Source organism: Pygocentrus nattereri, chromosome 5 (assembly GCF_015220715.1).
Source record: "Pygocentrus nattereri isolate fPygNat1 chromosome 5, fPygNat1.pri, whole genome shotgun sequence".
In the NCBI taxonomy this organism is placed as follows: domain Eukaryota; kingdom Metazoa; phylum Chordata; class Actinopteri; order Characiformes; family Serrasalmidae; genus Pygocentrus; species Pygocentrus nattereri.
Genome location: NC_051215.1, coordinates 20,185,258 through 20,329,436, shown reverse-complemented (window position 1 = coordinate 20,329,436; position 144,179 = coordinate 20,185,258). Strand labels below are relative to the sequence as shown.

General features: G+C 43.8%; 1 protein-coding gene across 3 annotated transcripts; it reads left to right on the top strand.

The window, feature by feature from the left end:
* Positions 1 to 75,423: 75,423 nt before the first annotated feature.
* Positions 75,424 to 141,729, top strand: foxn2a (forkhead box N2a). Of its 3 annotated transcripts, none has more exons than XM_017721379.2 (6): positions 75,424 to 75,568; positions 117,686 to 118,254; positions 123,414 to 123,538; positions 123,698 to 123,747; positions 129,535 to 129,603; positions 135,007 to 141,729. In XM_017721379.2, the coding sequence occupies exons 2-6, from the start codon at positions 117,700 to 117,702 to the stop codon at positions 135,474 to 135,476; spliced, it is 1,269 nt and encodes a 422-aa protein (XP_017576868.1). In that variant the 5' UTR covers positions 75,424 to 75,568; positions 117,686 to 117,699; the 3' UTR covers positions 135,477 to 141,729. The 3 variants fall into 3 exon arrangements, with proteins under 3 accessions (XP_017576868.1, XP_017576869.2, XP_037394583.1); XM_017721380.2 differs by having other exon boundaries at positions 75,557 to 75,650; XM_037538686.1 differs by lacking the exon at positions 75,424 to 75,568 and adding an exon at positions 102,596 to 102,718.
* The last annotated feature ends 2,450 nt before the right edge of the window (positions 141,730 to 144,179 follow it).

Below are 144,179 nucleotides of genomic sequence, written 5' to 3'. Positions count from 1 at the left end.
TTACAACCTCTCCATTCAAACCCATGTGTTTTTCACTTAATTGACTCCCAAAGGCGGTTCATTGGCTGCTATGAGACGGCCAACGAGGTTGTTACTGAAGATAAACAGAATTTACAGGGTAATAAAGTGACTCAGGATCAATGGGCTGATTTGATTTGTGTTGAAAATAGCACACTGTGTGTTGCAGGGCTGTTTGGGTCCCTTTTGTCCAGCAAACTGGACTTTTGTTCAAGAACAGCAGATGAGAGCATATAGGTGGCTTCAGGAAAATCACCTTTCTGACCTGAATGGACCTGTGTGAGCAGAACCACAGAACCTTCACTGCGCCCTGATCTGAAAATTAGAAATATGTATTTTTAATTATTTTCTAATAACATGACAATGTATTTACTGTGATAGATATAATATAACATGTAACTTGTAATTTCTCTTACTGTGCATTACAATGTACAGACGTGCATTCTTTGTAGATGTTGAAATAATATTTCATAATTTTCTCAAAATTCCTATGTATTGAAGTGGTTAAGATGTAAACAGAGTGGTTCAGAGCAGTTCTCTGTTCTAGATAAAGTTACAGAGTCAGAACTGTTCACAGTGGTGGTGATAGAAACCAGGCGTCTACCTCTAAAAGCTCCCTCACCAAATGTTCTACATGAAATGGTTACGAATTCACTGCCTGATGTCTGAGACGCTGTTTTATGATAGTTTAGAGAACTTAAACTCCATTCATGGAGGAGGGATACATGCAGGGCGCTGTGCAGCAAATTAGTCCCCAAAGAAAACTTATTATTCCAGAGTTTCCACTATTTTCCATCACTTTCGCTCAGTGGTTAGCTTTTGATTGGTGGGTAGCTTTCACTTAATGGTTAGGTTTCACTTAGTGGTTAGCTTTTGCTCAGTAGTTAGCTTTTGATTGGTGGGTACCTTTTGCTTAATCAAATCAAATCAAGTCAAATTTATTTGTATAACGCTTTTTACAATGGATGTCGTATACTCTGAAAAAAGGCAGGGAGAGGGAATTAGTTTTATTCTGTCTGTTTGTATGTAAAACAGGGAATGTGAACATTTCGAGAATGTGGCTAATGACTCCAGCAGATCTGAATATGACAGCTTAACTAAAAGGAGAGAACCAGAAGGACACACAGGCACAAGACCACTCCAACAGTTTGGCATCCCTCCGCTCCACCGTCCACAAACCTGAGTGACCACATGCGAGCAGCAGGACAACAGCACCAGCGTCTCAGTTTACTATAATACCCTGTGTCCATGGACCCCTGGATCTGCTGCCTTTATCTAAGGGAGAACATTACCTACCAAAAGCTAAACTGAACAAGTGAGTTTTCAGCCTAGTTTTAAAGATTGAGACTGTGTCTGAGTCCCAAACATTATCTGGAAGATCATTCCACAGTTTGGGGGTTTTATAACAAAAGGCTCTTCCCCCAGCTGCAGCCTTATGAATTCTAGGAACTATTAATAAGCTAGCACTCTGGCATCTGAGTAGTTGTGATGGCTCGTAATAGGAAATAAGATCTTGCAGGTACTCCGGAGCGAGCCCATGTAGGGATTTATACGTCAATAAAAGAATTTTATAATCAATACGGAATTTAACAGGCAGCCAATGAAGTGATGATAGCACTGGACTGATATGATCAAAATTTTTAGTTTTAGTGAGGACCCTGGCTGCAGCATTTTTGACTAATTGAACTTTGCTTAGATTCCTGCTTGTACATCCTGACAGTAGTGCGTTACAGTAGTCTAGCCTAGAAGTGATAAAGGCATAGTGTTTCTGCATCACGCAGGGATAGGGCATTTCTTATCTTGGCAATGTTGCGAAGATGTAGAAAAGTTGTCCTAGTGATGCTGCCTATGTGTTGATCGAATGATACATCTAAATCAATTATGACGCCAAGATTTTTTGCTGCTGAGCCAGGGGTAACTGGAAAGTCAGCGAGATTTTAAATTAAATCTGGTAGTAATTTCTTGCCAATTTTGGACCCAGAAGGAGAGCCTCTGTTTTGTTACTGTTTAGTATGAGGAAGTTTTGTAACATCCAGCATTTCACATCTTTTATACAATCCTCTATTTTTTTTAATCTGTATTTGTCATCAGGCTTGGCTGATATGTACAGTTGCGTATCGTCTGCGTAACAATGAAAGTTTACGCCATGGTTACTTATAACTGTGCCTAACGGTAACATGTATAGTGTAAATAATAATGGTCCTAAAACAGAGTCTTGCAGAATTCCAAATCTGTCTTTTGAATAATTGTAAGATAAATTGTTTACACTGACGAACTGATAACATTCTGTTAGATTTGAGCCATGATAGGGCTGTCCCTGTGATTCCAACCATGTTTTCTAACCTTTCTAGGAGAATATTGTGGTCTATTGTATCGAAAGCTGCACTGAGGTCAAGTAACACTAACAGGGACATGTAGCCTTGATCAGAGGCAAGAAGATCATTAGTTATCTTAACTCGAGCTGTTTCAGCGCTGTGATGTGGCCTGAATCCAGATTGGAATTTTTCATATATATGGTTTTTATGTAGATAGACAGCTTTTTTAAAGATCTTAGATATAAATGACAAGTTAGAAATAGGCCTATAACTTGACAATATGCTAACATCAAGATTTGTTTTCTTGATAAGAGGTTTGATAGCTGCTAGTTTGAAAGCTTTGGGTACACAGCCCAGTCTAAGGGACAAGTTTACTATAGTTAAAAGAGGGTTTAGAATAACTGGCAGTACTTCTTTGAGTAATTTTGAGGGAATTGCATCGAATGTGCAGCTGTGGGAGTGGGTAAAAAATGTCTGGCCTTTTTTCTACAACTGTGTTTTGTTTTATATCAGCCAAGTCAGATGACAGCCAAGTTGGATTAAATACTGTGGGCTGAATTTGTTGTCTAATATTATCAATTGTATTATTAAAGAAGTCCATAAAAACTTCACTGGTGAGAGTTGCCGGAATTTGTGGTTCAGTACCTGCCTGATTTTTTGTGATTCGGGAAATTACACTAAACAGTAGTCTAGGATTTATTATTCTCGATCAGCGAGGCCAGATATGCTGAGCAAGCTTTAGTGAGAGCATTTCTATACTCTATAAGGCTGTCCTTCCAGGCAGAGTGGAACACTTCCAGCTTGGTTTGACACCATTTCCGCTCTAGTTTCTGAATTGTTTGTTTTAAGGTACAGGTTTTATCATTGTACCATGGGGCGAGTTTTTTCTGCCTCATTCTTTTTATTTTAAGTGGCGCCACATTTTCTGAAGTAGATCGGAAGGTATTTTCTAAATAATCGGTTAGTAAATCTAGCTCCATTAGGTCTGATGGAGTGAAAACTGGGGTTGATAGTTCTGGGAGATTTTCTACAAATTGTATGGCGGTAAAAGGTTTTATTGAGCGCTTTGTAGAATAGCGAGGGGACATACATGTATTATGGCTAAGTCATAGCTCATATGAAATTAGGTAATGGTCAGAGATTGCTGAGGTTTGCAGTAGGATATTAAGTGTGTCTATGTTAAGACCTAGTGTCAAAACTAAATCTAACATGTGACTACAGTAGTGTGTAGGCCCTGTTACATTATGGGTAATACCAACAGAGTATAGAATTGAAGTAAATGCCTTTTTTAGTGGGTCATCTACCTTCTCAAAGTGAATATTAAAATCTCCTGCAATTATTACTTTATCATTGCACACAGCTAGGTTTGCAGCGAAATCACAAAATTCTTTTAAAAATTCAGAGTAGGGCCCTGGTGGTCTGTGAATATTAAATAATGAAAATGCGTTCTTTTTTGTGACCAGATTTGTAATGTGAATGGAAAGGATCTCAAAGGAAGTGAAAGTGTAATGACCGAAAGAATAAGATCGCAAATACAAGCGGCCGAAATGAGTTTCCTCCGCAGGGTGTCTGGACTCTCCCTTAGAGATAGGGTGAGAAGTTCGGTCATCCGGGAGGGACTCGGAGTAGAGCCGCTGCTTCTTCACGTCGAGAGGAGCCAGCTGAGGTGGTTCGGGCATCTGGTAGGGATGCCTCCTGGACGCCTCCCTCGGGAGGTGTCACAGGCAAGTCCACCTGGGAGGAAACCCCGGGGAAGACCCAGGACACGCTGGCATGACTATATCGCCCAGCTGGCCTGGGAGCTCCTTGGAATCCGCCTTGGAGAGCTAGTGGAAGTGGTTGGGGAAAGGAAGGTCTGGGCCTCATTGCTTAAGATGCTGCCCCCGCGACCCGAACCCCGGAGAAGCGGAAGATAATGGATGGATGGATGGGTGGAAGTGTCATTGTTTCTGACTAATATCTAGAGTATTTTGGTAGATTACACATACTCCACCTCCCTTGCCTGATAATCTGTTGTAACTGTGGATTATTTTGGGGCTCCCCCCCCCCCATGGCTGAATGTTGTGTGTGTGCCTAGTGAGGAGGAGAGTTGGGGGGCACGCAACGCGCATGCGTGTCACCAAGGGAACTTTGCCCCTGAGGGATGTTAACCGGCAGTCTTGTTTAATAAAGATGCACCGTCATGTTCATGCGTGCTAGAAACAAGTGAGTGACTCCGTTATCTTATTAAGAAGTACAAGTTGAGAAGTTTGAGTTGCAACAAACTGGCAACGAGGATACACTTGGATTATCGCCTGACGTAACCTCTGGGACGAGTGAATCACCTGGCTTGACATGGCGACATTTGGAAGGATAGATGCTTTTGACTCAAACACAGAACAATGGAGTAGGTATGCCGAAAGGCTGAATTTTTACTTTGTCGCCAATGGCATTACTGACGATGATAAGAAGAGAGCCATACTTTTAACAGTGTGCGGGCCGCTTGTTTATGGAGTGCTTCGTGACTTAATTGCACCAGCTGCCCCCACGGACATGTCTTTTGATGATTTAGTAGCCAAGCTACAGGACCACTACGAACCAAAGAACAATGTCATAGTGGAAAGGTTTAAGTTTCAGTCCTGCACACGCAGCTGTGATGAATCTGTGAACTCTCTCGTTGCGCGTTCGAAACATCAGTCTGCGCAATGTGAATTTGCCGCCACGTTAGAAGAAAGGCTGAGGGACCAGCTTGTGTGGGGCATAAATAGTGAGCAGCTCCAAAAACGTCTCTTGGCAGTCTCCAATTTAACATGGGTGAAAGCATTAGAGACGCGCTTGGCTTTTTAAACGGCAGACAAGGGGGCTTTAGCCTTACAGCCCCCAAAAGACATCAACAAAGTGGCACCACGTTATCCGTCCAGCAAGGCTATGAGGGGGCCTAGTACCAAAGCAGCGCCATCTCATTCACAGAGCTGCTACAGATGTGGTGAGGCCCACAGGCCTGAGAGCTGCCGAATTAAAGATGTAGAGTGCCGCTACTGCAGTAAGCGGGGCCACATCGCCTGCTGGTGTCGCAAAAAGGAACGGGATAGCCAGAGCCCTATGCCTGGCCGGGCTGGGGCCAATGCAATCACTGAGCAGCACCCGGATGTACGGGATGACAGTGTGGAAGAAGACCTCGCACATGTCCTTGCGTGACAGAGAAAGCACCCAGCCAAATAATTCTGGATTTAAACATCAATGGCATGGAGACACGTTTTGAGGTTGACACCGGGGCGTCCCGCACTGTCATGTTAGAAAGTATGTTTTCACAGCTGCATGCACACACACCCTCGCTGGTTTTGGAACCATGTAACATTTCTCTCAGATCATACACCGGCCAGCACATCAGATTGAAGGGGGCTACTCAAGTAACGGTGTCTTACAAAGGGAACTCCTACCACCTTAGCGCACTTGTGGTGGCGGGTGAGGGCTCCAATTTGCTGGGGCGTGACTGGATCAAAATTCTGCTTTTAGCCTGCGCTGCTGGACGGGCTCTTCCTGGTGTCTGATTGCTCCCTAGCAGCTGTTGTTGAAGATCACAAATCTGTGTTTGAAGATAAGCTAGGGGAGTTAAAGGGAACAAAAGTAACCATTAATGTGGATGACACTGTGCCGCCGCGTTTCTGCAAAGCGCGGCCGGTTCCGCTGGCCTTGCAAAAGAAAGTCAAAACAGAGTTGACACGGTTAGTGGAATCAGGGATCCTCCAGCCTGTGACTTACTCAGAGTGGGCTGCTCCAATGTGCCAGTTCTAAAGGAAGATGGTTCCATCCGCATCTGTGGAGACTATAAACTGACAGTGAACGTGGCATCTTGAGTAGAACACTACCCACTCCCACGCATCGACGAGCTATTCACCAAGCTGGCTGGAGGTGTCTGCTTCTCCAAGTTAGATATGTCCCATGCATACCAGCAGCTGGTTTTAGCAGAAGACTCGCGAAAACTTGTAACGATAAATACCCATCGCGGTTTGTTCCAGTACACGCACCTTCCATTTGGTGTGTCATCTGCATGTGCCATTTTTCAGAGGGCGATGGAAGGCTTGCTGGCAGGGATAGACCACATCGCTGTGTACCTAGATGACATACTTTTGTCAGGTGTCACCCAGGCCCAACACCTGCGCACCCTGGACCTAGTGTTGTCTCGGCTAGAGGAAGCAGGGCTTCGACTAAAATGGTCCAAATGCGTTTTTATGGCCCCTGAAGTGGAATATCTGGGCCATAAGATTTCAGCAAGGGGGCTACAGCCCCTGGAAAAGAAAGTACAGGCAATCAAGGCTGCCCCAAAGCCACAGAACGCCAGTGAGCTCCGAGCATACCTGGGCATGCTCAACTATTATGGGCGCTTCCTTCCAGACTTGGCCTCAGTGCTCGCCCCTCTGCATGCTTTGCTCCGGACAGGAGCGAAGTGGGAATGGATTGCTGTACATGACAAAGCATTCAAGAAATCAAAGGCCATGCTGACGTCAGAGGCGCTGCTGGCTCACTACAACCCTGCATCACCACTGGTGATCGCTGCTGACGCTTCACCCTTTGGCCTTGGCGTGGTGCTGTCACACAAGTACCAAGATGGACCTGAATGGCCAGTGTGCTTTGCCTCCCGAGCCCTTGCTCCAGCCGAAAGGAAGCATGCCCAAGTGGAGAAGGAGGCTTTGGCAGTGATCTATGCTGTTAAGAAATTCCACCAGTTCATATATGGGCACAAATTCACAATACAGACAGATCACAAGCCCCTTCTTGGGTTGCTCGGGGAGCTGAAAAATATACAGCCCACAGCCTCAGCACGCCTGCAAAGGTATGCACTCCTCCTGATGCAATACCAATACACCCTGACTTATAAACCGGGGGCGTTGATCGCACACGCAGACGGGTTGAGTAGGCTGCCATTGCCCCACAATGCACCAGACCCGCCGACTCCCCCGGAGCTTGTGTGTCTGATGCAGCAGCTTAAGACAGCGCCCATCACCAGTGGACAGTTAAAGGATTGGACCCGTCGGGACCCCCTGTTGGCTCGAGTATGCCAATTTATGCCAATTACATGAGGATCACCCTGGGGCATCGCGGATGAAAGCTGTAGCACGGGCGTACATGTGGTGGCCTGGGCTAGACGCGGCCCTAGAAGATCTAGTGAAATCCTGCACTGCTTGTCAACATATCAGGAACGCTCCCCCGGCGGCGCCCATGTGTCCATGGGAGTGGCCTGGCAAGCCATGGACACGCCTGCACGTTGATTATGCTGGCCCCTTTTTAGGCGAAATGTTCCTGGTGCTGGTTGACTCCCACTCCAAGTGGCTGGAAGTGTTTCCAGTGAAGTCCGCCATTTCAACCTTACCGTGGACCATCTGCATGATGTGTTCAGCACACATGGCCTCCCTCACACTGTTGTGTCAGATAATGCCTCTGTGTTCACCAGCTCTGAAACGGGCTGGTGGAGAGGGCAGTCCAAACGCTAAAAAAATCATTGAAGAAAATGTCAGGGGGAACACTAAGGGCCAGGCTTGCAAGATTCTTGGAGGCATATCGGTCGGCGTGTGCGCACCAGATGGGATCTGCTGCGGCCAGACATTCAATCGAGGGTTCTCCATGGTCAGGAGACAATGGTGGCCAACTCCAAAAGAAATTCAGTCATTCGAGACCTACCACTCAGGGCCGCTGTGTGGGTCAGAGATTTTTCTGGTCGGGAGAAGTGGCTGCCAGGCACAGTGATCAACAGACAGGGGCCTCTGTCTTACAGGGTGGAGGTAGCAGGGAATGTGTGGCGTAGGCACGTCGACCACCTGCTATGCAGAAACACTTTGCCACAAGCCAGACCGGACTGGGAGCTGGAGAGTAGTGACCAGCCCGGTCCTGTTCCTCCGGCAGACTCTGACGTGGAGCTCCCAGAGGTGGACGAGGTTCCGGGCCCAGAGTTGGCAGAAACGGATGACTGCGAGCCTGCTGTTGTGCCCCGGAGATCTTCTAGAGTGAGGAAAGTACCTTCTCGTTTAAATTTTTAGACGTAATTAGGGCGGAGGGCCTCAAGAAGGGGGCATAATAATGCCCCGGCCTATCTGCGAGAGTGTGGGCAGTCTACTCACTCTCAGTTAGTTCAAGTTCATGTGTTCCTTTATTTAGTAGTTATAACTATATATATTAAGAAAAGACTGGGGTTCCTAGTTCAGACTATGGGGGGAGGGATGTTGTAACTGTGGATTATTTTGGGGCTTTCCCCCCCCGTGGCTGAATGTTGTGTGTGTGCCTAGTGAGGAGGAGAGTTGGGGGGCACGCAACACGCATGCGTGTCACCGAGGGAACTTTGCCCCTGAGGGATGTTAACCGGGAGTTTTGTTTAATAAAGATGCACCGTCATGTTCATGCGTGCTAGAAACAAGTGAGTGACTCCGTTATCTTATTAAGAAGTACAAGTTGAGAAGTTTGAGTTGCAACATAATCTTGGCCTATGTGCATAATTATAGCCTACAGGGGTGGCTTCATTTAAAGCTGAATATTCATCTGGTCTAACTTTATGTTTCAGTGAGACAGAAAATGTCAAATTTATGATCACTTATAATTTCATTTAGGTTGACTGCTTTTGATTTTAGTGATCTTAAATTGAGTAGTCCAAATTTTAGATCTAAGGTGTTAGTGCTATCATATGAATACGGATATATGTTGATTAGGTTGTTTAAACGGGCTGATTGAGTTTTTCTATGATTAAATTTAGTTTTAATTCAGGGTAAAGAACACAGTCTCAATAAAGTTGAACCTGGGTGATGCCTCAAGGCGGTTCGCAGACAGTCGGTTTAGTCTGTCTGTCTGCGGCCTGGTCCCGGCTCCGGGCTGTCAGCAGCTATTTACACTACTCTGCCGACTAACTAAAAGTCTAAGAGCTATGCTGCAAAAAAGTAAGGCAGCACCCTCCCACGTGGGGTGGACACCATCCCTACCTTTAAGACCAGGCTTGCCCTCGAAATGCAACCAATTGACTATAAAGCCCACTTGATTTTTGGAACATCACTTGGACATCCAATAGTTTAACCCTAAAAGCTTGCTGTAGGCTTCAGTGCCATGCTGCATTGGGATGGGGCCAGAGCAAATTATAGCATTGGACATCATCTGGGCCTGTTTAATCACGTCTCTAATATTACTGCCGCAGACGGATATCATTGGCCCCTACATGAATATGAATTACTATCCTCAAATATCTCTTATTAGCTAACAGTCTAAAGTTGCCACTAATGTCCAGCTCTTTGACTCCCAATAAACATCTAACTGTTACTGCTGATGCCTCTAAAGCTAATTTCATGTGTCGGACAATCGAGTCTCCTATAACCAGGGCACTTTTAAAAGGCTCCACAGCAGGTGCTTCACTGAGTGGGGCAAACCTGTTTGACACACAATTTGGAGGAGCGTGGTGTTCCGGTATGCTAGCTTTGGCCTGAGCGTTAGTATTAGGCTTAGCTTTCCGGCTAGACCGCTGAGTTATCACCCATTCACCCCGCTGTGAGGGCTCTAACGCTGGAGTCGAGGGGATGCTAACTCTCCCTAGGGCACCCAGATAACCCGTGGATGCACACCTCTAGCTGGTCCACCTTCTCCACCAGAGAGCTAAATAGCTGGCACTTAGCACAAACACAGTAACTATCATTATCACTAGAGGTGGAAAGGGGGTTAAATTAAACATGCCACACTCTGAGCAGAGGAAACAACAAGCAGAAGCCATGATTTAGGAGCTTATAGCACAAAAAAAGTTGCCGCTGTGACGCACTCTCAGTCGCTCACAGTGACGCGCTCTAATGGTTAGCTTTCGCTCAGTGGTTAGCTTTCGCTCTGTGGTTAGCTTGTGCTCAGTGATTAGCTTTTGCTCAGTGGTTAGCTGTTACTCAGTGATTAGCTGTTACTCAGTGGTTAGCTTTTGCTCAGTGGTTAGCTTGTGCTCAGTGATTAGCTTTTGCTCAGTGGTTAGCTTTGGCTCGGTGGGTAGCTTTTGATTGGTGGTTAGCTTTCGCTCAGTGGTTAGCTTGCGCTCAGTGGTTTGCTTTTGTTCAGTGGTTAGCTTTTGCTCGGTGGGTAGCTTTCGCTCAGTGGTTAGCATTCACTCAGTGGTTAGCTTTTGCTCAGTGGGTAGCTTTTGCTCAGTGATTAGCTTTCACTTAGTGGTTAGCGTTTGATTTGTGGGTAGTTTTCGCTCAGTGGTTAGCTTGTGCTCAGTGGTTAGCTGTTACTCAGTGGTTAGCTTTTGCTCAGTGGTTAGCTTGTGCTCAGTGATTAGCTTTTGCTCAGTGGTTAGCTTTTGCTCAGTGGGTAGCTTTTGACTGGTTGTTAGCTTTCGCTCAGTGGTTAGCTTTTGCTTGGTGGGTAGCTTTTGATTGGTGGTTAGCTTTCACTCAGTGGTTAGCTTGCGCTCAGTGGTTTGCTTTTGTTCAGTGGTTAGCTTTTACTTCGTGGGTAGCTTTCGCTCAGTGGTTAGCTTTTGCTCAGTGGGTAGCTTTCACTCAGTGGTTAGCTTTCGCTCAGTGGTTAGCTTTTGCTCAGTGGTTAGCTTTTGATTGGTAGTTAGCTGTTTTCTCTGTGGTTAGCTTTTGCTCAGTGGTTAGCTTTTACTCCATGGTTAGCTTTTGCTCAGTGGTTAGATTTTGCTCAGTGTTTAGCTTTCGCTCAGTGGTAAGCTTTTGATTGGTGGGTAGCTTTCGCTCAGTCGTTAGCTTTTGCTCAGTGGTTAGCTTTCGCTCAGTGGTTAGCTTTTGCTCAGTAGTTAGCTTTTGATTGGTGGGTAGCTTTCGCTTAATGGTTAGCTTTCGCTTAGTGCTTAGCTATTGATGTGTGGTTAGCTTTTGATTGGTCGTTAGCTTTTGTTCTGTGGTTAGCTTTTACTTAGTGGTTAGCTTTTGATTGGTGGGTAGATTTCACTCAGTGGTTAGCTTTTGCTCAGTCGTTAGCTTTTGCTTAGTGGTTAGCTGTTGCTTGGTGGTTAGCTTTTGATTGGTGGGTAGCTTTCGCTCAGTGGTTAGCTTTTGCTGAGTGGTTAGCTTTCGCTCAGTGGTTAGCTTTCGCTCAGTGGTTAGCTTTCGCTCAGTAGTTAGCTTTTGATGGGTGGGTAGCTTTCACTCAGTGGTTAGCTTGCGCTCAGTGGTTAGATTGTACTCAGTGGTTAACTTTTGCTCAGTGGTTAGCTTTTGCTCGGTGGGTAGCTTTTGATTGGTGGTTAGCTTTCGTTCAGTGGTCAGCTTTTGCTCAGTGGTTTGCTTTTGTTCAGTGGTTATCTTTTGTTTCGTGGGTAGCTTTCGCTCAGTGGTTAGCTTTTGCTCAGTGGGTAGCTTTCACTCAGTGGTTAGCTTTTGATTGATGGTTAGCTTTTGCTCAGTGGTTAGCTTTTGATTGGTGGGTAGCATTCGCTCAGTGGTTAGCTTATGCTCAGTGGTTAGCTTTTACTCCGTGGTTAGCTGTCACTCAGTGGTTAGCTATTGCTCAGTAGTTAACTTTTGATTGGTGGGTAGTTTTTGCATAATGGTTAGCTTTCACTCAGTAGTTAGCTTTAATTGGTGGGTAGCTTTCACTTAATGGTTAGCTTTTGCTTGGTGGCTAGCTTTCACTCAGTGGTGAGCTTTTGCTTAGTGGTTAGCTTTTGCTTAGTGGTTAGCTTTTGCTGAGTGGTTAGCTTTCGCTCAGTGGTTAGCTTGCGCTCAGTGGTTAGCTTTTGCTCTGTCATTAGCTTTTGATTGGTGGGTAGCTTTCACTCAGTGGTTAGCTTGGGCTCAGTGGTTAGCTTTTGATTTGGTGGGTAGCTTTCGCTCAGTGGTTAGGTTTTGCACAGTGGTTAGCTTTTGATTGGTGGGTAGCTTTCGCTTAATCGTTAGCTTTGCTTAGTAGTTGGCTTTTGCTCAGTGGTTATGTTTTGATTGGTGGGTAGCTTTCGCTTAATGGTTAGCTTTCGCTCTGTGGTTAGCTTTTACTCAATGGTTAGCTTTTGATTGGTGGGTAGCTTTCACTCAATTATTAGCTTTTGCTTAGTGGTTAGCTTTAGCTCAGTAGTTAGCATTTGATTGGCAGGTAGCTTTTGCTCAGTGGTTAGTTTTAGATTCGTGGGTAGCTGTGTCTCAGTGTTTAGCTTATGCTCAGTAGTTAGCTTTTGATTGGTAAGTAGCTTTCGCTCAGTGGTTAGCTTTTGATTTGTGCATAGCTTTCTCTCAGTGGTTAGCTTTCGCTTAGTGGTTAGCTTTTGCTCAGTAGTTAGCATTTGATTGGCAGGTAGCTTTTGCTCAGTGGTTAGTTTTAGATTCGTGGGTAGCTGTGTCTCAGTGTTTATCTTTTGCTCAGTAGTTAGCTTTTGATTGGTAAGTATCTTTCGCTCAGTGGTTAGCTTTTGATTTGTGCACAGCTTTCTCTCAGTGGTTAGCTTTCGCTTAGTGGTTAGCTTTCACTCAGTGGTTAGCTTTTACTCCGTGGTTAGCTGTCACTCAGTGGTTAGCTATTGCTCAGTAGTTAACTTTTGATTGGTGGGTAGTTTTTGCATAATGGTTAGCTTTCACTCAGTAGTTAGCTTTAATTGGTGGGTAGCTTTCACTTAATGGTTAGCTTTCGCTTGGTGGCTAGCTTTCACTCAGTGGTGAGCTTTTGCTTAGTGGTTAGCTTTTGCTTAGTGGTTAGCTTTTGCTGAGTGGTTAGCTTTCGCTCAGTGGTTAGCTTGCGCTCAGTGGTTAGCTTTTGCTCTGTCATTAGCTTTTGATTGGTGGGTAGCTTTCACTCAGTGGTTAGCTTGGGCTCAGTGGTTAGCTTTTGATTTGGTGGGTAGCTTTCGCTCAGTGGTTAGGTTTTGCTCGGTGGGTAGCTTTTGATTGGTGGTTAGCTTTCGTTCAGTGGTCAGCTTTTGCTCAGTGGTTTGCTTTTGTTCAGTGGTTATCTTTTGTTTCGTGGGTAGCTTTCGCTCAGTGGTTAGCTTTTGCTCAGTGGGTAGCTTTCACTCAGTGGTTAGCTTTTGATTGATGGTTAGCTTTTGCTCAGTGGTTAGCTTTTGATTGGTGGGTAGCATTCGCTCAGTGGTTAGCTTATGCTCAGTGGTTAGCTTTTACTCCGTGGTTAGCTGTCACTCAGTGGTTAGCTATTGCTCAGTAGTTAACTTTTGATTGGTGGGTAGTTTTTGCATAATGGTTAGCTTTCACTCAGTAGTTAGCTTTAATTGGTGGGTAGCTTTCACTTAATGGTTAGCTTTTGCTTGGTGGCTAGCTTTCACTCAGTGGTGAGCTTTTGCTTAGTGGTTAGCTTTTGCTTAGTGGTTAGCTTTTGCTGAGTGGTTAGCTTTCGCTCAGTGGTTAGCTTGCGCTCAGTGGTTAGCTTTTGCTCTGTCATTAGCTTTTGATTGGTGGGTAGCTTTCACTCAGTGGTTAGCTTGGGCTCAGTGGTTAGCTTTTGATTTGGTGGGTAGCTTTCGCTCAGTGGTTAGGTTTTGCACAGTGGTTAGCTTTTGATTGGTGGGTAGCTTTCGCTTAATCGTTAGCTTTTGCTTAGTAGTTGGCTTTTGCTCAGTGGTTATGTTTTGATTGGTGGGTAGCTTTCGCTTAATGGTTAGCTTTCGCTCTGTGGTTAGCTTTTACTCAATGGTTAGCTTTTGATTGGTGGGTAGCTTTCACTCAATTATTAGCTTTTGCTTAGTGGTTAGCTTTAGCTCAGTAGTTAGCATTTGATTGGCAGGTAGCTTTTGCTCAGGGGTTAGTTTTAGATTCGTGGGTAGCTGTGTCTCAGTGTTTAGCTTATGCTCAGTAGTTAGCTTTTGATTGGTAAGTAGCTTTCGCTCAGTGGTTAGCTTTTGATTTGTGCATAGCTTTCTCTCAGTGGTTAGCTTTCGCTTAGTGGTTAGCTTTGCTCAGTAGTTAGCATTTGATTGGCAGGTAGCTTTTGCTCAGTGGTTAGTTTTAGATTCGTGGGTAGCTGTGTCTCAGTGTTTATCTTTTGCTCAGTAGTTAGCTTTTGATTGGTAAGTATCTTTCGCTCAGTGGTTAGCTTTTGATTTGTGCACAGCTTTCTCTCAGTGGTTAGCTTTCGCTTAGTGGTTAGCTTTCACTCAGTGGTTAGCTTTTACTCCGTGGTTAGCTGTCACTCAGTGGTTAGCTATTGCTCAGTAGTTAACTTTTGATTGGTGGGTAGTTTTTGCATAATGGTTAGCTTTCACTCAGTAGTTAGCTTTAATTGGTGGGTAGCTTTCACTTAATGGTTAGCTTTCGCTTGGTGGCTAGCTTTCACTCAGTGGTGAGCTTTTGCTTAGTGGTTAGCTTTTGCTTAGTGGTTAGCTTTTGCTGAGTGGTTAGCTTTCGCTCAGTGGTTAGCTTGCGCTCAGTGGTTAGCTTTTGCTCTGTCATTAGCTTTTGATTGGTGGGTAGCTTTCACTCAGTGGTTAGCTTGGGCTCAGTGGTTAGCTTTTGATTTGGTGGGTAGCTTTCGCTCAGTGGTTAGGTTTTGCACAGTGGTTAGCTTTTGATTGGTGGGTAGCTTTCGCTTAATCGTTAGCTTTCGCTTAGTAGTTGGCTTTTGCTCAGTGGTTATGTTTTGATTGGTGGGTAGCTTTCGCTTAATGGTTAGCTTTCGCTCTGTGGTTAGCTTTTACTCAATGGTTAGCTTTTGATTGGTGGGTAGCTTTCACTCAATTATTAGCTTTCGCTTAGTGGTTAGCTTTAGCTCAGTAGTTAGCATTTGATTGGCAGGTAGCTTTTGCTCAGTGGTTAGTTTTAGATTCGTGGGTAGCTGTGTCTCAGTGTTTAGCTTATGCTCAGTAGTTAGCTTTTGATTGGTAAGTAGCTTTCGCTCAGTGGTTAGCTTTTGATTTGTGCATAGCTTTCTCTCAGTGGTTAGCTTTCGCTTAGTGGTTAGCTTTTGCTCAGTAGTTAGCATTTGATTGGCAGGTAGCTTTTGCTCAGTGGTTAGTTTTAGATTCGTGGGTAGCTGTGTCTCAGTGTTTAGCTTATGCTCAGTAGTTAGCTTTTGATTGGTAAGTAGCTTTCGCTCAGTGGTTAGCTTTTGATTTGTGCATAGCTTTCTCTCAGTGGTTAGCTTTCGCTTAGTGGTTAGCTTTCACTCAGTGGTTAGCTTTTGCTCAGTAGTTAGCTTTTGATTGGTGGGTAGCTTACGCTTAATGGTTAGCTTTTGATTGGTGGGCAGCTTTCGCTCAGTGGTTAGCTTTCGCTCAGTAATTAGCTTTTGATTGGTGGGTAGCTTTCACCTAATGGTTAGCTTTCACTTAGTGGTTAGCTTTTGCTCAGGGGTTAACTTTTGATTGGTGGGTAGCTTTCGCTTAATGGTTAGCTTTTGCTTAGTGGTTAGCTTTTGCTGAGTGGTTAGCTTTTGACTGGTCGGAAGCTTTCGCTTAATGGTTAGCTTTTGCTTAGTGGTTAGCTTTTGCTCAGTGGTTAGCTTTTGATTGGTGGGTAGCTTTCACTCTGTGGTTAGCTTTCGCTATGTGGGCAGCTTTTGGTTGGGGGGTAGCTTTCACTTAATGGTTAGCTTAGGCTTAGTGCTTAGCTATTGCTCGGTGGTTAGCTTTTGATTGGTGGTTAGCTTTCGCTCTGTGGTTAGCTTTTGCTCAGTGGTTAGCTTGTTGGGTAGCTTTTGCTCAGTGGTTAGCTTTTGCTCAGTAGTTAACTTTTGATTGGTATGTAGCTTTCGCTCTGGTTAGCTTTTTCTCAGTGGTTAGCTTGGTGGGTAGCTTTCACTTAATGGTTAGCTTTCGCTTAGTGGTTAGCCTTCATTCAGTGGTTAGCTTTTGCTCAGTTGTTAACTTTCATTGGTAGGTAGCTTTTGCTCAGTGGTTAGCTTTTGCTCAGTGGTTAGCTTTTGATTGGTATGTAGCTTTCGCTCTGTGGTTAGCATTTGCTCAGTGGTTAGCTTGGTGGGTAGCTTTTGCTTAATGGTTAGCTTTTGCTTAGTGGTTAGCCTTCACTCAGTGGTTAGTTTTCGCTTAGTGATTGTCTTTCGCTCAATGGTTAGCTTTCGCTTAGTGGTTAGCTTTCGTTTAATGGTTAGCTTTCACTCATTAGTTAGCTTTTGTTTGGAGCGTAGCTTTTGCTTAATGGTTAGCTTTTTATTGGTGGGTAGGTTTCGCTCAGTGTTTAGCTTTTGCTCAGTTATAGAGTTACGCAAAAGGACTCGATGTTTCAATCCCAAGTAGTTAATGGTTAGCTTTTTATTGGTGGGTAGGTTTCGCTCAGTGTTTAGCTTTTGCTCAGTTATAGAGTTACGCAAAAGGACTCGATGTTTCAATCAAAAGTAGTTCAGTTTCCAGTTGAGACCTTGCTTGGACCATTCAGTTATGTTACTCTATATCGCCACATCATCAGTTGTGTACCCCAGTATCTTTAGGTGTTTCGCCCATTTAAGACAAGACACCCTCCTCTGTGGCAGGCCCACAACAGGCTGATCAGACCTGGGTGTGTGTCGCATAGGAACTGAGTGGTCACTTTGCCCCCATGCCATTTCCTTTCTTCGAAGCCACAGCCAGTGACTACTTCTCTAAGCTGTGGTGGCACCACAGGTCTGCGGGCAAGCTTGACACAGCAATGTTAGTTGGAAACACTAGGCTCTTGTCAAGGTCGACCCGCAATTGCCAGTCCCTGGCAGTACCAATGAGACTTGAAATTGTGGGAGGGGCTCTGGTTGGTTGTCTTTCACCCAGATAAAGGCTGTTGAGGTTTGGACTTCTTGATGCGCATTAAGTGGAGCAGCATTTGTGGCAGTACTTTTCTCTTCTATGGCTGAGGCCAGACAACACCGCACTTATGATAAAGCTTAGCCTGTTAGACTCCATGTTCCATAGCTCGCTCCAGGAGATTTTCTGACTGCTCTGGCACACCTGGATGCTTCCTCTTGCCTTCGAATCTCCTCCACAACCATGCAACAGCGCTCTGCTGGAGAAGCTTTCCCCCAGGTAGGAGCCATCACTCCAAGGCCAAACCCCCCCTACCCTGTTGCACATGGCCAACTATGTCTCGATGTCTGAGAGCCGCCCTTGCATCTGCTACTGCTGCCTTTGGTGTCCACTTCTTACCAGTTCTCAAGGCGGGGGCAGCACAGCGTACCAAAGGGTCCCAAGACTCAGACAGGGTCATCTCCAGCCATGCCTTAGTACACTTGTACTCTTCCTTCAAGCTTGATATTGGCAAGAGAGTGGACCATCAACATACAGCCCTACACTGCTCATGCATCTTGGCAGCCCAAGCCACCTCCTTACTTGAACATTCACCAATTTTTCCAGTCGGCTGATATGTGATGAGGTGACCATGTAGATTGTGATCGGTCACATGAGGCGGGGCAGCAACCCAAACTGAAAGCACCACAGCTTTAGTTTCCCTGGGAGGCCAGTGTTGTTGATTTGTTTCAGGCCGCTGATGGTGTCCTGTCTGAGCTGTTCTATTTGTTCTGTGTCATTGAGGGTGGCATTGTACCAGCGTCCAAGACTTTTAATTGGTTTCTGTAGGATTGGAGGGATTGGCTCATCGTTGATGGTAAAAATGTCATTGGTGATTTGGCCTTTGACGACTGAGATGCTCCTTGACTTGCAGGGTTTGATCTTCATTCCTGCCCAAGATATGTTACTTTGAAGCTTTTCCAACAGCCGTTTTGTGCATGGTTTCGTAGATGTTATGGTGATCATGTCATCCATGTATGCCCTGATTGGGGGCAGATGTAGGCCTCCATCCACACGCTCCTTTCCAACAATCCATGCTGAAGCCCTTAAAATCAACTCCATAGCCAGGGTGAATGCCAGAGGAGATATGGTGCATCCTGCCATTATACCGAGTTCCAGCTGCTGCCAGGCTGTAGTGCTCTCATGCATTGTCATACAGAATTGGATGTCGCGGAAGTAGGCCTGGACGAGGTTCGTGATGTTATCAGGGACTTGAAAGAAGGCAAAGGCTGTCCACAGGATTCTATGAGGCACTGATCCAAAGGCATTGGCTAAGTCCAGAAACACCACATGCAGTTCCTTCTTTTCCCTCTTGGAGGACTGTAGTTGGTGCCAGATGATGCTTGCATGTTCGAGACATCCAGAGAAACCACCAACAGCCTTTTGTATTGAGGTGTCAACAAACTCATTTTTCAGCAGGAATGTAGACAGTCTTTGGGCCACAACGCTGAAGAAAATTTTCCCTTCAACATTCAGAAGACTTATCTGTCTAAACTGGTTGATGGTTTTTTCCTTTGGGATTAATATTCCTCCAGCTCTTCTCCACACCTTTGGTATGATCTTCTTTTTCCATGGCAGCTTCATTTGGTGCCAGAGATACTTCAAGACACCAGGCGTGTTCTTATACAACCTGTATGGGATGCCATTGGCCCCGTAGCTGAAGCCATCCTTGCCTGTTTTACTATGTTGACAACCTCATTCCATGTTGGGGTGTCCATTTCATGCATGGGTGGATGAAGTGGTGGCATGTCTGCTGGAATGGTTACAGGCTCATGCCTTTGGTTGGATGGTGTGTCGCCCTCAGAGTAGGTGTTCTTCAGGAACTCTTCTATGTCCTTCAAGGGGGCCTTCAAAGTACCAGATTTCTCTTGTACAAAGAGGCTTTTGGTGAACTTGAATGGGTTCTTGTAGAAGGAAACTCTTGCTCGCTCCTTTTTTCTGCGTTGTCTCCTCAGATGTTCTGCCCTCCTCAGCGTTGCCAGACGCTGCTTGATGTCGCTCTGAAGGGCTTCAAGTCCAACCCTCTCTAGTTCATTAGCCTTCTTCCATTGTTTCTTTAGTTGCCTGTGTTCTTTCACCAGCCTCTCAATCTCCTGTTGTCGTCTTGATTTGTCACGCGATGTATGTTCTTCCTTGGCTTTCCTGTCTTTCACACCAAACCTTTCTCTTCCATAGCTGTAGATCAACTCCCCCATCCTCTCAAGTCGTCTCTCCACATCCCCTTTAAGGCTACTGAGATGCAAACAAGATCTCTGTCAATCGCTTCCCATTCCTTTTTCTGGCAGGACTTCGGCCACTGGATTTGAGGCTTGCATCCCTCCATCTTTCGCTCCACTGCTGGTTGTGGCTGGATGGGTTTTGGGCTCAGAACTGATGGCATGTTAGTGCATTTGGTTGGGGTTTTGGTACCCTGTGGATTGTGGTGCTTATCCTGCCACTGGGTTTCACTCGACTTATTTTCCCCTCTCCTAAGGAAGTATTGGTCAATGCGAGGCCCCTCGCTAGGTTCCTTCAGGCACTTCTTCCGACCCTGGTGGATTTTCAAACCTTTGGAGGTTGTAACCTTTTTCCAGCCACAAATGCAGCTCTGGAGTGTGAGTTCTGGCACAGGCACTCTCTTTTCAACTGTTGAACTGACCACATTTCTCATTGTCCTTTCCATTCCATTGTCTGTTGCCGTGAGGTCCATCAGTGAGTCATCTTTCGCCCTCGCTCTCGCAGACTCAGAGGGTATTCTTCTTTCTGAGGTTTTCGTAGCCGTTACGGTGGTGGATCCAAGCTACTGCATGGTGCTGGATCCTGCCAGCATGGGGAGCTAACCCATGCCAGCCCCATTGGGGTCTATTTCCTCCTGTCAGCAGACTCTCCATGCAGTCACCAGGGCTTTCCCAGGTTGTCAGCTGCTCTTTCACAGCAGTCACTGGTTTACACCAGAAGTATTAGAGTTATGCAAAAGGACTCGATGTTTCAATCCCAAGTAGTTCAGTTTCCAGTTGAGACCTTGCTTGGACCACTCAGTGATGTTACTCTACGCGACACATCGTCAGTTGTGTACCCCAGTATCTTTAGGTGTTTGATTGTGGTGCCAGGTGTATCTGCCTTGTGAAAGGGAGGTCTTGCAGCCCACAAGAATGTGCTTGAGGCCTGCTAGGGCTGAGCACAAGGAACATGCCGGGTCCTCACCAAGCCACAGGTGTAAGTTTGCTGGCGTAGGCAGAATGTCATAAGTGGCTTTTATGATAAAGCTTAGCCTGTTAGACTCCATGTTCCATAGCTCGCTCCAGGAGATTTTCTTTTTGGCAATTCCATTCCATCTCATCCACCGTCCTTGCTGCGGCTGACTGGCTGCTCTGGCACACCTGGATGCTTCCTCTTGCCTTCGAATCTCCTCCACCACCATGCAACAGCGCTCTGCTGGAGAAGCTTTCCCCCAGGTAGGAGCCATCACTCCAAGGCCAAACCCCCCCTACCCTGTTGCACATGGCCAACTATGTGTTGATGTCTGAGAGCCGCCTTTGCATCTGCTACTGCTGCCTTTGGTGTCCACTTCTTACGAGTTCTCAAAGCTGGGGCAGCACAGCGTACCAAAGGGTCCCGAGACAGTAGTTAGCCTTTGATTGGTGGGTAGCTTTCGGTCAGTGATTAGCTTTTGCTCAGTAGTTAACTTTTGATTGGTGGGTAGGTTTGGCTCAGTGTTAAGCTTTTGCTCAGTGTTTAGGTTTCGCTCAGTAGTTAGCTTTGGATTGGTGGGTGGTTTTAGCTCAGTGGTTAGCTTTTGCTCAGTAGTTAGCTTTCGCTCAGTGTTTAGCTTTCGCTCAGTAGTTAGCTTTTGCTCATTATTTAGATTTTGCTCAGTGGTTAGCTTTTGATTGGTGGATAGCTTTTGCATAATGGTTAGCTTTCACTCAGTAGTTAGCTTCACTTAATGGTTAGCTTTCACTTAATGGTTAGCTTTCGCTTAGTGGTTACCTTTCACTTAGTGGTTACCTTTCGCTTAGTGGTTACCTTTCGCTTAGTGGTTAGCTTTCGCTCAGTGGTCAGCTTTCGCTCTGTGATTTGCTTTTGATTGGTGGGTAGCTTTTGCATAATGGTTAGCTTTCACTCAGTAGTTAGCTTCACTTAATGGTTAGCTTTAACTTAATGGTTAGCTTTCGCTTAGTGGTTAGCTTTCACTCAGTGGTTACCTTTCGCTTAGTGGTTACCTTTCGCTTAGTGGTTAGCTTTCGCCTAGTGGTTAGCTTTCGCTCAGTGGTCAGCTTTCGCTCAGTGGTTAGCTTTCGCTCAGTGGTTAGCTTTCGCTCAGTGGTTAGCTTTTGATTGGTGGGTAGCTTTTGCATAATGGTTAGCTTTCACTCAGTAGTTAGCTTCACTTAATGGTTAGCTTTCACTTAATGGTTAGCTTTCGCTTAGTGGTTACCTTTCGCTTAGTGGTTACCTTTCGCTTAGTGGTTACCTGTTGCTTAGTGGTTAGCTTTTGCTCAGTGGTCAGCTTTCGCTCTGTGATTTGCTTTTGATTGGTGGGTAGCTTTCGCTCAGTGGTTAGCTTTCGCTCAGTGGTTAGCTTTTGATTGGTGGGTAGCTTTTGCATAATGGTTAGCTTTCACTCAGTAGTTAGCTTCACTTAATGGTTAGCTTTCACTTAATGGTTAGCTTTCGCTTAGTGGTTACCTTTCGCTTAGTGGTTACCTTTCACTTAATGGTTAGCTTTCGCTTAGTGGTTAGCTTTCACTCAGTGGTTAGCTTTCGCTCAGTGGTTAGCTTTTGCTCGTTGGTTACCTTTTGATTTGTGCATAGCTTTCGCTCATTGGTTAGTTTTCGCTCAGTGGTTAGCTTTTGCTCAGTTGTTACCTTTTGATTTGTGCATAGCTTTCGCTCATTGGTTAGCTTTTGCTCAATGTTTAGCTTTTGCTCGAGCTTTCGCTCGGTAGTTAGCCTTTGCTCAGTAGTTAGCTTTCGCTCAGTGGTTAGCTTTCGCTCAGTAGTTAGCTTTTGCTCAGTAGTTAGCTTTTGCTCAGTAGTTAGCTTTCGATAGGTGGGTAGCTTTCGCTCAGTGGTTAGCTATTGCTCAGTAGTTAACTTTTGATTGGTGGGTAGTTTTTGCATAATGGTTAGCTTTCACTCTGTAGTTAGCTTTCAGTGGTTAGCTTTCACTTAGTGGTTAGCTTTCGCTTAGTGGTTAGCTTTCGCTCAGTAGTTAGCTTTCGATTGGTGGTTAGCTTTCGCCTAATGGTTAGCTTTCACTTAATAGTTAGATTTCGCTTAATAGTTAGCTTTCGCATAGTGGTTAGGTTATGCTCAGCGGTTAGCTTGGTTGGTTGCTTTTGCTTAATTGTTGGCTTTTGCTCGGCGGTTAGCTTTTGATTGGTAGGTAGCTTTCACTTAATGGTTAGGTTTCGCTTAGTGCTTACCTATTGTTCGGTGGTTAGCTTTTGATTAGTGGTTAGCTTTCGTTATTTGGTTAGCTTTTACTCAGTGGTTAGCTTTCGCTTGGTGGTTAGCTGTTGCTTAATGGTTAGCTTTCACTCAGTAGTTAGCTTTTGTTTTGGTCGGTATCTTTCGCTTTATTGTTAGCTTTTGATTGGTGGGTTGCTTTCCCTTTGTGGTTAGCTTGCGCTCACTGGTTAGCTTTTGCTTTATGGGTAGCTTTCGCTTAATGGTTAGCTTTTGCTTAGTTGTTAGCTTTTGTTTGGTGCTTAGCTTTTGATTGGTGGGTAGCTTTCGCTTAATGGTTACCTTTCGCTTAATGGTTACCTTTTGCTCAGTGGTTAGCTTTTGCTCAGTGGTTAGCTTTTGCTCAGTGGTTAGCTTTCACTCAATTGTTAGCATTTGCTCAGTGGTTAATTTTTGATTGTTGGTTAGCTCTCGCTCAGTGGTTAGCTTTCATTGAGTGGTTAGCTTTCACTCAGTGTATACCTGTCACTCTATTGTTAGTTTTGCTTAATGGTCAGCTTTCCTTAGTGGTTAGCTTTCACTTGGCGGTAAGCTGTTGCTTGGTGGTTAGCTTTGTCTCTGTAAGTTTCTCTAACAGCAGTGACTGTAGAGAACAGTTTTGTTAAAGCTGTGTGGGCTTTGTCATAGGTGAGGACACTGTTTACATACATCGGAAAAGGAGAATGTTGGTAAAACACAGCCATTTAATGTGCGTTAGAAAGTTATTCATATGACATACTTTGTCCATGCACATTGTGCAAGAGCAACATTAGTATAATTACAACAACAAACTCATGTTCCCTGGGGCTTTAACAATAAAAAAAAATTATAACTGGAGGATTGTATAATTGGAGTAGGATTATTAATGTAATGTACTTACATACTTATGTTTCAACAGTAGTATACCAAAGTTAAGGTTTTGGGCCTCAATCTCCAGTATCTTCCTAAGTTTGTTCTTAAATATGTTCTTAAATATGTTCTTGATGAAGGTCCTAAGAAAAAGTCTACGTGAGATTCATGACATTTTCTTAAAGCACAGAACTGTTCTCTCCTTTGTGCTTTTGAGTTTGTACACTGGAGAGTCAGAGTCTTCATCAGAACTGCGTAATTGGGTTTAAGAAGGAATTTCTTTTTGAATTTGCTTGTTTGTTTTCTGTCAAGTTGGAAGCATAGAGGCTGCATGCATGTGCGAGTGACTTTTATCACAAAATCAAAACTTAAAGTCCAGAAAACAGAATAGCAGTCTACAAAAGAAAAATATCCATAAAGTAACAAAACCAGGAAACAAACAGAGAAAATGTGAGACAAAGACTCAACCAAATACGGCATATAAATACACAGAGGGAAAACAAGGAACACCTGAAAAGACTGAGAGGGTGGAGCTGCAGACAAATGAAGATAATTACAAATCAAAACAACATTGAAATCACATAGAAAAATGTAAACAAAAAGCAACATGTGTGGAACAGTAATTTTCCTTACTGGTCTCACTGCTTAAAATCGAGGGTAAAATAATGTTTAAAAATAATAAAAAGAGACTTTAACAAATTTAAGGACCAGTTAGGTTGATCATTCCTCTACATTTGGATCAACACTATGGTGGAGTTTCATGATGATGATGATAGATACTCACCCCATACTCACTACAAGTAGATACTCATCCCAATAGAGTCAGATAAGGCCTTTGTCAGATCTACCAAATGACCTTTCCTTTCAGTGTGATTTTTCCATTTTCAGTCATCTTTCTACTGTAATTTGTTTTAAACTGTTTTACTATGTTACTTTCAATTTTTCATGTGTTTTGTTTTCTCTCAATTCCTTTGGCCTTTCTTTTCGTTTTTACTCGTGTTTTGTGTGAGTTGTTTTGTTGATTGTTATTGTACTATACATTTTGTAATGTATAGTATGTCTGTAGGGTGCTGTTCATAGGTAATGCATGAAGCCCTATAAGCCCTATAATGACAACATAAGATTGTCATTACAACTGACATAACCCTACATAACTGTTTACGAATGATTTTTCCAGTAAGTGTCATTCGCTGCAAGGGTTACATTTGCCAATTTTGATCAAAATCAGCTAAAGTAGCCTTTATGACAGATGATGCCTGTTCTAATAAGCATTTTTGAACAGTTTGCTAAGGTTATGTCAGTTGTAATGACATCCATATGTAGGTGTCATGTAGCCTTATGAACAGCACCCTACAGTAATGTGTTACCAAATAAACAATGAAGAATAAAACAATAAACAAACTCTGGCTAATTTATGATCTAAAACAATATAAATTCACAATTATTTTTTAACTTCTACAGTAACTCCAGAGCTTCGGTTTGCCTTGCTGTGGCTCCCTCACCTGCTCAGGCTCCATTCCACTGTATTAGCATCTGCTGAGAGTCGATGGCTTTATCTGCTCATACGGAGCCTCACAGCTGCAGCAGTACACAATATTTAACCTGGGTAAATAGTTAAAATCAGTACAGAATTGCTGCCTAATCGTTAGACTGCTCTCTTCAAGCTCCCTGACCTCCGCTTGCAGAGTGTTTTATTGCCTCAGTGTTGGAGGGCGGCTTTATCATCGCCAGATAACACAGACAAGCGGGACCTGTTGACATTCTTCATAAAAGGCCCGCTCTAACAAAGGCCTGTCAAACACGTGGCTTCTGTAAGCAAACACACTCCAGTGTGATGGTGTTTAATAAGGCTCTCTCTGCAGGGATCAAGCGGCCGGGGCGCCACACATCTGGAGGAGCCACCGTGCAGTTGACGACAGTGACTGAAATATATGCTCCAGGCTACTTAGTCAAAACGATGCCCTATATTTCTGTCTTCTGTCGCTGTTTGGTGTTAAGCTGTATTTCATTCCTTTCTCAACACACAAAGTTACACAGTTACTGACTTAAAGGGGAACTATTTTAACTTTAACTGTAAAAAGCGGTTCAAAGTGGTTTGGTGTGAAATGCTCTGTTCTAGAAAAACTTACGGAGTCAGAGCTGTTCACAGTGGTGGTGATAGGAACCAGCGGCCCTATTACAGAAACTTTTGGTGTGAAACACTTTATGTAAGAAAAGTGAAATATTTAAAAACAAATACTGTCGTAATGCTGGTGGTAGAGCGCTAAGATGTTTTCACTTGCTAAGAATTTTTCACAGTGCCAGTTTTCTGATACAGCAGGAGTTGAATTACATCTTGATAAAATAAAATTACCACTGACACGTCGTGTAGCAACAATAGAATCATTTAAAAATATAACTACAGTGGAATAAAGTACAGTTGTGATCCCTAACTGAAGGTACTGAAGACATGGGCTTGAGGGTTCCACCCTAGTGATGGTTCTGCGCCTCTTTTTAGGCCATGTACTGAAGAATGTGGTCTTGTCACCTGGTGACAGAAAGAACAGATGGCCAACAGGAGCGTTCGGCGTAGCTGTGCTTGCCCTTGGGCGTATGCAAACACTTCCTGTTCTCCCGACTGCCTCGCCACCTTTATCTATGGAAATGCTCCTAATCTGTCAGCAGTCGAGCTGCAGCTCTGACACTGCTTTCCTATTCGCACCTGAAGGGGAGAGACATGAACAAAGAAACGCTCCCAGAAACTGCAAATTCAGACAAAGATAAATAAACTGACTGGTCTCTGCAGATGCATGCATGTTTGTCCAGGAAGGTTTCTTTGCTAGTCTGGACTGTGAGTGTGAGATGATGGAATTAAGCTCATGGGTTCTGCTTTAATGTGATATTGAGGACTGCGGGGATGGTTTGGCAGACTGGAGTACATTAAATAGCCGCCTTAATTCAATCAGTCTCCTCCAGCCTGACATGGGAGTCACAGTTTGAAGCAATCAGTCTGCGCTCTTGTGTTTTTATATAAAGAGAGGGATAAAGCAATAAGGAGCACTTTACTTAAGGCAAGGCGAGTTTATTTATATAGCACCTTTCAAACACTGCTGTCATTCAAAGTGCTTTACAAATGAGAAAATATTGAGTCAGAGTTGGTTAAAAAAAAGCAAAGTAAGCAAAAAAAGCATTAAAAACATAATTAAAACATGATTAAAACATATTTCAAAGATCATTAAATAAAATAATCTAATTAGAAATTAGGATAGGAAAATAATCAAAATAAAACCCAAATGTTAGATAAGGATTTTTAAAAAGTGTCATTACTGCCCTTTCATTCAGAATTCCTTTCATAATCCAGTGTGTGGGGTGTACACAGAAAGATTCAGGGTGGTTTGGTGTGAAATGGTTCAGTCGTCTTTACAGTGCTGGTGATAGGAACCAGGGGTCGCCATGACTACAACACAGATATAGACATTTTATTTACCATCCAGTGAACCTACACGAGTCTTCTGAGTTTATATGGAATGTTGATGATGGAAAATCTGGAATATGTTTTATTTGAGGCCTATTTTGCCGCACAGCACCCTGCATGTATCCCTCCACCATGAATGAACTTAAACTCTTAAGTTCTCTAAACTATCATAAAACAGCGTCTCAGTCATCAAGCAGTGAATTCATAACCATTTCATGTAGGAACTTTCTGTGAGGGAGCTTTTAGAGGGGGACGTCTGGTTCCTATCACCACCACTGTGAGCAGTTCTGCTCAGTTTCTCTAGATCTTTCTAGTGAACACCTTACACCTTTCTGATGAAAATCTCAGTAATGCTCAGTAAGTAATACTCTCAGCTCACCTCTCGGTTTATTCTGTCAGCATTTAAAGCAAACCTGATGTTGCACACTTTGCAGAGGAAAGTTGGGGTTTATTTTTGTGGTATTCATATAAAGTCTACATACTCCTGCCTGTGACTGTTCACTGCATATACTGCAAAGTCTGTAATGTAAGCTTACTATAAGATTATTATCTCCTATTTCTAGCCCTAAGAAACCTAAAGTTTCAGGGAATTTTTGGTATTTTTTGGGTCAATTACAATTATAATCGCAATTATAAAGTATTTACATGTGACAGTCACATATGCCATATGTTGTTATCTTCAGGACATTCTGGGCTGCTCAGATATCCCATTGTTTGACACATAAATGCTAAAGGAAATTTGACATCTTCATGAATTTGGGTCATTTCTGATCAAAGATTTACCCAGCGCCTGCTAAGTTTAGTATTTAATTATAGAGATCTTGAAAACAAGTGCAGTCTTTGTTATCTTTTCAGAAATTGTTAGTCTGGAGTGTCTGTAAGCTGGAAGTGCAATAACTTTGATGGTGATTCATTTTATTGGTTATTATGAGTAAAAATAAACAATTAGAATAAGATGGACGTTTTTGTTTTTTTTTTATTTTCTGTCATATTGGATTTAGGTATTAAACTCTGATACACAGCAAGACAGACTCTTTTTTAATTACAAATTGAGCTGCATATTTAATATCAGGTGTTTTAAATACTTAAAATCGATGTAAACTGAAACCCCCTGTTTATAATATGAAGGCTATAAGCAGAGATGTAGTATAACAGTGTATAACAGTACCGAGTGGGTTTGGGTGATTTTGGAGCTGATCTCTGGCTAATGCACAGTCACAGGTGGATGAAATCACTCAGGATGGTGGGTCAGTGTCTGATGAGTGAATCATGTCTCTGTTTTAACCCTTTGGAATATGAAGGCCAAACAGCAGAGCAATAATATCAGTATTTTGGTGATTTTCCGAGCTGAATTACTCACTGATGCTGACATCACAGCTCGATGATGTCACACTTGCTCATTAGGAGCTGGTCTGCTGAATGTCCTGATATGTGGATCATGTCTGTAGCTTAAACTGTTCTGAAGTTATGACATCTAGAATGACCTGTCATTTTCGGTTACGGATTCTAAGGCCTAGACACATTTTTACTTGTTTTAAGTTAATTTTACTTGCCATGATATCATTTTTTACTGTGTGCATCCCCAAAGTACTACACGATATCTTAACAGTCGCTGTTGCTGTTTAGACTGTACACACAGAAAGTCAGATATAGATAATAAGTTTCACTGGATGCACTTGTGTTATAGCATCTGATAGTTTGACTTGTCTTTAACCTCTTATTCTCCAGGGTATGTCTTGGTTTGTCCATCTGAATTTTATCAAAAAAGGGTTCATCTAAGGCAAATTATTCAGTAACTGCATGCAATAAATGTAATTTTTTATTTTATTTTATTTTATTTTTTAATTTGTAAAAGCTCCCCTCAAATGAACAGAATGTGTTTTATGATCTACACATATCACTATATGCTTACAATTTACTGCTGAAAGCCAAAAATCTCAGACGCTCTTTGTGTTATTTTATAAAAGTAACGTTTACAGAGCAGATCACTGAAATGATGCCATCTGTTTATAGTTTATAGCCCAGATTTGTGGAAAAATAAGTTGACTTTCAGTAGAAAACCAAACTGAATTCAGCTTCTTTTATTATAAGGGTTTAAAATGACATCATCTATTTGACCGGAAAGAAGATGTTACTGCCTCATACGAAGCCCAGCTTCTGAATGTTGCTTATGAAATATGAAAGCTATGAAGAACATGATGAAGTGCGTTTTGGAACCACCGGTGGTCTCAAGGAGTTGAAGAGGTGAAAGATGAAATGGCTCAACTACACCCTGCAAAAAATGACATCTTGGCAAGAGAAATTCTCAAATCTAGCAAATGTATCTTATATTTCTCAGTTGAGATTGTGGTAATTTCAAATTTTCATAACTTATTTTTAGATATTATTTACTTGTTTTATGTGATTTTATGGAGTGAAAAGGTCTCATGGTAACGGCGGTGTAGCGCGGACCGATGACTTCCAGACGCTTGCGGATAGAAGATAACTAGGTTTAGTGATAAACCGGTCAACCAAATCCAAACATGGGCAAAACACCAAGAGTAATCAGAGTCCAAGCAAGGGGTCAAAACCAATATCCAAGAAACAGCAGTGGTACAAAAACGGAAGGCAAAAAGATGTAGTCAAATACAGAAGCACACATACAAACATACAAGAGAGAACGCTTAGTAATGTCAGAGAAACAATACCTCACAAAGACTAAGTCTAAAGCCCAGGCTTTTGTACTCTCAGTTATTAAGATTCACAGGCGAAGATATTTTAAAAGTCAGGTGACTGTGAGCGCTGATAGGAGCACATGTTGATGTCTGAGGTCACCTAATCTCCCAGCGTATTCTGGGAGTTGGAGTCCGAATGCAGACTCACATGCGTGACAGGCGGATGTTTGTTTCTAGCAAATATCTTACAACAAATAGAATCATCTGCTGGTACACTGAGCTCATTTCACTTAAAAACAAGTAAAATGTCTAAAAATGAGTTAAATAATCTTATAAATAATAAGATTATCCCAATCTCATCAATAGAAATATTAGACATATTGATTACACTCTTAAAGTAGATGGTTCTTCAAGGGTTCTTTAGTAAAGACAATGGTTCTACATAGAACCATGAACACATGAATACTCAAAAAAACATTTTCATTGTCAAATAATTCTTTGCATCACAAAATGATTCTTCAGATGGAAGGAGAATGTGTTGTGTACAGTTCTATATAGTATCCAAAAGGGTTCTTCTAATGTTGCTACACTAAAAAAAGATGGTTCTTCAAGGTAAATGGCTATAGAGAATCATGAAGACTGAAAAAACATTTGCGTGATTAAAGGGTTCTTTGTATCATGAACTTCTTCTTCAGATTGATTGACAATGTGTTGTTTATGGTTCTATATGGAATCTATGTAGAACCATTGCCCTTACTAGAGAACCCTTAAAGAACAATCTTTAAGAGTGTAGGTTGAGGGTAATTTGACCTGCCAAGACACCAAAAGTCGACATGTTTGTGACACATCGCTGCTGTTTACCTCTCGCATTGTTTGGTCTGTTTAAGCGGCTTCTTTTCAAAGTTCTTATTTTTTCTAGAACCGAAAGAACAAAAGGGCACTTAAGTGCTTATGCGTACCTGTGGGGTGGCGATGGGCGAGATAGCTGGATGTCTAAAGCAGAGCGCAAGTGCTCGGCTCTAAACAGCCCGATTCATTTTGTGCATGAGAGGATCTCAGTGGGGCAGCGTCAGAGGCAGCCAGCCTGCACCGATTTACTCGCCATTAAAGCAGCATGACAGCTGATCACAACACCAGCACACACCCACACACACACACACACACACACTGACCACACTGGCCCTGATAAACCTCCATCCTCAGAGAGCTCCATCTTCTCACCTACTTCTCTCCAATACGTCTCCACAGTTCACCTGCCTCCTTCTGACTTTGGTCATTAAATCAAACCAGGTTCTTTTCATTCATTAACCTTCTATTGATCGGTGTTGTCATATGGCAACAATTACTTTTTTCTCAATTTTACTAAAAAGCAGTGATACAAAACCTGTGATTTCCTATTAAATTGTGGAAAAGGGGTCTTTAACTTTTAAAGGACAAACAATTTATGACATCACATGTCCAGGAATTCTTATTATGATGTTATTATCATACATTCCAAATACCAATTGAAAATGTATTCATTTACAATATTTAAAAAATTGGGTTGTATATTTTCACTAAGTATAAGTTGGATAAGTCCTAAGGGTGTATCCTGCCTTCCGCCCGATGACCGCTGGGATAGGCTCCAGCACCCCCCGCGACCCTGAGGGAGAAACGGCTTAGAAAATGGATGGAAGTTGGATAAGTTGGTCTTGTAAAAAAGATGTTTTTAGAGAAAATGAGATTTTATGGTGCTATGATATGATTGTGCATTGTTGCCATATGGCAACAATTTACCAAATACCCCACTTTAAAAAATAAAAAGAAATTCAAATATTTCCATTATTTAAGCAATTTTAAATAACAAACATTTTAAAACATTTTTAGCGTGTTTAAGTAATAATCCATGCAATAGAGGGTTAAGGTAAATTTTTTTTTTGTGAATGCTTTTTTAAAATTATTTTTAAAGCTTTCTTTACAGGGCTGTTTTCCTGTTTTTCTTGTTGTATATGTTTGCTGTGACTTACAGTGCTGTGCAAAAGTCCTTGATTTCATTTCCAGTCAAAATCAAAAGTACATTAAGCGCAAGGAGATCATTTAAGGAGATTAGATTGAGATGCATAAGTCGGAAAAATTAATTTCCAAAACTGGAGTTAAAAACTGATTAAAAGCTCCAGAGAAAACGTGACTCCTAACTACCACCTGGAAGAGCTGGTCGACCCCAAAACTGCCCCATCAGATAAACAGCTCTTAAAGCCTAGATCTTTGAGAGAGAGGAGAAAATCAAGCTGCTTCAGATCTGAAAACATCCACAGGTGTTTCTGTCTATCCTTCCACTGTGAGAAAACCACTCAGCGCTGTGGGTCTGAAAGGATGTGTAGCTAATCAAGAAGAACCTCACTGAGAAAAGTAGACGGACACATCAAAAAAAGAAGTTGAATGATGGACTGACCACCCCAGAGTCCAGACCTCAACACCACTGAATGGGTTTGATTACTTCAGAAAATCATCAACCAGCTTCTAAGACTGAGCTTTGGAGGCGTGTCTGCAGATTCTTTGAGAAGATGAAAGTGAGTCTCCTGAGAAGAACAGAAGCTGGATTGAAGGGAGAGAGAGAGACTGAGTGACTGAACACAGCTGAGAGTAGCGTGAGCTGCTGAGGAATCTGTGTGATTTTCTGTTAAAGTAACTTTTCTGATTTATTCTTGACACTGAAATTGGAATAACTTGTACTGAATGGCCATTTTGACCGAAATTTATGGTCACTGCATCGTAAACCCAGCTAGAAATGTTTTGTTTAAAACTGTCTGGGAATATTTCACATGTTCTATTAATGTATTTATTTCTGTTCTTAGAATGTTCTTCTGGGAACATTTCCTAAAAACATCGTCATGTAACACCAATCTGTGGCCCTGACAACATCCTCAAAACATTCTCTAAATGTTGCAGTTAAAGCGTTCTGTCTTCTAACAAGTAACTTTGTAGGATTATTTAAAATGATAAACATCCTCAAAACATTACTTGAATATGGGATTTAATTTATCTTTAAACATGAACTTGTAGGTAACATTAACCAAAGTTAAAGGAACATTCCCTGCTAGCTGCGAATGGTGGTAATATGGTAAGAAGGGATGAGCCATATTGGTATTGGATATTGGGCTGATGCTGCATTTGTGTCACAGTTTCCCCTTGTTCTTGGGTCTGTTTCTTGCCCTGTGTTGTTGCCATGTGCTTGTTTGTTTTTGGTTCTTCTGCTCTGCCTTTTCCCCGCCTTCCCCATTAGTATCTTACGTCCAGTGAGAGTCACCAAAGAAGAAGATTCCTAACACCACATACTGTCTGTCTGGCCTTAGAGGACATTCAGCTACAGCTCAACCAGCCAATCAAACGACTCCTACAAGATGGAAAGTTGGGAGTGTGAGCTCCTTGGAAGTGTCAGCCTTGGATGTGATTCCTGCTGTCACTGTGCTGCTGCTGGAAAAGACAGATAAGGATCAAAACTATGAAACCTACTTTACTCACAGCTGTACAGAAGAACTTTTCTGGTGGGGAACTAAACATCCACTGCAGTGCTGCTCAATCAGAGATCATTGATAGCAACCTTCATTTAACATCAGATTAACTTAATTATTTAACTGTTAAGGTTCACTACAGTTCTTTACACTAACATCTACTTCATTCTGAAGAGGTATTCAATGTGGTATCAGGGCATTACTAGTTGTCACCATAATAACAATTGCAATGTAAGTAAATAAGACAAAACAACATTCTGGTTACGACTTCAGGAGCTCATGGATGTAGATGGGCTGAGGAACTTTCGTGTCTAGTGAGTCCACATCATTTCCTTTAGAAATTAATGTTTTAGTGTAGTGATCATCAGGACCTCCTCTCCCTCCACTGTCTTTTCCATCCCAAATCAGATTAGCAGGTGGGTCAGCTCAGAGACAAATATCTCCATCTTTTGAATGCATCCTCAATCAGCTCTGTTGCCAAGGTGATCGCTGTATCTCTCGTCCTCCTCCCTCAACTGCTGGCACTGCAACTTCATCGCTCTGGGGAACAGAGCCGGGCTGGTGGGGGGGTTCACGCTGCTGCCGGCTTCTATGAATAGCCCAGAGTGCACAGGAATGATGCCAGGCCACGCTGAGCGAACATGACATAAATGAATGTGTGCCATGCATTCGAGGATTTTCTGACACTAATGATAAATCATAACAAAGCACACCTTCAGTCCATTGACTGAATGAAACCCATTCCTCAGCATTAAAGGGAAGATTCCTTTGGCTTTGGACTGCGGCAGCTTGTCTGCAATGCTGAATAATTTTTTACAGCTTGTTCTTGTCAATGTGTTCTTGTCAAGCACATGTCCGGTCTGCGAACTACTGAGCACTTAATAATAGATTTTCTTAAAGGGGAACTCCACCTGTTTCCCTAAATGTGCTGGTGAAGATGTGAACAATGTCATTCAGAGTGAATACTGATGTCTGAGACGCTGTTTTATGGCCTTTAACGCATTTTAATCAATTTATTTTAATTCGTTCATGGTAGAGGGTAAATGAAGGGTATTGTGAGGCAAAATAATCCTCAAAGGAAACAATTTTCCATCATAAACATTCCATATAAATTTAGAAGATTTGTGTAGGTTCTCTGGTAGCTCTGGCTAGTAAATAAAAAGTCTATATCTGTGTTGTAGTCATGGCGACTCCTGGTTCCTATCACCACCACTGTAAAGACATCTGAACCATTTCACACCAAGCCGCTCTGAATCTCTCTGATTACATATCCAACACTGGATTATGAGGGAAATTTTGAAAAATTGGTGGAGCTCCCCTTTAAAAGACAAAAGAACTTGATTAGGTAGCGCACCGAATTGCTTCAGTAGAAAATGCTAATCTTTGGGAGCGCTGTTTACTCCCCACAGCCAAGCGTTGCGACTCAGAATCATTGGCTAAGAGTCGACCCTGACTCCCGAAGAATTGACTCTTTTTGGAATTGAATCACATCAGCTAGTGCGGCATGACTCCGGGTTTTTGGAATCAACTCTTGCCTGTGGAGTCGATGGGATCAACTCAACTGACTCAACTGGGATTTGACTCAACTGAATGTTAAGCCTCCTGTTATGTTGAAACTGTAAGGAACAGCAATAAAGGTTCGGGTCAATTTGACTCAATGCATGTTTAACCATCTGAAAGTGGTTAAAAAATATGTTTATCACATTACAGATCATGGTTACTTATAGAAATAAGTATACATATATTTACTACCATATATAATGATATTTCACTCATTTTTTAATTAAAAATATTCTTTTTTTTCTGTACATTGGCAAAAACTAGACTCAGTGTATTTGCTTTATTTATTAATACATTTTTGACATATTTTCTGTCATTATGTTGATTAATACAAACAAATAAAATATTGGGTCAAACTGAGCCTTTCAATTAAAATCATGGTAAATGAGCCAAAAAGTCCAGCAGAAAAGAAAAGATGTCATGCTCCAAAAATTATTTTTAAAAATTTTCCTTCATGTGATTTTGTTCATTTTAGTACAGAACCTTCAGAGCTTGTTGATGTTAACTTCTCATCTTAGAACTCATTAACTCAGGTAACACAGTGATGGGGAGTTGATTCCAAAAGAATTGATTCTTCTACTCCAACATGTCTGGGAGTCGGAGTCGACCCTTGGCCAATGACTCTAAGAGTCAAAATGCTTATGTTTTTATTGTAACTGGCCATTAGGCTTCATTCACCAACCGTCCATAAGAAGAAATTTCTTCCTAAACCCACTTACGCAGTTCTGGCAAAGATTCTGACTCACCGATGTTCTCTTATCTGGGATTTGCTCTTAGGTAAGAGTTACCACCAGTTAATACTGTGGTTGGGGGGCTCATCAGAAGTATATTAATTAATTAGTATATTAATTTGTGGCCCCATTATAATATTTAGTGGCCACAATATAATATTTAGAGGCCTAAGTATAATAAACTGTGTCCTCCATATAGTATTTAGTGGCCTCTTTTTGTTAATGTGTGGCATCATTATAGAATTGAGTGCCTTAATATAATAATTGCTAGCTTCATTGCAGTATTTAGTGGCATCCAAGTTGTATTTAGTGATCTCAGTATACTAATTTGTGGCCTCATTATAGTATTTGGTAGCCTCATTGCAGTATTTAGTGGCACCCATATAGTATTTAGTGGCAACGATAGTATTTAGTGGCCTCGGTATAATAAATTGTGGCCTCAACATTGAAGAGCCACTATTTTAAGAGGGTGTTACTGTTAAGCTCCTCTCTGTAAAGTACTTTGAGCTGCCACTGATATAAAAAGTGCTATATAAATAATAATAATAATAATTATTATTATTATTATTATTATTTTTATCCAATTATTAAATCCATTCATGGTGGAGGGATACATGCAGGGAGCTATGAGACAAAATAGTCCCCAAAGAAAGCGTATTATTCCAGATTTTCCACTATTTTCCATCATCAACATTCCATATAAACTCAGAAGACTCGTGTAGGTTCTCTGGTGGTTCTGGATGGTATATTAAATGTCTATATTTCTGTTGTAGTCATGGAGACCCCTGGTTCCTATCACTGAATCTTTTACTGTTTACACCTCACACACTGGGAATTTTGAAAAATCTGTGGAATTCCCCTTCAACAATACTAACTATGTGATCCTTGGCAGAGCTCAGATGTCTGAACCACACACTGTGGACACTGTGCTCTTTTTAAGAAGTTCTGTTATGGACGATGCTGTAGAAAACTGGCCTAAATGCAGCGTTAATTGAACAATGTATGCTCAGCCAGTTCAGTGACGGTGAGTCGGCACACGCAGACACATGGCACAGGTGCATTCTTCTCACTAACGAGAGATAAAGGAAGGAATGACTGGAATGTGCTCACTTAATAACTCTGCTTGTTCCACTGAAGGAACCACGGACGTAAATAAATAAAGGAAGTCAAAAAGAAGAGGAAAGTCTTTCACTCTGATTAACCTTAACTCTGACATGAAAGCTCATAAAAGCACAGCAGCTTTATTCCGAAGAGTTTAGAGCCAGTAGAAAACTTACTATCCAGAACCGACAAACAACATAAGCAGCGGCCCAGAGAAATAAAGCCTGGAGAGACTAAGAAGAAATCCTGTCAGTCCGGTCCGGCAGCCAGACAGGAGTCATGTTTCAGCAGGAGAGACTGTAACAATGACTAAAGTTCAGAGGGCTTTGAATAAGTGAGGGTTCAATAACAGATGATTTGCACCTGATCTAACCACCTGGCCCTACCCCTGAACTCTATTGAACTCTGACAGTATTGGTCAAACACAGGTTCTTGACCCTACTCTCCAATACTGAAGTCTGACAGCATTGGTCAAACACAGGTTCCTGACCCCCCTCCCCATTACTGAATTCTGACAGTATTGGTCAAACACAGGTTCCTGACCTCCACCTCCCAATACAGAACTCTGACAGTATTGGTCAAACATAGGTTCTTCACCCCAATCCCCAATACTGAACTCTGACAGTACTGGACAAGCACAGGTTCTTGATCCCACTCCCCAATACTGAAGTCTGACAGCATTGGTCAAACACAGGTTCCTGACCCCCCTCCCCATTACTGAATTCTGACAGTATTGGTCAAACACAGCATCCTAAGCAATGAGGCCCAGACCTCCCTTTCCCCAACCACTTCCACTAGCTCTCCGGGGGGGATTCCAAGGAGCTCCCAGGCCAGCTGGGCAATATAATCACGCCAGCGTGTCCTGGGTCTTCCCCGGGGTCTCCTCCCGAGTGGACTTGCCTGTGACACCTCCCAAGGGAGGTGTCCAGGAGGCATCCTAACCAGATGCCCAAACCACCTCAGCTGACTCCTCTCGACATGAAGAAGCAGCGGCTCTACTCCGAGTCCCTCCCGGATGACCAAACTTCTCACCCTATCTCTAAGGGAGAGTCCAGACACCCTACGGAGGAAACTCATTTCAGCCGCTTGTATTCGTGATCTCATTCTTTTGCTCATTACCCAAAGCTCATGACCATAAGGTGGGAACATAGATCGACCGCTAAATTGAGAGCCTTGCCTTATGGCTCAGCTCTTTCTTTACCACAACAGACTGGTAAAGAGCCCATCACTGCTGACCCAGCACCAATCCGCCTGTCAATCTCCCGCTCCCTTTTACCATCACTTGTGAACAAGACCCAGAGATACTTAAACTCCTCCACTTGAGGCAAGAGCTTATCCCTGACCAGAGAGAGCTCTCCACCATTTTCTGCCCGAGAACCATGGTCTCGGATTTGGAGGTAGTGATTCTCAGCCCGGCTGCTTCACACTCGGCTGCAAACCGATCCAGCGAAAACTGAAGTTCACGGCCTGATGTCCCCAATAGGACCACATCATCTGCAAACAGCAGTGATGTGACCTTGAGGTCACCAAACCGGACACCCTCCATCCCTTGACTGCGCCTAGAAATTCTATCCATAAAAATTATGAATAGAATCGACAAAGGGCAGCCCTGACGGAGTCCAACTCTCACTGGGAACAAGTCTGACTTACTGCATGTGAACCAAACTCCTGCTTTGTTTGTACAGGGCCTGGATGGCTCGTAGCAACGAGCCATGTACCCTGTACTCCCGAAGCAGCTCCCACAGGATACCCTGGGGAACACATTCGAATGCCTTCTCCAAATCCACAAAGCACATGTGGACTGGTTGGGCAAACTCCCATGCACCCTACAGAATCCTGGAGAGGGTGAAGAGTTGGTCCAATGTTCCACAACCAGGGCGGAACCCGCACTGCTCCTCCTGGATCCGAGGTTCGACTATAAGCTGGACTCTCTTCTCCAGTACCCCTGTATAGACCTTACCAGTGAGGCTGATGAGTGTGATTCCCCTGTAGTTGGAACACACCCTCCGGTCCCTCTTTTTAAAAAGAGGCACCACCACCCCAGTATGCCAATCCAGAGGCACCACCCCCGATGTCCACGCAATGTTAAAAAGGCATGTCAGCCAAGACAGCCCCACAACATCCAGAGCCTTGAGGAACTCAGGATCTCATCCACCCCTGGAGCCTTGCCACCAAGGAGCTTTTTAACTACCTTAGCGACTTCGGCCTCAGTAATGGACAAGCCTATTCCCGTGTCCCCAGACTCTGCCTCCTCAATGGAGAACGTGTCGGTGGGATTGAGAAGGTCCTCAAAGTATTCCTTCCACCACCCAATAACGTCTTCAGTCGAAGTCAGCAGCACACCATCTCCACTATATACAGTGCTAGTGGCACACTGCTTCCCCCTTCTGAGTCGTCTGACAGTTTGCCAGAATCTTTTCGGAGCCAACTTAAAGTCACTTTCTAAGGCCTCACCAAACTCCTCACACATCCGGGTTTTTGCCTTGGTGACGACTGAAGCCGCAGATCGCTTGGCCTCTCGTTAGCTGCCAGCTGCCTCTGGTGTCCCACAGGCCAACCATACCCGGTAGGACTCCTTCTTCAGCTTCACGGCATCTCTCACCTGGGGTGTCCACCACCGGGTTCGAGGATTACCACCCCGACAGGCACCAACTGCCTTGCGGCCACAGCAACAGTCAGCCACTTCAACAATGGAGGAGCAGAACATGGCCCATTCTGAGTCAATGTCCCTCACCTCCCCCAATATCTGGTCAAAGTTCTGATGGAGGTGTGAGTTGAAGATCAATCTGACAGGTTCTTCTGCCAGACGTTCCCAGCAAACCCTCACTATAAGTTTGGGTTTGCCTGGTCTGACCTGCATCTTCCCCCACCACCTGATCCAATTCACCACCAGGTGGTGATCAGTTGACAGCTCAGCTCCTCTCTTTACACGAGTGTCCAAAACACATGGCCGCAAGTCCGATGACACGACTACAAAGCCAATCATTGAACTGCGGCCGAGGGTGTCCTGGCACCATGTGCACTTATGGACATCCTTGTGTTCAAGCATGGTGTTCGTGATGGACAAACTGGTTTGCACAGAAGTCCAGAAACTGAACACCACTCTGGTTCAGATCAGAAAGGCCATTCCACCCCTCCAGGTCTCACTGTCATTGCCCACGTGAGCGTTGAAATCCCCCAGTAGGACAATAGAGTCTCCAGGAGGAGCACTTTCAAGCACCCTGCCCAAGGACTCTAAGAAGGCTGGGTACTCTGAACTGCTGTTCAGTGCATAAGCACAGACAACAGTCAAGACCCGTTCTACAACCCGAAGACGTAGAAAAAGCTACCCTCTTGTCCACCGGAGAAAACCCCAACATACAGGCACCGAGTTGAGGGTCTATGAGAAAGCTCACACCTGCCCACCACCTCTCACCATGTGCAACTCCAGAAAAGAATAAAGTCCAGCCCCTCTCACGGAGATTCGACCCAGAGCCCAAGCTGTGTATTGAAGTGAGCCCGACTATATCTAGCCAGTATCTCTCAACGTCGTGCACCAATTCAGGCTCCTTCCCCGCCAGTGAGGTAACACTGCCAGTTCCAAAGCCAGTTTCAGCAACCGAGGATCAGAACGCCAAGGCCCACACCTTCGGACACTGCCCGATCCACAAAGCACCGAACCCCTACTACTGCCCCTCCCATCGACCCACCACAGATTTCACTGGTTTCCTGACCCCCACTCCCCAATACTGAACAATGACAGTAATGGTCAAATACATATTATTGACCCGACTCCCCAGTACTGAACTCTGACAGCTTTGGTGAAATACATGTTCCTGATCCCCATTCCCCAATACTGAACTCTGAACAATATTGGTCAAGCACAGGTTCCTGACCCCGCTCCCCAATACTAAACTCTGACAGAATTAGTCAAACACAGGTTCCTGACCCCACACCCCCAATACTGAACTCTGACAGTATTGGTCAAAGACAGGTTCCTGAACCCCCTCTCCAATACTGAACTCTGACAATATTGGTCAAACACAGGATCCTGACCCCTACTCCCAAATACTGAACTCTGACAGTATTGATCAAACATAGGTTCCTGAGCACCCCACTCCCCAATACTGAACTCTGACAGTATTGGTCAAACACAGGTTCTTGACCCCCACTTCCCAATACTGAACTCTGACACTATTGGTCAAGCACATGTTCTTGAGCCCACTTCCCAATTCTGAACTCTGACAGTATTGGTCAAACACAGGTCCCTGACCCCCACTCCTCAATACTGAACTCTGACGGTATTGGTCAAACAAAGGTATCTGACCCCTACTCCCCAATACTGAACTCTGACAGAATTGGTCAAACACAAGTTCCAGACCCCCACTTCCCAATACAGAACTCAGACTGTATGGCTGAAATACATGTTATTGACCCGACTCTCCAGTACTGAACTTTTGGTCAAACAAAGGTTCCTGACCCCTCACTCCCCAATACTGAACTCTGAGAGTATTGGTCAAACACAGGTTCCTGACCCCCACTCCGCAATACTGAACTCTGAACAATATTAGTCAAACACAGGTTCCTGACCCCCACTTCCCAATACTGAACTCTAACAGTATTGGTCAAATACAGGTTCTTGACCCCACTCCCCAATACTGAACTCTGACAGGATTGGCCAAGCACAGGTTCTTGAGCCTACTCCCCAATACTAAACTCTGACAGTCTTGGTCAAACATAGGTTCTTGACCCCACTCCCCAATACTGAATTCTGACAGCATTGGTCAAACACAGGTTCCTGACCCCCTTCCCCTATACTGAATTTTGAGAGTATTGGTCAAACACAGGCTCCTGGCCCCCCACTCCCCAATACTGAACTTTGACAGTATTGGTCAAACACTGGTTCCTGACCCCCACTCCGCAAAACTGAACTCTGAACAATATTGGTCAAACACAAGCTCCTGACCCCCCACTCCCCAATACTGAACTCTAAGAGTATTGGTCAAACACAGGTTCCTGACCCCCACTCCGCAATACTGAACTCTGAACAATATTAGTCAAACACAGGTTCCTGACCCCCACTTCCCAATACTGAACTCTAACAGTATTGGTCAAATATAGGTTCTTGACCCCACTCCCCAATACTGAACTCTGACAGGATTGGCCAAGCACAGGTTCTTGAGCCTACTCCCCAATACTAAACTCTGACAGTCTTGGTCAAACATAGGTTCTTGACCCCACTCCCCAATACTGAATTCTGACAGCATTGGTCAAACACAGGTTCCTGACCCCCTTCCCCTATACTGAATTTTGAGAGTATTGGTCAAACACAGGCTCCTGGCCCCCCACTCCCCAATACTGAACTTTGACAGTATTGGTCAAACACTGGTTCCTGACCCCCACTCCGCAAAACTGAACTCTGAACAATATTGGTCAAACACAAGCTCCTGACCCCCCACTCCCCAATACTGAACTCTAAGAGTATTGGTCAAACACAGGTTCCTGACCCCCACTCCGCAATACTGAACTCTGAACAATATTAGTCAAACACAGGTTCCTGACCCCCACTTCCCAATACTGAACTCTAACAGTATTGGTCAAATATAGGTTCTTGACCCCACTCCCCAATACTGAACTCTGACAGGATTGGCCAAGCACAGGTTCTTGAGCCGACTCCCCAATACTAAACTCTGACAGTCTTGGTCAAACATAGTTTCTTGACCCCACTCCCCAATACTGAATTCTGACAGCATTGGTCAAACACAGGTTCCTGACCCCCTTCCCCTATACTGAATTTTGAGAGTATTGGTAAAACACAGGTTCCTGACCTCCCACTCCCAAATACTGAACTTTGACAGTATTGGTCAAATGCAGGTTCCTGACCCGACATTCCCCAATACTGAACTCTGACAGTACTGGTCAAACAAATGTTCCTGACCTCCACTCCCAAATACTGAACTCTGACAGTATTGGTCAAACACAGGTTCCTGACCCCCACTCCCCAGTATTGAACACTGACAGTATTGGTCAAACATAGCTTCTTGACCCTACTCCCCAATACTGAACTCTGACGGTATTGGTCAAACACAGGTTCCTGACCCCACTCCCCAGTATTGAACACTGACAGTATTAGTCAAACATAGGTTTTTGAACCCAATCCCCAATACTGAACTCTGACAATATTGGTCAAGCACAGGTTCCTGACCCAACACTACTCCCCAATACTGAACTCTGACAGTATTGGTCAAACACAGGTTCCAGACCCCCACTCCCCAATATGGAACTCTGACAGTATTGGTCAAAAACAGCTTCTTGACCCTACTCCAATACTGAACTTTGACAGTATTGGTCAAACAAAGATTCATTACACCACTCCCCAGTACTGAACTCTGACAGTATTTGGTCAAACACAGATTCTTGACCACCTCCCCAATATTGAAATCTGACAGTTTTGGTCAAGCACAGATTCCTGACCCCTATCCCCAATACTAGACTCTGACAGTATTGGTCAAGCACAGGTTCTTGACCCCCACTTCCCAATTCTGACCTCTGACAGTATTGGTCAAACACAGGTTCTTGACCCCACTCCCCAATACTGAACTCTGACAGTATTGGTCAAACACAGGTTTCCTGACCTCCACCTCCCAATACAGAACTCTGACAGTATGGCTGAAATACATGTTATTGACCCGACTCTCCAGTACTGAACTTTTGGTCAAACAAAGGTTCCTGACCCCTACTCCCCCAATACTGAACTCTGACAGTATTGGTCAAACACAGGTTAATGACCCCCGTCACCAATATTGAAATCTGACAATATTGGTCAAACACAGGTTCCTGACCCCCACTCCCCAATACTGAACTCTGACAGTATTGGTCAAACTCAGGTTCCTGACCATCACTCCCCAATACTGAACTCTGAGAGTATTGGTCAAACACAGGTTCCTGACCCCCACTCCCCAATACAGAACTCGGAGTGTATTGGTCAAAAACAGGTTCTTGACCCTACTCCCCAATACTGAACATTGACAGTATTGGTCAAACATAGGTTCTTGACCCCAGCCCCCATACTGAACCCTGACCGTATTGGTCAAACAAAGGTTCTTGACCCCCACTCCCCAATACTAAACTCTGACAGTATTGGTCAAGCACAGGTTCCTGACCCCACACCTCCCAATACTGAACTCTGACAGTATTGGTCAAACACAGGTTCCTGACCCCCCTCTCCAATACTGAACTCTGACAGTATTGGTCAAACACAGGTTCCTGACCCCCACTCCCCAATACTGAACTCTGACAGCATTTATGAAACATAGGTTCCTGACCCCCCACTCCCCAATACTGAACTCTGACAGTATTGGTCAAACACAGATTCCTGACCCCCACTTCCCAATACTGAACTCTGACAGTATTGGCCAAATACAGGTTCTTGACCCCACTCCCCAATACTGAACTCTGACAGGATTGGCCAAACACAGGTTCTTGACCCCACTCCCCAATACTGAACTCTGACAGTATTGGTCAAACACAGGTTCCTGACCTCCACTTCCCAATACTGAACTCTGACAGTATTGGCCAAGCACAGGTTCCTGACCTCCACTTCCCAATACTGAACTCTAACAGTATTGGCCAAATACAGGTTCTTGACCCCACTCCCCAATACTGAACTCTGACAGGATTGGCCAAACACTGGTTCTTGACCACACTCCCCAATACTGAACTCTGACAGTATTGGTCAAACACAGGTTCCTTACCCCCACTCCTCAGTACTGATCTCTCACAGCGCTGGTCAAGCATAGGTTCCTGACCCCTACTCCCCAATACTGAACTCTGACAGTATTGGTCAAACACAGGTTAATGACCCCCGTCACCAATATTGAAATCTGACAATATTGGTCAAACACAGGCTCCTGACCCCCACTCCCCAATACTGAACTCTGACAGTATTGGTCAAACTCAGGTTCTTGACCCTACTCCCCAATACTGAACATTGACAGTATTGGTCAAACATAGGTTCTTGACCCCACCCCCCATACTGAACCCTGAACGTATTGGTCAAAAACAGGTTCTTGACCCCCACTCCCCAATACTAAACTCTGACAGTATTGGTCAAACACAGGTTCCTGACCCCACACCTCCCAATACTGAACTCTGACAGTATTGGTCAAACACAGGTTCCTGACCCCCCTCTCCAATACTGAACTCTGACAGTATTGGTCAAACACAGGTTCCTGACCCCCACTCCCCAATACTGAACTCTGACAGCATTTATGAAACATAGGTTCCTGACCCCCCACTCCCCAATACTGAACTCTGACAGTATTGGTCAAACACAGGTTCCTGACCCCCACTTCCCAATACTGAACTCTGACAGTATTGGCCAAATACAGGTTCTTGACCCCACTCCCCAATACTGAACTCTGACAGGATTGGCCAAACACAGGTTCTTGACCCCACTCCCCAATACTGAACTCTGACAGTATTGGTCCAACACAGGTTCCTGACCTCCACTTCCCAATACTGAACTCTGACAGTATTGGCCAAGCACAGGTTCCTGACCTCCACTTCCCAATACTGAACTCTGACAGTATTGGCCAAATATAGGTTCTTGACCCCACTCCCCAATACTGAACTCTGACAGGATTGGCCATACACAGGTTCTTGACCCCACTCCCCAATACTGAACTCTGACAGTATTGGTCAAACACAGGTTCCTGACCTCCACCTCCCAATACAGAACTCTGACAATATTGGTCAAGCACAGGTTCCTTACCCCCACTCCCCAGTACTGATCTCTCACAGCACTGGTCAAGCATAGGTTCCTGACCCCTACTCCCCAATACTGAACTCTGACAGTATTGGTCAAATACAGGTTAATGACCCCCGTCACCAATATTGAAATCTGACAATATTGGTCAAACACAGGTTCCTGACCCCCACTCCCCAATACTGAACTCTGACAGTATTGGTCAAACACAGGTTCCTGACCTGCACTTCCCAATACTGAACTCTGACAGTATTGGCCAAGCACAGGTTCCTGACCTCCACTTCCCAATACTGAACTCTGACAGTATTGGCCAAATACAGGTTCTTGACCCCACTCCCCAATACTGAACTCTGACAGGATTGGCCAAACACAGGTTCTTGACCCCACTCCCCAATACTGAACTCTGACAGTATTGGTCAAACACAGGTTCCTGACCTCCACCTCCCAATACAGAACTCTGACAGTATTGGTCAAGCACAGGTTCCTTACCCCCACTCCCCAGTACTGATCTCTCACAGTGCTGGTCAAGCATAGGTTCCTGACCCCTACTCCCCAATACTGAACTCTGACAGTATTGGTCAAACACAGGTTAATGACCCCGTCACCAATATTGAAATCTGACAATATTGGTCAAACATAGGTTCCTGACCCCCACTCCCCAATACTGAACTCTGACAGTATTGGTCAAACTCAGGTTCTTGACCCCCCACTCCCCAATACTGAACTCTGACAGTTTTGGTCAAACACAGGTCCCTGACCCCCACTCCCCAATACTGAACTCTGACGGTATTGGTCAAACAAAGGTATCTGACCCCCACTCCCCAATACTGAACTCTGACAGGATTGGTAAAACACAAGTTCCAGACCCCCACTTCCCAATACAGAACTCAGACTGTATTGCTGAAATACATGTTATTGACCCAACTCTCCAGTACTGAACTTTTGGTCAAACAAAGGTTCCTGACCCCTCACTCCCCAATACTGAAGTTTGAGATTATTGGTCAAACACAGGTTCCTGACCCCCACTCCGCAAAACTGAACTCTGAACAATATTGGTCAAACACAGGCTCCTGACCCCCCACTCCCCAATACTGAACTCTGACAGTATTGGTCAAACACTGGTTCCTGACCCCCACTCCGCAAAACTGAACTCTGAACAATATTGGTCAAACACAGGCTCCTGACCCCCCACTCCCCAATACTGAACTCTGAGAGTATTGGTCAAACACAGGTTCCTGACCCCCACTCCGCAATACTGAACTCTGAACAATATTAGTCAAACACAGGTTCCTGACCCCCACTTCCCAATACTGAACTCTAACAGTATTGGTCAAATACAGGTTCTTGACCACACTCCCCAATACTGAACTCTGACAGGATTGGTCAAGCACAGGTTCTTGAGCCTACTCCCCAATACTAAACTCTGACAGTCTTGGTCAAACATAGGTTCTTGACCCCACTCCCCAATACTGAATTCTGACAGCATTGGTCAAACACAGGTTCCTGACCCCCTTCCCCTATCCTGAATTTTGAGAGTATTGGTAAAACACAGGTTCCTGACCTCCCACTCCCAAATACTGAACTTTGACAGTATTGGTCAAATGCAGGTTCCTGACCCGACATTCCCCAATACTGAACTCTGACAGTATTGGTCAAACAAAGGTTCCTGACCTCCACTCCCAAATACTGAACTCTGACAGTATTGGTCAAACACAGGTTCCTGACCCCCACTCCCCAGTATTGAACACTGACAGTATTGGTCAAACACAGGTTCCTGACCCCCACTCCCCAATATTGAACTCTGACAGTATTGGTCAAACACAGCTTCTTGACCCTACTCCAATACTGAACTTTGACAGTATTGGTCAAACAAAGATTCATTACACCACTCTCCAATACTGAACTCTGACAGTATTTGGTCAAACATAGGTTCCTGACCCCACACCTCCCAATACTGAACTCTGACAGTATTGGTCAAACACAGGTTCCTGACCCCCCTCTCCAATACTGAACTCTGACAGTATTGGTCAAACACAGGTTCCTGACCCCTACTCCCCAATACTGAACTCTGACAGCATTTATGAAACATAGGTTCCTGACCCCCCACTCCCCAATATTGAACTCTTACAGTATTGGTCAAACACAGGTTCCTGACCCCCACTTCCCAATACTGAACTCTGACAGTATTGGCCAAATACAGGTTCTTGACCCCACTCCCCAATACTGAACTCTAACAGGATTGGCCAAACATAGGTTCTTGACCCCACTCCCCAATACTGAACTCTGACAGTATTGGTCAAACACAGGTTCCTGACCTCCACTTCCCAATACTGAACTCTCACAGTATTGGCCAAGCACAGGTTCCTGACCTCCACTTCCCAATACTGAACTCTGACAGTATTGGTCAAACACAGGTTCCTGACTCCCCTCTCATATACTGAACTCTGACAGTATTGGTCAAACACAGGTTCCTGACCCCCACTCCCCAATACTGAACTCTGACAGCATTTATGAAACATAGGTTCCTGACCCCCCACTCCCCAATACTGAACTCTGACAGTATTGGTCAAACACAGATTCCTGACCCCCACTTCCCAATATTGAACTCTGACAGTCTTGGCCAAATACAGGTTCTTGACCCCACTCCCCAATACTGAACTCTGACAGGATTGGCCAAACACAGGTTCTTGACCCCACTCCCCAATACTGAACTCTGACAGTATTGGTCAAACACAGGTTCCTGACCTCCACTTCCCAATACTGAACTCTGACAGTATTGGCCAAGCACAGGTTCCTGACCTCCACTTCCCAATACTGAACTCTAACAGTATTGGCCAAATACAGGTTCTTGACCCCACTCCCCAATACTGAACTCTGACAGGATTGGCCAAACACAGGTTCTTGACCCCACTCCCCAATACTGAACTCTGACAGTATTGGTCAAACACAGGTTCCTGACCTCCACCTCCCAATACAGAACACTGACAGTATTGGTCAAGCACAGGTTCCTTACCCCCACTCCTCAGTACTGATCTCTCACAGCGCTGGTCAAGCATAGGTTCCTGACCCCTACTCCCCAATACTGAACTCTGACAGTATTGGTCAAACACAGGTTATTGACCCCCGTCACCAATATTGAAATCTGACAATATTGGTCAAACACAGGTTCCTGACCCCCACTCCCCAATACTGAACTCTGACAGTATTGGTCAAACTCAGGTTCTTGACCCTACTCCCCAATACTGAACATTGACAGTATTGGTCAAACATAGGTTCTTGACCCCACCCCCCATACTGAACCCTGACCGTATTGGTCAAAAACAGGTTCTCGACCCCCACTCCCCAATACTAAACTCTGACAGTATTGGTCAAACACAGGTTCCTGACCCCACACCTCCCAATACTGAACTCTGACAGTATTGGTCAAACACAGGTTCCTGACCCCCTTCTCCAATACTGAACTCTGACAGTATTGGTCAAACACAGGTTCCTGACCCCCACTCCCCAATACTGAACTCTGACAGCATTTATGAAACATAGGTTCCTGACCCCCCACTCCCCAATACTGAACTCTGACAGTATTTGGTCAACCACAGGTTCCTGACCTACACTTCCCAATACTGAACTCTGACAGTATTGGCCAAATACAGGTTCTTGACCCCACTCCCCAATACTGAACTCTGACAGGATTGGCCAAACATAGGTTCTTGACCCCACTCCCCAATACTGAACTCTGACAGTATTGGTCAAACACAGGTTCCTGACCTCCACTTCCCAATACTGAACTCTCACAGTATTGGCCAAGCACAGGTTCCTGACCTCCACTTCCCAATACTGAACTCTGACAGTATTGGTCAAACACAGGTTCCTGACCCCCCTCTCATATACTGAACTCTGACAGTATTGGTCAAACACAGGTTCCTGACCCCCACTCCCCAATACTGAACTCTGACAGCATTTATGAAACATAGGTTCCTGACCCCCCACTCCCCAATACTGAACTCTTACAGTATTGGTCAAACACAGATTCCTGACCCCCACTTCCCAATATTGAACTCTGACAGTCTTGGCCAAATACAGGTTCTTGACCCCACTCCCCAATACTGAACTCTGACAGGATTGGCCAAACACAGGTTCTTGACCCCACTCCCCAATACTGAACTCTGACAGTATTGGTCAAACACAGGTTCCTGACCTCCACTTCCCAATACTGAACTCTGACAGTATTGGCCAAGCACAGGTTCCTGACCTCCACTTCCCAATACTGAACTCTAACAGTATTGGCCAAATACAGGTTCTTGACCCCACTCCCCAATACTGAACTCTGACAGGATTGGCCAAACACAGGTTCTTGACCCCACTCCCCAATACTGAACTCTGACAGTATTGGTCAAACACAGGTTCCTGACCTCCACCTCCCAATACAGAACACTGACAGTATTGGTCAAGTACAGGTTCCTTACCCCCACTCCTCAGTACTGATCTCTCACAGCGCTGGTCAAGCATAGGTTCCTGACCCCTACTCCCCAATACTAAACTCTGACAGTATTGGTCAAACACAGGTTATTGACCGCCGTCACCAATATTGAAATCTGACAATATTGGTCAAACACAGGTTCCTGACCCCCACTCCCCAATACTGAACTCTGACAGTATTGGTCAAACTCAGGTTCTTGACCCTACTCCCCAATACTGAACATTGACAGTATTGGTCAAACATAGGTTCTTGACCCCACCCCCCATACTGAACCCTGACCGTATTGGTCAAAAACAGGTTCTTGACCCCCACTCCCCAATACTAAACTCTGACAGTATTGGTCAAACACAGGTTCCTGACCCCACACCTCCCAATACTGAACTCTGACAGTATTGGTCAAACACAGGTTCCTGACCCCCTTCTCCAATACTGAACTCTGACAGTATTGGTCAAACACAGGTTCCTGACCCCCACTCCCCAATACTGAACTCTGACAGCATTTATGAAACATAGGTTCCTGACCCCCCACTCCCCAATACTGAACTCTGACAGTATTGGTCAACCACAGGTTCCTGACCTACACTTCCCAATACTGAACTCTGACAGTATTGGCCAAGCACAGGTTCCTGACCTCCACTTCCCAATACTGAACTCTAACAGTATTGGCCAAATACAGGTTCTTGACCCCACTCCCCAATACTGAACTCTGACAGGATTGGCCAAACACTGGTTCTTGACCCCACTCCCCAATACTGAACTCTGACAGTATTGGTCAAACTCAGGTTCTTGACCCTACTCCCCAATACTGAACATTGACAGTATTGGTCAAACATAGGTTCTTGACCCCACCCCCCATACTGAACCCTGACCGTATTGGTCAAAAACAGGTTCTTGACCCCCACTCCCCAATACTAAACTCTGACAGTATTGGTCAAACACAGGTTCCTGACCCCACACCTCCCAATACTGAACTCTGACAGTATTGGTCAAACACAGGTTCCTGACCCCCTTCTCCAATACTGAACTCTGACAGTATTGGTCAAACACAGGTTCCTGACCCCCACTCCCCAATACTGAACTCTGACAGCATTTATGAAACATAGGTTCCTGACCCCCCACTCCCCAATACTGAACTCTGACAGTATTGGTCAACCACAGGTTCCTGACCTACACTTCCCAATACTGAACTCTGACAGTATTGGCCAAGCACAGGTTCCTGACCTCCACTTCCCAATACTGAACTCTAACAGTATTGGCCAAATACAGGTTCTTGACCCCACTCCCCAATACTGAACTCTGACAGGATTGGCCAAACACTGGTTCTTGACCCCCCCCCCCAATACTGAACTCTGACAGTATTGGTCAAACATAGGTTCCTTACCCCCACTCCTCAGTACTGATCTCTCACAGCGCTGGTCAAGCATAGGTTCCTGACCCCTACTCCCCAATACTGAACTCTGACAGTATTGGTCAAATACAGGTTAATGACCCCCGTCACCAATATTGAAATCTGACAATATTGGTCAAACACAGGTTCCTGACCCCCACTCCCCAATACTGAACTCTGACAGTATTGGTCAAACACAGGTTCCTGACCTGCACTTCCCAATACTGAACTCTGACAGTATTGGCCAAGCACAGGTTCCTGACCTCCACTTCCCAATACTGAACTCTGACAGTATTGGCCAAATACAGGTTCTTGACCCCACTCCCCAATACTGAACTCTGACAGGATTGGCCAAACACAGGTTCTTGACCCCACTCCCCAATACTGAACTCTGACAGTATTGGTCAAACACAGGTTCCTGACCTCCACCTCCCAATACAGAACTCTGACAGTATTGGTCAAGCACAGGTTCCTTACCCCCACTCCCCAGTACTGATCTCTCACAGTGCTGGTCAAGCATAGGTTCCTGACCCCTACTCCCCAATACTGAACTCTGACAGTATTGGTCAAACACAGGTTAATGACCCCGTCACCAATATTGAAATCTGACAATATTGGTCAAACATAGTTTCCTGACCCCCACTCCCCAATACTGAACTCTGACAGTATTGGTCAAACTCAGGTTCTTGACCCCCCACTCCCCAATACTGAACTCTGACAGTTTTGGTCAAACACAGGTCCCTGACCCCCACTCCCCAATACTGAACTCTGACGGTATTGGTCAAACAAAGGTATCTGACCCCCACTCCCCAATACTGAACTCTGACAGGATTGGTCAAACACAAGTTCCAGACCCCCACTTCCCAATACAGAACTCAGACTGTATTGCTGAAATACATGTTATTGACCCAACTCTCCAGTACTGAACTTTTGGTCAAACAAAGGTTCCTGACCCCTCACTCCCCAATACTGAACTCTGAGAGTATTGGTCAAACACAGGTTCCTGACCCCCACTCCGCAAAACTGAACTCTGAACAATATTGGTCAAACACAGGCTCCTGACCCCCCACTCCCCAATACTGAACTCTGACAGTATTGGTCAAACACTGGTTCCTGACCCCCACTCCGCAAAACTGAACTCTGAACAATATTGGTCAAACACAGGCTCCTGACCCCCCACTCCCCAATACTGAACTCTGAGAGTATTGGTCAAACACAGGTTCCTGACCCCCACTCCGCAATACTGAACTCTGAACAATATTAGTCAAACACAGGTTCCTGACCCCCACTTCCCAATACTGAACTCTAACAGTATTGGTCAAATACAGGTTCTTGACCTCACTCCCCAATACTGAACTCTGACAGGATTGGCCAAGCACAGGTTCTTGAGCCTACTCCCCAATACTAAACTCTGACAGTCTTGGTCAAACATAGGTTCTTGACCCCACTCCCCAATACTGAATTCTGACAGCATTGGTCAAACACAGGTTCCTGACCCCCTTCCCCTATACTGAATTTTGAGAGTATTGGTAAAACACAGGTTCCTGACCTCCCACTCCCAAATACTGAACTTTGACAGTATTGGTCAAATGCAGGTTCCTGACCCGACATTCCCCAATACTGAACTCTGACAGTATTGGTCAAACAAAGGTTCCTGACCTCCACTCCCAAATACTGAACTCTGACAGTATTGGTCAAACACAGGTTCCTGACCCCCACTCCCCAGTATTGAACACTGACAGTATTGGTCAAACACAGGTTCCTGACCCCCACTCCCCAATATTGAACTCTGACAGTATTGGTCAAACACAGCTTCTTGACCCTACTCCAATACTGAACTTTGACAGTATTGGTCAAACAAAGATTCATTACACCACTCTCCAATACTGAACTCTGACAGTATTTGGTCAAACATAGGTTCCTGACCCCACACCTCCCAATACTGAACTCTGACAGTATTGGTCAAACACAGGTTCCTGACCCCCCTCTCCAATACTGAACTCTGACAGTATTGGTCAAACACAGGTTCCTGACCCCTACTCCCCAATACTGATCTCTGACAGCATTTATGAAACATAGGTTCCTGACCCCCCACTCCCCAATATTGAACTCTTACAGTATTGGTCAAACACAGGTTCCTGACCCCCACTTCCCAATACTGAACTCTGACAGTATTGGCCAAATACAGGTTCTTGACCCCACTCCCCAATACTGAACTCTGACAGGATTGGCCAAACATAGGTTCTTGACCCCACTCCCCAATACTGAACTCTGACAGTATTGGTCAAACACAGGTTCCTGACCTCCACTTCCCAATACTGAACTCTCACAGTATTGGCCAAGCACAGGTTCCTGACCTCCACTTCCCAATACTGAACTCTGACAGTATTGGTCAAACACAGGTTCCTGACTCCCCTCTCATATACTGAACTCTGACAGTATTGGTCAAACACAGGTTCCTGACCCCCACTCCCCAATACTGAACTCTGACAGCATTTATGAAACATAGGTTCCTGACCCCCCACTCCCCAATACTGAACTCTGACAGTATTGGTCAAACACAGATTCCTGACCCCCACTTCCCAATATTGAACTCTGACAGTCTTGGCCAAATACAGGTTCTTGACCCCACTCCCCAATACTGAACTCTGACAGGATTGGCCAAACACAGGTTCTTGACCCCACTCCCCAATACTGACCTCTGACAGTATTGGTCAAACACAGGTTCCTGACCTCCACTTCCCAATACTGAACTCTGACAGTATTGGCCAAGCACAGGTTCCTGACCTCCACTTCCCAATACTGAACTCTAACAGTATTGGCCAAATACAGGTTCTTGACCCCACTCCCCAATACTGAACTCTGACAGGATTGGCCAAACACAGGTTCTTGACCCCACTCCCCAATACTGAACTCTGACAGTATTGGTCAAACACAGGTTCCTGACCTCCACCTCCCAATACAGAACACTGACAGTATTGGTCAAGCACAGGTTCCTTACCCCCACTCCTCAGTACTGATCTCTCACAGCGCTGGTCAAGCATAGGTTCCTGACCCCTACTCCCCAATACTGAACTCTGACAGTATTGGTCAAACACAGGTTCCTGACCCCACTCCCCAATACTGAACTCTGACAGGATTGGCCAAACATAGGTTCTTGACCCCACTCCCCAATACTGAACTCTGACAGTATTGGTCAAACACAGGTTCCTGACCTCCACTTCCCAATACCGAACTCTGACAGTATTGGCCAAGCACAGGTTCCTGACCTCCACTTCCCAATACTGAACTCTGACAGTATTGGTCAAACACAGGTTAATGACCCCCGTCACCAATATTGAAATCTGACAGTATTGGTCAAGCACAGGTTCCTGACCCCTTCTCCCCAATACTGAACTCTGACAGTATTGGTCAAACACAGGTTAATGACCCCCGTCACCAATATTGAAATCTGACAATATTGGTGAAACACAGGTTCCTGACCCCCACTCCCCAATACTGAACTCTGACAGTATTGGTCCACCTCAGGTTCTTGACCCCCCTCTCCCCAATACTGAACTCTGACAGTATTGGTCAAACACAGGTTCCTGACCTCCACTTCCCAATACTGAACTCTGACAGTATTGGCCAAATACAGGTTCTTGACCCCACTCCCCAATCCTGAACTCTGACAGGATTGGCCAAACACAGGTTCTTGACCCCACTCCCCAATACTGAACTCTGACAGTATTGGTCAAACACAGGTTCCTGACCTCCACCTCCCAATACAGAACTCTGACAGTATTGGTCAGGCACAGGTTCCTTACCCCCACTCCCCAGTACTGATCTCTCACAGTGCTGGTCAAGCATAGGTTCCTGACCCCTACTCCCCAATACTGAACTCTGACAGTATTGGTCAAACACAGGTTAATGACCCCCGTCACCAATATTGAACTCTGACAGTATTGGCCAAATACAGGTTCTTGACCCCACTCCCCAATACTGAACTCTGACAGGATTGGCCAAACACAGGTTCTTGACCCCACTCCCCAATACTGAACTCTGACAGTATTGGTCAAACACAGGTTCCTGACCTCCACCTCCCAATACAGAACTCTGACAGTATTGGTCAAGCACAGGTTCCTTACCCCCACTCCCCAGTACTGATCTCTCACAGTGCTGGTCAAGCATAGGTTCCTGACCCCTACTCCCCAATACTGAACTCTGACAGTATTGGTCAAACACAGGTTAATGACCCCCGTCACCAATATTGAAATCTGACAGTATTGGTCAAACACAGGTTCCTTACCCCCACTCCCCAGTACTGATCTCTCACAGTGCTGGTCAAGCATAGGTTCCTGACCCCTACTCCCCAATACTGAACTCTGACAGTATTGGTCAAACACAGGTTAATGACCCCCGTCATCAATATTGAAATCTGACAGTATTGGTCAAACACAGGTTCCTGACCCCCACTTCCCAATACTGAACTCTGGCAGTATTGGCCAAATACAGGTTCTTGACCCCACTCCCCAATACTGAACTCTGACAGGATTGGCCAAACATAGGTTCTTGACCCCACTCCCCAATACTGAACTCTGACAGTATTGGTCAAACACAGGTTCCTGACCTCCACTTCCCAATACCGAACTCTGACAGTATTGGCCAAGCACAGGTTCCTGACCTCCACTTCCCAATACTGAACTCTGACAGTATTGGTCAAACACAGGTTAATGACCCCCGTCACCAATATTGAAATCTGACAGTATTGGTCAAACACAGGTTCCTTACCCCTACTCCCCAGTACTGATCTCTCACAGTGCTGGTCAAGCATAGGTTCCTGACCCCTACTCCCGAATACTGAACTCTGACAGTATTGGTCAAACACAGGTTAATGACCCCCGTCACCAATATTGAAATCTGACAGTATTGGTCAAACACAGGTTCCTGACCCCCACTTCCCAATACTGAACTCTGACAGTAGTGGCCAAATACAGGTTCTTGACCCCACTCCCCAATACTGAACTCTGACAGGATTGGCCAAACATAGGTTCTTGACCCCACTCCCCAATACTGAACTCTGACAGTATTGGTCAAACACAGGTTCCTGACCTCCACTTCCCAATACTGAACTCTGACAGTATTGGCCAAGCACAGGTTCCTGACCTCCACTTCCCAATACTGAACTCTGACAGTATTGGTCAAACACAGGTTCCTGACCTCCACCTCCCAATACAGAACTCTGACAGTATTGGTCAAGCACAGGTTCCTGACCCCTACTCCCCAATACTGAACTCTGACAGTATTGGTCAAACACAGGTTAATGACCCCCGTCACCAATATTGAAATCTGACAATATTGGTCAAACACAGGTTCCTGACCCCCACTCCCCAATACTGAACTCTGACAGTATTGGTCCAACTCAGGTTCTTGACCCCCCACTCCCCAATACTGAACTCTGACAGTATTGGTCAAACACAGGTTAATGACCCCCGTCACCAATATTGAAATCTGACAGTATTGGTCAAACACAGGTTCCTGACCTCCACTTCCCAATACTGAACTCTGACAGTATTGGCCAAATACAGGTTCTTGACCCCACTCCCCAATACTGAACTCTGACAGGATTGGTCAAACACAGGTTCCTGACCTCCACTTCCCAATACCGAACTCTGACAGTATTGGCCAAGCACAGGTTCCTGACCTCCACTTCCCAATACTGAACTCTGACAGTATTGGTCAAACACAGGTTAATGACCCCCGTCACCAATATTGAAATCTGACAGTATTGGTCAAACACAGGTTCCTGACCCCCACTTCCCAATACTGAACTCTGACAGTATTGGCCAAATACAGGTTCTTGACCCCACTCCCCAATACTGAACTCTGACAGGATTGGCCAAACATAGGTTCTTGACCCCACTCCCCAATACTGAACTCTGACAGTATTGGTCAAACACAGGTTCCTGACCTCCACTTCCCAATACTGAACTCTGACATTATTGGCCAAGCACAGGTTCCTGACCTCCACTTCCCAATACTGAACTCTGAGAGTATTGGTCAAACACAGGTTCCTGACCTCCACCTCCCAATACAGAACTCTCACAGTATTGGTCAAGCACAGGTTCCTGACCCCTTCTCCCCAATACTGAACTCTGACAGTATTGGTCAAACACAGGTTAATGACCCCCGTCACCAATATTGAAATCTGACAATATTGGTGAAACACAGGTTCCTGACCCCCACTCCCCAATACTGAACTCTGACAGTATTGGTCCACCTCAGGTTCTTGACCCCCCTCTCCCCAATACTGAACTCTGACAGTATTGGTCAAACACAGGTTCCTGACCTCCACTTCCCAATACTGAACTCTGACAGTATTGGCCAAATACAGGTTCTTGACCCCACTCCCCAATCCTGAACTCTGACAGGATTGGCCAAACACAGGTTCTTGACCCCACTCCCCAATACTGAACTCTGACAGTATTGGTCAAACACAGGTTCCTGACCTCCACCTCCCAATACAGAACTCTGACAGTATTGGTCAGGCACAGGTTCCTTACCCCCACTCCCCAGTACTGATCTCTCACAGTGCTGGTCAAGCATAGGTTCCTGACCCCTACTCCCCAATACTGAACTCTGACAGTATTGGTCAAACACAGGTTAATGACCCCCGTCACCAATATTGAACTCTGACAGTATTGGCCAAATACAGGTTCTTGACCCCACTCCCCAATACTGAACTCTGACAGGATTGGCCAAACACAGGTTCTTGACCCCACTCCCCAATACTGAACTCTGACAGTATTGGTCAAAAACAGGTTCCTGACCTCCACCTCCCAATACAGAACTCTGACAGTATTGGTCAAGCACAGGTTCCTTACCCCCACTCCCCAGTACTGATCTCTCACAGTGCTGGTCAAGCATAGGTTCCTGACCCCTACTCCCCAATACTGAACTCTGACAGTATTGGTCAAACACAGGTTAATGACCCCCGTCACCAATATTGAAATCTGACAGTATTGGTCAAACACAGGTTCCTTACCCCCACTCCCCAGTACTGATCTCTCACAGTGCTGGTCAAGCATAGGTTCCTGACCCCTACTCCCCAATACTGAACTCTGACAGTATTGGTCAAACACAGGTTAATGACCCCCGTCATCAATATTGAAATCTGACAGTATTGGTCAAACACAGGTTCCTGACCCCCACTTCCCAATACTGAACTCTGACAGTATTGGCCAAATACAGGTTCTTGACCCCACTCCCCAATACTGAACTCTGACAGGATTGGCCAAACATAGGTTCTTGACCCCACTCCCCAATACTGAACTCTGACAGTATTGGTCAAACACAGGTTCCTGACCTCCACTTCCCAATACCGAACTCTGACAGTATTGGCCAAGCACAGGTTCCTGACCTCCACTTCCCAATACTGAACTCTGACAGTATTGGTCAAACACAGGTTAATGACCCCCGTCACCAATATTGAAATCTGACAGTATTGGTCAAACACAGGTTCCTTACCCCCACTCCCCAGTACTGATCTCTCACAGTGCTGGTCAAGCATAGGTTCCTGACCCCTACTCCCCAATACTGAACTCTGACAGTATTGGTCAAACACAGGTTAATGACCCCCGTCACCAATATTGAAATCTGACAGTATTGGTCAAACACAGGTTCCTGACCCCCACTTCCCAATACTGAACTCTGACAGTAGTGGCCAAATACAGGTTCTTGACCCCACTCCCCAATACTGAACTCTGACAGGATTGGCCAAACATAGGTTCTTGACCCCACTCCCCAATACTGAACTCTGACAGTATTGGCCAAGCACAGGTTCCTGACCTCCACTTCCCAATACAGAACTCTGACAGTATTGGTCAAGCACAGGTTCCTGACCCCTACTCCCCAATACTGAACTCTGACAGTATTGGTCAAACACAGGTTAATGACCCCCGTCACCAATATTGAAATCTGACAATATTGGTCAAACACAGGTTCCTGACCCCCACTCCCCAATACTGAACTCTCACAGTATTGGTCCAACTCAGGTTCTTGACCCCCCACTCCCCAATACTGAACTCTGACAGTATTGGTCAAACACAGGTTAATGACCCCCGTCACCAATATTGAAATCTGACAGTATTGGCCAAACACAGGTTCCTGACCTCCACTTCCCAATACTGAACTCTGACAGTATTGGCCAAATACAGGTTCTTGACCCCACTCCCCAATACTGAACTCTGACAGGATTGGTCAAACACAGGTTCCTGACCTCCACTTCCCAATACCGAACTCTGACAGTATTGGCCAAGCACAGGTTCCTGACCTCCACTTCCCAATACTGAACTCTGACAGTATTGGTCAAACACAGGTTAATGACCCCCGTCACCAATATTGAAATCTGACAGTATTGGTCAAACACAGGTTCCTGACCCCCACTTCCCAATACTGAACTCTGACAGTATTGGCCAAATACAGGTTCTTGACCCCACTCCCCAATACTGAACTCTGACAGGATTGGCCAAACATAGGTTCTTGACCCCACTCCCCAATACTGAACTCTGACAGTATTGGTCAAACACAGGTTCCTGACCTCCACTTCCCAATACTGAACTCTGACAGTATTGGCCAAGCACAGGTTCCTGACCTCCACTTCCCAATACTGAACTCTGACAGTATTGGTCAAACACAGGTTCCTGACCTCCACCTCCCAATACAGAACTCTCACAGTATTGGTCAAGCACAGGTTCCTGACCCCTTCTCCCCAATACTGAACTCTGACAGTATTGGTCAAACACAGGTTAATGACCCCCGTCACCAATATTGAAATCTGACAATATTGGTGAAACACAGGTTCCTGACCCCCACTCCCCAATACTGAACTCTGACAGTATTGGTCCACCTCAGGTTCTTGACCCCCCACTCCCCAATACTGAACTCTGACAGTATTGGTCAAACACAGGTTCCTTACCCCCACTCCCCAGTACTGATCTCTCACAGTGCTGGTCAAGCATAGGTTCCTGACCCCTACTCCCCAATACTGAACTCTGACAGTATTGGTCAAACACAGGTTAATGACCCCCGTCACCAATATTGAAATCTGACAGTATTGGTCAAACACAGGTTCCTGACCCCCACTTCCCAATACTGAACTCTGACAGTATTGGCCAAATACAGGTTCTTGACCCCACTCCCCAATACTGAACTCTGACAGGATTGGCCAAACATAGGTTCTTGACCCCACTCCCCAATACTGAACTCTGACAGTATTGGTCAAACACAGGTTCCTGACCCCTACTCCCCAATACTGAACTCTGACAGTATTGGTCAAACACAGGTTAATGACCCCTGTCACCAATATTGAAATCTGACAATATTGGTCAAACACAAGTTCCTGACCCCCACTCCCCAATACTGAACTCTGACAGTATTGGTCCAACTCAGGTTCTTGACCCCCCACTCCCCAATACTGAACTCTGACAGTATTGGTCAAACACAGGTTCCTGACCTCCACTTCCCAATACTGAACTCTGACAGTATTGGCCAAATACAGGTTCTTGACCCCACTCCCCAATACTGAACTCTGACAGGATTGGTCAAACACAGGTTCCTGACCTCCACTTCCCAATACCGAACTCTGACAGTATTGGCCAAGCACAGGTTCCTGACCTCCACTTCCCAATACTGAACTCTGACAGTATTGGTCAAACACAGGTTAATGACCCCCGTCACCAATATTGAAATCTGACAGTATTGGTCAAACACAGGTTCCTTACCCCCACTCCCCAGTACTGATCTCTCACAGTGCTGGTCAAGCATAGGTTCTTGACCCCTACTCCCCAATAATGAACTCTGACAGTATTGGTCAAACACAGGTTAATGACCCCCGTCACCAATATTGAAATCTGACAGTATTGGTCAAACACAGGTTCCTGACCCCCACTTCCCAATACTGAACTCTGACAGTATTGGCCAAATACAGGTTCCTGACCTCACTCCCCAATACTGAACTCTGACAGGATTGGCCAAACATAGGTTCTTGACCCCACTCCCCAAAACTGAACTCTGACAGTATTGGTCAAACACAGGTTCCTGACCTCCACTTCCCAATACTGAACTCTGAAAGTATTGGCCAAGCACAGGTTCCTGACCTCCACTTCCCAATACTGAACTCTGACAGTATTGGTCAAACACAGGTTCCTGACCTCCACCTCCCAATACAGAACTCTGACAGTATTGGTCAAGCACAGGTTCCTGACCCCTACTCCCCAATACTGAACTCTGACAGTATTGGTCAAACACAGGTTAATGACCCCCGTCACCAATATTGAAATCTGACAATATTGGTCAAACACAGGTTCCTGACCCCCACTCCCCAATACTGAACTCTGACAGTATTGGTCCACCTCAGGTTCTTGACCCCCCACTCCCCAATACTGAACTCTGACAGTATTGGCCAAATACAGGTTCTTGACCCCACTCCCCAATACTGATCTCTGACAGCATTGGCCAAACACAGGTTCTTGACCCCACTCCCCAATACTGAACTCTGACAGTATTGGTCAAACACAGGTTCCTGACCTCCACCTCCCAATACAGAACTCTGACAGTATTGGTCAAGCACAGGTTCCTTACCCCCACTCCCCAGTACTGATCTCTCACAGTGCTGGTCAAGCATAGGTTCCTGACCCCTACTCCCCAATACTGAACTCTGACAGTATTGGTCAAACACAGGTTAATGACCCCCGTCACCAATATTGAACTCTGACAGTATTGGCCAAATACAAGTTCTTGACCCCACTCCCCAATACTGAACTCTGACAGGATTGGCCAAACACAGGTTCTTGACCCCTCTCCCCAATACTGAACTCTGACAGTATTGGTCAAACACAGGTTCCTGACCTCCACCTCCCAATACAGAACTCTGACAGTATTGGTCAAGCACAGGTTCCTTACTCCCACTCCCCAGTACTGATCTCTCACAGTGCTGGTCAAGCATAGGTTCCTGACCCCTACTCCCCAATACTGAACTCTGACAGTATTGGTCAAACACAGGTTAATGACCCCCGTCACCAATATTGAAATCTGACAGTATTGGTCAAACACAGGTTCCTTACCCCCACTCCCCAGTACTGATCTCTCACAGTGCTGGTCAAGCATAGGTTCCTGACCCCTACTCCCCAATACTGAACTCTGACAGTATTGGTCAAACACAGGTTAATGACCCCCGTCATCAATATTGAAATCTGACAGTATTGGTCAAACACAGGTTCCTGACCCCCACTTCCCAATACTGAACTCTGACAGTATTGGCCAAATACAGGTTCTTGACCCCACTCCCCAATACTGAACTCTGACAGGATTGGCCAAACATAGGTTCTTGACCCCACTCCCCAATACTGAACTCTGACAGGATTGGCCAAACATAGGTTCTTGACCCCACTCCCCAATACTGAACTCTGACAGTATTGGTCAAACACAGGTTCCTGACCTCCATTTCCCACTACTGAACTCTGACAGTATTGGTCAAACACAGGTTCCTGACCTCCACCTCCCAATACAGAACTCTGACAGTATTGGTCAAGCACAGGTTCCTTACCCCCACTCCCCAGTACTGATCTCTCACAGTGCTGGTCAAGCATAGGTTCCTGACCCCTACTCCCCAATACTGAACTCTGACAGTATTGGTCAAACACAGGTTAATGACCCCCGTCACCAATATTGAACTCTGACAGTATTGGCCAAATACAGGTTCTTGACCCCACTCCCCAATACTGAACTCTGACAGGATTGGCCAAACACAGGTTCTTGACCCCTCTCCCCAATACTGAACTCTGACAGTATTGGTCAAACACAGGTTCCTGACCTCCACCTCCCAATACAGAACTCTGACAGTATTGGTCAAGCACAGGTTCCTTACCCCCACTCCCCAGTACTGATCTCTCACAGTGCTGGTCAAGCATAGGTTCCTGACCCCTACTCCCCAATACTGAACTCTGACAGTATTGGTCAAACACAGGTTAATGACCCCCGTCACCAATATTGAAATCTGACAGTATTGGTCAAACACAGGTTCCTTACCCCCACTCCCCAGTACTGATCTCTCACAGTGCTGGTCAAGCATAGGTTCCTGACCCCTACTCCCCAATACTGAACTCTGACAGTATTGGTCAAACACAGGTTAATGACCCCCGTCATCAATATTGAAATCTGACAGTATTGGTCAAACACAGGTTCCTGACCCCCACTTCCCAATACTGAACTCTGACAGTATTGGCCAAATACAGGTTCTTGACCCCACTCCCCAATACTGAACTCTGACAGGATTGGCCAAACATAGGTTCTTGACCCCACTCCCCAATACTGAACTCTGACAGGATTGGCCAAACATAGGTTCTTGACCCCACTCCCCAATACTGAACTCTGACAGTATTGGTCAAACACAGGTTCCTGACCTCCATTTCCCACTACTGAACTCTGACAGTATTGGCCAAGCACAGGTTCCTGACCTCCACTTCCCAATACTGAACTCTGACAGTATTGGTCAAACACAGGTTCCTGACCTCCACCTCCCAATACAGAACTCTGACAGTATTGGTCAAGCACAGTTTCCTTACCCCCACTCCCCAGTACTGATCTCTCACAGCGCTGGTCAAGCATAGGTTCCTGACCCCTACTCCCCAATACTGAACTCTGACAGTATTGGTCAAACACAGGTTAATGACCCCCGTCACCAATATTGAAATCTGACAATATTGGTCAAACACAGGTTCCTGACCCCCACTCCCCAATACTGAACTCTGACAGTATTGGTCCAACTCAGGTTCTTGACCCCCCACTCCCCAATACTGAACTCTGACAGTATTGGTCAAACACAGGTTCCTGACCTCCACTTCCCAATACTGAACTCTGACAGTATTGGCCAAATACAGGTTCTTGACCCCACTCCCCAATACTGAACTCTGACAGTATTGGTCAAACACAGGTTCCTGACCTCCACTTCCCAATACTGAACTCTGACAGTATTGGCCAAATACAGGTTCTTGACCCCACTCCCCAATACTGAACTCTGACAGGATTGGCCAAACACAGGTTCTTGACCCCACTCCCCAATACTGAACTCTGACAGTATTGGTCAAACACAGGTTCCTGACCTCCACCTCCCAATACAGAACTCTGACAGTATTGGTCAAGCACAGGTTCCTTACCCCCACTCCCCAGTACTGATCTCTCACAGTGCTGGTCAAGCATAGGTTCCTGACCCCTACTCCCCAATACTGAACTCTGACAGTATTGGTCAAACACAGGTTAATGACCCCCGTCACCAATATTGAAATCTGACAGTATTGGTCAAACACAGGTTCCTTACCCCCACTCCCCAGTACTGATCTCTCACAGTGCTGGTCAAGCATAGGTTCCTGACCCCTACTCCCCAATACTGAACTCTGACAGTATTGGTCAAACACAGGTTAATGACCCCCGTCACCAATATTGAAATCTGACAGTATTGGTCAAACACAGGTTCCTGACCCCCACTTCCCAATACTGAACTCTGACAGTATTGGCCAAATACAGGTTCTTGACCCCACTCCCCAATACTGAACTCTGACAGGATTGGCCAAACATAGGTGCTTGACCCCACTCCCCAATACTGAACTCTGACAGTATTGGTCAAACACAGGTTCCTGACCTCCACTTCCCAATACCGAACTCTGACAGTATTGGCCAAGCACAGGTTCCTGACCTCCACTTCCCAATACTGAAATCTGACAGTATTGGTCAAACACAGGTTAATGACCCCCGTCACCAATATTGAAATCTGACAGTATTGGTCAAACACAGGTTCCTTACCCCCACTCCCTAGTACTGATCTCTCACAGTGCTGGTCAAGCATAGGTTCCTGACCACTACTCCCCAATTCTGAACTCTGACAGTATTGGTCAAACACAGGTTAATGACCCCCGTCACCAATATTGAAATCTGACAGTATTGGTCAAACACAGGTTCCTGACCCCCACTTCCCAATACTGAACTCTGACAGTATTGGCCAAATACAGGTTCTTGACCCCACTCCCCAATACTGAACTCTGACAGGATTGGCCAAACATAGGTTCTTGACCCCACTCCCCAATACTGAACTCTGACAGTATTGGTCAAACACAGGTTCCTGACCTCCACTTCCCAATACTGAACTCTGACAGTATTGGCCAAGCACAGGTTCCTGACCTCCACTTCCCAATACAGAACTCTGACAGTATTGGTCAAGCACAGGTTCCTGACCCCTACTCCCCAATACTGAACTCTGACAGTATTGGTCAAACACAGGTTAATGACCCCCGTCACCAATATTGAAATCTGACAGTATTGGTCAAACACAGGTTCCTGACCCCCACTTCCCAATACTGAACTCTGACAGTATTGGCCAAATACAGGTTCTTGACCCCACTCCCCAATACTGAACTCTGACAGGATTGGCCAAACATAGGTTCTTGACCCCACTCCCCAATACTGAACTCTGACAGTATTGGTCAAACACAGGTTCCTGACCTCCACTTCCCAATACTGAACTCTGACAGTATTGGCCAAGCACAGGTTCCTGACCTCCACTTCCCAATACTGAACTCTGACAGTATTGGTCAAACACAGGTTCCTGACCTCCACCTCCCAATACAGAACTCTCACAGTATTGGTCAAGCACAGGTTCCTGACCCCTTCTCCCCAATACTGAACTCTGACAGTATTGGTCAAACACAGGTTCCTGACCCCCACTCCCCAATACTGAACTCTGACAGTATTGGTCCACCTCAGGTTCTTGACCCCCCTCTCCCCAATACTGAACTCTGACAGTATTGGTCAAACACAGGTTCCTGACCTCCACTTCCCAATACTGAACTCTGACAGTATTGGCCAAATACAGGTTCTTGACCCCACTCCCCAATCCTGAACTCTGACAGGATTGGCCAAACACAGGTTCTTGACCCCACTCCCCAATACTGAACTCTGACAGTATTGGTCAAACACAGGTTCCTGACCTCCACCTCCCAATACAGAACTCTGACAGTATTGGTCAAGCACAGGTTCCTTACCCCCACTCCCCAGTACTGATCTCTCACAGTGCTGGTCAAGCATAGGTTCCTGACCCCTACTCCCCAATACTGAACTCTGGCAGTATTGGTCAAACACAGGTTAATGACCCCCGTCACCAATATTGAACTCTGACAGTATTGGCCAAATACAGGTTCTTGACCCCACTCCCCAATACTGAACTCTGACAGGATTGGCCAAACACAGGTTCTTGACCCCACTCCCCAATACTGAACTCTGACAGTATTGGTCAAACACAGGTTCCTGACCTCCACCTCCCAATACAGAACTCTGACAGTATTGGTCAAGCACAGGTTCCTTACCCCCACTCCCCAGTACTGATCTCTCACAGTGCTGGTCAAGCATAGGTTCCTGACCCCTACTCCCCAATACTGAACTCTGACAGTATTGGTCAAACACAGGTTAATGACCCCCGTCACCAATATTGAAATCTGACAGTATTGGTCAAACACAGGTTCCTTACCCCCACTCCCCAGTACTGATCTCTCACAGTGCTGGTCAAGCATAGGTTCCTGACCCCTACTCCCCAATACTGAACTCTGACAGTATTGGTCAAACACAGGTTAATGACCCCCGTCATCAATATTGAAATCTGACAGTATTGGTCAAACACAGGTTCCTGACCCCCACTTCCCAATACTGAACTCTGACAGTATTGGCCAAATACAGGTTCTTGACCCCACTCCCCAATACTGAACTCTGACAGGATTGGCCAAACATAGGTTCTTGACCCCACTCCCCAATACTGAACTCTGACAGTATTGGTCAAACACAGGTTCCTGACCTCCACTTCCCAATACCGAACTCTGACAGTATTGGCCAAGCACAGGTTCCTGACCTCCACTTCCCAATACTGAACTCTGACAGTATTGGTCAAACACAGGTTAATGACCCCCGTCACCAATATTGAAATCTGACAGTATTGGTCAAACACAGGTTCCTTACCCCCACTCCCCAGTACTGATCTCTCACAGTGCTGGTCAAGCATAGGTTCCTGACCCCTACTCCCGAATACTGAACTCTGACAGTATTGGTCAAACACAGGTTAATGACCCCCGTCACCAATATTGAAATCTGACAGTATTGGTCAAACACAGGTTCCTGACCCCCACTTCCCAATACTGAACTCTGACAGTAGTGGCCAAATACAGGTTCTTGACCCCACTCCCCAATACTGAACTCTGACAGGATTGGCCAAACATAGGTTCTTGACCCCACTCCCCAATACTGAACTCTGACAGTATTGGTCAAACACAGGTTCCTGACCTCCACTTCCCAATACTGAACTCTGACAGTATTGGCCAAGCACAGGTTCCTGACCTCCACTTCCCAATACTGAACTCTGACAGTATTGGTCAAACACAGGTTCCTGACCTCCACCTCCCAATACAGAACTCTGACAGTATTGGTCAAGCACAGGTTCCTGACCCCTACTCCCCAATACTGAACTCTGACAGTATTGGTCAAACACAGGTTAATGACCCCCGTCACCAATATTGAAATCTGACAATATTGGTCAAACACAGGTTCCTGACCCCCACTCCCCAATACTGAACTCTGACAGTATTGGTCCAACTCAGGTTCTTGACCCCCCACTCCCCAATACTGAACTCTGACAGTATTGGTCAAACACAGGTTAATGACCCCCGTCACCAATATTGAAATCTGACAGTATTGGTCAAACACAGGTTCCTGACCTCCACTTCCCAATACTGAACTCTGACAGTATTGGCCAAATACAGGTTCTTGACCCCACTCCCCAATACTGAACTCTGACAGGATTGGTCAAACACAGGTTCCTGACCTCCACTTCCCAATACCGAACTCTGACAGTATTGGCCAAGCACAGGTTCCTGACCTCCACTTCCCAATACTGAACTCTGACAGTATTGGTCAAACACAGGTTAATGACCCCCGTCACCAATATTGAAATCTGACAGTATTGGTCAAACACAGGTTCCTGACCCCCACTTCCCAATACTGAACTCTGACAGTATTGGCCAAATACAGGTTCTTGACCCCACTCCCCAATACTGAACTCTGACAGGATTGGCCAAACATAGGTTCTTGACCCCACTCCCCAATACTGAACTCTGACAGTATTGGTCAAACACAGGTTCCTGACCTCCACTTCCCAATACTGAACTCTGACAGTATTGGCCAAGCACAGGTTCCTGACCTCCACTTCCCAATACTGAACTCTGAGAGTATTGGTCAAACACAGGTTCCTGACCTCCACCTCCCAATACAGAACTCTCACAGTATTGGTCAAGCACAGGTTCCTGACCCCTTCTCCCCAATACTGAACTCTGACAGTATTGGTCAAACACAGGTTAATGACCCCCGTCACCAATATTGAAATCTGACAATATTGGTGAAACACAGGTTCCTGACCCCCACTCCCCAATACTGAACTCTGACAGTATTGGTCCACCTCAGGTTCTTGACCCCCCTCTCCCCAATACTGAACTCTGACAGTATTGGTCAAACACAGGTTCCTGACCTCCACTTCCCAATACTGAACTCTGACAGTATTGGCCAAATACAGGTTCTTGACCCCACTCCTTAATCCTGAACTCTGACAGGATTGGCCAAACACAGGTTCTTGACCCCACTCCCCAATACTGAACTCTGACAGTATTGGTCAAACACAGGTTCCTGACCTCCACCTCCCAATACAGAACTCTGACAGTATTGGTCAGGCACAGGTTCCTTACCCCCACTCCCCAGTACTGATCTCTCACAGTGCTGGTCAAGCATAGGTTCCTGACCCCTACTCCCCAATACTGAACTCTGACAGTATTGGTCAAACACAGGTTAATGACCCCCGTCACCAATATTGAACTCTGACAGTATTGGCCAAATACAGGTTCTTGACCCCACTCCCCAATACTGAACTCTGACAGGATTGGCCAAACACAGGTTCTTGACCCCACTCCCCAATACTGAACTCTGACAGTATTGGTCAAACACAGGTTCCTGACCTCCACCTCCCAATACAGAACTCTGACAGTATTGGTCAAACACAGGTTCCTTACCCCCACTCCCCAGTACTGATCTCTCACAGTGCTGGTCAAGCATAGGTTCCTGACCCCTACTCCCCAATACTGAACTCTGACAGTATTGGTCAAACACAGGTTAATGACCCCCGTCACCAATATTGAAATCTGACAGTATTGGTCAAACACAGGTTCCTTACCCCCACTCCCCAGTACTGATCTCTCACAGTGCTGGTCAAGCATAGGTTCCTGACCCCTACTCCCCAATACTGAACTCTGACAGTATTGGTCAAACACAGGTTAATGACCCCCGTCATCAATATTGAAATCTGACAGTATTGGTCAAACACAGGTTCCTGACCCCCACTTCCCAATACTGAACTCTGACAGTATTGGCCAAATACAGGTTCTTGACCCCACTCCCCAATACTGAACTCTGACAGGATTGGCCAAACATAGGTTCTTGACCCCACTCCCCAATACTGAACTCTGACAGTATTGGTCAAACACAGGTTCCTGACCTCCACTTCCCAATACCGAACTCTGACAGTATTGGCCAAGCACAGGTTCCTGACCTCCACTTCCCAATACTGAACTCTGACAGTATTGGTCAAACACAGGTTAATGACCCCCGTCACCAATATTGAAATCTGACAGTATTGGTCAAACACAGGTTCCTTACCCCCACTCCCCAGTACTGATCTCTCACAGTGCTGGTCAAGCATAGGTTCCTGACCCCTACTCCCCAATACTGAACTCTGACAGTATTGGTCAAACACAGGTTAATGACCCCCGTCACCAATATTGAAATCTGACAGTATTGGTCAAACACAGGTTCCTGACCCCCACTTCCCAATACTGAACTCTGACAGTAGTGGCCAAATACAGGTTCTTGACCCCACTCCCCAATACTGAACTCTGACAGGATTGGCCAAACATAGGTTCTTGACCCCACTCCCCAATACTGAACTCTGACAGTATTGGTCAAACACAGGTTCCTGACCTCCACTTCCCAATACTGAACTCTGACAGTATTGGCCAAGCACAGGTTCCTGACCTCCACTTCCCAATACTGAACTCTGACAGTATTGGTCAAACACAGGTTCCTGACCTCCACCTCCCAATACAGAACTCTGACAGTATTGGTCAAGCACAGGTTCCTGACCCCTACTCCCCAATACTGAACTCTGACAGTATTGGTCAAACACAGGTTAATGACCCCCGTCACCAATATTGAAATCTGACAATATTGGTCAAACACAGGTTCCTGACCCCCACTCCCCAATACTGAACTCTGACAGTATTGGTCCAACTCAGGTTCTTGACCCCCCACTCCCCAATACTGAACTCTGACAGTATTGGTCAAACACAGGTTCCTGACCTCCACTTCCCAATACTGAACTCTGACAGTATTGGCCAAATACAGGTTCTTGACCCCACTCCCCAATACTGAACTCTGACAGGATTGGCCAAACACAGGTTCTTGACCCCACTCCCCAATACTGAACTCTGACAGTATTGGTCAAACACAGGTTCCTGACCTCCACCTCCCAATACAGAACTCTGACAGTATTGGTCAAGCACAGGTTCCTTACCCCCACTCCCCAGTACTGATCTCTCACAGTGCTGGTCAAGCATAGGTTCCTGACCCCTACTCCCCAATACTGAACTCTGACAGTATTGGTCAAACACAGGTTAATGACCCCCGTCACCAATATTGAAATCTGACAATATTGGTCAAACACAGGTTCCTGACCCCCACTCCCCAATACTGAACTCTGACAGTATTGGTCAAACACAGGTTCCTGACCCCTCTCTCCGCAACACTGAACTGTGACAGTTTTGGTCAAACACAGAGTGTTCATGGTTCCATGTACAATCATTGTCTTTACTAAAGACCCCATAAAGGACCATCTTTTTGAGAGTGAGGAACAGAGAGGAATCCTGATATAAAACAATGGCCCGTTTTATGTCCCGTTGGACCAGCTCCTGCTCGAGATCGGAGTAGTGTGTTGTTTTGGGTGAAGATTCTTTTGGAGCTGCAGTGGTTTCACCCCGCTGTGAGAACAGCAGCACTACTATGTGATGTCACTAATGTGTGAGGCAGCCGATGTGGTCAGCACATTATGAAAAAGTCCTCAGAGTGGTGAGAAAACCAAGTTTACTAGTTACTTTTAGAGGGGGACTATGTCAAATTTGTAAAATTCCTGCATATTTAAGTGGTTAAGATGTAATCAGCAGTTTGGTGTGAAATGTTCAGTTCTAGATAAACTTACCGAGTCAAGAACTGTTCACAGTAGTGGTGATAGGAACCAGACGTCCACCTCTAAAAGCTCCCTCACAGAAAGTTCCTACATGAAATGGTTATGAATTCACTGCCTGATGACTGAGACGCTGTTTTATGATCGTTTAGAGAACTTAAACTCCATTCATGGTGGAGGAATACATGCAGGGTGCTGTGCGGCAAAATAGACCTCAAATAAAACTTATTATTCCAGATTTTCCACTATTTTCCATTATCAACATTTCATATAATCTCAAAAGACTCATGTAGGTTCTCTGGTGGATGGTAAATAAAATGTCTAGATTTGTGTTGTAGTCATGGTGACCCCTGGTTCCTATCACCACCATTGTAAAGAGTTGGTTGATTTAGGCAAAGATTTGGAAAAATTGGTGGAATTACCCTTTAAAATAAGAGCAGTATCTCAGTTATCCAGATAAGCCCAAAGTTCAAGATTGGGAGCCCTTCTCATGTTACTGCTAAACAGGCTTCTCTATTGGTGTTTAAAGAGGAGTTCCACCACTTTTTCAAAATTCAAATTCAGTTGTAGAGAATTAAATTGGGTTGATGTGAGACTGATTCCTTTACAGCAGCGAAGAGAGGAACTAGTTGATATGTTAATAATAAAAATATATATGCCTTACAACAGTGTCCCAGTCATCAGGCAGTGAATTCATTACCATTTCATGTAGACACTTTCTGTGAGGGAGCTTTTAGAGGGGGACGTCTGGTTCCTATCACCACCACTGACTGTCTCTAAAGTGACAAATTTGACATGAAAATACCCTCAGTGGACTACTCCTTGAAGTTAAATTTGCCAGAAAAATACACATTTGTTCACATTTGTACACACAGATCTATTTAACTGCATACCTGCATCAGCGTATTTATGCCTGCAGTGAAACTTTTGTAAAAGCTGTAAATGCATCACTGTATTAAAGCTTTTTAGTTTTAATTAAACCCAAAAATATTATTTTTATTTTTATTGTTTATTTTTGTCTTTTCTTTGTCCTACAAATAAATTCAGTCTCATCCAGCACGTGAATGTACAGCTTTAAAGGAGAATTCCACCTATTTTTCAAAATTTCTGTTGAGAGCCCTGTTTCAGCCCAGATATCTCAGTGCAGTGGGTGAAAGTAGATTAATATTGATTTTACTGATGTTTCTTTTTAATATAACTCAGTGAGTGAGGTGTAAACAGACAGATTCAGAGCAGTTTTGGTGTGAAATGGTTCAGATGTCTTTACAGTGGTGGTGATAGGAACCAGGGCTCGCCATGAACTGGAGAAAATTATCTCCTCATCAAACTGCACAACCTGTACACTTGATGCAGTTCCCACAAAACTATTAAAACAGGTATTACCAGACATAATTAAACCACTATTAACAATAGTAAACTCATCATTAAACCTGGGGTATGTTCCCAAAGCCTTTAAACTAGCAGTAATTAAACCTTTGACCAAGAAACCAAATCTTGATCCTAGTGTACTATCTAACTATAGACCTATTTCAAATTTACCATTTATTTCTAAGATTTTAGAAAAGGCCGTGGCCCAACAACTTGGCTCTTATCTGCAAAGAAACCAGATCTATGAAAAATTCCAATCTGGATTTAGGCCTCATCATAGCACTGAGACAGCTCTAGTTAAGATAACAAATGATCTGCTTCTTGCCGCTGACCAAGGCTGCGTTTCTTTACTGGTACTTCTTGATCTGAGCGCAGCTTTTGATACAATAGATCATAATATCCTCCTAGAAAGATTAGAGAAAATGGTCGGTATAACTGGAACTGCCTTATCGTGGTTCAAATCATACTTGACCGATCGTTTTCAGTTTGTGAGGGTAAATAATATACCCTCCAATTATACAAAGGTTAGATATGGAGTTCCACAAGGCTCTATCTTAGGACCGTTATTATTTACGTTATACATGCTCCCCCTGGGCAAAGTTATTAGAAAACATAATGTTAATTTTCATTGTTATGCAGACGACACGCAGCTCTTCATATCAGCCAAACCTGATGACAAACAGAGAATAAAGAAAATGGAGGATTGCGTAAAAGATGTGAAATCATGGATGTCACACAACTTTCTTCTATTAAATAGTGATAAAACAGAAGTTCTTCTATTAGGCCCTAAAGCTGCTAGAAATAAATTATCACACCTAATGTTGAATCTGGCCGACTTCTCAGTCACACCTGGTTCAACAGCTAAAAATCTTGGCGTTATCATAGATTCAGATCTAGCATTTGATAAACACATATCTAATGTTACTAAAACAGCTTTTCTACATCTCCGTAACATCGCCAAGCTAAGAAATGCTTTATCCTTACATGACGCAGAAAAATTAGTACATGCCTTCATTACGTCAAGGCTAGACTACTGTAATGCGCTACTGTCAGGATGTTCTAGCAGTAACTTAAATAAACTTCAGCTAGTTCAAAATGCTGCAGCCAGGGTCCTTACTAAAACTAGAAAATTTGACCATATTAGTCCAGTCCTATCAGCTCTTCACTGGCTTCCAGTCAAATTCCGCATAGACTATAAAATTCTCCTGTTAACGTATAAAGCCCTACATGGGCTCGCTCCTGAGTATCTGAGAGACCTTATCTCCTATTATGAACCACCACGATTACTTAGATCACAGGGTGCTGGCTTCCTAGTAGTTCCCAAAATTCAGAGAAGCTCTGCAGGAGGAAGAGCTTTCTCTTATAAAGCGCCCCAACTCTGGAATAATCTCCCCGATAATGTTCGGGACTCAGACACAGTCTCAATCTTTAAGTCTAGACTAAAAACTTACTTGTTTAGTTTAGCTTTTGGTAGTTAATGTTAATTCCCTTTAGATAAGGCTGCAGATCCAGGGGTTCATGGACATAGTGAATTGTGGGTAAACTGAGATGCTGGTGCTGCTGTCACTCACTACATGCAGTCACTCAGGTTTGTGGACGGTGGAGTGGGTGAATGCCAGTGTCTCAGGGAGCCTCCGTGTCTATGTTACCTTCTGGCTCTCTCCCTTTAGTTAGGCTGTCATATTCAGACCTGCCGGAGTCATTAGTCACACTCTGATAATTTTTTACATTTTCTGTTCTTCATAAATACAGTCTAAACTAATTCCTAAATCTTTCCTTCCTCCGAGTTACTGACTGTCCACCGGTCCGGCCCAATACTGATGGATGTCCCACCCTCAAGTCCCCCTGTCCCCCTGATTGACCAGACTGATGGAAGTTTCTGGAACGCAGCTTCTCCACTACAGATCACATCCAAATCTATATGAACTCTAATTGTTTCCACTGTTGATTATACACACCTGAATATATTAGAACTGCGTGGATGTAAAATTGACTTTTCAATGTTTAACTTATAAGTTGTCTGACCAGTGGTAGGATGGTCCCCCCTTTAGATGTGAGTCTTGGTCCTCCCGAGGTTTCTTCCTCCTCCAGCTCTGAGGGAGTTTTTCCTTGCCTCAGCGCTCACGGGGGTTCTGTATATTCTGTATATTATGTTCAGTGTTTTGTCTGATTCTCTGTGCTGTGATTCCCATTTTTGTAAAGCTGCTTTGTGACAACATCAGTTGTAAAAAGCGCTATATAAATAAATTTGATTTGATTTGATTTGATGACTACAACACAAATATAGCCATTATTTACCATCCAGAACCAACAGTGAAACTACACATACAACAAGCTTTCTTTGGGGACTATTGTGCACTATTCATGTGTTTTAGGGCTGAAACTATCTTCTCAAATCAATCATGAAACGATATGCATAACCATTTAATGTAGGAACTTTCTGTGAGGGCGCCGACTGGTTCCTATCACCACCACTCTGAGCGGTAATGACTTCGCACCAAACCCCTCTGAATGACTTTGTTTACATCTTAAGCACTTAATTATGCAGAATTTTTTAAAAATGTGGTGGAATCGCCCATAATAGAAAGGAATAAGGGGAGTACTCATCACATGGAATGTTTATTGTCATGTCTCAGTAACTTGGCAGTTCTGTTTATTCCTGTACTTGAAGGAAAACAAACAAGTCAAACGGAAAGCAATGCAAATGAAGAGGAGCAGCTCGGTCCTCCTATTGTGGAACACGTGTGCGGAGAGGAAGCAGCTCTGCGGCAGTTGCCAGGGGGACGTCGAAGGGGAGGGGCTACGATTGGCTGAAGTGGGCCTGTTGCCACGGCAACGGCGAAAGGGGTTCGGTAGCGTTGCTGCGCGGCATGAGCCGAGCGCTGCCGATTACTGACGGAGCGCCCGTACATCTACAGGCGGACAGCGGGAGCTAACTGCACCGGGAAAGAGAACCGGCTTTCATGAATGTGAGTAGCCGAAAAGGGCGCTGGGTTATCTCGGACTACGTTCTATCAACACAGGCTAACGCTGTGGCGAAATCTTGGGCGGGTAAGATATCCTTTTTTTCGAATTTTCCGTTCCACCTTAAATGGTGCAGCAGTTACGTTCTGGCGCCAAAGCCGTCAGCATGTAACTGCTGCACCATTTAAGGTGGAACGGAAAAATTCGAAGAGGAAGCCAACTTCAGCTTCGTGTAACGTCAGTTTTCTAAGGTAAATGAGTTGTTTTTGTCATTGAATGTCACTTCTGGGGTGGAGAAGGTTACGTCGCTGACAGATAAAGCCAGAAAATCGGACATTAATCTCGCTTTCTCTCCTGGAAACAAACTTCTTTTGTGACCGAGGCCACAAACGGAGCCCAGTTAGCTGCTAGGTGTTCGTGTTTTCTGTTCATTTTGGCTGCTAAGGAGGATACGAGGTTTTAAAGTGATAAAACCGAGGGTATGTTTTGAGAAAACGGGTTAAAATTCCACCACATAGCGCCAAACTGCTCAAAACACATTTCTCGGTTCTGTCACAACAGCCTTTGGGTTAGTTTCTCGTGAGAAACACGGTCCTGTGGCGTATTGCGAGCCTGGCTACTCGTTTTCGGCTGATTTGGTCGCTAAAAAGGCTGTAAAAATGAGAGAGATTTCCGATGACAGAGAACATACATCTGGTTTGCCTGCCCTCTGTGTGAAAATGTAGGGCACCTGTGACGTAACAAAGCTCAGGCGAATAGCCCCTTAAACGCGGCGGTTAGACCAAAAAAAGGCCGAGGTTTATTTACTGACCTCTTCGAAACCTACAGACTTAATTTACAGTTACCAGATGAGTCATTTCACCTACACAGCAAGGAAATTCCGCACACGCTTCCTCTCAGTTTCTGGCTGATGTAAACACGGCTGATTTAGATTAAAGGGCCAATATGTCGGAAAAATTGATTCTGTTTTGTGAAGTAAAAGACGTAGAGCGCGCGGAGGCGCCACCTGTCGTCCTCCTCAGTACGACAGGCCTTTAATCTGAACTATCTGTAAATAAATGAATGCGCTTAACTCACACTTACAAAAAGACAGTTCTTCAAGGGTTCCTTAGCAAAGAAAATGGTTCTATATAAAAGCATGAACCTTATTTGTGATTAAAGGCTTGTTTGCATCATGAAAGGGTTTTTCAGATTAATGGAGAATGTGCTGCAGAACCTTTTTTTTTTGAGAAGGGTTCTGTATAGCACCTAAAAGGGTTCTTCTGTTGATGCATGCTTGACTTCGTAACAACAGAAGAACCATTTTGGGTGCTATATAGAACCATCTGCAGCACATTCTATGTCAATCTGAAGAACACTTCTGTGATGCAAAGAACACTATAATCATGCATAGGATTCTTTGAGTGTTCATGGTTCTATATAGAACCTTTTTCTTTACTAGGGAACCCTTAAGGAACCATCATTTTTAAGAGTGTAGATTAATGCCCAAGAGTTGTTTTGCTTTCAAAGAAATAATGATTAGGTTTTGGTTTACTTTGGCACTAATAACAGCCAGCATCTGTCTGGTGTTTGGTCTTTCCATAGCTCATCTTGCAGCATTAAAGGTGCAGTGTGTAAAAATAGGGGAGTCTATTAGCAGAAATGGAATATAGTAAACAAAACCATGTTCTTATTAGTGTATAATCACCTGTAACTGCAAATCATTTGTTTTTGTTATCTTAGAATGAGCTTTTAAAATCTACACAGCAAGCAGCTCCTCTTCAACAGAGTCTGCTGTGTTGTGCCCATATGTTTCTACAGTAGCCCAGAGTGGACAGACCAAACACTGCCTCTAGAGGGCGCCTTTCGTGGTTTTACATTAAAGCAGCAGCTTGAATTTGGTGACGCTGTAGCTCCGGCTGAAAGACCTAGAAAGAAGAAGAATTAGTGGTTGCGGCCGGTGCTGGATAGTATTTTTTTTTTGTGTTGTGAGAAGGTTGAGGACCCAAATTTTAAGGAACAAACTTGCTATTTAGCACACACTAAAGCGAGATAGGGTGAATCCTTACCAGCAAAGAAGCAGAAACATGAAGGAGCAAAAAGAAACTGGGACAGGCGATGGCAGAAAACTCGACGGTACCGTAGGTTCTACTGCACGCTTGGAAAGGGAGGGGTGAGGGAGGGGGATTCATTTGCAGTCTGCAGCCTCACCACTAGAATCTTAAACGCCACACCTTTAAAACAGCGCATTGTGTTTACAGTGAGATTAAGTTTGTCTTCTCTTACTTTGTGTACATGATTTCTAGTTACCATGGCAACAAACTCTTCACCTCAGATTAAAGAAAGCTAACCGGGAAGACTTTCAGACCTGAATTTTTTTTTTTGCAGGAGCAAAGTTTAAATGGCCTTTTATGGCGGGAACTCAATATTTTTTTAATCTCCTCACTGCGACAGGCAAAAAGAGAGAGGAAATGCACACCATGCAGAAGTGGCTGAAATCGGGGGGGATGGTCGGAATTTGGAGGGAGCGCAGTACAACTGTGGACGCTACAAATGCAGTGCCTTGTGATGTCTTTGTGACATCACAAAAAGCAGCACATTTCCACATATTCACCCATTCCTGATACGAAGGCTTAAGGTGTGTTTCGGCCTGGGTTGCATTTCTGAAGGAGCCAGCCAGTGAGAGCAGAGCTTTACATTTACATGCGTGTCTTAAAGGCAGAGTAACAGAGCATGTTTAAAGGGGGTTTTCAGAAATGGAAAAATGAGGAATTATGGTTGTTTTTAAGTGCAGGAGATGGCTGCTTTAACTGATATGCTGATCAGAATTTATATCTGCATCGGTTCCAAACAGTTGAGATGTGTGACACCAATGTAAATTAAGTGCTTTACTCAGGAACTACATTGGTGTAACATTTCATTCATGTGGTGCCGGTGTAAACATTTGAATCAGTAAGTTTAAAGCCTTTTTTTCAGTGTATTTCTTATAATTTTGAGCAGAACGTCGAGTGATGCTTGTCCACTTTTCCCCCCATTCATTCATAGCTTGACCTTATTGACATGCAACAATCTGCTACCCATTTTAAGCCAGCAAGCTGCCTATTGATTGAACAACTGTTACTACTCTTGCCCATTGCACTGAAAATCATGCTAGTGGCAAGACAAATGTCCTTAAAGGGCCCATATCCAAAATTGTTCTTGTATTTTATTATTTTTTATCCCTATGATGTGTGGCTTTATGTGGGACTGTAATTATCCACTCCTGCATTATTGTTTCCCAGCCTCTTTTTAACCCTAAGAATTATTACTGCACCTTTAAGACTGGTATATGCAAATGAGCTGTATTCTGATTGGCTGCCCTGTGTTGCGCTTCATTCAAAAACCAACCCAGTATAAAACGCTCACAACGTTACGGTCAGTGGATAGAGCCAAGCTACTGGAAGTTGCACAAATGTAACGTGTCAGTCTTTTGTGACGTCACAAAAGCAGTAAATTTAAAACAGAATGTGTGCTAAATCAAACTTGCATTTAAAAAATAAATGTGAAATTCACTTTTCCACAGTGATTTTCATGCTGCTCTTCCAACCGGAGCTAGAGTGCCAGCAAAGCCAAGCTGCCGCTTCAGTACATAAACAGAGGAAAAAGAGTGAACTCACTGATCTTCTCCTGAACTTCTGAAGCGTTTTAATGACCCCTTAATCACAAGCCTGAACGAGAGATTAATGTGTGACACCAGCAGTAAGTGACGTGATGCTGTGGACGGTTATAAGATGTGATTAGGGCGCTGTGGATAATGGTATATATGCATGCAAAATGTAAACACAGGTAAAGAGCACTTCATATGTGGATGTTTAATAACCCTAAAGCTGCATTATGTACGTTTCTGGGATTTGGAGACCTCTCTGGTGGAAATGTGTAACTGCAGAACGTACAGGAGAACATTATGTAGCATGGGTTGTGCTTCAGCCCTGTTCACAGAGTGGATGGATGTGATGATTGAAAGAGAAAGTTGGTGAAGGACGTGTCTTCTGAGCTACTATCTTCAGTTTTAACACAGAAATCTTACATAGTGCAGTTTTAAAGCATTAAAGGGTTCATTCAGCAGATGTATTTTATTGACAACTGAGTTCCAGATAAACAGCAAACAGAAAGTAAGAAAAGACAAAGGAGGAGCGGTCAGCCTGGAGCGGTTGGCTTGGAGCTGGATGTTGAGGGCTTTTAGCAGTCGCGGTAAATCTGGTTTTCTAAGGCGTGAGTAGCTCCGCCTGGTTGTCGTTCCGCTCTGAACGAAAGCAGAAGTGTTTTTTTTTTATTGTAAATGACCTACATGTAAGCTTGACTTGAGCGTGAGTTTCCTGTAATGCTGGTCATGTGGAATCACTGATGTCATGATTGAGATTAGAAGCTTCTATACGTATATATGTGTGTATACAACCCCAATTGCAATGAAGTTGGGACGTTGTGTAAAACATAAATAAAAACAGAATACGATGATTTGCAAATCCTTTTCAACCTATTTTCAATTGAATACACTACAAAGACAAGATATTTAATGTTCAAACGGATTAACTTTGTTGTTTTTTGCAAATATTCACTCATTTTGAATTTGATGCCTGCAACACATTCCAATGTTTATCTCTATGTTACATCACCTTTCCTTTTAACAACACTCAATAAGTCTGGGAACTGAGGACACTAATTGATGAAGCTTTGTAGGTGGAATTCTTTCCCATTCTTGCTTGATGTACAACTTCAGTTGCTGAACAGTCCGGGGTCTCCATTGTTCTATTTTGCGCTTCATAATGCACCCCACGTTTTCAATGGGAGACAGGTCTGGACTACAGGCGGGTCAGTCTAGTAACCACACTCTTTTAATTTGAAGCCATGTTGTTGTAACATGTGCAGAATGTGGCTTGGCATTGTCCTGCTGAAATGGTTTTCTGAAGTGTTCCTGAGCCCATGTGGTAATATCTGTTACAGAATGATGTGGGTTTTTAATGCACTGAGGGATCGAAGGTCACGAGCATTCAATGTTGGTTTTCTGCCTTGCTGCTTACTTGCAGAGATTTCTCCAGATTCTCTGAATCTTTTGATGATATTATGGACTGTAGATGATGAAATCCCTAAATTCCTTGCAATTGCACATTGAGAAACGATGTTCTTAAACTGTTGGACTACTTCCTCACGCAGTTGTTCACAAAGTGGATGCTCCCTTTATACCCAATCATGACACTCACCTGTTTCTAATTAACCTGTTCACCTGTGAAATGTTCCAAACAGGTGTTTTTTGAGCATTCCTCAACTTTTCCAGTCTTTTGTTGCCAATGTCCCAACTTCATTGGAACGTGTTGCAGGCATCAAATTCAAAATGAGTGAATATTTGCAAAAAACAATAAAGTTCATGCATTTGAACATTAAATTATTTATGTTTTACACAACATCCCAACTTCATTGGAATTGGGTGTGTGTGTGTGTGTGTGTGTATGTATATATATATACACATATATACATACATACACACACACACACACACACACACACATATATATATATATATATATATATATATATATATATATATATATATATATATATATATATATATATATATATATATATAAAATACATAGTGTGTTTCTGCCCTGGTAGTAAATGGTATTTCCTGCAGAAAAGCTCATTCCATATATTTGTTCATATTCATTTCCATATATTTGTATATGTCGAAGTTATGATTCACATCTGTTGGAGTGTGAAGTTAATTTTGTAACATTCAGTATCACATAAATGAGAAATGAGTGAGTTAACATTAACAGGATAATAAATTAGTAGCATTTGAGGCATCTTTGGTTTTAAAATATTTTTGTTATTGTTTATTTTGGTTAGGAAGACCATTCCAGTTAATTCTGTAATGTAATCTAATAAACAGCATTCATTGTGTTTATGTTCCACCAATTTTGAGAGAAGTGCTTGAAAATGAATAGGTTCTTATTAATTTTCAGAATGGGTTAAATAGTTATTTGTGTAATTTGAAATAAAATAAAATAGATTTTATAGATGGATTTGCACAAAGTTGCCTCAAGGCAACATACCCCAAAAGGATCTCTGCACACATTATTTAAAAAAATCTTGTCTTTGATTTTAATAATCAGTTCAATTTTTATTCTTATTTAATAAAATTTTTATTTGCTCTCATAATTCGTGCAAGTTTAACCCAATAACACAGAGCTTGAGAACTGCCCGTAGAAGAGTGAGATCTGTCATCCTCATACAACTAAAGCTCCAACCAGGAAAAGTGGATATTCTTCTGAAATTGGATGAAAAACCAGGACCTTAATTTATTGAAAATAATCGCAAGTAAAATCGTACTTACAATATTAGTCTGAAAAATCGCAATTCGATAATTTTCTGAATGGTTTGGCTCTAATCTATGAACAGATTTCCTCTTCCTTTGGTAGGACAAATCTTCCTGAAGGTGGCTTTTCCCACACCTGGAACATACAGTGAATCCTTACAATGATGGAAATTCTTACGTCATCAAGCGCAGCGCTTGCTGGGGCAGAAGGAGCCTAACCGGTCTTTACTCACGCCTACATAAACGCTTCACTTTGCCTAATGCTCTTCTCTGTTTGGTCAACATGGCACTGGTTTCAGTGAGCCTTAAAGAAAAGGCTCAATGAAAAATATGATTTAACACTACTAACAATAATAATAACAGGAATAATTTTTTAATTTATGGAGCATTTTTCATGCCAGTGGCAGCTTAAAGTGCTTTACAGGCAGTAGATAAAGCTTAACAGTCATAAAAGAAATTAGAAGTATTAATTTAGAACCATATAAGAAAATGAAGCTTATCAAAGTAAAAGATAAACACCATGAGCGCCAACTTAAAGAGACGTAGAGTTTTACTGAAGCCCTGAGTTAAAGAGGCATAGAGTTTTGCCAAAGCTCAGAGTTAAAGAGGCGTAGCTCCGAGTTAAAGAGGCATAGAGTTTTGCCGAGGCTCCGAGTTGAAGACGCGTAGAGCTTTGCCGAAGCTGAGTTATGGGGACGTTATAAGGTCTCGGGGGAGGGGTTGTAGTTGAACTTCTATTAAAGCTGAGTTATGGGGACGTTTTAAGGCTTTGTTGTGGTTTTCGTAGTTGAACTTGTATTAAAGCTGAGTTAGGGGGACATTTTAAGGTTTCAGTGTGTGTTTTGTAGTTGAATTTCTATTAAAGTTTAGTTATGGGGATGTTTTGAGATCTCTGTGTCTGTTTTGTACCTGAACTTCTATTAAACCTGAGTTATGGGGATGTTTTAAGGTCTCCGTGTGTGTTTTGTAGTTGAACTTGTATTAAAGCTGAGTTATGGAACCATTTTAAGGTCTCAGTGTGTGGTTTGTAGTTGAATTTCTATGAAATCTGAGTTATGGGGATGTTTTAAGGCCTTGGTGTGTTTTTCATAGTTGAACTTGTATTAAAGCTGAGTTATAGGGACATTTTAAGGTCTCAGTGTGTGTTTTATAGTTGAACTTCTATGATAGCTGAGTTATAGGGACAATTTAAGGTCTCAGTGTGTGTGCTTTGTAGTTGAATTTCTATTAAATCTGAGTTATAGGGATGTTTAAGGCCTCACTGTGTGCTTTGTAGTTGAACTTGTATTAAAGCTGAGTTATGGGACCATTTTAAGGTCTCAGTGTCTGTTTTGCAGTTGAACTTGTATTAAAGCGGAGTTATGGGAATATGGGGGGGGGGGGGGGGGGGGGGGGGGGGTAAATGTGTCATGTCCTGTCCTGTAGACACAGCAACATAAATGCAATTGGCATTGAAGAGAAAAATGTCTAAAAAGGTCGTCCTCAGTCTTTTTGGATGCTTCAGTATAGATCTATGTCTGACGCTGTGGGTCAGGAACACATGTACCTGCGTTTTGTGAAGAATAACCATTTGCTGGCTTTCCTGTTCTGGACGTTTGACCCATGAACAGAGAAACTTCTTTTGGTCTGGTATTCATTATAGCTGGGCGATACAGCAAAATTATAATATTGTGAGACTTCAAGAAATTTTCACGACACACATTGTGTCATGATATTTAATTTTTCAGACATCTGATCAGTTGGAACAGAGAAAAAAGAACCTATGTTTGCTTCCTTGACGGCTTTGGAGACTCCCAACTCTGGCTGCTGGCCTGAGGTCCTGAGGCAGGTGTACTGGACTGCCAAGTCCAGTTAATTCCAAGATGTGAGATTAGACGCATTTCCTCACAAGACAGATACTTTTCTCCTGAAAATGTGGATTATGACCTCGTCCAAATCACTGGCTGCCCTGTTATTGTCATCTAATCAGACTTTTAGTGACAATTTCAAAGGAGAAATAAATGTAATTCAAACAAAAGCAGTTAAATATTTCAGTGATTTTTTTTTTTTTATTATTTGCCATTATATAAATTTACCTCTCACTGAAAAAGTGTAATTCTTAGCTGATCAGAAAAGGTCCACATGTTAACAGGAAATTTACTGGAATAACTGTTAGTTCTAATGAAGCTGCCCATTCTCTGCTGAGCGTGGCTGCTGATATGATCTGGTCTTTGTTGGTAGCTGACTGTTTTCAGCTTCTGCAGCTGCACATCAGTTACACCCCCCCCCCCCCCCCCCCCCCCCGACACACACACACACACACACACACACACACACACATATATATACACACACACCCATTATGTATTTTTTCACCCAGCACAGCCGTCCAGGAGGAGGGACATCCCCAGGAGCTCACAAGGCTTCAGTTGTCTTGGTTACATGACATCAGCGTGCGGTAATCCAATATATGCTGCTGCTCTGAATTTAGGTTGCATGGAAGCTTTCCTGCTGCAGCAGCGCTGGTTACGTCCTCCTCTGGATCCTGTTAGAGCCTCACGTTGGTGCTGTTAAGTGAACGTATTTGCTCGGTTTACAGTGAGGAGCCCTTTATCTCAGACCAAGTGGTTCGTCTCCCTCCCCCAGTAGCATCCCCTCTGTCCACTGTGGATGGGGAGGGGTTTAAGACTCGCTATTATTAACACTCCTCCCCATCCACACCCCCCCCCCCAACCCCCACCACCACCGCCAACGGTAATCGTTGGCCTGATTGAGTGAGAATCTACACTGTGCCTTGTGTCACTGATTACAATGGCCCTTTGTATCGGCCGCTTCTCGCTGAATGAATGGGGTTTGTTTTAATTAAAGTTGCACTGTGTAAGAATTTTTTGTTGAAAGTATCATTACTCGGTGTGGAGAACAGATAAACTCCGGTAGTTTATTTAAATAAGTATACTGAGTGATATGATTGTCAGTTATTATACAGCAAAAACTCAGTCTGTATATATATTGTGGCCCTGGGGTTCGGGACTACCGTTGACTTCAGTGCTGCAACCAATAAAAGCACCAGTTATTAACGATACCAGTAAAACTACAGGTTACTAATATCAGCCGATATTTTTTGCTCTTTAGCTAGATGTGGCAGTAATAGCGCCACAACATGAGCCCAGTGAGCCCTGCACCAGGCCAGAGAAAAGCAAAGCTGCCCATTTAGATCTGCCAATGGAGGAGTTACGCTGTTTGTATTCATAGTTTCTGGCAACAGTAGCATCACTTTATCAAGTTCAAAGAGTAGAACCAGAGCTTTCTGTGAGCTGTCATGTTACCCGTCACTGTGTTAAAGATGCGAGAGGCTGCTTCATTCTTTACACTCTAAGCTCATTCAGGGCACAGTTCAGATGTAATATGAGCTCGTTATTTATTTGATTAATCAGAGTAACGATAAAATGTGACTAATATGTAACTCCTATTCCTTTTCGTATGTTTTCTTGCTCAGAATGGTAAGAATTTTTGGCTTCGTTGCAATCTTTGCATACCAAATAAGCACAACAACGCCAGTCAGAAACAGTGTTACTAATAGAGAAGGGCAGCAGAATTGGACACTTAAAGTTTTAGTAGTTAATGTTGCTAAGTTGGCTAAAAGGCCAATATTGACATTAGTTTATCATGATTGTGATTTACTTTTCTGAACATACTGTGGATATCGTCAGTTCCTGGAGGACACTGGCCAAATGTATGTTTCATTAGAAGTGGTACAATTAGTATGGCTGACACGATCATGAAATTCTAACTGGTTGTGAATTTGTATATAAGCAGTTGCAATTAATAATTTACTCGTCTTTTCTTGTTTGTTCTTTACCACTTTTAAAAACAAAGCCTGAAATGGCTACATTTGGCTGATTATAGGCACTTTAATCGCTAGAAACAGCCATAATAATCATTTAAAAGTCAGAGTCGGAAGCTCTTCACACAATTTTGTGCGTCTTCATGTAGGTATGCAGTGCATGCAATCACACATTTCCACCAGAGGGGGCTCCAGATCCCCAAAACGAACAAAGTATCGCTTTCTTTTATTTACGTTTGTTTGCCCACATTTGATTCATATTTTGTTTATTGCAGAGTAGTGTGACTGCAAAGTCTAAGAATTGTGTGAAATGACTGCAATTATTTGAGACTGCAACATCTGAAGTATTTGTGATTATCTCAAATAATTTTTTGGCCAGTTCACATTGTCAGTCCGGTGCTCACTCCTGTGACACACATCCACCGCAAAGAACAACAACAATGGCGCAGCAGGTGTGCAGCACCAGTTTAGAGATAACTGCGCAAAGCCCAAAGTTCAAATGTTCATCAAATTAAGTGAAAAATCCACATTTGAATGTAGAAAATGTCCATTAGGATGTCAAGAGCTACCTCTGCTGCACATTTCAGGCCATAACTGACAATACTTGTATAAATACAAGAAAAAACGCTCTATTTTAGCTGAAAGATGTACAGTGTGTGAAGTTTGTGGCGATGGTAGATTGTCTCTTGTTGCAAACACATACTTCACTGCTCAAACAGTAGATACCAAATGGGAAAACATGGTGTTATTGTCTGTAAATGAACCAACTTCACAGGCTTTAAGGCGTTTTCACATCTGAGAGTTCAGAATGAGGTTCATGCTTTTGTCACTGTGTGTAAATTGTGATCTGGTTACTTTCAGTATCTCATTACAGTTTAGCGAGAACATTAAAGAACTCTGACACACCTGCATCCTGTCATCACCTACCTGTTTATGGTTCTGTATAGAACCATTTTCTTTACTAAAGAATTCTTGAAGAAGCACAATTTTTTAAGTGTGCATTTAAAGTAGCACTTTAAATGCAGTAGCGCATTAAATAATTTTCTTTCCTTGTTTTGTTTGGTTGTTGTTGTTTTTTTTTTTTTTTGTACTTGAAGTCTTCCGAAAAACCAAATAAAGGGATTGTTTAAAACTAGTATTCAGGGATAACGACAGTGTAATGTGTTAAATGAAAGGCGACAGTGGTGGTGTTGGTGGTGTTAATTTTTCATAATAAGTTTTTCTTTCATTTTCACCACCTGCTTGATTTTATTTTTAAGTTTCTGAATGCCGTGATGTGAAACCGTGATATTCTGGTTGTCGTGGTGTGAGAATATAAAACCGTATCGGGTTTATAACACTGAGAGCTTCTCGGGATGCATGATGTGAATTTAGGACACATTATCTTAATAAAAGGACATTTCCCAGTAGAAAAAATTCCCATAATTGACCAACAAACTCAGGGAGAATTGTGATTGAATTTCTGAGCTCAGTCAGCAGCTTTTAGAGCATCTTTTTTATCTCCATTTCAAAACACAGGTACTTGTGAAACAGCTGACTTTAGATTTCTCCACTTCCTGGTTTATTCATGTGAATTTCTTCACTTGTCTTGGCCACAGTTTTGTTGTTTTTCATGGCAACACGATGTCGAGAGTTGGGCCTGGTTTATGTTAACTGTAAACTGAATCCGAGTGTTTAGGAAACAGCAAAACAGCCGAAAACCGCACTTACTTACTGAAGCGTGTGAAGATAGTTAAGATCCATAGGAGATCAAAACTAGACGCCTGAGGTGGGTCAGCAGGTCCAGCAGCTTTCTCCTGGTCATATTCCTCATTAGTCTTCTCTCACTTTACCTGAGACTGAGAAACAGTTTTGTTGTTTATAATCACACTGCAGGACTGCAGGCAGGTCAGTTTAGCACCAGGACTTTTAATACGGAACAATGCTGCTGTAATACATGCAGAATGTAATTTTACATCGTCTTGCTGAAACAATCAAGGCCTGAAAAAAGACGCTGTCTGTGTGTGTGTGTGTGTGTGTGTGTGTGTGTGTGTGTGTGTATATATATATATATATATATATATATATATATATATATATCCAAAATGGCCGACTTCAAAATGGAACTATATATATATATATATATATATACACCCCCTCCCATCGACCCACCACCAATGGGAGGGGCAGTAGTAGGGGTTCGGTGCTTTGTGGATCGGGCAGTGTCCGAAGGCGTGGGCCTTGGCGTTCTGATCCTCGGTTGCTGAAACTGGCTTTTGGAACTTGGAACGTTACCTCACTGGCGGGGAAGGAGCCTGAGTTGGTGCGCGAGGTTGAGAGATACCGGCTAGATATAGTCGGGCTCACCTCAACACACAGCTTGGGCTCTGGGTCCAATCTCCTTGAGAGGGGCTGGACTTTATTCTTTTCTGGAGTTGCCCATGGTGAGAGGCGAAGGGCAGGTGTGGGCTTTCTCATAGCCCCTCGACTCGGTGCCTGTATGTTGGGGTTTTCTCCGGTGGACAAGAGGGTAGCTTCCCTACGCCTTCGGGTTGGGGAACGGGTCCTGACTGCTGTCTGTGCTTATGCATCGAACAGCAGTTCAGAGTACCCAGCCTTCTTAGAGTCCTTGGGCAGGGTGCTTGAAAGTGCTCCTCCTGGAGACTCTATTGTCCTACTGGGGGACTTTAACGCTCACGTGGGCAATGACAGTGAGACCTGGAGGGGTGTGATTGGGAGGAATGGCCTCTCTGATCTGAACCCGAGTGGTGTTCAGTTTTTGGACTTCTGTGCAAACCACAGTTTGTCCATCACGAACACCATGTTTGAACACAAGGATGTCCATAAGTGCACATGGCACCAGGACACCCTAGGCCGCAGTTCATTGATTGACTTTGTAGTCGTGTCATCGGACATGCGGTCATGTGTTTTGGACACTCGGGTAAAGAGAGGAGCTGAGCTGTCAACTGATCACCACCTGGCGGTGAGTTGGTTCAGGTGGTGGGGGAAGATGCCGGTCAGACCAGGCAAGCCCAAACGTATAGTGAGGGTTTGCTGGGAACGTCTGGCAGAAGAACCTGTCAGATTGATCTTCAACTCACACCTCCGTCAGAACTTTGACCAGATATCGGGGGAGGTGGGGGACATAGACTCAGAATGGGCCATGTTCCGTTCCTCCATTGTTGAAGCGGCTGACTGTAGCTGTGACCATAAGGTAGTTGGTGCCTGTCGGGGCGGTAATCCTCGAACCCGGTGGTGGACACCCCAGGTGAGAGACACCAGAGGCAGCTGGCAGGTATCGACAGGCAAAGTGATCTGCGGCTTCAGTCGTCGCCAAGGCAAAAACCCGTGTATGGGAGGAGTTTGGTGAGGCCTTGGAAAGTGACTAAGTCGGCTCCGAAAAGATTCTGGCAAACCGTCAGGCCACTAGCACTGTATATAGTGGAGATGGTGTGCTGCTGACTTCGACTGAAGACGTCATTGGGCGGTGGAAGGAATACTTTGAGGACCTTCTCAATCCCACCGACACGTTCTCCAGTGAGGAGGCAGAGTCTGGGGACATGGGAATAGGCTTGTCCATTACTGAGGCTGAAGTCGCTAAGGTAGTTAAGAAGCTCCTTGGTGGCAAGGCTCCAGGGGTGGATGAGATCCGCCCTGAGTTCCTCAAGGCTCTGGATGTTGTGGGGCTGTCTTGGCTGACACACCTTTTCAACATTGCGTGGACATCGGGGGCGGTGCCACTGGATTGGCAGACTGGGGTGGTGGTGCCTCTTTTTAAAAAAGGGGACCGGAGGGTGTGTTCCAACTACAGGGGAATCACACTCCTCAGCCTCCCTGGCAAGGTCTATGCAGGGGTACTGGAGAAGAGAGTCCGGCTTATAGTTGAACTTCGGATCCAGGAGGAGCAGTGCGGGTTCCGTCCTGGTCGTGGAACACTGGACCAACTCTTCACCCTCTCCAGGATTCTGGAGGGTTCATGGGAGTTTGCCCAACCAGTCCACATGTGCTTTGTGGATCTGGAGAAGGCATTCGACTGTGTTCCCCGGAGTATTCTGTGGGAGGTGCTTCGGGAGTACGGGGTACAAGGCTCTTTGCTACGAGCCATTCAGGCCCTGTACAAACAGAGCAGGAGTTTGGTTCGCATGGCCGGCAGTAAGTCAGACTTGTTCCCAGTGAGAGTTGGACTTCGTCAGGGCTGCCCTTTGTCACCGATTCTATTCATAATTTTTATGGATAGAATTTCTAGGCGCAGTCAAGGGATGGAGGGTGTCCGGTTTGGTGACCTCAGGGTCACATCGCTGCTGTTTGCAGATGATGTGGTCCTATTGGGGACATCAGGCCGCGAACTTCAGCTTTCGCTGGATCGGTTTGCAGCCGAGTGTGAAGCGGCTGGGATGAGAATCAGTACCTCCAAATCCGAGACCATGGTTCTCAGGCGGAAAAGGGTGGAGAGCCCTCTCTGGGTCGGGGATAGGCTCTTGCCTCAAGTGGAGGAGTTCAAGTATCTCGGGGTCTTGTTCACGAGTGATGGTACAAGGGAGCGGGAGATTGACAGGCGGATTGGTGCTGGGTCAGCAGTGATGCGGGCTCTTTACCGGTCTGTTGTGGTAAAGAAAGAGCTGAGCCATAAGGCAAGGCTCTTGATTTACCGGTCGCCGGTTCCCACCCTCACCTATGGTCATGAGCTTTGGGTAATGACCGAAAGAATAAGATCGCGAATACAAGCGGCCGAAATGAGTTTGCTCCGCAGGGTGTCTGGGCTCTCCCTTAGAGATAGGGTGAGAAGTTCGGTCATCCGGGAGGGACTCGGAGTAGAGCCGCTGCTTCTTCACATCGAGAGGAGTCAGCTGAGGTGGTTCGGGCATCTGGTTAGGATGCCTCCTGAACGCCTCCCTCGGGAGGTGTCACAGGCAAGTCCACCTGGGAGGAGACCCCGGGGAAGACCCAGGACACGCTGGCGTGACTATATCGCCCAGCTGGCCTGGGAGCGCCTCGGAATCCCCCTTGGAGAGCTAGTGGAAGTGGCTGGGGAAAGGGAGGTCTGGGCCTCATTGCTTAGGATGCTGCCCCTGCGACCCGAACCCCGGAGAAGCGGAAGCTAATGGATGGATGGATGGATGGATATATATATATATATATATATATATATATATATGGTGGGCCATTTATATGGATACCTCCAAATAAAATGGGAATGGTTGGTGATATTAACTTCCTGTTTGTGGCACATTAGTATATGGGAGGGGAAAAAACTTTTCAAGATGGGTGGTGACCATGGTGGCCATTTTGAAGTCAGCCATTTTGGATCCAACTTTAGTTTTTTCAATGGGAAGAGGGTCACGTGACACATCAAACTTATTGAGAATTTCACAAGAAAAACAATGGTGTGCGTTTTAACGTAACTTTATTCTTTCATTAGTTATTTACAAGTTTCTGACCAATTATAAAATGTGTTCAAAGTGTTGCCCATTGTGTTGGATTGTCAATGCAGGCCTCTTCTCCCACTCTTCACACACTGATAGCAACACCGCAGAAGAAATGCTAGCACAGGCTTCCAGTATCCGTAGTTTCAGGTGCTGCACATCTCGTATCTTCACAGCATAGACAATTGCCTTTAGATGACCCCAAGGATAAAAGTCTAAGGGAGTCAGATTGGGAGACCTTGGGGGCCATTCAACTGGCCCACAATGACCAATCCACTTTCCAGGAAACTGTTCATCTAGGAATGCTCATACCTGACACCCATAATGTAGTGGTGTACCATCTTGCTGGAAAAACTCAGGGAACGTGCCAGCTTCCAAAGTCGATTGGTCATCGGATACTTTTCCACTTCCTCTCAGTCCATTTTAAATGAGCTCAGGCCCAGAGAAGGTGGCAGTGTTTCTGGATCCTGTTTATATCTGGTTTCCTCTTTGTGTTTTAGAGTTTTAACTTGCATTTGTGGATGCAGTGATGAACTGTTTTCACAGACAGTGGTTTTCAGAAGTGTTTCTGAGCCCATGCAGTGATTTCCACTATAGAATCATGTCTGTTTTTAACGCAGTGCCATCTGAGGGCCCAAAGATCACGGCCAGCTAATACTGGTTTCCAGCCTCGTCCCTTACATACAGAGATTTCTCCAGATTCTTTTTTCTCAGAGTCTTTTAATGATATTATGTACCGTAGACGATGAAAAGTTCTTTGCTGTTTTATGTTGAGAAACGTTCTTCTTGAATTGTTGCACTATTTGATGATGCAGAATGGTGAACCCTCCTCATCTCTACCTCTGAAAGACTCCGCCTCTCTGAGCTGCACTTTATATCCAATCGTGTTACTGACGATACATGGACGATGTATGTTTGATATATGGACGATATATGATATATGGTCAATATACGATATATGGATGAATGCTTTGATTAATTGATCATTTTATTCTTTATAAGGTGATTTAAAACAGATTCAAGAACGTGAACAACTTGCATTTTAAAACTGGCATTTTTGCAGTGCTGTTTTTTTTTTTTTTTGTTGTTGTTCCTTTGTGTCATTTCCTATGAAGGAAACATCTGACGCATCCTCTAAGTCACTCAGAACGTAGGTTGCATTTCTGGGCTGTTTCTGAAGGTTCCTTCACTTTGGAGCGGCCTGGAAATATGTCACAATACACTTTTCTGTTCATATTGTGGACATCGTCAGTACTTAAAGAGCACCGACTGATTACGTTTCATTACAAGGCGAGCATAATTAGGCTGATTTATTTGGATTTAGTGCAGTGAAATGTTGAATACAAATTATTATATTCCATTTATTAAATATTACATTACTGGTTCTTTTTTGTCCGTTCCAGTTCATCAGATGTAAGAAAAATAATAATGTTGTGACGTTTCGTGTATCATGACGATTTCTTTATATATTGTGATATTACATGTTACATATTACATATCACCCTCCTCTAATTGTGCATTATAAAAAGTGTCTGTATGTATCACCCTATGATATTTTTAGAATCATACTTTTAAAGTTTATTGGGGGCTTTTCAGCCCTGCTAACAAAGGATGCTCTGAAATTTTGAAAAATTTTGGCCAAAAATTTTTAAAACTTCAACCAAAAGAGGAAAAATGACAGAATATTTTCACCAAAACAGAAAAAAAAGATCTACAATGTGTCAAAATTGAACACATTATAAATAACGTTAATGTTTATGAAAATAAGAAACAAAGCTGATGCCGCAGCCGAGGCCACAGCCGAGGTGGGTGGGTCCTCCTTCGCAACCTATTGGTCATGCAAAGAGAACAGCACTAACGAAGCTGGTGACGCTGCCAGAGCGATGGCAAACTCATGAGGGAACTGGTGAGAAAAATTGGAGCCACTGCATTGAGTTTTTTGCTTTTTCATATATGGTTGATATATGGATGATATATGATATATGGTTGATATACGATGTATGGACGATATACGATGTATGGACGATATATGGGTGATATACGATATATGGTTTATATATGATGTATGGACGATATACGATATATGGTTGGTATATGGTCGATATACGATATATGGACGATATACGATAAATGGGCGATATATGCTTGATATATGGACGATATATGATATGTGGTTGATATATGGACGATATATAGACGATATATGGATGGTGTACAATATATGGTAGATATATGGACAATATGCGATATATGGACGATATACGCTAAATGGATGATATACGCTAAATGGACGATATATAATTGATATATGGACTATATATGATATGTGGTCAATATGTGGACGATATCCAATATATGGACAATGTACGATATATGGACAATATATGATAAATGAGCGGTATATGATATATGGTCGATAATGGACGATATATGTTATATGGTTGATATGATATATGGATGATATACAATAAATGGACGATATATGCTTTATATATGGACGATATATGATATGTGGTTGATGTATGGACGATATACAGTTAGGCCCAGAAATATTTGGACAGTGACACAATCTTCATGATTTGGGCTCTGCAAGCTACCACATTGGATTTGAAATTAAACAACTGGGATGTAATTGAAGTGTAGACTTTTAGGTTTAATTCAAGGGGTTGCACCAAAATATCCTATGAAATGTTTAGGAATTGCAACCATTTTTCTACAAAGCCTCCTCATTTCAGGGGCTCAAAAGTAATAGGACAAATTAACTTTACCATAAATAAAATGTTCATTTTTAACACTTTGTTTTTTGTTGAGAATCCTTTGCAGGCAATGACTGCCTGAATTCTGGAACTCATGGACATCACCAAACATGGGGTTTCCTCCTTTGTGATGCTTTGCCAGGCCTTTACTGCAGCTGTCTTCAGTTGTTGCTTGTTTGTGGGTCTTTCTGTCTTAAGTTTTGCCTTAAGCAAGTGAAATACATGGTCAAACGGGTTGAGATCTGGTGATTGACTCAGCCATTGCAGAATATTCCACTTCTTTGCCTTAAAAATTCCTGGGTTGCTTTCGCAGTAAGTTTTAGGTCATTGTCCACCTGCACTGTGAAGTGACATCCAATCAACCTTGCTGCATTTGGTTGAATCTGAGCACAAAGTAAATCCCTGTACATGTCAGAGTTCATCCGGCTGCTTCTGTCTTCTGTCACATCATCAGTAAACACTAGTGACCCAGTGCCATTGGAAGCCATGCATGCCCATGCCATCACACTGCCTCTACCATGTTTTACAGACAATGTGGTGTGCTTTCGATCATGAGCTGTTCCAAGCCTTCTCCATACTTTCTTCTTCCCATCATTCCGGTACAGGTTGATCTTAGTTTCATCTGTTCAAATAATGATGTTCCAGAAATTCCAGGCTTCTTTTAGACGTTTTAAGGCAAAGTCTAATCTGGCCTATTTTTGAGGCTGATTAATGGTTTGTACCTTGTGGTAAACCCTCTGTATTTGCTCTTATGAAGTCTTGTCTTTATAGTAGACTTAGATACTGATGCACCTACTTCCTGGAGAGTTTTCTTAGCTTGGGCAGATGTGAAGGGTTGTGAAGGGTTTTTCTTCACCATGGAAAGGATTCTGCAATCATCCACCACTGTTGTCTACTGTGGACATCCTGAGCTCACCAATGGGCTCTTTTTTCCCCCAGAATGTACCAAACTGTTGATTTGGCCACTCCTAATATTTCTGCTATCTCTCTGATGGATTTCTTTTTTTTTTTCAGCCTAATGATGGTCTGCTTCACTTCCAATGAGAGCTCCTTTGACCGCATGTTGTATGTTGCGGGTTTGCAGCAACAGCTTCCAAATGCAAATGCCACACCTGGAATCAACTCCATACCTTTTACTTGTCTAATTGATGATGGATTAATGAGGGAATAGCCTATGCAGCCCATGAAATAGCTTTTGAGATAATTGTGCAATTACCTTTGGACCCTTGAAAAAGAGGCAGCTACATATTAAAGAGCTGTAATTCCTAAACCCTTCCACCAATTGGGATGTGAATACCCTCAAATTAAAGCAAAGAGTCTGCACTTTAAGCTCATGTTGATTATACAGCTGTATCTTGAATATGTTTTGGTAAACAGCTAAAATACCAAAACTTGTCACTGTCCAAATATTTCTGGGCTTAACTGTACGATATATGGACAAAACGTGAATGGTATACGATATATGGTTGACATATGGACGGTATACGATATATGGACGAATGCTTTGATTAATTGATCATTTTACTCTTTATAAGGTGATGAAAACAGATTCAAGAACGTGAACAACTTAGATTTTAAAACTGGCGTTTTTCCAGTGCTTTTTTTTTTTTCCATTTGCGTCGTTTCTGATGCGTCCTCAAAGTCACTCAGAATGTAGGCTGCGTTTCTGGGCTGTTTACAAAGGTTCCTTCACTTTGGAGTGGCCCGCTATGACGTAGCAGCCAAGAAATGTAGCCCAGGCTTTGGACGCAGCTAGTGATTTAAAAACTTGTTAGAACAGTCTGATCAGCATATAAGCAGTGACTTGTTGTTACCTTGAGGATGAGTGCACCAAATGTCTGTGTGACCCCTGGTTCCTATCACCACCACTGTAAAGATATCTGAACCATTTCACACCAAACCACTCTGAACTGCAGAAAGTTTGAAAAAATAGGTGTTCCCCTTCAAGTAAGCTTTTTTTGTTTATTATTTCCTTTCCTCAGTTACATACAGCATGTTTTTTGCATGTTTACTCTGCGATTTTTTTTATTAGTTGTGGAGTGATTTTATTACAGAGTCACATTGGTCACTTAGCGCGGATTGAGCTGAACTTTGGAAGCGTCTATGTTTGTGATTATTGCCTGTTCATATCTGAGCAGCGTCCATGACGTCAAACGACAGGCTAAGCTCCCTTCAGTCATTCCATCAGCTTGCAAACACTCCGCTCTCACTGTGAACTTCCTTGAAACTACCATCCTGCTATCTGGGTGAATTCCAGTGGCCGACAGCCCAGCGCTATGTTGAGCCAGGCCTGTGACACGGTGGGGGGAGGGGGGGCGGCGGCAGTCGGGCGTCCTCACGTCAACCATGGAAAGTGTCCTCTGAGGAAGTTTTACATAACCATGAAGACAATCCACCGACCTCCACAGCACTGCACACCCATTTTAAATGGCCGCTGGAGAAGGAACATTTCTCAAACAGCTTGTGCCTGCTTTATTTTTAGTCTTACCTCTGTTGCGCTTCCTTCTCTCTCTGTTATTAGCCTACTTTTTTAAAAGGCTTTGGCTTCCCAGTGGTGAGATACAGGAATATTCCAAATTAATCACATTCGTTTTGGACTAGGCAGTGTTAATATAGTGGGGGGCAATCAAATATTCAGACATTTTGATTTTTGTATATTTAGTATATTTCCATTTCATATATTTACTTCAAATGTACACATGCTGTTTTTTTTTAACTTTGCACTTAAAAATATGCATCAAAATGGATGTATTTATAAGCATAAAGAGCGATATGTATAAAAAAATGAAATTAAGGGGGTAAAAACATATTCAAACTAACTCAATTCAAAATCGGGCTGGGTCCAAATATTCAGCCGTTTAGACATTCTTTCATTCTTTCATTGTGTTTCATTTTGGGGTTCAGAAATTCTTTATTTTTGCCATCAATAAAGGTGAGCTGCAAAAGACTAGTGTTCAAGGGTCGAGAAACGTAGATGGCTCGAGGTTTCTGTTACTTTTAATTTGCTGAAAACAGAAAATAAACACAGCCTCTCCAGCGCGAACAGCAAAAAACACAGCGTTCTGCTCTACTCTGGAAAACCCATCACTCCCCCAGCATTTGTGCTCTTCAAGATTAAATATTTCCATTTCCATTTATGGCATTTAGCAGATGGTCGTATCTAGAGCGACTTACAATTTGATCAGTTTACACAGGTAGGTGAAGGTGGTGTTAGGAGTCTTGCCCAAGGACTCTTATTGGTTTAGTGTAGAGTGTTTACCCAGGCAGGGATTGAACCCCAGTCTACAGCGTAGAAGGCAGAGGTGTTACCTAATATACTATACCACTACATACCCACTACACTACACAACTGTTATATACCCACTACACTGCACAACTACTGTATACCCACTACACAACTGCTATATACCCACTACACTATACCAACTACTATATATCCACTACATTATACCAACCACTATATACCCACTACACTACACCTACCGCTATACACCCACTACACTACACCTACCGCTATGCACCCACTACATTACACCAACCACTATATTCCCACTACACTACACCTACCGCTATACACCCACTACACTACACCTACCGCTATACAACCACTACACTACACCTACCGCTATACAACCACTACACTACACCTACCGCTATACACCCACTACACTACACCTACCGTTATACACCCACTACACGACACCTACCGTTATACACCCACTACACGACACCGACCGCTATACACCCACTACACGACACCGACCGCTATACACCCACTACACCACACCAATCACTTAAAAGTCCTAAAACAGCCCAACATAAATATTTCTTCAAACGTTCCGATCTGATTCCAATACAGAACTGCCGGAACCAAAACAGAATCCAGTACAAGAGCTCGTTTTACTTGTGAGCCCGGTTTCTCTCATATCTGAAGCTCGTGGCTTTAACATCTTCTGACTGCGCTGCTGACAATGACGACGCTCTGTTGTACAGTTCAGGAACAGCAGTCTCTGAAAGGTTTTTTCTGGATGTCAGATCATGTGTCGGTCTAAGCTCCATCAGGCTGAGACAGATTCCACTACAGACGGTCATTGAGAATAATTTGAGTATAATTTATTTTAAAATTAATAATTAAAAATTTAATTAAATTTTAAAAAATTTATTTATAGAGCACTTTTCATGCCGGTGGCAGCTCAAAGTGCTTTACAGACAGGTGATAAAACATAGTTATACAAGAAATTACAAACATTAATTTAGAATCAGTAGAAAATGACAGATCAGATTAGAAGATAAAAAACAATAGATGTTTTGATGAAGCGCTGAGTTAGAATTTTCAGATGTTTATTGAAGCTCGACTGTCTAATATGCTGAATGCTGAACTGAGCTCCACAGTTTAGAAGCAGAAGAACTGAAAGAGTCTCTCCACGTTTTCTGTGTTTGTAGGTCAGTATCTGCAGATCTGAGATCATAAACAGACACTCTGTGATGTAAGCAGAGCTTTAAGGTAATTTAAAACTAGTGGCAGAGCTTTAAATTCTATCCTGAGTGATTCAGGCAGCTAGTGAAGCTCTTTTAAAGCAGGACTGATCTGATCTGATCTCTCTGAGTTGCTTTGGTAGGAGGCTGATGCATTTTCTTTGAGTTGTAAGGGATGTATAGTTTTCTTAGGAGGTCCAGTAAGATCATTACCGTGATCAACTCTGCTGGTACAAATGCATGAACAAGTTTCTCAGTGTTGCTCTGAGAGAGAAAAAGGCTGAACTTTTGTGATATTTATCAGTTGATAAAGCTGCTATAGTGACTCTGTTTACATGCAGATTTAACAGAGCTCAGAGTCTAAGATCACACCCAGTTTTCGTATTTTATTAAGCTAAAGAACCAGGTTTCTCATAACGTATTTATCTCTGAGTTTCTGTACCAACGATCAATATTTCAGTTTTTTCATGATTAAATTGTAGAAAATTTTGCAACATCCACTGAGAGATGTCTGGGTGTTGTCAGCATAGCTATAAAAATTTGTATTATGCTTGCTAATGACATCACATGTACAACAAGAAAAGCAAAGGCCCTAAGACTGAGCCTTGAGGGACTCCACAAGAAATGGCAGGTCTTTTTGATGAATGATTTCCAAGTGAAACTTTGAAATGTCTGCTACATTAAATAAGATTTAAACCATTCTAAAACTGAGCCCAGGAGGCCGACACACCACTTGTGACGCTGTATTAAAATCTTGTGGTAAACGGTGTCAAAAGCTGCAGTAAGATCTAGTAAAACCTGAATAGAAGGATTTTGTGCATCAGCGCTGAGGTGATCAACCTACCAACCTACCTATCTGCAGGCATATATACTAATAGAAAAATACAACAATCTGGAATAATATTTAGCTTGTAAGTCATTACAGATCAATACAGTGAACTGTAAATGGTTTAAATGAGCATAAAGTTTATTATGTAACTACAAGGTCTCACTCTGAACCTCCTCCAGCTGTACGGACATCAACACCATAGTCAGACTCATTCCATACTGGATTGCGCATGTCGGGTGTCTCTGCACTCACAGCTCTTTCAGTGCGATTTCAAAGATCATCCAGTGCTGTGGAATCAACGACGAATGCTCTGAGCTGTTGGAGCTTCCCTGCCCATGAAAATCATGCTCAGTTATGACGAATTCACTCTTATTCTGCTTAGGGGTCTCATACATACATTTCATTCATTTTCATGCATACAAAGTCAGAAGACCTTATGTGTGTGAAGGAGAAGTTGGTATGCACACTGGAAGCATCTTAAATAACACTGAACACAGTTTTCACTCACTGTGCTGCTGTTTGTTTTCAGAGTGTGACACACCTTTGTGTGATCTTGAAGTGGCCTGATAAGTCTGTCAGGAACAGCTCATTGTTCACCACAGTCAGCCTTGGAAGTGCTGGCGTTCTGACGTGTTCAAACACCTGGGCCACTCCTGGGTGGAGCCGTTACCTGCCGGGCTCAACGGCTGTTTCATCATCCTTCCCGACTCTCTCTCTCCACCTTTCCTTGTTTCTTTTTCATGAGGTTGAGGTTGTTTTTTTGGGGCCTGGGTGCTTCTTTTCTTCATGTTAAATTAGTCCAAACTCCACTTGCTGCCTAGATCTTATAGGACTGTTTAATTAAAAAGGAATTCCATCTGTGTAAACAATCTCAGAGTGGTTTGGCGTGAAATGGTTGACTGTAGAGACTCAGTGGTGGTGATAGGAACCCAGGCTACTTTTGAATAGTCTGAAAACATTTCTGCTGCTGTTCTTGGGGAAAAAAAAACTAGTTGAAGTTTAATTAATGGAAAATGGTCACATTTAAATCGCAAGTGCAATGTAGATCAGAAAAATCACAGTTAAATATTTTCACCAAATCGTTCGATCGTAATAAAAACTAGGGGTCGCCAAGTCTACAACAGCCATTTTATTTACCGTCCAGAAACACCAGTGAACTTACACGAGTCTTCTGAGTTTATTTGGAATGTTGATGGAAAATAGTGGAAAACCTGGAAAAAGTTTTTTTGCTGCATGTATCCCTCCATCATGAAAACAGCGTCTCAGACATCAGGCAGTGAATTCATAACCATTTCATGTAGGACCTTTCTTTGAAGGACCTTTAAGACGTGGACGTCTGGTTCCTATCACCACCAGTGTGAACAGTTCTGACTGGAAGTTTCTCTAGAATGGAGCGTTTCACACCAAACTGCTCTGAACCGCTCTGTTTACATCTTAACAGTTTAATTATGCAATCATTTTATTCAGGAGTTCTTTTGGCAGAAAACCAAAGTTTTTGGCTGAAATTTTTAGTGGCCAAAATTTAGAGCATTCTTAGTTAGAATAGCTAAATAGCCCCCAATAACTTCAAATAAAAAAAAAAATATATCACAATACCTATAGACATGTTTTTGATGCACAATCACAATTACAGGATCAGCAAAATGGCTAAAATATATCACAATACTTCAGGAAATCTTCACGATACATGACCTGTCACTTTATTCAATTTTTCTGACATCTGATCTCAAAAGAAATGCAGAAAAAAAGGTTTGTCATTATGTAAATACATTAAAGTATAAATGAAGAGCTTCATTTACATGTTAGAGACCCTTTTCCAGAATTTTCTGTTATACATGCCATGTTATGATTAATGCCACCTTTACTAGAGAAATTAGAAAATTTTCCGTTGATGTCAGCTGTGGCTTTTTCCAAAAGCTCATTATATCCAAAATCATTATGAATGGGTTTATGCCTCTCACAGTTATTACCTCATCACCTGATCCCAGTTATTCAGTACAACAGTATTTTCCACAGTCATTAGGTTTTAGGTGGCTTGAGCCAAATAAATGTAAGTAAAAGAGCTCAATACTTTCTTCTGACTTTTTTCCGAGTTCTAACTTTTAAGTGTTTGAGACGTTGAGGGCGATATAGCATGATATAATGACATATAGCATGACATATGGCATGATATATAACATGACATGACATATAGCAAGACATATGACATAGCATGTCATATAACATGACATAACCACATGACGACATGACATAATGACATGACATAAGACATAATGACATGACATATAGCATGACATAGCATGACGTATAGCAAGACATATGACAGCATGGAATATAACATGACATGACATATAGCATGACATATAACGGCATAGCATGATGTATAACTTGTTTATTTGTTTATTGATTAGCTGGCATAGCTAATTTTAGCATGTAGTGGTTTTCACGCACATTTCTAATATGAAGAGAAGAAAATCCGCTTTGGCGACAGCGTAACTGTAGACCGTGCAGTGTTTTGTCTCTTAGCTGCAAAGTGAGCAACGTTGCTAATAAGCCAATTTATCTGCTGCAGACTCTACTTTAATAGCTGTATAAAATAAACAAAACCGAGAATTAAAGACGGGGTCTTAGTTGGTGATGGAGCCACGTTATTCAGAGCCGCACAGGTGAGCTGCGTATTTATCAGGTTGCTGAAGAAGCTACTTTTGATTACCACCTGGACTTTTGTTGCAGCACAGAGTGAAGCTCTTTATGGGTGAAAGAAGCTGGAATGAAGCCAGTCCTGGCACTGGCCGTCCCTCTGCAGCTTGCTTGCTCGCTCTCTCTCTCTCTCTCTCTCTCTTTCTCTCTCTCTCTCTCTTTATTTCTTTCTTTCTTTGTTTTGTCTCCATCTCTATATCTCTCCCTCTCTCTTTCCTCCGCCGTCTCTCTATTTTATTCTCCCCCTCTTTTCTCTTTTTCTTTCTCATCTTTCTCTTTTTTCTCTACCCCCTCTTTTTTCTCTTCTCTTTTCTTTCTTTCTTTCTTTCTTTCTTTCTTTCTTTCTCTCTCTCTCTCTCTCTCTCTCTCTCTCTCTCTCTCTCTCTCTCTCTCTCTCTCTCTCTCTCTCTCCCTCTCCCTCTCCCTCTCCCTCTCCCTCTCTCCCTCTCTCTCTGAGAGGGGTTTTTAACTTGCAGATGAGGTGGTGTGTGGTGTGTGTGTGTGTGTGTGTGTGTGTGTGTATTGTGTGACCGGGCCGTGGCTCCCCGGCCCGCTCCGTCTCTCGATGCCCAACCCCACCCCCACCCCTTCAAGCCCTCTCTTACAAGTGGCCCATTAACCGGCGCATCCCTCGGCTGCTGCTTTGATGCCTTTTGATAAAAGCGTCTGTAATTATTATAATCATAACAGCGATGATGAGCGTCTACGAGCTAATCGCGTAAAAGGCTCTCGGCCTGCCGGCTCAGCGGACCTCTCCGTGGTCTGATGCTTGGCGGAGGATGCATGTTTTCCAGGCCGGGCACTCCTGCTGCAGCACCTGTGAGTGATTAGAGCTGAGGTGAGCGTTTGTGTTGCTAATAGGAGTTAATGAATTACCCAAAGGCTGAAGAGCAGAGCTGTGTGGGTGTTAATGGGTTAACACAGGCAGCCCTTTGTTGTTGTTATGACCTGAGAACACTCGCCCCTTACAGCACATGGTGCATCACCGCTGTCAGAACAAACCTCCGCTTTTGTTTTAATATTTTAATCTGTTTTTAATTTTTTGATCAATAGGAAATCAGCTGTTCTTTACATTGTGTTAAAATTTAATTAACAGACTGATATAAATGGTCTGAAATCACTTTGTTTTTATCTTCTCCTGTAAAGTTACCAGTTTCCCAGATGTAACAGCGGTTTGTTACACATTAATTAACTGTTTATAAACCCTACATAAACTCTTTTATAAGGGTGGTCTTAATTATAAAGTGGTAGAAATCCAAAATGAGCTTATTTTCTGTTCTTTTATGTTTTTTTTTTGTTTTTGTTTTTACGTATTTATACTTTTTGAATTGCCAAGGGTTGTGTGAATTTCCCTGTTGTGGAACTAATAAACAATTATCTTATTTTAAAATTTACTTAAAAGCCGTCTTTAATTCCAAGCTGTTTTATCGGCTAAAGCAGCAGCATCAGCAAAAGCCGGTGGTGAAATCTGCAGTGAACAGTAGGGGTGGGAATCTCTAGGCACTTCACGATTCGATTACGATTTGGGCTGCAATGCGATTATGATTATTGATGCATCTTATTTTTCTATACAGGGTTTCATTTTTTTCACTTTGTGACGACTTGGTACTTGGTAAGCAAAGTATTCGTAATAGTCAATAATGAATTTACTTCAAACAGCTTTTATTACCGAATCAAAGTTGTTCACCAACTCACCAAATCACCAGTTTGACTGACATGCAAAACGACCAATCACAGAGCCTTTGCCGGCTTTACCTAGGAAACATTATCAGCTGCTGTTTAGGGCCTCATGGCTGCACACTTACTTACTGATGGATAATGCTGACAGTTCTTGCCACAAGGGGGCGCTGTTAGCAATCAGGCAGCTTTTGTGTGCATGACTTAAATAGAGTAAACCCACACCAACAGGATCTCCGTAATGCACGAATGTTTCACTGTTACTTAAAGAAATTAAGACAGACTGTGTGTCTGTGTGTGTGTATGTGTTCTGCTATTGTTATGATGCCAAGCTTGTACACAATATAGACAATAGTGCTATAATAACCGGTTTTCTCAAAATGTCTATATAGAACCATCTATAGCACATTCTCCAACAGTCTGGGGAAACGTTTCACGATGCAACAAACTATTTAATCACGCAAACGCTTCTTTGAGTGTTCATGGTTCTATATAGAACTGTTTTCATTGCTAAAGAACCATGTTTTTCAAACTTGCTCCTGAGCCTGAAGCTCAGAGTGAACATCTCACACCTCAAACTGCAGCTGCAGTGCCTGCTAATAAAACCCTCTGCACAGACGCCCCGAACGTTTGCAGTGTGTAGTTTCTTGGTAAATGCAGTAACGTGGACCAGTCGGCTGCGTTTATGAATGTTCTCCATCTCCGAGTTGATGTTGCAGAGGAAGCTTTGCCTTAACAGTAGTGGGCAGTTCCGCCTGACACGTCTGATCGCTCCCCTTTTTCAGAGATATGATTCATCACAGACAGAATGACTTATTTATTCATTTCCACTATTTCCGTGGTGCTTTACTAGTCTCATTCTGTCTCGTTCTGTCTCCAGTCCGGCAACCCCCCGCCCATGGTTAGCGTTACTGCTACTGAGAGCCGATTGGTTGGAGTTACTGCCACCAAGCGCCGATTGGTTGGCGTTACTGCTAGTGAGAGCTGATTGGTTGGCATTATTGGTGCATCCATAATCTGTATGATTATGTTTGGGAAGAGATTTCTAGATGACCTCTAGAGCCTTTGTGAAGCTCTCTCTGTTCCATTCTCCCTCCTGTTTCCCAGGGTGGTCCTGCTGTGGTTCATGTTGGTACTTGCTTCTCACGACTCCCCTATTGTTTGAGGTGCTGACAGACCTGCCAGACAGACCACCCACTTTCCCCATGGGGTCTCCCCAACTACCTGTTCCTGCTTTCACACATGCAAACTCCTTTTGGCAAAATTTCTATATCTCTGCTCTCAAACCCAGCACAAAAATTTGGGATTGATTTTTATTGTCCAATCAGGCATGTTCTTACCCGGGCTCAACGAGGACGCTGGAGGCAGGATTCAGATCTGCAGCAGCCATTACTTTTAAGTCTCGGAACACAAACCAAACAACAAACAAAACCAACACTGCGCCAAGCTGGCCACTTTTCAGTGGCCGACGCTAGCTAGACCTTTCAGTCCTTCTCTTTAGTGGAGCTTTTCAGCTCTTTCAGTCCCTTTTTTTGCTGCTTTGCTCGCTCTGTTTCCTCTCAGCTCATTTGAAAGGCACACCAGAGCCAAGAGTGAACAAGAGCTCCCCATTACCGCCTCCCCGTTACCGCCCCCAGCTGGTGGCTCGACCGTCTAGGTCGAAAGTAGCGGCCTCACTGTGTAACAGAGGGTCTTGGAACTCGCTCCTTTCTCTGGTGCCTCCCATAGCCGGCACCAGCGTCGTCGTCCTCCTCCTGCTGTCACTCCTGTGACTCGCATCCGTCGGGGGAGCTCGGGCTCTGCACTCCACCCCCTCCGCACTCACGGCTCTCTCCCTGGCTTCCTCGCCGAGGTGAGTCATGGCTGAATGCTCGGGCCCCGCCTTTTTGCCAGCTCTCTCGGACGTCATCGTCGGGGGGTGGGCGCATGCCACATACCCCCAACACACCACCAGGGAAATACCCAGCTCCAGGCAGGAGGGCAAGAGGACCAAGCCGTCCCGTGGGCAGGGACTCCCTCGACACCGGTCGTGAACCTGGGAGGCAGGCACACCAGGGAAGCCTGTGCCAGCCACCGACACAGACAGGGTTGCAATGCCGTCCTGAGGTGCAGGTGGGGCCATGGCAGGCGGGCCTACAGAAGCTTCCTCGCCAGCAGGCGTTGCCCCAGTGACCTCTTTGGCAGTGGCAGGCATTGCCCCGGTGACCTCTTTTGCGGCGGCAGGTGTTACCCTGTCGACCTCTTTGGCGGCAGCAGGCATTGCCCCGGCGACCTCTTCGGCTGCGGTGATGGGAGGGGAAAGGTGGCGTTCTCCGAGCGCCCTCGGAGCGGGGATGGGAGGGGAAAGGTGGCGTTCTCCGAGCGCCCTCGGAGCGGGGATGGGAGGGGAAAGGTGGCGTTCTCCGAGCGCCCTCGGAGCGGGGATGGGAGGGGAAAGGTGGCGTGCTCCGAGTGCCCCTGGAGCAGGGATGGGAGGGGAAAGGTGACGTGCTTCAAGCGCCCTCAGAGCGGGGGAGGGGGAAGAAAGGCTCCAATCCTCCTGGGAGCTGGTACTGGAGCCTTGAGGAGTGGCGAGAGGGGCATTCCTGCCCCCACGCACACCGAGGGTTGCCACTCCGTTAGCAGGCTCCTGACCATCTTACTGGTTGTCATCTGTTGCTCCTCATTAAGGGCAGCCCGAGCACCAGAGCCAAGAGGGAACAAGAGCTCGCTGCTCCTCCTCCCCGTTACCTCCCCCAGCTGGCGGCTCAACTGCGTGGGTCAAACGTAGCGCCCTCGCTGCGTAAAAGGGAGCGGGAACCGGGTGACGGAGCTAGGGACTCGCTCCTTCCTTTAGTGCCTCTAGTGGTCGGCACCAGCGTCGTCCTCCTCTTCCCGCTGTTACTCCCGTGACTCGCGTCCATTGGGGGAGCTCGGGCTCTGTGCTTCGCCCTCTCAGCACTCGCGGCACTCTCCCTGGTGTCCTCACCAAGGTGCGTCGCGGCTGAGTGCTCGAGCCCCACCTTTCTGCCAGCTCTCTTGACCGTCATCGTCGGGGCCCTGGGGGCGGGCGTATGCCACATTATCAAAATATGAAAGAGAGCCCCATTTCGGCTCAGACATTTAGAGCAATGGGTGAAATAAGGATAATATTAATTTTACTGATATCTTTTAATATTCCAGTGTGTGAGACGTAAACAGAGAGATTCAGATCGGTGTGAAAGTTTGGTGTGAAATAGTTCAGTTGTCTTTACAGTGGTGGTGATAGGAACCAGGGGTCGCCATGACTACAACACAGATATAGACATTTTATTTACCATCCAGAACCACCGGTGAACCTACACAAGTCTTCTGACTTTATGTGGAATATTGTTGATAGAAAATAGTGGAAAATCTGGAGTAATAAGTTTTCTTTGGGGACTATTTTGCCTCACAGGGCCCTGCATGTATGTGCCCACCATGAATTGAGTTTGGAAATATGCATTTTAGACCAAATCCTTTTCAGAAAAAGTTCTTTTAATAAAGGCAGTTGTTCTATTTAGAACCATGTTGTATATTTTGTAGAACACTTTCTTGCACACCTCTGAATGGTGAAATGGTTCTTCAGATTAATGGAGAATATGTTGTGTTGTTTGGTTGTATGTAGAACATTTTTAAACATGGTTCTGTATAGAAGAACTACATGGCTCTTCCGTTTTATACAAGCTTGACGGTAGCAGAACCATTTTACTAGATACAGCACATTCTCCATTAATCTGATGAACCATTTCACTATGCAGAGAACCATTTAAGTATAAAATGCTTCTATATGGAACTTATGGTTCTAAACAGAGCTATTGCCTTTGCAACAGAACCCTTGAAGGATCGTCAGTGTTTCATTCATAACCATTTCGTGTAGGAACTTTCTGTGAGGGAGCTTTTAGAGATGGACGTCTGGTTCCTATCACCAGCACTGTGAACAGCTCTGACTCGGTAAGTTTCTCTAGAACAGAGTATTTCAGACCAAACCCCTCTGAAGGACTCCATCATTAGGATTTAATTAAGCGAACATTTAGTAAAATCGGTTTCACCGTTAGCAACAAGACATTCAGCTGCCTTTTAGTTTTTGACTTAAATTGATGTAGAACACACAAGTGGCGAACATAAGGGGTCTAGGCACCCCCTAACACCATACAAATAGCGAGATTTGAAATTTATGGTAGCTGTGGGGTGTTAAAGGAAATTTTTGACCCATTGTCCTATTGATAACTGGTGTGGTAAGCAGCAAATTTTTAACAAATAAATCAAAATGCCTAGATTTGTGTTTGCATAGTTGTAGAACTTGGTGAACCAAATAATATTTCATGTTAAAATCATTATTGTGGATGCAAGTCTGCAGGGAATTGGTTTCTGAACTCATTGTTTTCACTGCTCTGCCTCTTAGACTTGCCATGATCCACCGGTGTGACCCACTTTTGCCCTAAAGCCACCAGTGAAAGCCTACACCACCACCACCACCACCACCAAACCCCCCAACCCAGACTAGGGCGTCTGGCATGCACGCGTTTGCCTGGGCTGAGCGGTTTGGGGGAGGATGATGTGGAAGATGATGACTCTGGTTGATGGCTGAGCTGGATGGACTTTCCCTGCCGCTCTCATTCACTCCTCTGGCTGAGCACCCCCCCAACACCCCTCCACCCCCATCCTCGTAATTGAAGTGAAAGCCCGGTTGTCATGGTGACATTGAGGGCATAGATTTAAGCTTGTTGTGAGTAGACAGGAGGCACTGGCTGATTCTCTCTTAACGCCACTGACCTGCTTTCTCTCTAAATGCTGTGACTAGGGCTAACCCACCCCCACCCTCTCATGAACATAATATTTGTGCAGATGGACTTAACTGACGTCTGATAACCCTCTGTTGACATACATTGTTTTGTTGTAGATAAGAAAACATTGAGTTAAACCGGTTTTAGTCACATGATTCAGCCTGACAGTCTGGTTGAGACTAAATGGGGAACAGCAGTGTCCGTTAACTAGTGACGTGGAGCTCGTTCAACCGTTTAAAGTGCCAGTATTTTCAAATCATTATTTTTAATACTGAACTCAATATTCTGGTTTGTGTTTGGTTTCATGACGGAAAGATGGAGAAAATGCACAAACCGAAGTCAGAGAAACAGTGACTTTGTTGTAACAGAACTGTTAAAGCTTTTTTTTTTACACACTGAAAGCGATTTATTTGTGCAGTTTATTCAAACAACAGTAGATTAATTAGAGCATAGAGTTTATAAATGAAGTCTTGCATACCAAAGCAATTTTTCAAAATGCAACATTTTGGTCGCCCTCTTTCCGATTTATGCAAACTTTTGTTATGCACACAGTTGGACGATGTTGTCTCTCTACAGCCTGTTTTACAAAGACAATGAAAAGATAATTACAAAGAGAATGAAAATCAGCTAATGTAGGGTTGAGCAGTAGGACAAAAATATAAGACAATTTCAGAATAGACAAAGTAGAGCTTATAATGCCATACATGATAAAATAATTACGATAAGCTACAACAAATTTTATTCAGTGTCTTACAAACTGCACTGCACTGACTTTTCACTTAGTAATGAACCGTAGTTAGTTCATTAATGATTATTTGGCTTAGTTGACTAAAATCGATGACCAAATTAGTTGGCAACTAATTTAATAGTCGATTAGTTGATGACATCATTATACGTCTTTCTCGCGCTCCCTAGGATTGTTTTCACATTGCCACTCACGGGAGAGTTAAGAACAGTGTGACGGCAGCCTCGAGAACAAAATCCTCAGAAGCGTGAGACGAAAAACGGTCAGTTGTGCTGTTTGTAAAGCTGACCTCAGCTGGCATGGAGCACGTCCTTAATGATGGAGCATCTAAAGAGTAAACTTGTCAGCTATGAAGACGATTCGTCTCTGTAAGTTACGCCCATACCAAACCACATACTAGCTCACTAAGTAGTGTGAGAAAACTGTGCATATACCATTAGAAGTGCACTCATTAGTGTAGTGTGTGTGAAGTACAGAAGTGTGTGGTTTGGGGCGCAGCGATAGCTTAGCTAGCAAGTGGTTAGGTCATGTTATGAGCTGCTACATGTGTATTGGGAGATGCTGCTGTCTGATATCGTTAATGGAGCTGAAACAGAAAAGCAAGTAATTATTCCATCCATCCATCAATTATCTTCCGCTTGTCCGGGGTTCGGGTCGCGGGGGCAGCATCCTAAGCAATGAAGCCCAGACCTCCCTTTCCCCAGCCACTTCCACCAGCTCTCCAAGGGGGATTCCGAGGCGCTCCCAGGCCAGCTGGGCGATATAGTCGCGCCAGCGTGTCCTGGGTCTTCCCCGGGGTCTCCTCCCAGGTGGACTCGCCTGTGACACCTCCCGAGGGAGGCGTCCAGGAGGCATCCTAACCAGATGCCCAAACCACCTCAGCTGGCTCCTCTCGACGTGAAGAAGCAGCGGCTCTACTCCGAGTCCTTCCCGGATGACTGAACTTCTCACCCTATCTCTAAGGGAGAGTCCAGACACCCTGCGGAGGAAACTCATTTCGGCCGCTTGTATTCGCGATCTTATTCTTTCGGTCATTACCCAAAGCTCATGACCATAGGTGAGGGTGGGAACGTAGATCGACCGGTAAATCGAGAGCCTTGCCTTATGGCTCAGCTCTTTCTTTACCACAACAGACCGGTAAAGAGCCCGCATCACTGCTGACCCAGCACCAATCCGCCTGTCAATCTCCCGCTCCCTTGTACCATCACTCGTGAACAAGACCCCGAGATACTTGAACTCCTCCACTTGAGGCAAGAGCCTATCCCCGACCCAGAGAGGGCTCTCCACCCTTTTCCGCCTGAGAACCATGGTCTCGGATTTAGAGGTACTGATTCTCATCCCAGCCGCTTCACACTCGGCTGCAAACCGATCCAGCGAAAGCTGAAGTTCGCGGCCTGATGTCCCCAATAGGACCACATCATCTGCAAACAGCAGTGATGTGACCCTGAGGTCACCAAACCGGACACCCTCCATCCCTTGACTGCGCCTAGAAATTCTATCCATAAAAATTATGAATAGAATCGGTGACAAAGGGCAGCCCTGACGGAGTCCAACTCTCACTGGGAACGAGTCTGACTTACTGCCGGCTATGCGAACCAAACTCCAGCTTTGTTTGTACAGGGCCTGAATGGCTCGTAGCAAAGAGCCATGTACCCCGTACTCCCGAAGCACCTCGCACAGAATACCCCGAGGAACACAGTCGAATGCCTTCTCCAGATCCACAAAGCACATGTGGACTGGTTGGGCAAACTCCCATGAACCCTCCAGAATCCTGGAGAGGGTGAAGAGTTGGTCCAGTGTTCCACGACCAGGGCGGAACCCGCACTGTTCCTCCTGGATCCGAGGTTCGACTATAAGCCGGACTCTCTTCTCCAGTACCCCTGCATAGACCTTGCCAGGGAGGCTGAGGAGTGTGATTCCCCTGTAGTTGGAACACACCCTCCGGTCCCCTTTTTTAAAAAGAGGCACCACCACCCCAGTCTGCCAATCCAGTGGCACCGCCCCCGATGTCCACGCAATGTTGAAAAGGCGTGTCAGCCAAGACAGCCCCACAACATCCAGAGCCTTGAGGAACTCAGGGCGGATCTCATCCACCCCTGGAGCCTTGCCACCAAGGAGCTTCTTAACTACCTTAGCGACTTCGGCCTCAGTAATGGACAAGCCTATTCCCATGTCCCCAGACTCTGCCTCCTCACTGGAGAACGTGTCGGTGGGATTGAGAAGGTCCTCAAAGTATTCCTTCCACCGCCCAATGACGTCTTCAGTCGAAGTCAGCAGCACACCATCTCCACTATATACAGTGCTAGTGGCACACTGCTTTCCCCTTCTGAGTCGCCTGACGGTTTGCCAGAATCTTTTCGGAGCCGACTTAAAGTCAGTTTCCAAGGCCTCACCAAACTCCTCCCATACACGGGTTTTTGCCTTGGCAACAACTGAAGCCGCAGATCGCTTGGCCTGTCGATACCTGCCAGCTGCCTCTGGTGTCCCACAGGCCAACCATGCCCGGTAGGACTCCTTCTTCAGCTTGACGGCATCTCTCACCTGGGGTGTCCACCACCGGGTTCGAGGATTACCGCCCCGACAGGCACCAACTACCTTACGGCCACAGCTACAGTCAGCCGCTTCAGCAATGGAGGAACGGAACATGGCCCATTCTGAGTCAATGTCCCCCACCTCCCCTGATATCTGGTCAAAGTTCTGACGGAGGTGTGAGTTGAAGATCTATCTGACAGGTTCTTCTGCTAGACGTTCCCAGCAAACCCTCACTATGCGTTTGGGCTTGCCTGGTCTGACCGGCATCTTCCCCCACCACCTGATCCAACTCACCACCAGGTGGTGATCAGTTGACAGCTCAGCTCCTCTCTTTACCCGAGTGTCCAAAACACATGGCCGCAAGTCCGATGACACGACTACAAAGTCAATCATTGAACTGCGGCCTAGGGTGTCCTGGTGCCATGTGCACTTATGGACATCCTTGTGTTCAAACATGGTGTTCGTGATGGACAAACTGTGGTTTGCACAGAAGTCCAAAAACTGAACACCACTCGGGTTCAGATCAGAGAGGCCATTCCTCCCAATCACACCCCTCCAGGTCTCACTGTCATTGCCCACATGAGCGTTGAAGTCCCCCAGTAGGACAATAGAGTCTCCAGGAGGAGCACTTTCAAGCACCCTTCCCAAGGACTCTAAGAAGGCTGGGTACTCTGAACTGCTGTTCGGTGCATAAGCACAGACAACAGTCAGGACCCGTTCCCCAACCCAAAGGCGTAGGGAAGCTACCCTCTCGTCCACCGGAGAAAACCCCAACATACAGGCACCGAGTCGAGGGGCTATGAGAGAGCCCACACCTGCCCTTCGCCTCTCACCATGGGCAACTCCAGAAAAGAATAAAGTCCAGCCCCTCTCAAGGAGATTGGACCCAGAGCCCAAGCTGTGTGTTGAGGTGAGCCCGACTATATCTAGCCGGTATCTCTCAACCTCGCGCACCAACTCAGGCTCCTTCCCCGCCAGTGAGGTAACGTTCCAAGTTCCAAAAGCCAGTTTCAGCAACCGAGGATCAGAACGCCAAGGCCCATGCCTTCGGACACTGCCCGATCCACAACGCACCGAACCCCTACTACTGCCCCTCCCATTGGTGGTGGGTCGATGGGAGGGGGGACTCATGTAACTCCTTCGGGCTGGGCCCGGCCGGGCACCATGAGTAAATGCCCGGCCACCAGACGTTCGCTGGCGAGCCCCTCCCCCAGGCCTGGCTCCAGGGTGGGGCCCCGGTAACCCTGTTCCGGGCAGGGTACACAAGTCCTGTTTTTCTGTCTTCATAGGGGTTATTATGGATCACACTTTGTCTGACCTGTCACCTAGGACCAGTTTGCCATGGGAGACCCTACCAGGAGCTTTTGCTCCAGACAACATAGCTCCTAAGATCATTCAAGCACGCAAACCCCTCCACCACGATAAGGTGGTGATCCAAGGAGAGGGCAAGTAATTATTATTACAATCAAATCAAATTTATTTGTAGTGCTTTTTACAACTGATGTTGTCACAAAGCAGCTTCACAGAATTCCAGTAAAGACCAAGTTTAACATGGATATAAAATCCCTCAAGTGAGCAAGCCAGGGGCGCCTGTGGCAAAGAGAAACTCCCTCAGAGCTGAGGAAGAAAACGTGGGATGAGTCAAGGCTCACAAGGGGAGACACATCCTCCTTTGGTCACAAAGTTATAATACTACTAATGTTAATAGCAGTAGTATTAGTAGTAGTAATAGCTAGGACTCCATGAAAACGTCAATTTAGGGTCGGCAGCTAGTCTAAGGCAGGTTGCTGTAACTGGGGCGTGGGCAACTGGTCTGAAGCAGATTCACAGTGACCCAGGTCACTTTCTAGATAACGCTTACAGTTTTGAATACTGCATCATTGTCTTAACATCGAGGCCGCCGGTGCGTTCAAATTTGGCGAATGCAGGAGAGCAACTGCAAACGGTTTTCTGTTTTCCGCAAACGTTTAACACCACTGGATAACAGTTTAAGGAGGTAGTTGTGAACATAAGGAGGCACACTGTGAACACACAGGGCAGCTTCATGAAGTGTTACTGATCAAACTAAGTGTTTACACAAAATCGTTCAAATTTATTGTGACTGAGATTTAAGTCTAGGCCTGTTGTTTTGGCCAAGAAAACCAAACATCCACACTTTCTGCCTCAGTCTTGAACACTGAATATTGTTCTGCCAGTTCTTTGTGGCTGCCAGTTCTGCCAGTTCTTTGTGGCTGCCAGTTCTGCCAGTTCTTTGTGGTTGTGATGTCACAGCATGTAGCCGTTCGGTCGCCTTGATTATTCTAACTCATCCACAGGCAGTTCACAAGCGCTGAAATCAGGTTAACCTTCCCCACATAAGACAGCATTGTTGATGTAAGTGGCTAAAATCAAATTTGCACGGTTAAATAGGGATTTCAATATGGAAATTATTAATCTTTGAGCCGTAGCTCAGAGAAGTGTATTGGGACATATAAACGATTATACACCGCAGTTCTGTTCAGCCAGAGGGAAGCTGTCATATATGCACTTTGATAACAGATATTGACTTTTTCACCTCTGTTTTGTTGGCCTGCGTGTCTCCACCTGTATTTGGGAAGCATTTAGGAGATGTGTTTAAGACGGCCTGTAATCTCACAGTGTGTTCCAGGTGGGAATATGCTGAGGCGGAATGTTTAAAGTGAGCGACGCCTTTGTGTCCGACTGACGGAGTCAGTAATTCTTCTCTGTGAGAGCGGATCCTCCTTCATTGCCTTTGTTTATTACTGCGGCAGCTACACTCGACTTATGGCACACGGTTGCTGTGCATTTTTATGAGTGTGATATCAATCTGATTCCCAATACCAGTTTTGGTATCGATGTATCCCTAGCCCTGATAATGATAAAATATCGCCATATTTCCCACGTCTACTGTAAACATTCCTCTGTGAAGAGCTCCTGTAAGGGTCTGCGTAAGAAGCCTGGTTATCCTTATCTGAGCTGCAGTGCCTGAGAGGTGGAGGTGCTTCTCTTTAGTGTTTATCTTTAATCCTTGAGTTTGATTTGGAGCCTCTCAAGTGCGGCTGGAGTGATTCTGTGGATGGTTTTCAATTCTCCTTGAAGGCTGTCTAACAGCTGGTTGTGATTGAGGAGGTGGGCGTGGATGAGAGGGTGACTAAAATCATCTTGGCCACTCGAGGAAAGCTCATCACTGACCCTCTGGAGGAGAGCCTCTCCACTGGGAGGGGGAGAGAGAGAGAGTGTGTGTGTGTGTGTGTGTGTGTGAGAGAGAGAGGGAGAGAGCGTGTGAGGGAGAGAGCGTGTGAGGGAGAGAGCGGGAGTGAGTGTGTGAGAGGGAGAGAGGGAGAGTGTGAGGGAGAGAGAGAGTGTGTGAGGGAGAGAGAGAGAGAGAGAGTGTGAGGGAGAGAGAGAGAGAGTGTGAGGGAGAGAGAGAGAGTGTGAGGGAGAGAGAGAGAGTGTGACGGAGGGAGAGAGGGGGAGAGAGAGAGAGTGAGGGAGAGCGTGTGAGGGAGAGAGAGTGTGAGGGAGAGAGAGAGAGAGTGTGAGGGGGAGAGAGAGAGAGAGTGTGAGGGAGAGAGAGAGAGTGTGAGGGAGAGAGGGGGAGAGAGAGAGAGTGAGGGAGAGCGTGTGAGGGAGAGAGAGTGTGAGGGAGAGAGAGAGAGAGTGTGAGGGGGAGAGAGAGAGAGAGTGTGAGGGAGAGAGAGAGAGAGTGAGGGAGAGTGTGTGTGAGGGAGAGAGAGTGTGTGTGTGTGTGTGTGTGTGTGAGAGAGAGAGGGAGAGAGCATGTGAGGGAGAGAGCGTGTGAGGGAGAGAGCGGGAGTGAGTGTGTGAGAGGGAGAGAGGGAGAGTGTGAGGGAGAGAGAGAGAGTGTGACGGAGGGAGAGAGGGGGAGAGAGAGAGTGAGGGAGAGAGTGTGAGGGAGAGAGAGTGTGAGGGAGAGAGAGTGTGAGGGAGAGAGAGTGTGAGGGAGAGAGAGAGTGAGGGAGAGAGAGAGAGAGTGAGGGAGAGGGAGAGCATGTGTGAGGGAGAGAGAGAGAGTGTGAGGGGGAGAGAGTGAGAGAGAGAGAGTGATGGGGAGACAGTGAGAGAGTGTGATGGGGAGACAGAGAGAGAGAGAGAGAGTGTGATGGAGAGTGAGGGAGGGAGAGAGTGTGAGAGAGAGAGAGAGTGATGGAGAGAGTGAGTGAGTGAAGGGGAGAGAGTGAGAGAGAGCATGTGTGAGGGAGGGAGAGAGTGAGTGTGATGGAGAGAGTGAGGGAGAGAGAGAGCGTGTGAGGGGGAGAGAGTGAGAGAGAGAGTGATGGGGAGAGAGAGAGAGTGTGATGGAGAGTGAGGGAGGGAGAGAGTGTGAGGGGGAGAGAGAGAGAGAATGTGAGAGAGAGAGTGATGGAGAGAGTGAGTGAGTGAAGGAGAGAGAGTGAGAGAGAGCGTGTGTGAGGGAGGGAGAGAGTGAGTGTGATGGAGAGAGTGAGGGAGAGAGAGAGCGTGTGTGAAGGAGAGAGAGTGAGAGAGAGCGTGTGTGAGGGAGGGAGAGAGTGAGTGTGATGGAGAGAGTGAGGGAGAGAGAGAGCATGTGTGAGGGGGAGAGAGTGAGAGAGAGAGTGATGGGGAGACAGTGAGAGAGAGAGAGTGTGATGGAGAGTGAGGGAGGGAGAGAGTGTGAGGGGGAGAGAGAGAGAGAAAGTGTGTGAGGGAGAGAGAGAGGGAGAGAATGTGAGGGAGAGAGAGAGAGTGTGTGATGGAGAGTGAGGGAGGGAGAGTGGGAGAGAGGGAGAGAGAGAGAGTGTGAGGGGGAGAGAGAGAGAGAGTGTGAGGGGGAGAGAGAGGGATAGTGTGAGGGGGAGAGAGAGAGAGTGATGGAGAGTGAGGGAGGGAGAGACAGAGAGAGTGTGAGGGAGAGCAGGAGAGAGTGAAAGAGTGGAAAGCATGCACTCTTAAAATAAACAGGTTCTGTGCTTTTCTTTTCTACACACTTTTCCTTCTTCTGTTATGTGAAGCTAAGTTACTTCATTTAAGCGTGATGATCTTGTGCAATAGTGTGATGTAGATACACAGCACTTCCTCTAGGTATTTTTCAGGTTGTGTGGTAGAACCTTAAAAGCTCCTGGTGTTGTCCAGTGTCAAGCAAGCGGTATAATCGTACATCGAAAATCTTTTTTTTTTTTTTTTTTTTTTTTTTTTTTTTTTTTTTTTTTTCTTCTCAAAGTGAAAAACTGTGAACACATATGAATATAGACAAGATTATTTACCACATGTGCTTTACACAAATAAAAATAAAAAGGAAATAAAAACAAAGACGAAGTGCTGGTAGCTTAAAAATGCTTTGATGTTGAAATTTTGATGAAACAGTTTGTGACTTTTTTCACTAGTTCAAGTCAGATTAAATTCTGTTCAGACAAAGATTTAAACCTGTCCTAGGAAATTGTTTGTGATTGGGTATTTAAAAACGGGTGAAAATCACACTGAATTAGTGGCGAGAATTTGCCATGGTTTAAAGCGACTGAAACCTTTGCAATTTATGTGCTTTACATAATTGCTGAACACAAAATAAATAAGGATCATCAAAAGGAAAAATTTAGACAAATTTCTTAAAAGTGAAAATCAAAAGTAAAAAAATAAAGTGAATGTAACCTAAAATGTATGTTTTTGATGTTGAAAGTTTGGTAAATTTGACATTTTTTGACATTTTTGCCGGTTCAGATCTGAGCAGATTCTATTCAGTCAAACACAATAAAGATTTTATCCCATGTTGGGGAAGTGGTTGCAGATGTGATTGTGTTTATTTATTTATTTTATTTTTATTATTATTAAATGTGCCAAAATGACACAGTGAATTCCTGATGGAAGTTTGCTCAGGCGTAATGTTTACAGTGACGACAACTTTGTCATTTACGTGCTTTATATAAGTAATTTTTACGTAAATAAAAGCAAGAAGGATCATCAAAAGGAAAAATAAAGACAGGATACTTAAAAATTAAAATCAGTACAAATAAAAAAAAATTTAAGTGACTGTAACTAATTTTGATGAAATTGACCTTTCTGTTTTTTTTTGTTCCCTTCTCTTGTCCAGACCTCCTTGGTTTAATGGGTCCAATCATTGGGATGTCGCCAGATAAGAAAGCCGAATCCCCAGGTGCGTTGGAGGATCGGGTGGGCCTGCGGGGGGGCTGTGGGACAGGCACGCTGCCCGAGGCGGAGTGCGCCTCCAGCCCTCTGGCCACCAGCCTGGACCGCGCACCCAGCACCGACGACGAGGAGCTCACCAACCTCAACTGGCTCCATGAGAACCTTCTGCAGAACTTCACGCTCGGTGGGCCCGAGGCCCAGACCAGCACCGGCCCGCTCTTCGACATTGAGGGTGACCGTGCTCGCTTAGCTGCCTCGTCCGGCTCATCCGCGTCGTCTCATGCGGGAGACAGGGACTCGCTAAAGTCCAAGCCCCCGTTTTCCTTCTCTCTGCTCATCTACATGGCCATAGAGCAGTCACCCAGCAAGTCTCTGCCCGTGAAGGACATCTATGGCTGGATCCTGGAGCACTTCCCCTACTTCTCGAGTGCTCCCACCGGCTGGAAGAACTCTGTGCGCCACAACCTGTCCCTCAATAAGTGCTTCCGTAAGGTGGAGAAGAGCCTCGGAAAGGTAAGCTCAAAGTCAGACATTTATTGGTGGGCCTTCAGTTCTAGATTCTTGGCTACGTGAACATGCTTAGCACCTTCTTATCTTATCTCACAGACCCAGTTCAGCACCTCCCATGTACAGAATACAACAATATCGTATCCTTATGTTTTCACCTTTACAGCCCTATAAGGAACTCGCTCTTCAGCTGACGACACTTAAAATATTTAACAAGACGTCACAAAGCGACAAATTTGGCTGAGATTTGGGCATGAAGCCTTTCTCAGAAGTAGAAATGACATGAAGTTACAGTAATGGACTGTTACAGAGGATGATTAATACATTAATGTCAGTGAGCACTAAAGCTGGGTAGTCACAATTAGTCGATATAATCGACAGCGTCGATGCTGAAAGTCCATTGACCTCAAGATTTAAATCGATGTGTTGCTTTTTTAGGTGATTTTTATGTATTTATTTTTATCATTTATTTGATTCTAAAATACTTTATTTCTGTTATTCATTTTTTATTATTTTCCATTTAATTAAGCGATTTTCACAAAAAAGCACAAAACAGAAAGGTGGTTTGTACACTGTGGGCGACCACAGACGAAGCTTCTTTTTTCTTTTCTTCGAAGGCAGCTTCTTCGGTTTACCCGTTTCACATTAAATGGGGCAGTGGTTACATTCTGGCGCCTGAGGTGTTAGGAAGCCAGCTTCAGCTTCATGTACCACAGCAGCACTAGCGGCAAGTTCAGGGCACCTGAACAGAAAACACGGGCACTGTTCTGGATGACAGACCTCCAGAAAAGCCAAAACCCCCAGAAGTGTTTGTCTACCCATGTTTATTAAATTAGTATTATCTTTTCTCTTGCTGCTAAATGCACTCATCAGTAAAGCCATATAGCCGTCTGCCTGCTACCTGACAATTTCCACTGAATAAGAATCTGGGCTGTGTGTTCATGCACGTTGGGCTTGATTGGACATGTACCTTATTTAATTATTTTATTTCTTCTACTATTTCAAGCACATTTATTTCTGTAGGGAATGCCATCATCTTTTTTTTGGAAGACTAATCTGTAAAATAGTCAATAGATTCATCTGTAGAAATATAATTATAATCACGGCATACATTTTTCAGAATTTCTACATAAAATTGTTAAGATGTAAACAGAGCGGTTCAGACTGAATCTCTCTGTTCTAGAGAAACTTAGTCAGAACTGTTCACAGTGGTGGTGATAGGAACCAGACGTCCACCTCTGAAAGCTCCCTCACAGAAAGTTCCTACATGAAATGGTCATGAATTGAATTGAAATGAATTCAGAACCATTAGCCAAATGTGTGTACACATAGAGGAATTAGACCTCTGCATTTAACCCATGTGAAACACCCACATACATGCACACTAGTGAACATACACACTAGGGGCAGTGAGCACACTTGCCCAGAACGGTGGGCAGCCCTATCCACAGCGCCCTGGGAGCATTTGGGGGTTAGGTGTCTTGTTCAAGGCACTTCAGTCATGTACTGTCGCCTGAGGGGATCAAACCGGTGGTCCCCTAACATCCAGCCCACAACTGAATTCACTGCCTGATGACTGAGACACTGTTTTAGGATAGTTTAGAGAAGATTTTGAAATCCATTCATGGTGGAGGGATACATCACATGGAAAAGAAAGAAAACGTATTATTTCAGACTTTCTGTGGTTTCGCTAAATGTGCTCACTTTATAATGAAGCAAAGTTAATCAGTGCTCTTTAAATACTGACAGCATACACAATATGCTCAGAAAAGCGTATTGTGACATAAATGAACACCAAAACAATAAAATGGTTGTACTGTCCATATCCATGTATGCATCACATCTCACCATAAACCAGGAATTCCTGGTCAAGGCAGTGCTGATCATGTGAGCACGCCCACAGTCGTGGAGGACCAGCAAGATAAGGCTGGAATCCGGTCAAGGTCGGAGCCCCTCCCTGAGAGAACCTGCTCATTCAGATAGAGCAGCCCTATCAGAGCACTGTGCTTGTGCTGGTGGGGGTGGAGGGGGCACTAGAGAGTGGAGAAAGGACTGAAGGTGTCCTTTCACTGTTATACGTGGAACCCAATCCAGATGCGCCATTACGGAGTGTTTTGGAGCAGAACTCTGAAATGTAGTGATGTTTTATTGCTGCTTCTGCTTTTACATTTATCTCCTGACGCAGGCGTCATCACATTATTATTACTTGATGTTATTGTTGCACTCTTAACAAATGGTTCTTCAAGGGTTCTTTAATAAAGGGTATGGCTCTTTTTAGAACCATGAGCTCTGTATAGGACCATTTGCGTGCTTAAATGGTTGTTTGCATGGTGCAATGACTCTTCAGGTTGATGGGGAATGTGTTTTGCATGGTCCTTGTTTCTACTCTCATTGTCCATTTTATCAGCTCCACTTACTGTATAGGTGCACTTTGTAGTTCTACAGTTACAGACTGTAGTCCATCTGTTTCTCTGATACTTTGTTACCCCCTTTTACCCGGTTCTTCAGTGGTCAGGTCCCACAAAGACCCTCACAGAACAGGTACTATTTGGGTGGTGGATCATTTTCCACACTGCAGTAACACTGACGTGGTGGTGGTGTGTTGGTGTGTGTTGTGCTGGTCTGAGTGGATCAGACACAGCAGTGCTGCTGGAGTTTTTAAACACCTCAGTGTCGCTGCTGGACTGAGAATAATCCACCAACCAAAAATTTCCAACCAACAGCGTCCTGTGGGCAGCGTCCTGTGACCACTGATGAAGGACTAGAGGATGACCAACACAAACTATGCAGCAGCAGATGAGCTGTTGTCTCTGACTTTACATCTACAAGGTGAACCGACAAGGTAGGGGTGTCTAATAGAGTGGACAGTGAGTGAACAGTGAGTGTTCAAAAATGGTTCTTCAGATTGATGTAGAAAATGGTTCTATAGAGCACCCAAAAAGCTTTTGACAGTGTCAAGTTTGTAACAATAGAAAAACCCTTTTGGTGCAACATAGAACTCTTTTTATATAGAGCACATTCTTCATCAATCTGAACAACAATTTCATGATGCTGAGAACCCTTTTGTCATGTAAGGGGTTCTTTAGTGTTTATAGTTCTTTGTAGATACATTTTCTTTCCTAAAGAACCCTTGAAGAAGAAATGGATTGGTGTGAAACGCTCTGTTTGCAGTGGTGGTGATAAGAACTAGACGTCCGCCTCTAAAAGCTCCTTCACAGAAAGATACATGAAATGGTTATGAATTCATTGCCTGATGACTGAGATGCTGTTTTCAAGAGTCAAGAGTTTTATTGACATATGTACAGCAGAACAGGCAGTTACACTGTACAATGAAATTCTTACTTTGCTGTTCCTCCTTTCACCAAATATAATCTTAAGAATAATAAAAAAGAAAATATAAAAAGTTACATGTGCAAATGTGCAAATATGTAGAGCAGCTGTTCATAAAGTGCATCAAGTAACCGATGTAAACAGTAAACAGTAGTGTTCTGTGCAGGTAATTGAGGTAAACAGTGTTGTTCTAACAGCAGCACAGTGTAGAAAGTTTCTACAGTGTAGAAAAGGTGCAGTTGTTGAGTGCAAGGTTAAACCAGTTCAGAATGGGAGGGGGGAAGAGTAGTAAGTGAGGTATTCACCAGCCTGATGGCCTTTGAATAGAAGCTGTTGCAGTCTTGTAGTCCTGGACTTCACACTCCTGTAACGTCCGCCTGAAGGTAGGAGTGTGAAGAGTCTGTGCTGGGGGTGTGTACTGTCCCTAATGATGTTGTGGGTCCTCCTGATAACCCTGGTGTGATAAATGTCCTGTAGTGAGGGGAAGGCTGCTCCTGAGATGGAATGTGCAGTTTTGATCACATACTGGAGAGCCTTCCTGTCCTGATCAGTGCAGTTTCCATACCAGACTGTAATTGAGCTGAAAAGAACACTCTCCTGTACTCCTGTAGAAGGTGCTGAGAATTTTGGCTAGCATGCCAAATTTTCTCAGTCTTTTCAGAAAGTACAGTCACTGCTGGGACTTTCTGATGACAAGGTGTGTGTTGTAAGACCAGGTGAGATCCTCACTGATGTGGATGCCGGAGAATTTGAAGGTTTTCGCCCTCTCCACCTCAGTCTCACCAATGTACAGTGGTGTGTGCATCTCCCGCTTCCTCTTTGGATCAACAATCATTTCCTTGGTCTTGTCTGTATTCAAGGAAAGATTGTTGTTATGACACCAGGCCACCAGCTCAGCCAACTCCGTCCTGTACGCTGTCTCGTCCTCACCAGTGATCAGTCCAACGACTGTAGTATCATTAGCAGACTTGATGATGCTGGTGTTGTTCTGGGAGGCCACACAGTCATAAGTGAAGAGCGTGTACAGAAGGGGCACACAGCCCTGGGGGGACCCCTGTGTTCACTGTTCTTGTGCTGGATCCACAAACACGTCGGCTGGTTCTGATGAGCAAACTCTGAGTGCACACCCGGGGATTTTCTTTGGGCCGGCTGCTCTCCGTGTGTCCGTGGTGGTGTAGTAGCCCTCCAGCTTCAACCTATACTGTCTCTTGGCCTCTCTGATAGATCTACGCAGGTCATACCTAGACCTTTTGTAATCTTCAGTGTTGCCACTATTTTCCATCATCAACATTCCATATAAACTCAGAAGACTTGTGCAGGTTCACTTTCGCTCTGGAGGATGGAGTTCACTCTCTCGCTCTGGAGGATGGAGTTCACTCTCTCACTCTGGAGGATGGAGTTCACTCTCTCACTCTGGAGGATGGAGTTCACTCTCTCACTCTGGAGGATGGGGTTCACTCTCTCACTCTGGAGTGGGTGAGGCTGAACTTCTGTGGGCTGGATATGGGTGGGAATACAGTATGTCAGTGTGTAGGTATCTGTGACATCACAGGCTATTTTTTGAGGCTATTTTAGCCTCAATTTTAGCCTATTTTAGTGTGGAATGGTTGGCCTGGGGACCTGGGGAGTTTTAAAACGTTTTACTGCAAACTTTATTTTAAAAATAAAAAACAAAAGTAGAGTCAGTTATTCTGTGACACAGGCCCTTTAAACTTCTCATTTCATAGAGTTCCTTACAAACAACTGAATTTCAGATTTTAAAAATGTGAGAAAATGTGATGTTAATTGTTGTTATGGGGTTTGTTCTTAAACTGGTTGCTCTCTGGCTGCGGCAGGTAAACGGGAAGGGCTCGTTGTGGTGCGTGGACCCTGAGTACAGGCCTAATCTCATCCAGGCTCTGAAGAAGCAGCACTTTCCTGCACCGCATGGCTTCTGTACGCCTCCCGCCTCCCCACCTAGGTGAGATACGCACACACATGCACTGAAGTTGAGATGTTCTCTGTTCTTCACTCTGGCCTTAACTATTCCTCTCTTTCTCCCTCCCTCCCTCTCTCCCTCTCTCCCTCTCTCTCTCTCTCTCTCTCTCTCTCTCTCTCTCTCTCTCTTTCTTTCTGGCAGTGCCTTCTCGCCTTCCCGTAACCTCTTTCTTCAGGGCTGCTCTCTCAAAGGTGAGACATTTCTCGTTTTGTTCTTTATATGACACTCGTGCGTGTTTACAGGCCAGAGGTGCACCAAGGGTGACTCTACATCTGGAGAGACACCTAGTCCTTAAAAAGTCTAAAAAATTTACCTCTTAAAACTGTAGGTGTATTAATAATAAATATAATAATAATAGTAATAATAGTAGTATTTCTTTATATAGCACTTTTTATACTGACGGCATCTCAAAGTGCTTTCCAGCAGTAAAATCAGAAACTATGAGTGTTAATTTAAAATCATACACTCACTGAGCCCTTTTTTAACCCTTTGGGTTTCTATATCTGAGTCTGTGTCTTTGTGAAGATCCAGCTCAGAAATCCAGTTCAAACCCTTCTTGAATCTGTAGAGCTGCCCTTTCCATTCTCATCACGAGATCATACAAGATTCATATCCAGAGCTATGAGCCTATGAAGAGGGGCTGAGATGCACGTCACCTGCCTCTCACCGTGTGGAGCTGGTGGACTCGTATGTCCATCTACATTCTGTGTGAAACTGACCGACGTACACTCAGGAAAACACTACTGACTGTCACGCCAGAAACCCTTCATTCTTCATTCAGTCCACATCGGAGACTCATGTGAAATGGCATCAGAGAGTTTACAGCTGCTGAAGCGGGTTTGGAAAGTAGTGATAAAGATTACATTTATCTAGTATTTTATTCATGCATATCATTACTTTTTAGTAAACCAGTTCCAAACAGTTCATCCTCATGAGTAGTAAAGCTGTTTTCACAAGAGATGTTAAGAATGTCTAAAATTGGACTTCAGCTTTTCAGCTTTAGGGCCGGATTATCTCTTCACACAGTGCTGCAGGTCAAATTGAGCCTCAGTGTAGAAAGAAAATGGGCAAACAACGTTCAAAAACTACTGATACAGTAACTGAAATAATTTCAGCAGATTTTATATTGAAAAGCACAAAAAATACCACTACTTTGTCTATATAATAATATAGACAATACCTTATGTAAACATATGAAAACCATAACAAATGCGCATTAGCATTAAAGGTGGCATGAGAGGTTCAAACAGCTCAAATATGAGCAATTTATTGTATTTTTAATGTTAATTCAGTACAGACTCAGTTTATTATTCCTGCTTCCCCTCTGAAAAGCTGATTTGGGCTCTCAAAAGTATGATTTTAACATTTGCTAACATTTTCTGAGAAGAACATTTGGACTATGAACTTCAAGCAGTTTTAACACGAGGCTGGAGTTTCTGGAGCTTCTAATTCTAAACTAAATATCGCTAAAAATCTGAACATACATCATCTTAAAGACAAAGAATATTTAACCTCTTTATTTTGTGTTTGGTTTCAGCACAGCTCCAACAGTGTTTTGCTGTGTCTCGTGACGTCCACTGTCTGATCTCGTGCAGACTGAGAAATCCAATAGAAATCAGAGTCAGAGTTTACAGCACTGAGAAATCTGATTACTGAGCTAAAATCCAGCCTCTTTATCAGATGTCTTAATCGGATTTCTAGATCAGAGTGTGGTGTTTACATGACTATTTGAATAGTCGGATAACTGCGGAAATCCAATTTTGATTGGATTGTTGAGTGCATGTCTACACACTCAATGTCTTAACGTTGAGGCCACCGAGGCCAAATTCTGCGATCATGGGAGAGCATTTCCAAACAGCTTTGTTTTCCACCAACATTGGCCACCACTTGCAAACAGGAAGTAGCTCTCTGTGAACGTATAGGGCAGCTGGACGAAGGGCTACTGTTAAAATTAAATGTTCACACAAAATCGCTTAAAGTTTTCCAAAAACATTTGCCACTTTCCTGTTATTGCTGCACCTTGCACAGTGAATCCTTGAATGTTATTCATCTTTGTCTTCATTGTTAGTTGGCAAATGCATAAAACAACCTCAAGGTAAATTTAAAAGCTAATAGTTCATTATCCCAGTAATTGATTATTCATTTCAGTATCGATCAAATTAGTCAAATTTGATTGACTATCAAATTAATCGTTTGTTGTAGCCCTAATTTACACTCACACAAAAGAAACCCTCCTGCGTCTGGGAGACTTGCTAACTTTTGTTGATGCCGGACAGTATTTAATGTGAGCTTTTCAAAGCCGGGTAATCAACCATGGTTTTAATGACTTACTTTTAATTGTGTTTATATTTCAAACACATCAAATGCTTTTGACATTGTGGTCACTGGTGCGCTTTATTGTTGCACATACAAGTGTTCTTTGGTGTGCACCAGTGTTTAACAGCATAGTTATAAAAGGCTCAGAAGTTCTTCTTACAGCTGTTTTGCAGTTTGATGAGTAATAAACACCATTAAACATTAACACATTTACAATAAAGAATGTTTTTGGTTCAGGCATGAAAAAGCTCTGGACAGTAACTGATTCAAAAAGATTCATCCGATTTCAAAATGTTTTATTTCTCTTGTAAATCATTACAGATCAATGCAGTGAACTGTAAGAGGTTTAAATGAGCATAAAGATTATTATGTAATTGTACAAGGTCTCAGTCTGAACCTCCTCCAGCTGTACGGACGACATCAACACCAAAGTCAGAATCATCCCATACTGGATTGAGCGTGTCTGGTGTCTCTGCACTCACGGCTCTTTTAGTCTGATTTCGGAGATTGTCCAGTGCTGTGGAACCAACGACGAATGCTCTGAGCTGTTGGAGCTTCACTGGCCACAAAAATCACACTGCATAATTATGACAGATTCACTCTTATTGAAGCAGAGAATGCAGAACACTTTCTGCTCAGGGGTCTCCTCTCCTCTCAGACAGAAGTGAGCCAGTCAGAAACTCTATGACCCCCTTTTACAATTGGATTGTGATTGGTTCCTCGGCACCTAACGGTTGTAAAAACCCTGTAGAATCACCCTGTAGAACTCCTAAAGCTGTAATGTGTGATGACTATTTTGAATGTCGCCTTGTTGGATCCTGATTTTTAAAAAAAAACAAAAAACAGGAAATTAAGAGACAATACAGACACACAGACCTGACATTTAAAATCCTCAGAGTTTTAAGTATTTAATGTTAAAATGATATAAAGAGACTATTTCTACATAAAGAAAGTTTTGCAGCCAAACTTTCAAGAAAGACAAGGACAAGAGCTCAAAGTGCTCTCAAAGTTTGTTTTGGTTTACCTGCACTCCTAAAAAAGATGCTCCTTTAAGGGTTCATTAGTAAAGAAAATGGTTTTATAACCATGAACACTCAAAGAACCCTTTGCATGATTAATTGGTTCTTTGCATCATGAAGTGATTCTTCAGAATGATGAAGAATATGTTGTATATGGTTCTATATAGAATCTTTTTGAAAAGGGTCCTATGTACCACCCAAAAGACTTCTTCTGTTGTTAGTAGCTTGACATTGAAACAATAGAAGAACACTTTTGGGTGCCATGTAGAATACTCTTCAGAAAAACCATTTTCTTTACTAAAAAACACTTGAAGAACCATCTTTTCTAGAGTGTACAGTAGGATTGTGTGACTTTGAACCAAGCCTGGGCAATATTTAAAAATAAACAGCAAAAATAAAATCAGGATTATTGATTATATGCCCCCCGCCAATCCCCTCCTCCTAGTGAAAAACACAAACCTTTCTATCTTAGAGATTATTTTGTTCATAATCTCTAATCTCTAAGATTAATAATGCATGTTATTCCAGCTATGTGAGCAGTTACTGTCCTATTTATCTTTAATTTAATCTGTTTGCATTTAATAATTTACTCATAATAGTACTCATAATTTCTTATATTATTTTTAAGCTTTATCACCTATTTGTAAAGCACTTTGCGCTGCCAACTATATAAAAAGATATCATAAATAAATTATCAGTCATAAAATATATAAATAATTATAAAAAAAAAAAATGTGTGCCCTTGGGTCTGAAATGGTTAAATGATGAGCACTGTGTTATGTGATTGGCTACTCACTGAACACAAGCACCAGACTGCAGTCTGTGAACAGTAGAACAATATTCAGCCAGATTACCCACTCTAAAACTCAAGCATACAAAGTGTTACTTGAAAGTCTATTACAAGGTTTACTTATCCATTTTAGCCAACTGTGAGCTGAAGTTGCCACAGTGTAAAGCCCTATTTCTCTCTCATAAACAATCAGCTCTACTTACTATAAATGTGCACTTTGTAGTTCTACAATTACAGCCTGTAGTCCAGCGCAGTTTCTTTGATACTTTGTTAGCCCCTTTTTCCCTGTTGTTCAGTGGTCAGGACCACCATGGATCCTCACAGAGCAGGTACTATTTGGGTGGTGGGTCATTCTCAGAACTGCAGTAACAAATTCATGATTTTCTGACTGTATGTTTTAGACGTCAAGTGTTGTGCTAATGCACACAGTCATCCCTGAAGTGTCACAAAGGGTCTAAACATTGTCGTTTGCGATATATATATATCATCCTGGGAAATGTCATTCTGGAGCCCTATGTCACTGCTTTAGCATATCCTGTACTTCTCAGAAATTTCAAAATATGTATGATTTGAAGTGTTTTATGTATTTAAGAAAGTGTTAGAAAATTATCAAAAAATGCAGTTTTGTTTAATGTGCCTTAGTGTTTGGAATATATGTTGGAATTAAACAGTGTATTTGAGGAATAACTCAAAAAGAAGCTTTACTATTGGAAATCGTCATGATGATCAATCCTTCTGATATTTAATAAGAAAAAAAAAGAAATTGTACTATATATATATATATATATATATATATATATATATATATATATATATAATGTGTGAAATCTTGAATAAAATCCATAGCATTCAAAGTTTTTGATAGTACACACAAACACACACACACACACACACACACATACATACATATATATATATTAGTCTAAATCTTACCAAACAGGACTAATAAGGCTCTGTTTATAATCAGACATGCTGTTATTTAATATTACTGTGACTTAAATGAACATATTTAGCGTAATAACAGTAAATATCACATTACCCAGCTCTGTCACATAGAAAAATTGATGCCTTTTTTATTTTGTGAGTGAAGGTCACTAGAGTGGTCAGAGTGGTCCTAGGTTGAGAGGGTCATAAGGTCATTCTGACAGCTGTCGTTAGTGACCTCACTTAGGCTTTGAGAATCCAGCTCCTGGAGATCTACTTACCTGCAGAGTTTAGTTCCACCCTGTTTCTAATATGCTCCACCCCTTACCTAACAGCCAATAAGGGAAGTTAATTCTCCAGAGCAGGTGTGGCTGATCGTGGGTGGAATTAGACCCTGCAGAAGACTCGTGTAGGTTCTCTGGTAGTTCTGGATGGTAAATAAAATGTCTATATCTGTGTTGTAGTCATGGCGACCCTTGGTTCCTATCACCACCACTGTAAAGACAACTGAACCATTTCACACCAAACTACTCTGAGTCTCTCTGTTTACACCTCACACACTGATATTATGGAGGAATTTTAAAAATATCAGTGGAATTCCCCTTTTAGTGTCCAGTAATGTAGACACAAATGACTGCATGCGTGTTGCATGTTTTAGAAGTGGATGTTTGGACCTGCCTGGGTCTGAGCAGACTCTTCACTGTGGTCTTACACTGTGGTGTCTTACAGCTTTCTCGGTTGGTGCCCCCTCTCTGTAACCTTGACTACAGAGCCAGTTCACTCTCCTCTGTCTGGTTACTAATGAATAATTCAGGTTTCCTGAAGGGTGGCATGGGAACTGAGAAACCCCAGCCCCCCAGTTCCCCTCTCAAACCACTCACTCAGAGCTCAGATTGCTGAATGCTGTGCATGTTCTCTCCTTTTTCCAGAATCTGACATCGACGCTGCCACTGCTATGATGCTCTTAAACTCCGCCCCTGGTCACCACGCCGGCCCGTGTAAGAGAAACCTTCCTGCTTCTTCTCTGCGGCCCCTGGCCTTTGTTCTTGTTTGCTGTCGTTTGTTGATCCTCTTCTATCACTGTCACTCACACATTCATCAAAGCTGCATACGGTCAAATCTGATCAGTAAATAAGCACAAATTTACTCTTTTTTGTTATCCATCAGTGTCTTTGGCATATCTGTACGATTAAACTTGCATCTAGTAGGACAGCGTAGTTTGAGTGCACTAGTTTAACAGCCTTAAAAATGCCTGATTAGCAGTTAATAAAAATTATTCTTAATAACATTCATAATATATGCATTAAAAGCAAAAATAAAAGGAAAAATGATATACTAACTGTTGTGCTCAATCCTTACACTAAAGTGGATCTAGATATTTGCACAAATGCTTTCATTTATTTATCTCTTTGGGACCACTGGTGGTCCCAAAGTGATATGCATATGATATGCAAATGATATGCAAATGAAGTGCCAGTGCACAGGTGCTTGTTTTTGTGCTCGTTTATAAACATCTTTGATTAAAAAAGTCCAATTAAATCTAGTGACGAACAACTTTTTTTTTTTTACCCTCAGCTTTGTGAAATCCGCTTAGCAGCAGTTTTCCTTCCACAGTGCAGGCGTCTGTCCATAAGAATGCAGTTATTGTTTGAAACACATGACCTTCATCTCACATGGTACGCACATAATCTGAGACATTCGTACAGCAGGGCTCAGGACCCACAGATCAATTGTGCTGGCTTTAGTTTATAACGGTGACATTCCCAAACAATAAACAGGAGCATGTTTCTTAAAGAGACACAGAACATCTTCAAGTAAACGAAAGGGTTATAAAGCGTTATAGCACATTTTATATCTTTTTATTTTTTCCAATATGTAAACAAACAAACACACAATATAAATAAACAAACAGAAACAGTGCATTAAAAATTATGCCATATTTAAATCCGTGTTCTCTAAGGGGGAAATTAAACCTTTGCATACATCTCTACAGTTCTTCGGAAAAGTCTTAAACGGGAGCTGTTACACTTTTCCAGTTCTTCTCTTTCCTTGAGTGTACTGTATCTTCTCGTGCATATAAAGGTCCCAGAGCTCAGCGTTCCCTCCAGAGGGAGAACCTCTCCCATAAAACCCACTTTTCTCAGCTGCCTGAAACACCTGGTTGGAATTCCAGCCCTTTTCCTTTGTTTCAGGATGACATCATCTCGTAACACAGTCCTTACTGCTTGCCTACTGGCGAGCTCGGCCCCCTCACACAACACACACTAGCTACTGGAGGAGGAAGAGTGTGGTCAATGCTGTAGCATGTGGAGACACTAACCAGACTTTCAGGATAGACTCTGGATCAAAGTGATCCAGTAGAACCAATGCCGCTGGAGAACCAGCCACAGCAGAGCTACAGCTGCTCAAGAGAGAAGGGTCTGAATGCAGACTGCAGGACGGGGGTGTAACATGGAGGGGTGGAACCGCTCTAGAGGTTGGCGAGTCAGAAAAGAGTGGGCAAGCTGACCAATCAGAGCACCCTGGGCTCATTGGGAGGTGGGGCTTAAAGACGCAGGAGCTCTAACAGAGTGTTTCAGACAGAGTGAATAGAGATGAACAGTATGTGTTGTGGGAATATTGAAGCTGTGAATCTATTCTGGTAGAGCAAAAATGAATTCATCAGCATTGGGAATGAGCATAATGGGCATAATAAATGGCATTTAAGGCCATTTCTCACCAAGCATGGTTTGTGTTTTGAACATTCGCCAGGGACGTGAACACTCTGGCCACTCACAGTTGTTGGCTGGTAAAATAAATACAAACCTCAATTCTAAAAAAGAAAGTGAAATGCAAATAAGCGCAAATAAGCGCAAAGAAATTATTTTATATATTTAAATATATATATATATATATGTGTGTGTGTGTGTGTGTGTGTGTGTATATGTTGTGTAAAACATAAAAACAAGAATACATTGATTTGCAAATTCTTTTCAACTTATATATAATTGAATACACTACAAAGACAAGATATTTAATGTTCAAACGGAACAAATAAGCAGGACGTCCCTGAAAAAGACGTTGCTTGGATGGCAGCATATGTTGCTCCAAAACCTGTATGTACCTTTCAGCATTAATGGTGCCTTCACAGATGTGGAAATTACCCATGCCATGGGCACTAACACACCCCCATACCATCAGAGATGCTGGCTTTTGAACTTTGCGCTGATAACAATCCAGACAGTCCTTTTCCTCGTCCATGATTTCCAAAAACAATTTGAAATGTGGACTAGTCAGACCACAGGACACTTTTCAACTTTGCGTCAGTCCATCTCAGATGAACTCGGGCCCAGAGAAGCCGGCGGCGTTTCTGGGTGTTGTTGATATATGGCTTTCGCTTTGTTTTTAACTTACACTTGTAGATGGAGCAACAAACTGTATTCACTGACAGTGGTTTTCTGAAGTGTTCCTGAGCCCATGTGGTAATATCTTTTACAGAATGATGGTGGTTTTTAATGCAGTGCTGCCTGAGGGATCGAAGGCCACGGGCCTTCAATTCTTTTGATGATATTATGGACTGTAGATGATGAAATCCCTAAATTCCTTCCAATTACATGTTGAGAAATGTTGTTCTTAAACTGTTGAACTATTTGCTCACGCAGTTGTTCACAATGTGGATGCTCCCTTTATACCCAATCATGATGCATCACCTGTTTCCAATTAACCTGTTCACCTGTGGAACGTTGCCAACAGGTGTTTTTTGAGCATTCCTCAACTTTCCCAGTCTTTTGTTGCCCCTGTCCCAACTTCTTTGGAATGTGTTACAGGCATCAAATTCAAAATAAGTGAATATTTGCAAAAAAATAATAAAGTTTATCCATTTGAACATTAAATATCTTGTCTTTGTAGTGTATTCAGTTGAATATAGGTTGAAAAGGATTTGCAAATCATCGTATTCTGTTTTTATTTGTTTTACACAACGTCTCAACTTCATTGGAATTGGGGTTGTGTGTGTGTGTGTGTGTGTTTGTATATATAGTTCAGCCGGCCGTTCCAGTATTCCCTTGATGCAGAACGTGCAGTAAAGTGAATAAGAACCTCCTTTAAGGTACTCTGTATAAAAGCTGCTTGATGTTTTTAGTGAGTGGACTAGGTCTACAGCACCACCTGTACACTCACTGTCCACTTTATAAGGTACACCTGTTCAGTTGCTTGTTAACACAAATAGTTAATCAGCCAATCACACGGCCGCAACTCAATGCATTTAGGCATGTAGAGGTGGTCAAAACAACTTGCTGAAGTGCAAATGAGCATCAGAATGGGGAAGAGAGGTGATTTAAGTGACTTTGAACGTGGCGTGGTTGTTGGTGCCAGACGGGCTGGTCTGAGTATTTCAGAAACTGCTGATCTACTGGGATTTTCACGCACAACCACCTCCAGGATTTACAGAGAATGGTCCGAAAAAGAGAAAATATCCAGTGAGCAAAAGTTGTATGGACAAAAATGCCTTGTTGATGTGAGAGGTCAGAGGAGAATGGGCAGACTGGTTCGAGATGATGGAAAGGCAACAGTAACTCAAATAAATAAACAAAATCTCTGAGGAATGTTTCTAACACCTTGTTGAAAGTATTAAGGCAGTTCTGAAGGCAAAAGGGGGTCCAACCTTTTAAGAGCAATAATAAAGTGGGCGGTGAGTGTATATGTAGAGCCCGTTATTCCGCTTCACAGACTGAGAGTATTGGACTGAGGGCTGTCAATCACACTGCTTATTAGAATATTATGCCACTCCCACACAGTTCTCATCCTGTTTTATTAGATTTTACTTATGTTGGTCCAACTTTGACAAATCTGTAATATAGCTATAATACAGTTACAGTTTAACACCACACAATGTTTTATTTATATTTTACACTGGACCTTTAAATCTCGTCAGATGTTTTTAAGATCTTAGATGTAGGCTATAGCCTTTAAACCGCTTGTGCCTAATTAGTGCAGCATTGCTTTCTCTCTTCACGCATCTTTATCCTCATTAAGCATATCACTGTAGTCTTCTGGAGCTCTAATGAAGCTTAATCACTCTCACAGCCAAGCGTGCTATCAGTAGAGCTCTTCATCGGGGGGCGTTGGCTGAAGTGTTTTTGAGGTCATTGTGTGTGTCGACTCGTGTTCAGAAATTTTCGGGAAAGATTATGTTCTTAAATAAAAATGATTTGCCGTCAATGGCGATATACACATCTTGGCCATAATATTAAGCCCACCTCCTTGTATCTACACTCATTGTCCATTGTAGTTCTACAGTTACAGATTGTAGTCCATCTGTTTCTCTTCATACTGTTACCCTCTTCTTCAGTGGTCAGGACCCCCAGGGACCCTCACAGAGCAGGTATTATTTGGGTGGATGGTCATTCTCAGCACTGCAGTAACACTGACGTGGTGGTGGTGTGTTAATGAGTGTTGTGCTGGTGTGAGCAGATCAGACACAACAGTGCTGCTGGAGTTTTTACAATGGTGTATTTATGGTGTATAGAACACTAAGGAGTAAACTTGTAATAAAAGCTATTTTGCAGATGCTGAAGAACTTACATTTACATTCATGGCATTTGGCTGACGCTCTTATCCACAGCGACTTAGAATTTGAGCATTTTACTTCGGTAGGCCAAGGCGGTGTTAGGAGTCTTGCCCAAGGACTCTCATTGGCATTGTGTAAGGTGTTTGCCCAGGTGGGGATTGAACCCCAGTCTACAGTGTAGAAGGCAGAGGTGTTATCCACTACACTATCCCAACCACCCAACTTCACAGTGCAGTCACACTAGATATTTGTAGTTTATAAACAGTAACAAAATAAATAGAACATTTATTGAAAGCGTATAAATTATATACTTAGAGTAGATATATATATATATATATAATATTTCTTCAGTATGGTAAATGAATAATTGATGTATTTAAGTGCCTGTAGATAAGGGGTGTCCAACCTTATCATCAAAATGCTGCAGCTTTTCATTCCAGTCAAGCAGGATTTCTCTGGTTTAGTCAGTTAGAGGTGATTAAGATTGGACACTCCTGCTGTAGAGGAACTTTTCACTTAAAAAATAAACAAAACAAGGCGTTTGGCTGGAGGTAAGCAAAGCTTTGCATAGAACTTCAGCCAGAGGGGAAGAAATGTTAGAAGGTCCGTCATTAGATGAGTTTTAAACTAATGTTAGGATAAAGTGGTGTTTATTAAGCTCCACCCCTTCAGAGGTCACCAAAGCCAAAACTCTAGCGCTACTTTTAGAAGACGCAAATCCCAAAGTTCAAGAGAGAAATAGGTCAATGTGGCAAATTCCATCAGAACTATTGCGGTCGTGTGGCTGGAACTTGTTTTAGATTTACTGAAGGTCTCACAAACGGATTATCACTCGTTTCTTTCTTGGTTTCAGGTGACCCAGATGGCCCCATGGATCTGTCTCGGCCCGACTCGGTCCTGGTGAGCAGCGACCCCAAGCAGGACCACAACTACAGCAGCTCCTCCTTTCATTGCTGCTCCTCTCGTTCTTCCTCCTCCTCCTCCTCCTCCTCTTCTTCCTCTCCCTCGCTCTCCTCTCTAGAAGAGGGTGCCGGTGGCGGTGGTGACTCAGCTCAGGTCCGGCGGGCAGGCAGTGAGGGCTTCCACAGCGACGAGGACTCGGAGGAAGAGCATAGCCCTCGGCGACCCATGCCGAGTCCCCGCCGCCCGACCGCCCCTCCCTGCAAGAGGGCGCGGTGTGAGGCCAGGCCCGAGCTGGACGAGGAGCTGAAGGAGGCGGCCGGGTCCCTCCTGCACCTGGCCGGCATCCGCTCCTGCCTGGACCTGTCAAAGCGCGCCGCCGCGACCGCCAAGAGCAAAAAAACAGAAAAGCTTCGGAAATGAGGCAGACTCTGCGCTCCGCTCACCCATTCTCCCTACCCCTGGACTGTGTTGCGGTGACCGTGCCTCTTCCTTTTCTCTTTTCCTGATCAATGACTCTTCATTATTTTTCCCTCTTTTGTATTGCACCCATTGTTTTTGGTTTAAGATAATCTCCCCCGTCCCTCCAGCTCATGCTACGGCAATAGTACCATTCACGCAGGAGAACTAAGCCATACGAAGCCTTTTGTGTGAGGACAGACACGCGAGATTTTCATACCTGTCCTAAAAGTAGGTGTGTGTTCCCAGGAAGTCAAACATGGCGCTCCTTCCTGAAAGTCAAGGATCAAGCTTCTCCGAATGGAAGGGTTTTCTTTTCTTTTTTTTTTCTTCAGTGTAACTTCTTTGCATGCTTCCTTTTCAAATCAGTGTCCTCCTTTTTCCAAGTGAACCTGTGGTGTTGATAGAGAGAATGAGTGCATGTCTAAAACATACATGGAACTAACCACTCCTTTGTCTTACTTTTGAATTACTAAGCACTAGAAGAAAAGGAAAAACTCCAAAAACATTTTTTAGTAGACCTCAGCCCAAGTGTCCTCTGTCTTCTTCTGTCCTACAAAGAGAGATGCAATAATTATCTTAAGACTTCATTCCTGTTGGCGCTGTTCAATTTCGTCGTTCAGATCCGAGGATGTTCTGCTTTGGTTCCTATGCCAGTGTGCCAGTGTTTTAGGAATCAGTGCTGTAAATCGATGGTGGCTTTTTTGAGATTCCTTCTTGGCTTTAAAGCTCGTCTCTGATCAGTTTTTCTTCATCTTAGACATCAAGAAGACATTGAAGTAGACATGGAGTTCCAGTTAAAATTGGGAAACTGGTTTAATATAGAGCTTGTTACCTTAAAGGGGAATTCCGCCCCAAAAATGAAAGATTTCTGCATCGAGATGTAAACTAGGTTGTGATGAGAGGAACCAGGGGTCGCCATTACTACAGCACAAATATAGACTTTTTATTTGCCATCCAGAACCACCAGAGAACCTACATGTGTCTTCTGAGTTTATATGGAATGTTGATGATGGAAAATAGTGGAAAATCTGGAATAATAAGTTTTCTTTGGGGACTATTTTGCCTCATATCGCCCTGCATGTATCACCCAACCATTTAAAAATCCGTTTTACACTCAGAATCAGAATGAAAACTACTCTAAAACTCTACTACTACTCTTAAAAGTGTCTCCCACATCAGGCAGTGTATTCATAACCATTTCAGGTGGACATCTGGTTCCTATCACCACCACTGTGAACAGTTCTGACTCAGTAAGTTTCTCTAGAGCAGAGCATTTCACACTTTCACACCACTCTGTTTACATCCTAACCACTTAATCATGCAGGAATTTTGAAAAATTGTTGGAGTTCCCATTTTAAAGGGAAGAATTCCACATTATGGTCACGTGAACCTGCCTCTTTCTCTCCCACTGGTGTTTTCTCTGCCTGTTCTTTGTCAGTGTTTTGTGCGCAAACTGAAACTGATCTCAGCAGCAATTTCTTTTTCCTGTCTGTTTACAACCTATGCAAAAAACGGCAGCCGTGGTAGCTCTGTTTAAACGTCTGTATATATTTGTGTGAGCGTGTTTGTGTACCGTGCGCATGACTGCACGTCCCAACCCTCGGATCTCTTGCATCCGAATCCAGTTGAGCTTCGGATTATTGACGTTTGTGAGGCAGAAAGAAAGCAGATCAGACGCATGATCTCCTCCCTTAGGCACAGTAGAGTTCTGTTATCAGAGACAAATCCATATTGATTTTTTAGGGGGTCCTGTTTGTAGCGCTTATCATTGTTTCTGTCTCTCGCTGTAAGCGTAGAGGTGGGCAATATGATGATATTTATCATTATCAAGTATAATGTGGACATCATCAGTACTTGATGATGGGTGTTAACGAGAGCATAATTAGTCCTGTTTAATTGGACTTGGGGCAAAACTTTGAATATCATTAATTATACGTGGCACTACTGGTTCAATATAAGGCTTCCAATCAAAACAGAGCTCATTTGCATGTGTCAATTTTAAAACCCCAGTAGCAAAACAGCCTGTTTAATCATTGGTAATCATTTGGTACACTGGATTTAGTGCAGCGCTGAATGTGAAATCCTTGTTTTTCGTAGTTTCTTTACTTTTTTTTGGCACTTCGATTTCTTTTTCATCTTTTCCAACTTTTCAAACCTCTTCTGAAAATGTATTGAAGTATCATATGATATTGCATTTTGCCATGTTGCCTATCTCTATTTAAGGGTGCATCAACGCCTAAAAGAGGAGCCAGTTTGATGATGGTTGTTGTTTAGTTTTCTCTGTTGTCTGTGATTCAGCTCAGCTGAAACGTAAACATTATTGGGGCAGGATTACATGTTAAGGTGGGGTAATGTAATCATTACTGATATGTCACAGTGAGTTTAGTTGTTTAAATTCGCCATGTCAGTCATGCTTGTGCCTCAGTAAAGATTAACCTCGAAACAAACCATAAAAGTTTTCATCAGATTATAGTAATCAGATTATAGTAATACCATGCTTATAAAATGAACTGTAGACCCTAAACTAACCCTATATAATTTAACGCTAAATTATATTAATCCCACACTATAAAACAAACCTTAGAAATAATCCCAGGATTTATTGATCCCTTGCTATACAATTGCCTGTAGTAATAACCTCAGATTTAATTAACCCAGTGGTATAAATTAACCGTAGAAATAACACCAGGTTATGTTAATCCCATGCTATAAATTGAACCTTAGAAATGCTTATATTAATCCTGTGATATAAAACAACCTGTATAAATAACCCTAGGTTACAACCCAGTCCTGTGCTGTAAAGTGAACCACAGAAATATATCCAGATTATATTGACCCCAGGCTCTAAATTAACCATAGAGATAACACCAGATTGTATTAATCCCACGCTATAAAATTAATCTTAGAAGTAATCTAAAGAAGTAATAAAACAAACAGCAGAAATATTCCCTGGTTATATTAAACTTGTGCTTTAAATTAAATGTAGGAATAATACCAAATTATGTTAATCCCAAACTGTAAAACAAACCATTGAAATAATTGGTTTATATAAAATAGAGATTGGATTAATCCAGTGCTGTAAAGCAAACCTTAGAATTACTCCCAGGTTATGTTAATCCCATGCTATAAATTAAAAATAGAAGTAATACCAGGTTTTATTAAGCCCATGCTGTAAAACAAACCATTGAAATAATCCCAGATTATATTATCCGGTACTGCAGATCAAACCTTAGAAATAATCCCAAATTATATTAATCCCATGCTATAAATTAAAAATAGAAATAACATCAAGTCAGATTAATCCCATGATATAAAACAAACCATTGAAATAATTCAAGATTATATTAATCCAGTGCTGTAAAGCAAACCTTAGAAATACTCCCAGGTTATATTAATCCCATGCTATAAATTAAAAATAGAAATAATACCAGGTTTTATTAATGGTTACCCCACGTTACCCCACTTTACCATATAAAAAGAAGTCCTGCCAGGAAGATAACGCAGAGGGGGCTCAGTGTCTGGGTGTGAGGTCATATTTTACTGATCCGTTGCTGCAGTAATTGTAAAGCCTGAGGCCAGCTTGATTGAAATGCATGACCTGTGCCAAAAACGGTTTAATCACTGCCACAAATAAAGCCTATTGAGTTAATGCTGGATTCCTCCCAATATTGGCAGAAATGACAGGCTTATTTTTCCTTGCCATGAACGTCAGGCTACTTTGAGGCTTCTTCAGCAGCGCAGAGCCCAGTACAAGTGATAAAAGGTTCTTGTTCCGAGTGTTCTATCGCTGGTGCCCTGCCTTCTGATTACTGCCAAGGCCTTTACTGCCCTCTCTGCTCAGTAAGTGTGACAGACAATGACTGGACGTGATCTCTTACCGAGAGTGCATGTCTGGGGACCAGCACTGAATAATTTTCACAGTTGCAGTTGTTTTTGAGCGATGTTATGCGAGTATTTTCTATAAATTTATATTTCTATAAGTTTTTTATTATTTGCTTAATCTACTGTGCCAGATTTTGAACAATGTAGGATGATTTTAAAATTTCAACACTTGCAATTTAAAAAATTAAACTTCTTCAAATTGCAATATGACAGCGATTAATCGTTCAGCCCTACCTGGTGCTGGACTCTGGTGTTAACAGGGGTCTGGACTGTGGTGTTAACAGGTATACGCCCCCACTAAACCCCGTCCCCAAACTCCTCTAATCCTCTTTAATGTCCAGAGTACAATCAATAAAACAAGTAGAACAAGCTAGCTAGTGAAATGTTATCATTAACTAACAGAGCTGTTCTCTGTGGAAGTCCAGAGGCCATGAGCTGTGGCTGTCGTATTCTGGATTCTTATCTTGAGAGCACAACTTAATTGCCTCGTGATCTCAAGATAACAAATTTTATCTTAAGATCAGAAGATACTTAAGTGATGATCTTAGAATGTTTGTTATCTCGAGATCATAATTAAGTCATGATCTTGACATAACTTTGCAATCTTGAGATCACAAGATTAGTTATCTCAAGATAATGATTCAGAAAATTGTAACCACCTCAAGGCCAATCTGAAAATGTAATGTTCATTTTTTTTTTTACATAAGTGGAGTGTTTTGGGAGGCTTTTAAGCTACTTACGGTACACCCATGTGCCAACGCAAGGTTTGTCGAGGAGCTCAGCAGCGCCCCCTACTGTGAGCTCCACCTTTACAAGTTATTGGATTGGTTTAGAAATGTCACCCATTTGTTCCCACTCTAATAAGACTATGCTCTCCCACATTTAGCCTAGAACATGTGAGTTGCTTCCAGGCATCCTCCTTACGAGATGAGATCATGCGAGACTGTTAAAATCATGCCAGACTAAATGTTCACCCCGATGACTTTAATGTAAGTTAATTGTCATTTATGTTTTAATGGACTGCCAACATGGGCTGAACGATTTGGGGAAAGTAGCTAATTGCAATTTTCTGACTAATAATGCAGTAGTTTTCTATAAATTGAAGGGGAATTCGAATATAATTCCCCGAGATGTAAACTGTGATTCAGAGTGGTTTGGTGTGAAATGGTAGATTGTAGAGACTCTGACTCATGGCAGTGAATCTCCATGAGTCTTCTGAGTTTATATGGAATGTTGACGATGGGAAATAATGGAAATTCTGGAATAATAAGTTCTCTTTGGGGACTATTTTGCCACATAGCGCCCTGCATATTATGTATCACTCTGTTGTCATAAAACAGTGTCTCAGTCATCAGGCATTTCATGTAGGAACTTTCTGTGAGGGAGCTATTAGAGGTGGACATCTGGTTCCTATCACCACCACTGTGAGCAGTTCTGACTCAGTAAGTTTCTGTGGAACTGACCGTTTCACACCAAACCACTCCGTATGACTGTTTACATCTTAGCCACGTAATCATGTAGGAATTTGGAAAAATGGATGGAATTCCTCTTTAAGATCCAGGCCTTTCCCCCACTTCAGAAGATCAGCATATTGATTATAATGTGTCAGACTGTCACTGTTTACACTGTTAAATTAGGTTAAATTTACGCACTTAAAACCTAAGATAGCATTAAATAATATTGAATATTATAAAAATTACAGGTCTTGTGATTTAAAAAGTGCACTCTTTCGTATCACGATTTCGATATAGCAAGTTGATTAATTGCTCAGCCCTACTGCCTACAGCATAGGAGGCAGAAGGTAGATGTTTCTGTTCCTTGTTTTGAAGTGCCAGATGTTTTGATGGTGTATTTTTGATTCAGATGTGCGAACAAACGTCCAGAAACAGCCAGATTTCCTGTGAGGGTCTCTGCGAGGGTCTTCGCTCCTGTTTAGTGATACGACAGCGTGTTGGCCTGGAGTGCTAAATAATGTGACTACACTGAACACACTGCCCCACTCTGTCCTCAGCACTGCGTTGGTGTTGTTTTCCTCTCACAGCTGTGGAAGCGCTCGGAGTTTCCTTCCCTTTTCACCATGTTTATAAGCACACGGCTTCACGATGATGGCGCTGTGTGGCGTTTTGATCGGTATTGCCCTTGTTTCGCTGACTCAAGCTGCCAGCTCAGTATCAGATTGTTACTGTCTCTCCTGTCTGTCAGACAGACACCACCCTCCTTGTTTTTGTACGCTAATCTCTGTTCAGAAAATGTTTATAAAGTTTATTTTCGCCAAAGATATGCAATTGCATTATATATGGTATTACTGAATAAAATATGTGCTTGTTTTAAATGTGTCGCCCCCAGGTTTTTTTAATAAATCTGTCATTTGCATCTTCCAATCGATTGTACTTTGCTTTAGGTCAGGGGTTCCTATAATGAGTCCCATGACAACGTAATACATACAGGCATAACATTCTGACTACCCCCTAGTTTCTACCCTCATTGTCCACTTTATCACTCCACTTACTCTTTAGGTGCACTTTGTAGTTCTACAGTTACAGACTGTAGTCCATCTGTTTCTCTGATACTTTGTTAGCCCCCTTTTACCCGGTTCTTCAGTGGTCAGGACCCCCATGAACCCTAACAGAGGAGGTACTATTTGGGTGGTGGATCATTCTCAGCACTGCAGTAACACTGACATGGTGGTGATGTGTTAGTGTGTGTTACGCTGGTACGAGTGGATCAGACACAGCAGTGCTGCTGGAATTTTTAAACACCTCACTGTTGCTGCTGGACTGAGAATAGTCCACCAACTAAAAATATCCAGCCAACAACGTCCTGTGGGCAGCCTCCTGTGACCACTGATGAAGGACTAGAGGATGACCAACATAAACTGTGCAGCAGCAGATGAGCTGTCGTCTCTGACTTTACATCTACAAGGTGGACCGACAAGGTAGGAGTGTCTAATAGAGTGGACAGTGACTGGACACAGTGTTTAAAAACTCCAGCAGCACTGCTGTCTGATCCACTCAGACCAGCGCAACACACACTAACACACCACCACCAAGTCAGTGTTACTGCAGTGCTGAGAATGACCCACCACCCAAGTAGTACCTGCTCTATGAGGGTCCATGGGGGTCCTGACCACTGAAGAACAGGGTAAAAGGGGGTAACAAAGTATCAGAGAAACAGATGGACTACAGTCTGTAACTGTAGAACTACAAAGTGCACCTATACAGTAAGTGGAGCTGATAAAATGGACAATGAGCGTAGAAACAAGGAGGCAGTCAAAACATTATTGTATAACGTACACTCAGTTTAAAATAATGTGCCGACGCTGAAATGGCAAAACTTTAAGTTAATGGTCTAAACAACAAATCATTTAAAATAGGTTCAGTAAGTTCATTTGCCCTCTTAAAAAGATGGTTATTCAAGAGTTATTAGAACTATTTAATGCTTAAAGGGTTCTATGCATGACAAAATGGCTCTTCAGATCAATGGAGAATGTGTTGTATAAGTTTCTATGTAGAACCTAACAAAGTTAGGGTTAGGGTTAGTTATGTTGTTATGATGCCAAGCTTGTATACAATACAAGGACCTTTTTGGTGATATACACACTCTCATAGTTCTTCCAAGGGTTCTTTAGTAAAGTTAATGGTTGTATTTAGAACCATGAGTTCTACGTAGAACTCTTTCAAAAATATTTTTCTGCATGGTGGAATGGTTCTTCAGATTTATGGAGAATATGTCGTGTATGGTTCTATATAGAACCAAAAGTGGTTCTACCATTGTGATGTCAAGCCTATATACAACAGACAAACCCTTGAACCATGAAAACTCAAAAGAACCATCTGCATGCTTAAAGGCTTCTCCGCACGGTGAAATAATTCTTCTGATTAATAGAGAATGTGTTGGTTCTATGTAGCACCAAACAGGGTTCTTGTATTGTTACGATGTCAAGCTTATATAAAATAGAAGAACCTGCTTGGTGCTGTATACGCTCTTAAAAAATGGTTCTTTGGTAAAGTCTATAGTTCTCTGCATGGTGAAATGGTTCTTGACATCGATGGAGAATGTGCTGCATATGGTTCTGTATAGAATCTTTTTGAAAAGGGTTCTATATAGCACCAAAAAGGGTTCTTGGTAGCATAGTACCAAGTTCAATAGTAAACTCTTAAAAAGCTGGCTCTTTGAGGGTTCTTTAGTAAAGACAGTGGTTATATATAGAACAAAAAGCCCTTTTTGGTGCCATTAAGTACCAACACATTCTCCATCAATCTGAAGGTTCATTTCACCAAGCAAAGAATCAGTTAAGCACCAAAATTAAATCAATATAGAACTCGCAATTATTAAAGAACCCTTTGGAGAACCATCTTTAAGAGTGCGAGAGGTTTTCCCTTGATTAAATGTTGAGGTCTTACAGACTCTACAGAAATTAGAGTCAACATTGTTCCACTCAGTACTAAGGGCTTTAAGTTAGAACTCATTATCGTGCGCATCATTATCATGATAAAATACGTCACGATTTGCTTTTCTGATCGTATCGCTGATTTCACCGGCACTTAAAAACATTTCCCAGCTATATGCTTGATTACACAGAGAGCCTAATTAGTCCTAATTGGGGTAATTGGGCAGAGCAGTGTGTAAAATGTTCAATATAATCATTGTATTCATAGATTTGAGGGTATTTTTTAACCTATATTTAATCTGTTATTTTCCAGCTCATCAGATATCAAACAAAAATGTGTATTCATGCACTAAATAATCCGATCATAATTGGATTTCTGTAGTTATGAGATT

Excerpts from the sequence above, each read along its gene's own strand:
- foxn2a (XM_017721380.2), top strand. The coding sequence starts at position 75,563 with ATGAATGTGAGTAGCCGAAAAGGGCGCTGGGTTATCTCGGACTACGTT. Across the intron at positions 118,255-123,413 it reads TGGAGAAGAGCCTCGGAAAG|GTAAACGGGAAGGGCTCGTT; the intron begins GTAAGCTCAAAG and ends TGGCTGCGGCAG. Across the intron at positions 123,539-123,697 it reads CCTCCCGCCTCCCCACCTAG|TGCCTTCTCGCCTTCCCGTA; the intron begins GTGAGATACGCA and ends TCTTTCTGGCAG.